The sequence below is a fragment of the Jaculus jaculus genome, chromosome 4, assembly GCF_020740685.1.
Source record: "Jaculus jaculus isolate mJacJac1 chromosome 4, mJacJac1.mat.Y.cur, whole genome shotgun sequence".
Lineage (NCBI taxonomy): Eukaryota > Metazoa > Chordata > Mammalia > Rodentia > Dipodidae > Jaculus > Jaculus jaculus.
Genome location: NC_059105.1, coordinates 17023719 through 17167897, shown reverse-complemented (window position 1 = coordinate 17167897; position 144179 = coordinate 17023719). Strand labels below are relative to the sequence as shown.

The 144179-nt window shown below is 43.9% G+C and overlaps 3 pseudogenes; 2 read left to right on the top strand and 1 right to left on the bottom strand.

Annotated features, from left to right (window-relative positions):
• The first annotated feature begins 57587 nt into the window (after positions 1-57587).
• LOC101614515 lies at positions 57588-143885 on the top strand (annotated as a pseudogene).
• On the top strand, positions 92531-94931 carry LOC105944356 (annotated as a pseudogene).
• Positions 105135-105874, bottom strand: LOC123460100 (annotated as a pseudogene).
• Positions 143886-144179: the final 294 nt, after the last annotated feature.

The following is a 144179-nucleotide window of genomic DNA, read 5'->3' as shown; positions in this document are numbered from 1 at the left end:
TATGCTTATCCCTTTAACCTATGCCGTTTTCACTCTCCATTGGAGAATCTGTTTCTCTTTTACAAAAGGCAACAAAAACCAGGAACAACCAAAATCTGTCACCATGACAAGATGAGATAGCTGACTCCCTATTATGAGACGATTCACATCTCACATATCTGCCAGGGTCCAGGTGACACCACGGAGGAACTGGCAAATCAAGCAAGAGCGCTGCTCTCAAGGCAAGCCTGACAACCTGCGCCAGGGTGATGGTCATAGACACTGAGGACACTCAGAACCTATCAGAGCAGAAGCCCAGAAGCTGCTGAGAGCTCCACAATAAAGTAGACTTGCAATCTACCCACCAAGGCTCAGGGAACTGTGCAGAAGAGGGGGTGGAAAGACTGTAAGAGCCACAGGGTGGGAAGGAGGAGCCAGAGGCATTGCCACCTCCCCTGATAATGACTGACTGCTGTTCTCACAACCCATCACCGACAGCTCCATGGTGAATACAGTGACCCCACTGAGGAGGGCCCCCAGTGGAAGGTACCAACACAGGATTTGTCCATACAAAATTTCTAGTTAATAAAAATACTTATTATGAAAGAGAGAGAGAGACAATAGGCGCACCAGGGCCTCCTGTCGCTGTAAACAATCTCCAGATGCATGTGCCACTTTGTGCATCTGGCTTTACCTGGATACTGGGGAATTGAACCCAAGCAGCTCCTCTCTTGCTACTTTCCACCTGTTGGGGCAAGGAGTGCAATCCACCCTCTGCTCTACCATCTTTTTCTCAGCCATCACAGCTGCTTTTGGTCAGGTCTTGTCTTTTCTTTCTTCTTTTTTTTTTTTTTTTTTTTGGTTTTTCAAGGTAGGGTCTCACTCTAACCCAGGCTGACCTAGAATTCACTATGGAGTCTCAGGGTGGCCTCGAACTCACAGTGTTCCTCCTGACTCTGCCTCCCAAGTGCTGGGGTTAAAGGTGTGCACCACCACGCCTGACTGGTCAGGTGTTTTCTTCCAGCAACATGAAAGCAACTTCGACAGTGGCCTAAACAGAGACCTTTGGTTAAAATTAGAGGGGAGTGACTATGGCTTGCTATCTACTCTGTCTTCCTTCCCAGGGAGCTGCAATCTACCTCAAAGAGCAGGGACACCTTGCCTGCTCCGCTGGAGGCCAGATGCTCAAACCAGCCATGCATCTCACTCTCACTCAAGGTAATCCTGAGTCCCTTCTAGCTCTTACCTGATGGTGACTTAAAGACTGCAAAGGATTTAATAAGGTGCAAGAATAGACAATATGGAATGAAGTTTTAAGAGAAGAAATAGGGTTTTAAGGGATGTTCCGTGCCAAGGAAAATTAGACAATGTCCTTGCCTACCCTGGCTCCATGCATATACCCTCTCCTTTGGGATTCCTTCCACATTTAGGCTCCAAAAGAGCTTGGAAACAAAACTTTTCATCTCACCCACCCATTTACTAACTTATAAGATTTTCCCCTTTACTGAAAAAGAATGGCCTTTTGGGGCTGGAGAGACTGCTCAGTGGTTAAGGCACTTTCCTGCAAAGCCTAACGACCAGGGTTTGATTCCCTGTCACCCACATAAAGCCATATGCACAAAGTGGCACATATATCTGCAGTTAATCTGCATAGGCTAGAGGCCCTGGTGTGCCCATTCTCTCTCTCCTTGCAAGTAAATAAATACATAAATAATTTTTTACATAAAAAAGGAAGCATCAGCAGCCAAGAATGGCCTATTGTTGTGGGTTGGAATTCAGGGAGGGATTGGATCTCCATAATGATGCAGGAGACCTCCAGACTCATGACCCCAAGACTTGGGTTCTTGTCCAAGTTATCAAAGAATTGAAAAATACTGTATTTTGATGCTATTCACCCCCATTACCTCTCTTGTTCACATTCCACTGAGCCCCTTCTTTTTCCTAACTAGTTCTGCTTCTACCCTGATTTTTGTGTGTGTGACTCTCTGAGTTTGATTAGGGCTGTTTGCGTGAGTATGGGTGGGGTTATTTATCAGATAACTTACCCATGGCCTTAGCACTGAAGATAATGTCTCCCTCCTACCTCAGCAACCATTAACTGCCAGTAGCTCCTCAGGGAGGAGTGAGGCCCCATGAGCGAGACCCCCACCCCGCACCCAGGACATGATATGGACATACCCGGTCTTGTGCAGGTAACCACAGAGGCTGTGGGGTCATGAGTGCAGTGACCATGCTGTGTCCCGAAGACACATTCCACAGCCTTCCCCCACCACGCTCTTCTGCAATGTCCCCTGAGCCTCAGAGGGGGTGATATAAATGCCCTGTTTAAGCTTGAGCCCTGAACAGTTATTCTCAGCATGGCATCCACCCCCTGCACAAAAGAAACATCTCTGACCAAAGCACAGACAGTCTTCCACTTCTATTGGAGTACATGTGGATCTTGTATCCCGAGGAGGGCCCATGGTAAGCAGGTACCTCAGTGACGCCGAGAATAAAGAAATGGTGCAAATGCAAAATGTATCTTCCTGAAGTGGGTTGTGCTGAGGAGACTCAGCCATGGGAAGAGAATTAATTCAACTGTTGCTGCACAGAGGACTCAGCAACCCCTCTACATTTCTTTTCTTTTTTCTTTTCTTTTCCTTCTCTCTCTCTCTTTTGTTTTTGTTTTTCAAGGTAAGGCCTTGCTCTAGCTCAGGCTAAGCTGGAATTCACTATGTACTCTCAGGGTGGCCTTGAACCCACAGCATTCCTCCTACCTCTGTCTCTCAAATGCTGGGATTAAAGGTGTGCACCACCATGCCTGGTTCCCTGTATATTTCTAACAAGAGACAAAGCACATCTATTGGCCACCATCTGGAGATGCTGAAAGGGAATCCACCTTGCCTGTACGAGTTTATGTTAATTGGTGTTGTGTCACTGTGACAAAATGCCTGAGAGAAATAAACTTAAAAGCAGAAAGGTTTATCTTGGCTTGAGGGTTTCAGAGTCGATAGTTGACAGGATCCATTGATCTTGGGCCCAAGATGAGTCAGGCAGAGCATTATGGTAGGGAGAGGGTGTGGGTGAGGAAGCTGCTCGCCTCACAGCTCTCAGGAAGAAAAGGGAAAGAAAGAGAGGAAAGGCCTGAGGACAAGATAGAACCTCTAAGGGGCCCACTTCTTCAGCTGGCTCTTGTTCAAAGTTTCCATAACATCCTGGTATTGATGTCAGATTATGAATTCATTAATGAATTAACCCACTGAGATTAGGGCTATTCAATGATCCAATCACTTCCCAAAAGCCCATGAGCTAGCAACAAGTTTTAGCACATAACCTTAGGGAGAATTTTATTTTTGTGTGTGTTGCAGTCCGGTTCGCATTGCTGTTAGAAATCACCCAACCAAGAGTAGCTTCTGGGAAAAAGAGATTTATTTTGGCTCACAGGCTCGAGGGGAAGCTCCACGATGGCAGGGAAAAACGATGGCATGAGCAGAGGGTGGACATCACCCCCTGGCCAACGTAAGGTGGAATACAGCAACAGGAGGGTGTGCCAAACACTGGCAGGGGGAAACTGGCTATAAAGCCCATAAGCCCGCCCCCAACAATACACTCCCTCCAGGAGGCATTAATTCCCAAATATCCATCAGCTGGGAACCTAGCATTCAGAACACCTAAGTTTATGGGGGACACCTGAATCAAACCACCACATTCCGCCCCTGGCCCCCATAAACTGATATCCATGCATGATGTATTCAGTCTAACTTTAAAAGTCCCCATAGTTTTTTTTTATCAATCTCAATGATGTTCATACATCCCCATAGTTCAAGATCTTTTAACTGAGCCATAATACCAAAATATAACCTCAAAAAACCCATAATGGCATAGAATAAATATTCACACTGCAAAAGATGGCATTGGGCATAGCAAAGAAACATTCAACCAATACAAGATTTAAAACAACCAGGGCAAACATCAAACTGTAGCTTCAAGTCCAGCAACTCAAACCAGTGACAAATCTTCAAGTCCGATAATTCTAACCAGCAACAAGTCTCTGGCATTCCAATTCCGCCCTTCCAGCTAGGCTACTCACAGTCCTGGAAAACTTCATCGGGGCCGGCAGCTCCTCGGCAGCCATCTCATGGTCCTGGCATCTCCACTGGGTCTCCACTGCAAGCCACGGTTCATCTTCATGGCCCCATGGGGTCTCTATGCAGGCAACCAGCAAACCCGCTTCACACTGCCCATGGCCATTTCCAAAACACAAGACCGTGTTGCAAACTCAATGACCCTCTTTCCAGCATTTCTTATACTCCACAATACCAGGTAGGGTGCCAATTTGTTAATCCAGGGGGGAATAAAGCAGACTTTGAAGAACAGGACACTCATTGAGCACCCAGACCCCTTCAAAAGAGCTGACATTCTTCCTGTTGCCCCAGCACAGGTCAGCTAGCCCAGTCTCAAAGGTTGTTATCTCTCAGTTGCAGCTGAACGGGCAGCAGTTCACCCAAATATTTTTCTTTCTGTGCCATATCCCTCTGCTCACACCAATTCATTTCTATGCAAAGCAACCCTGCACAACTTCTCCGGACACAGGCACAAGAACAAGCTTCTCACACAAACTGCTAGCCCAGTCCAGGCACAGCTCTTTCTCACCCTCATAAGCCAAACCTCACAGTCCATAGTTCTTACTGCATTCAGGTCTTGGAGCTCAGACCAGAATAGTCCATTAAGCTGTACTTACAGCATTGCAAGGCATCTCTTAGGCCAAGGTTTCAAAACCTGCCACATTCCTCTTGAAAATCAGCTCCAAAAGGCCGAAGCCACATAGTCAGGTGTCTAGCAGCAACCCCACTTCTGGTACCACTTTACTGTTGCAGTCCGGTTCGCATTGCTGTTAGAAATCACCCAACCAAGAGTAGCTTCTGGGAAAAAGAGATTTATTTTGGCTCACAGGCTTGAGGGGAAGCTCCTCGATGGCAGGGAAAAACGATGGCATGAGCAGAGGGTGGACATCACCCCCTGGCCAACGTAAGGTGGAATACAGCAACAGGAGGGTGTGCCAAACACTGGCATGGGGAAACTGGCTATAAAGACCATAAGCCCGCCCCCAACAATACACTCCCTCCAGGAGGCATTAATTCCCAAATATCCATCAGCTGGGAACCTAGCATTCAGAACACCTAAGTTTATGGGGGACACCTGAATCAAACCACCACTGTGTGTGTGTGTGTGTGTGTGTGTGTGTGTGTGTGTGTGTGTGTGTCACATCTGAGTGCTGTGTTGGACGTACAAGTGCACATTTTTGCACGTGTATGTGGAGGTCATGAGAAAACCTCAGCTGTCATTTCTCATGTATTCCTTCTTTATCTTTCTAATTTTTTTTTAGACAGGATATTTCACTGGATAGTGCCATAGGCGAGGCTGGCTATCCAGCGGACCCCCAGGGAGTCACCTGTCACCACCTCCCCGGCGCTGGAATTGAAATCATGTCTCTGGGGAATACACTCAGGGCTTCATGCTTGCAAGGTAAGCTCTTCACCGAAGGAGCCGTCTTCCCAGCACTTGGGGGTTGTTTCACACCCAGGCTCTTACCTGGATGGTGCGGAAAGTGGGAGACGACTGATCTGGAACACTCTGGGCTCCCCCGGGGACCTAGGTACAGGTCTGAGAAAGTCCTGCAGAGGGGATAAGCTGGGCCTTCTTAGACCACTAACCACGGCAGCTCTGGCTTAGGAAAACTCCAAAGTGTGTCTAACGAGCCCTCCCTGGAGTCACATAGCTCTCTGAAGCTGATGGGACAGCCCTGCCTGTTCCCTCCTGGTGCATGTTTCTTATGGCTACAAGTGATAGCTGGGAACAGGCGGGCGTCCTGGCAAGCCCCAGCACGCTTGCACGGAGGAACCACCTTCAGCAAGGTCCTGAAGAGGCTTTGAGAAGACACAGGGGTTGCCGCAGGGCTCCACCAGGGTACCCAGGCCCCTGCTAGCTGGACATCCCGTATCGTATTTCACGTTGCAGAGGAGGCTTGTTAGGTGAAGGTGGGCTCCCCAATGTCCAGGTGGAAAGTCTTTCAGAAAAATCTGGCCTCCTGCTGCAATGGTATTTTGGGCAATGGTTGTGCCAAACAATGGCATCAAAGTGGAGATCTATCCATGTCACTGGTCCACAGGGGGAGGGTGGGAAGGACTCATAAGGGCTAACTAAAGGTTAAGTTCCCTGAGGTCAGATGTCATTTCTATAGCCACTCACTCACTGAGAATAGCCAAAGGACTCAATCTACTGGTTCACATCTCCTTCCCAGGGAGAATGGAGATCACTCTGCATTTCCACACCTACATTTTCTATGGCCTATGGCCCCCTTGTCCACGGATAAATCTAAATGGCATTCAGCCCAGTGAGCATGGAGTCATGGTGAATGGGGAAGTCCATGTGTACCAGGGCATGGGTTCCAGACGGTGCTGTAGTGAAGGTAACGACATCCTTTAGCTTTGCCAGGAGCAAGTACTGGATGTTGGACCCTTATCCATTGAGATGCTGGGGCCAGCGGGGCCTCAATTTACCATTTGTCATTGGCATGATGGTTCAATGCAAGAAGCCAGGAACAATGGTATTTCCCAAATAAACACAACGAGAAACTACCAGCCAGCTCCAGTATAGAACTACAGGCAAGACTTTGCGGGGACTTCTCAGAGATGACATGTCCACGGGCTTGTAGTGATCAAAGCCATTCCCAGAGGCCCTGAGGGTGGCTATAGGCCCATGGAGAGCCAGAAGCCACCACTCTATCATGATACGGCCACGGCTGCAATTCCCGAGGTGGCAGCAATGGCTCCTGGACCCTCCCCACGCGGTCTCGGGCAGCTGCAACCCGACATAGGCTGGGGACAGAGGATGGCCTCGCCTACCTGCCCTCCAGACAGTTCTTGAAAGATTCAATTAAAGCTGTCACACTGCAGAGGGGTCGCCTCCTTCTCTGAATGCCCCACAGCCTAATTTCCAGTTACGTCACTACAGGGGATCTGGAACGCACTGACCCTGTCTGAATCGGTGTAGACTTTTCCAGCCTAACACACCATGGAGCTCATAGGGAAATTGAGATGATTTTGAGAGAGAGAGAGAGAGAGAGAGAGAGAGAGAGAGAGAGAGAGAGAGAGGAGGGAGAGGGAGAGGAAGAGGTGGTTTTGTGTCCGATGGAACATTGCCAACCAGGGGATCTGAACAGAAGCACTGCAGAAAGGTCTAGAAGGCACTGGATGGAGGATATTGCTCTGCAGCACCCAGGGCCCACCTAAGTCTGACCTGACTGGGTTGGCAGCCGGCTACACGCTCCACTTAGCTCAGAACTGGGATGATTTTGTTGCATGTGATGTGTTTGTACTTAGGCTCACAAGATACCTCGTCTACGGTGCTCGGTCCTCAGCTCAGATGGGCTTCCGTGTGTCCAGGCATCAAGCACTTGACAAGGAAAATTTCTACGGCTATCTCTTTTCTGCCCTTTCCACCCCCACCGCTCCCAGAAAGCCTTGTTGTCCTAGGGTTTCCCTCAGTGGTGCTGACCAGAAAGCCTTGTTGTCCTAGGGTTTCCCTCAGTGGTGCTGACCAGAAAGCCTCCCAGATGTAGCTTCCCAGAGCAAGGCTGTGGCCGCCCTCAAGGTCAGGCAAGAAGACAAAAGAAGCTGGTCCTGGCCTGACCCCTCCTCTAAGTTCACTTCTGCCCAAAGCCGGCCTGCTCTGGTTCACTTTGCCTCAGGCGGTTGGTGTTGGAACAGCGCCCAGAGTCACGAGCTGTCCCTGCAAGGGCCCCATGGGTAGCAGCTTCCTCCAGATCACCAGAGCCAGGCCTCCCTGGTGACCGGTTCTGGTGGCTCTCGCAAGCAGCCTGATCCTAGAGACTCTACAGGAGGTTTCCAAGCCCCCTGAGCTGCACACTCGAGGGGTCGACATGCCCTGTATAGACAGCTGGAGCCTCAGGCGAGGAATGCACCACGGAGAGGAGACACGCGGCTCAGAACCACACATCTCTCTGCTCTGGGGCTTCCAGACAGGACCAGTGTCTGCAAAGCAACTGAGCAAGCAAATAACATGCCTGGAGAGAAGATGCGGATGATTGCAGACTCTCAGATGGAGTTAGAACAAGCCCAGTAGACAGAGGATACATAGTGACGAGGCTGAGAAGCCCAAGGTTGCTTTTCTTGGCTGAAGGAGGCTTGTGTGATGGCACTGGATCTGATTCTTGTCTTAGCGATTCATTTGAGCAGCCTTTTCTGGCCAGATGCACAAGGCGGTGCAAGCGTCTGGAGTTCGTTTGCAGTGGTTGGAAGCCCTGGCATGCACATTCTCTCTCTGTGTGTGTCTTTCTCTGTCAAATAAATAAATTAATTAAATCAAAATATTTTTTAAAAAAGAAAGATGGGCTGGGCATGGTGGCTCATGCCTATAGCCCCAGCACTTGGGAGGCAGAGGTAGGAGGATCGCCATGAGTTCATGGCCACCCTGAGACTCCATAGTGAGTTCCAGGTCAGCCTGGGCTAGAGCGAGACCCTATCTTGAAAATACAAAAAAAAAAAAAAAAAAAAAAAAAAAAAGATGGGGGAGATTAAATTTTCCTGGGGGAAATTAAATTTTCCAGGTATCAGAAAATATGAGGCAGAACAGCCTGTGGGAGGAACAGGAGGTATTTACAGGGGAGCCACTTACCTTGAAGGAGGCCCTGTGGTTTTGAAAGACGAGCCGCACATCCTGCCCAAGCTTCCCCGCATGGGAGTAACCCTGCCCGCTCAGCTTCTTCTTGATCTTATTCAACCACATGGGTCTCTCCATGCCTGGAGGCATCCCCTGCTTCTGGTGAGAAAAAGGCCGACGGGAGAGAGGCTAGCGCAGCTCAGTGTTTGCTGCCCACAGATTGCCATCAAATTCAACAGAACTTGTGCTCCCAGGATGAGGGGGGCGCAAAATGGGGCAAAGCACCCATTTCAGCATCATGCAACATCATGGCAGCCTGACATGACAGTTCACAACCATTACTTACGTCATAGTAATAATAGGGAATTTTGGTAAAAAATGAGCTTTCTGGGAAGCAATAGACCCTTAAGAGGAGGAGTTCGCATTTCTGCAAGAGAAGGAGGCTGTCAATTAGAAAGAAGGAACCCATATGCACATTCGGGCAGATGACAACTCACACCCACTTCGTGGCACTTTCTCCTCCCTGTGTGGCTTTTGGAAACAGGCTCATAGTGAATGAGTTACCCTTCCGCAAATGGCTTGTGATATGGCACCAGTATGATGCCAGCGTGGCTTGGGAGAGCAGAGATACCATATCCCCTACCTCAAGCTGTTATTATTTAAGACACTTAATTTTTTTTTAAAATTTATTTTATTAGTTTATTTAGCTATATGAGAGAGAGAGAAAAAGAGAGAGAGAGAGGATGGACGTGTCAGGGCCTCCAGCCACTGCATATAAAATCCAGATGCATGTGCCTCTTTGTGCATCCAGCTTACATGGATCCTAGGGAATTGAACTGGGGTCCTTTGGCTTTGCAGGCAAATGCCTTAAGTACTAAGCCATTTTCTCCAGCCCTAAAATTTTTATTTATTTATTAGAGACAGAGAGAGGGAGTGAGAATGGGCGTACCAGGGCCTCCAGCCACTGCAAACGAACTCCAGACACGTGTGCCATCATGTGCATCTGGCTTACACGAGACCTGGAAAGTCAAACTTGGGTCCTTGGGTTTCACAGGCAAACGTCTTAATTGCTAAAGCCATCTCTCCAGCCCCTCAAGCTGTTATTATTGATAGATTCTTTCAGGATGTAAAGAGTGTAATTTCTAGTGGCTTGCAGCAGGGGCTTTAGGAAATGGAGAGGGGTGAGGAACCTGAACCTGGAGAGTCTACCATGGGTCCAGAAGCATCCTGAGGCAGAGATCCCTGGCATTACGGAAGACCTTGGGTGAATTAATGGCAAGAGCAAATTTAGACTTGTGGGCATGGGGCGCTGCTGGAGAGGGTGTGGGTGGGTGGCTGGGAGAGGACGTTGAAGTGTAGAGTAAGGAAAGAGAAAACTAGAGATGCAGAGGAGAGGAAGAAGAGAGCGTGGGCTACAACAGGACAGGGATGGGGGAAAAGGTGCACATTGGAAGACAGGATGGGAGGCTGAGACAGGGAGAGACAGACAGAGAGCATGCGCCTTACTTTTAGGAAGGGCAAGAAAGAGAGTGACTGAGGGGTGTCTGGGGGCTTTTATGTCCTTGCCCTTGCAGGCAGGACAACTGCCCAGTGAGGAGAGGGCCTCGTGGAGATGTGGGCTTGAGCCCAAAGGTAGGCTCAATTTCCATGCCAGGGGGCTGTCCCAGGTCTCAGCATGACCACGTAGTAGGGGAGAAATGAGGTGGGTAAGGAGCTGAGATGCTAACATAAGCCTGTTCGTAGTTTCCCAATGGAAGAGAAAGAAGGTTTAAGGTTCATAGTGACTTTCCAGCTGCTTGTTGGACTGCATCTGCCGCTCCAGTATCTCCGCTTCTGGATGACTCCGTGGGCTTGCTAAGGAGCTCGTCCTGCAGAAGATGCAGCTCCACGGCATCCTGGGAGGACGAGCACAAGCTGAGCAGCGCGCAGGGCCCTGGGACACAGCCCGTTCCTATGCCTTCAGCCGTCCTTCCAGGAAGGGCTGATGGCCTCTGCGGCGAGCGTGTCCTAGACTGCCTGGACTGGCTAAGGGCCTCACGGAGGACCTGGGGCTGGCAGCTTCTCTAGTCAGTGGTGTCAGCAAGTGCGTCAGTGAGTGCTGGCATGTGAGGAGGTTAGGCTATCACAACCTAGCGTGCTAAAACACACTTTAACCCCTGGGGGCCTTGGGCCTTCATTGGCCCCTTTCAACCTGGTGCAATGTGGGAAGCAGTCATGTTTCCTTCTGCGAAGTAGGGGAGAGCCAAGGCCAAGGCCCTGAGATCACAAGGAAACAGCTCTATTAGCTGGCTAACACTTGGGCCAAGTAAACTTCCAAAGAATTTGAGCTCCGATTCAAGGCTTTACAACACATTTTCATATTAAAGAATACACAGTAGGGCTGGAGAGATGGCTTAGTGGTTAAGGCCTGCAAAGCCAAAGGATCCAGGTTTGACTCTCCAGATCTCACCTAAGCCAGATGCACCAAGGTGAGGCAAGCACAAGGTCACACATGTCCACTAGGTGGCGCAAGTGCCTAGAGTTCGATTGCAATGGCTGAGGCCCTGGTGCGCCAATTCTCTCTCTAAAAAAAAAGAATATGCAGGAATGTTGAGCATAATATGATGGCTCACTTCCATCTCTGGGCAGGACAGGGTTACAAGGAAAGGAGAAAGGGGGTGGGTAGGAGGTAAGCTCAAGGACACTGACCAGCCTGCTGCAGATTTTTTTTCCCTATTCCCTGTTATCACCCCCAACCTGGGCATCAAAGTTTGCTCATTTGCATCAGACATGTAGCTGTCTTCTCCACTGTGAGCTTCTTGCCCTCGCACCCCAACAGAAGAAAGACAGCTAGCATTTCCTATCCCCAGCCCCTTGGCCGCGAGTTGCTGCTGCAAGCCCTTGAGAAAAGGACAGTGACAGTATGCAAAGCGCTCCAGTCACGGCCTTGACGTCCCAGAGGCGATGTCTCTGACAGCACAAGGGACATTAGCCTCTTGCTGACGGCATCTTCAAACAGCTCTCTGGATCTCACTGCTGGACACTGAGGGCCCTTTCCCCTTCCCTCTCCAGACAGAAGTAGTGAGTCTACGGGGGCCGGGAGGGGAAGGGCGTGCACACGGCAGGAGGACGGGGCCTGGACAGAGGGAGGACCACATCGCCCTTCCATTTCAGCGTCCACCGCTGGGATGGGACACGGCTCATGGAAGGCCCGGGAGCAAGTGTCGCAGCAGAACAGCAGCCCTCCGTTCCGGCACACCTCACATACGTCTGAATTTCTCGGCTACAAAGGAAATCAAGGTTCACATCATCAGGATCCGTGAGACCCACATGTGATCCACAGCACATGCATAGCCTTTGCATGAATCTGCATGGGTCTTTCTCCCTAGAAGATTAAGGATCAGCATGGAGCGCAGATCTCAGCACAAGGCATTCTGGTTCTCGGTGAAATTCAGAAGAAAGGGACCAGGTATCAGACCTGAAAAAAAAAAAAAATCTTCTGTATAAAACCAACAAAACAAGGTGATCGTTTTATAGGAATCTGAATAATTTTATTATCTTATAGATGTAATCAGATTCTGAAATAAAGTATATTAATTTGCCTATGCAACTGTGACTAAATTGACTCATCAAAGAGTGATCCACTATAGCTGGAATAAACTGGGAAACCACTGCATCTTATAGTTTTGTGAACAAGCACTCCATGAGTTGAAGCTCTACTGAGAAGCTCTTAGACTAAAGGTCTAGTGCCTAGAGGCCCAGGGCCTGCGGCAGTGTGTCTGGGATAGAAGGACTTGGGTACAGATGATCAGCAGATGAATACAAGGAAAACCAAAAACTCTGGCAATCAGAACCTGATGGAAGACGCTCCCCCGTGACTCAGCAAAATGGGCATGTGGAGAATGGCGATGCCATCTCTAATGTCCAAAGAGTGCAGTCATGCAACCACCTAGTGTCAGAGACAAGTCACTACCCTCATTTTCTGGGTGCATAAAAGAGCTGGACCTTTGTTCTATAAAAGGAGAAATGCCCCCAGGCCAATAGGAACTATATTTCTCACTAGCCTAACATGTGGGTCCTCCAGTCAAATTTCAACTTTATCTGGAGAAGTTAAATATTGATAATGTAGCCTACAAATGTTATAGAGTAACTTTCAGTTTTTAAAAACCAATGCAATTTATAGAGAAATTATAAGGAGATTAACACATATTGACTATATAGTATACAAATACATGTATGTTGATAGCTAGAGAGATGGCTTACCAGTTAAGGCACTTACCTGCGAAGCTTAAGCACTCAGGTTTTGGGCTTCCTCGAATGCTCCCCAAGGCCTACAAGTCCACAAGAAGGACAACCCTGAAGGTGACCTGTTTGCTGTGTGCTCAGTCCTCATGAACTCCTTTTCTTCTTTTTTTTTTTTTATAGATTTTTATTTAATGATTTGAGAGTGACAGAGAGAGAAAGAGGCAGATAGAGAGTGAGAGAGAGAATGGGCGCGCCAGGGCTTCCAGCCACTGCAAACAAACTCCAGATGCGTGCGCCCCCTTGTGCATCTGGCTAACGTGGGTCCTGGGGAATCAAGCCTCGAACCGGGGTCCTTAGGCTTCACAGGCAAGCGCTTAACCGCTACGCCATCTCTCCAGCCCTCCTTTTCTTCTTTCTCCCCAACATTTTCTTCCAAGACTATCTTCCTGCGCTCCATCAGTACACTTTTGGGGTCCTTTAGAGTAGTTCCCCTCTCTGGTAGAGACTGTAAGTGCCACAAACAATTTTGTGCCCCATTCAGCAGGAAACGGTTAACAACCTGACGTCATCGCCCCTTGTTCTCTAACAGTAGTTAGAGTGTCTGCTCATGAGAGGAGGAAATGGGGGGCGGGGACAGGCAGACTTACTGTGACTGGACCCCTGAAAGTAAAAGGGGCAGGAAATTTTGCACTTGCCAGAAATCCAAGATGATCTGACTTCTTATCTTTTACCTAGCTCTGTAGAACTGTTTTCCCACAAACAATCAAGACCCTCGGGGAGGGAGGTCTTTCATAGGATTGAAACATTGTGGTTGGGCAAGTTCAGCCTCCCTAACTTGGTGCCAGAGCTAATCTCTTCCTGGGTCAGCCCCTAGCCCTAACCAACCAGCTACCCCTCTGGTTCACCTGGGCCAAAAGACAGCCCACCACCCTGAGGTTATAAATACCTTTGCGAGGGAGGGCAGGCTCTCGCTCTCTGATCACTTGGGGACTCCCAGCTGTGGGTGAACTTTTCGCTTGGCCGGGCCTGGGAGGACTTGGCCTAGGCCCAGCCAGGAGGCTCCTGGCCATTACTCTCCACATGGGTTCTTTATTCGCTCAAGCTCCCCACATGGCAGGAGCTCCTCGAACTTTCTTTTTTTTTTTTTTTTAATTTTTATTTATTTATTTATTTGAGAGCGACAGACACAGAGAGAAAGACAGATAGAGGGAGAGAGAGAGAATGGGCGCGCCAGAGCCTCCAGCCTCTGCAAACAAACTCCAGACGCGTGCGCCCACTTGTGCATCTGGCTAACGTGGGACCTGGGGAACCGAGCCTCGAACCGGGGTCCTTAGGCTTCACAGGCAAGCGCTTACCCGCTAAGCCATCTCTCCAGCCCTCCTCGAACTTTCTTTCCACGCTTTTTTCATGAACTCCTGAGCTACACGTGGCCCACGTGGGCTTTTGGGCTCCACGTGGTGCACTTACTTTTCTCCCCACTTTATTTCCCCGCACCTCCCAGCCTTCCCCTTTCTGCACTCCTTTGTAAAAATCTGACTAAAATGTGGTATTTTTTTTTTTTAAAGAACCCAGGTTTGATTTCCCAGTACCCATGTAAGCCAGATGCACATGGTGGCACATGCATCTGTAGTTCATTTGCAGTAGCTAGAGGCCCTGGTGTGCCCATTCTCCCTCTCTCTAATAAATAAATATTAAAAAAAAAAAAGAACTGGCTGGGTGTGGTGGTGCATGCCTTTAATCCCACCACTTGGGAGGCAGAGTTAGGCAGATTGCCATGATTTAAAGGCCACCCTGAGACTACATAGTAAATTCCAGGTCATCCTGAGCTAGAGTGAGACCCTACCTCAAGAAGAAGGAAAGAAGGAAAGAAAGAAAGAAAGAAAGAAAGAAAGAAAGAAAGAAAGAAAGAAAGAAAGAAAGAAGGGAGGGAGGGAGGGAGGGAGGGAGGGAGGGAGGGAGGGAGGGAGGGAGGAAGGAAGGAAAGGAAGGAAGGAAGGAAGGAAGGAAGGAAGGAAGGAAGGAAGGAAGGAAGGAAGGAAGAAAGGAGACAAAGACTGGTCTATGTCTAAACCAATAGTGTATGGACCAAAATGTTATATGTTGCCTGAAAATCTTGTAAAATTTAGGGGCCTAAGTAGGGTGCATAATCCTAGCAACTCAGGATGCAAGAAGATCATCAGTTTAAGGCCATCTTGAAACAGAGAGAGGGCTTAGAGTGGTTTATAATTAAGTTCCCCTCCTTTCCTCTAGATAAAAACACCTATCAAAGAGACCGGGTGTGGTGGCCCACGCTTTTAACCCCAGCACTAGGGAGGCAGAGGTAGGAGGATTGCCGTGAGTTTACATAGTAGTGATTGTCTGAGATTACATAGTGAATTCCAGGTCAGTCTAGACTAGAGTGAAACCCTGCCTCAAAAACCAAACCAAAACAAAACAAGACCTATCAAAGAGACAATGTATAATTTCTGCTTAGTCTTGAATGGCCAGTTTCAGGTCCCTGCCAATCAGGTGTTCGCTCCTGTGCTCCGCAGCGTCTTCTCTGGGGCTCCATGAGAATGTCTCAGACTTGCCCTTCAAACTGTAGCTCATCCTCCTGCTCTGCTCTGCCCCTTCTCTGGTGTTTCCATTCCTATACCATGCGCCACCCACCACAAACCTGAAAATACGTCCTGCTTCTATCCTCTCTCTCATTTCCCAAATCCAGCCTGTCACCCGTCCCTATGCACACTAATTGTGTGTGTGTGTAGAGCATGTGTGGTGTGGTATATGCAAATAAGTGTGCATGCGTGCAGACACGTGTGCACCATGCACATGCACATGGCGAGGAGAACTTTACGTGCCCTTTTCTCCTGTGCAGACATGTGCTTCCTTGAGACAAGGTCTCTCTTCCTCAAGCTGGAGCTGTTATTTTAGGCCACAAACCCCCTGAGATTCTCTGGTCTCTGTCATCCTCCAGGTCCCTGTGGACTGGGGTGACAGACGTGCATGGCCATGCTCAGATTTGTACGCAGGTTTTTGAGAGTTGAACGAGGGCGGTGTTTGGCTCTTCCTACCCTCATACTTAAGTGGCAATCATTCCTAACTGCTGAGCCATGTCCCCAGCTCCAGCCACTATGTTTTCTTTCTTTAAAAAAAAAATGTATTTATTTATTTGAGAGTGAGAGAGAGAAAGTGAGGGGGAGGGAGAGAATGGGTGCACCAGGGCCTCCAGCCACTGCAAACGAACTCCAGATGCATGTGCCCCCCCCCCGTGCATCTGGCTAACTTGGGTCTTGGGGAATCAAGCCTCGAACTGGGGTCCTTAGGCTTCACAAGCAAGCGCTTAACTGCTAAGCCATCTCTCCAGCCTTTATTTGTTTTCAGCAAGGTCCACCAAATACAAGGATGTTGAAACCCTAATGGATGATTCTACTTTAAAAAAGAAAAAGGGTCTGCTTCTGAAGGTCTGCTTTATATCCAAGTCACAAAGATCAGAGACACTTCCCTGAAACCAGTGGTCTAAAATAATTAGGACTATACTTCTGTGATTTCTCTGAGCATGGGGAATAATCAAAGGAGAAAAGATACTTCAAGATTGATAATCATTTTGAGATTTGCTTTGAGGTTTGGATGAAAGACGTGTTGAATGAGTTGGGATTTTAGTAGTTTCTTTTGCTTAAAAAAAAAATGGCCATACCATGTTTCTTTGCTTTTAAAAATTGGCCGGGGCTGGGGAGATGGCTTAGCAGTTAGGAATAACTGCCATTTCATGAGGCGGTCTGGGCTCCAAGAAACTTCTTGCCAAAGGCCTCACTCAGTGTCATGAGAGATCCTTGAGCACACCCCTATTTGGAGATCAAGACCTCTCTGGCATGGAAACATTGAACCCATTTTTCTTATTATCAATGCAGAAACTCATGAATTATCATTACTGTCAACACAGTGATGGCCTCATTCCCAGAAAAAGAAGGCAATGGCCAAAGTAACAAATGACTAAAAGTCTTGCATCCCTAATCTTTTTTTGCAAAGAGACTTGATTCTTTGGTAATTTGGTCCTTACTCAGGCTGCCTATGAATGTCCTGGTCCCTGCAGCAGAGTGTAAATCCACTGATCTCATGGGGATCCAGCATTGGCATTCTTCTTGAGTAGAGAAAAGGTTATTCTTGGCAGCCAAGTCATCTGGGGACTTGACAAGAGTCATAATGCCCTAGTCACTATCTAGACTGGTTAGACTAGCGTTTCCTCTAGGGGTGGACTCCAGGCACCAATGCTCTCCTGAGCTCTTCATGCCATTCCAGCTTACAGACAAAGTGAAGATTAAGCCTCTCTGTTAAAGCATGGAGATACAAGATGTGAGTGTTGTTACTGGCCTCAACATCTGTCCCAAGAATGATTATTACCAGGGTGGAAGTTACCTTTGCTGGACAATGTCCCTCTCCTCCTACAAACTCTTGGCTATGAGCTAAGACCCAGCTCTCTGTCTGCATCCAACCCCCCCACCAGACCAAGCAAACACTGGACTTGGAGTGACTTCTGTTAATGCTGAAGACACTCAGAAAAACAAGGGTGAAAGTAGTGTGAATAAAGTCCAAGTCTTGCTGGGGAATTGCTTTGGAGATAAGTGTGTAAAACTACTCTATCATGCTTCCTCTGGTGGGTGTTGTATATCAGTGTAACTGTTTGATATTCCTGTGAGTGACCCCCTGACACACACATGGATCTATGAAAAGCTGAGCTTTTCTAAAATGTCCATTTCACCACCATGAAATGCATCAGGGTTCGACTCAGAGAGGGAAGTCGTGCAGGGTTTTGGCAGACCCCAAAGCAGCCAGTCCTATGGCAGGCAGAGAACGGGCAGGACCAGGGGGATCAGGATGGTTTTCATATTGCTGAGGACCAGGCAAGTAGATGGAGGGAAAAATGATAAGTGATTTGCTTGGGGTGATAGTTTGGGGCCTAGCCTGTGTGGGCCTCTGCTGGCTTCCTCTAGAGTGGCCACAGGGGGCCATAAAGGATCCATCGGTTCTGCAGGCATTTGTCTGCAGGGCAAGGACAGGATCCACCCTGAACTGGAAAAACAGACATGTCCTGAACATCTCCTTTTCCTCAGGTTGTTGTTCATCTTCAGTCTTGGACATACGAACACCTGTTCTGATTCCACACAGCACCCTGCCTACCAGTGCCTCCTTCCACAGAGGGAAAATCACTTCACAGATAGAAATGTGACATGCGGGCTAGAGAGATGGCTTAGTGGTTAACATGCTTGCCAGTAAAGCCTAAGGACCCAGATTTGACTCCCCAAATCCCACATAAGCCAGATGCACAAGGTGATGCAGGTGCAAGGTCGCACATGCACACAAGGTGGTGCACATGTCTGAAGTTTGATTGCAGTGGCTGGAGGCCCTGGCATGCCAATTCTCTCTTGCGTGCTCTCATGAAAAAAAAAAAAAGAAGTAACTTGCCCATTTCCTCCAGCGGAGCCAGTAAGAAGTGAGCACCAAAGTAGAAACCTTTTCATGTCAGCTCCTTACAAGATACCTCTCCCAAGGCCTTCCTCTCCTGTAGCAACTATCCTCATGAAAAGCAAATTATTTTCTCTCCGGAAAGAGCTGTCTTTGCCAGTGAGTACATTTTACTGAAGATGGGAGAGGATGTGAAGGGCCAGGAAAGAAATGTGCCTGTGGTTGCTGTGTGAGTTACTTTTTGTATTGCTCTGATTGAGTATCTGACACAAAGTGACTTCATGGAGGAAGGGGTTATTGGGCTCATGGTTGAAAGGTGCAGTCAACCTACCATGTCAGGGAAGGCAGAGCAACAGGAGTGTGAGACGCTGGTCACATGGCATCTGCAGTCAGGAGAGACAGAGGGGGAATACATTTTGCAGGGTGAGATGGCTGTGAGCCCACAGGGGGCCAGGGGTGGTGTGTCATGATTTGAAAGTGGCGTGCTTGAGTGTCAAGCGGACAAGGGGTGCACTTGTGATGGCTAATTGGCGTGAATTGAACCAGATTTGGAAGCCCCTAGGAGGTACAGCTCTGGGTATGTCTATGGGATCACTGCCAGAGGGGCTTAACTGAGGAGAGAGGAGAGCTCCTGACTGTGGGTGAAGGTGCAGCAGGAAGAGCGCAAGGCTGCTGCTTCAGTGCTTCTGCAGCCAGGAAGCACAGACAGGGGAGCGTGCGCTGCGCATGAGGCAACTGCAAGTTCATTGTCACCCAAATGCTGTGTGACAGCTTTGCTCCACCCAGTTCTATTACTATTAGAAAACAGTAAATCAAGGGGAAAGATCCAAGTCTGGATTAAAGATGACCCCACCTCTTTATTGGGGATGTTTTTTATGGGTTTCATAATCATGTTTGCTTTTCCAACTTTGACACAACTGCATTGCTAAACCATATCCATGAGGTCTGCTTTTCTGTTTTGGTTTTTGTTTTCCAAGGTAGGGTCTCACTCTAGCTCATGCTGACCTCCATGTAGTCTCAGGGTGGCCTTGAACTCATGGTGATCCTCTTACCTCTGCCTCCTGAGTGCTGGGATTAAAGGCGTGCGCCACCATACTTGGCTAGGTCTGCTTTTCTTTTTCTTCAATTTTTTTGGTTTATTTTTATTTATTTATTTGAGAGTGACTGACAGACATAGAGAGAAATAGGCAGAGAGAGATAATGGCACATCAGGGCCTCCAGCCACTGCAAACAAACTCCAGACACATGCATCCCTTGTGTATCTGGCTAATGGGGGTCCTGGGGAACCGAGCCTCGAACCGGAGTCCTTAGGCTTCACAGGCAAGCACTTAACCGCTAAGCCATCTCTCCAGCCCCAGCTCTGCTTTTTTTTTTTGAAGAATAGCAACTTTTAGTTTATAGATCAGTAAAGTGACAGACACAGAGATGGAAATTAACTTCTTCAGTCACCCAGAGTGCAGATGAACTGGTAAACTGCAAATTGAGAAGTCTAAACCACAATTTGTATCTTGTCATAGTTTTAAACATTTTTTTGTTTATTTATTTGAGAGCAACAGACAGAGAGAGAGGAAGAGACAGACAGAGAGAGAGAATGGGTGCGCCAGGGCCTCCAGCCACTGCAAACGAACTCCAGATGCGTGCGCCCCCTTGTGCATCTGGTTAACGTGGGTCGAGCCTCGAACCAGGGTCCTTAGGCTTCACAGGCAAGTGCTTAACTGCTAAGCCATCTCTCCAGCCCTGTTGTCATAATTTTTGCTCACACATTTCATGGTGCGTGCTGTAGTAGGGATGTGACATGTCCCCCATTGGCCCATGAGTTTAAAGTACTTGGTCCCCAGCTGAGGCGATGGCTCAGCAGTTATGCTTTGCTTGCAAAGCCTGATGGCCCAGGTTTGATTCCCCAGTACATACATAAAGCCAGATACACAAAGTGATGCATGCATCTGGAGTTCGTTTGCAGTGGCAAGAGGCCCTGACCCTTTCTCTCTCCCTCTCTCCTTAGCAATAAATAAATAGAAATATATTTTTTAAAAAATGCTTGGTCCCCAGATGGTGGTACCATTTGGGAAGGTTGTGGAACTGAAGGAACTTGAATCACTAAGGAGTGGACCTTGAAATTTTTACAGCTTGACCTCACTTCCTGTTTGCCTTCTGCTTCCTGTCTCAGGCTGCAATGTGATAAGCTGGCCTCCAGCTACCATGGTGGAATGTGGAATGTATCTTCTTGGAACTATAAACCAAAACTATAATGCTTTCTTTCTTTAAGTTGCTTCCTGTAAGGTATTTGGCCACAGCAATGAGTTGAGTAACTGATACTGTATATATTAAAAACAGCAGCAGAAAATGCTGTGCCTCCAACTTCACTAGTACAGTAAGAAAGTATGCTTGCGACAGGGCTGCATGTCTGCATGTCCAGACTGGCCTGGCTATAAAACTTAGGGTGACCTTGAACCCCTGATCCTTCTGCCTCTACCTTCAGAGTGTTCAAATCACAGGCATGGGACACCACCACCCACAAAAGTGGAATGCTCTTTACAGACAACAGTCAATTCTCAATGCAGAATGTAACAGGGTCAGACAATGAAAGTAACCTCAATGCTGGTTTTCTGTCACAGTCATGAAGATGGTACCCTGAGAACCCAGAGACACTGGCTTTTCAGGCAGAGAGAAACTGCCTGGAAGAGACTGGCACCTTGCACTGTTGTAAAGGAGGAAAATGTATCATCATTTGTCACTCAGACATCCACTCTGAAAAGTGCTCTTTCAATACTGGCAAGGAACATGAGGTCTATTTGTAGGGCTCTTTACCTCCATCTCAAATGAGTCACCGCTCGAAGATCTAGAGTTCTACACAACACAGTGTTTAAAGCAGCAACTGTGAAGCATATGGTGAAAATAAGAAAAGAATAAGTCAGGCGTGGTGGTGCACACCTTTAATCCCAGCACTAGAGAGGCAGAGGTAGGAGGATACCCATGAGTTCAAGGCCACCCTGAGACTACAGAGTGAATTCCAGGTCAGCCTGAGCTAGAGTGAGACCCTACCTTAAAAAAGAAAGAAAGAAAGAAAGAAAGAAAGAAAGAAAGAAAGAAAGAAAGAAAGAAAGAAAGAAAGAAAGAAAGAAAGAAAAAGAAAGAAAGGAAGGAAGGAAGGAAGGAAGGAAGAAAGAGAAAGAAAGAAAGAAAGAAGAAAGAAGAAAGAAAGGAAAGAAAGAAAGAAAGAAAGAAAGAAAGAAAAAAATAGAGGAAGGAGTAGGAGGGGAAATTAATTTTAATCATGACTACCTAACTGAGATACCATAAAATATGATGTTTTATGATAGAACTTACAGAAAGTTATATAATAATCACCTTTCTTTTCCTGCCATGTGTTTGTTCTTGGAGGCTTACGTAGATATCCTTTCTGCAAGATAAAAGGAACCAAGTATATGGTTAATCTGTATTCCCGTGGTGTGAGCCTGGTTTCTGCCTGCATGCCCCGCTGGCTGTTCAGATCCAAGGTGTATGACTCTGTCGCACTCTCGTCCTCTGCAGAGCACAGACCTCAGCCAATGGTGTTTCTTCCCTAGGTTCTCAGAGCTCCCCTCCCTCCCCGCAATCGCTCACACAAGCAGCTCTCCTTTTCCACGCCCACCTGTGCTGCTCCAGCTTGATTTTCCACACCAGGGCTGTCCACCCGACTCACATTTGTTGCCTGCTTACTGGGTGTCAGATATTCTGATCAGTTCAGGGCGTACAAACATAAACCCCAGAGGGGGCTAGCCTAAAAAACTGTGGAGGAGCAAAGCTCAGCAGTGGGCTCAGGGGACACAAGGAAAGAGTACTGAGGGGCTAGGACAGCCCGGGGATGATGCATTTACTAAGTATTCTAGGCTCAGCATAGGTTTTCTGGACAGAGAGATGGTGAAGTCGTTCCAAAGCTACATAGTTGCTTAAAAAAGTATTTCAGTAACGTCTGCTGGTGTCTGGCTAAATGTATACACTATGTTCACCACACTGCCCAGTAAGCCCTTGTCTTAATGTTCATATCCATATATCAATGCTACTCTCACATTTGGTCAGAAAACCTTCTCTTTTCAGATGGCAGTGACCTTGGGATGTCTCAGAAGGCACCATGGTGCTGAGAAGTGACAGAGGAGTGCTCAGCACTGCAATATCTCTATCACACCTTCCACGGCTCCGGGTCCATTGCAGAAGAGGTGGTGGAAAGAATGTAAGAGCCAAAGGAAGGGTAGGACTCGTTACAACGTGCTCCCCCAGACACAAAATGGCCTGGATATCCATGACCTCACAGTGCCTGACACTACCTAAACAAGACCATCATAATAGGAGGAAAAGATAATGACATCAAAATAAAAGAGAGACTGACTGAGAAGGGGAAGGGATATGATGGAGAGTGGAGTTTCAAAGGGGAAAGTGGGGGAGGGAGGGAATTGTCATGGTCTGTTGTCTACAAGTATGGAAGTTGTCAATAAAAAAAATAAATTTTAAAAAAGTGTTTCAGAGGGCTTGAATTAGCTCAAAGGTAAAGTCTAACTAGCACACACAAGGCCTTGAGGTCAACCCCATCATCATCATTATCATCATAAAAATGTGAAGGAGTCATGGATTCACTGTTGTCTAGAGTTGGAGTTTGAGCTAACGAGCCTGGCATTCAGGTCCGCTACAAACAAGCCCTATGGGTGGATTGTGCTGTGCTGCACCCAACTCATTTCCCAAGGTCTGCGCGGCTAGGTCAGCCACGGCTCTGACTGACATGCCTTCCTTGGCCTGTCTTCTGTTTGACCGTGGAAAGCTCTCTGGGCACACTGAGTCAGAATGACTGCTCCCTCTTTCAGGGTCCTGTGTCCGTCCTTTTTCAGTGCCCGCACTAATGGTGTGGCTGTGGCTATGAATGTGGGGTGGCTTCCTCCTGAGAAGAAAATCTCACTAGCATCAGGGCTCTCTCTATATTTCATCAAATATGGAATAAATAAATAGTAACCTTATCACTAGGGTGCAAAAGGAGGGGCATATCTCCTGCCCTTAGTCATACCTTGGTCAGTGATTTCAGGGGCCACCTGTAGCAACGAACACTGAATTTCCAATTCTTCGCTTTTCCATAGCCCCCTTGGGTTTCAAATTCAGCTGGTGTGAACCAGTCTTTAGCCTCACTTTGAATGCACTTCACCGAGGTTCCTGGAAGACAAAGTAAGTGGATCCCGGACCCGCGTTGACCGTGGGACACAGATTTGTGGCTTCCCACCATATTGGCTTTACAGCCAACCAAACAATCAATAGATAAGAGGATCAGGACATGCAGGGAGTTCCCCCAAAAGGGAGTTCCTGTAGGTGGGCGCACTTCCTTGATGTTTTCATGCATGAAGAAAGTGACAATTACCATCAAAAGTGACCTTTTAAAAACAGTTGAGGCCGGGCATGGTGGCACACGCTTTTAATCCCATCACTCGGGAGGCTGAGGTAGGAGGATCACCATGAGATTGAGCCAGCCTGGGATTACAGAGTGAGTGCCTGGGTTAGAGTGAGACCAGATCTGGTAAAAACAGTAACAACAACAACAACAACAAGAGTTTAGGATCAACTACCAAAGGGAAAGCAAGTAATTTCAAAAGATGACAGGATTTTAACTTGCTCTTGAATTCTGGGGGCTACAGGAAGGTCAGAGTCTCTAGATGGTCCTGGAGCTGGGCGGAGGCAAAATCCTCAGGTCAGAGTGAGACCTCAGGGTGGGGGTGGGGGGCGCTGAGTACAACTGAAGAATTCTGCACCAGTGACCCTTCGATTCATTACCATGCAGTTCAGTGGCATTATTGAGCAGAGGTCTCCCAGCCCTGAAGCCATGGGTACACTCTTTGAAAAATAACTTTCCAGCAGAGATCTAAATTACAAAAAAAAAAAAAAAAAGATTTTCATATATTCAATATCTCTATCATTAGAGAGACACAAAGCAAAACCACAATGAAATACCACTTCACACCCACGAGGGTGAGAATAATTTTTTTAAACTGGGAAATAATAGCTGTTGATTAGAGCAATTAGAGCTCTCAAACAATGCTGGTGGGACTATGAAACAGTGCACTTTCCACTTCTGGAAAGCATTTTGGTGATTCCTTAATAAATTAAAACATAGAATTACCGTATGACTCAGCCATTTCATTCTAAAGTACTGGAAACATATGTTCACAGAAGTGCTGTGCACAAATGCTCAATACAGTAGTATCCATAACAGTCAAAAGATAGAAACAGGGCTGGAGAGATGGCTTAGCGGTTAAGCGCTTGCCTGTGAAGCCTAAGGACCCCAGTTCAAGGCTTGGTTCCCCAGGTCCCACGTTAGCCAGATGCACAAGGGGCACACAAATAAATAAATAAAAATAAACCAAAAAAAAATTAAAAAAAAAGGATAGAAACAGCCCAAATGGATAAATGAATAAAAATGTAACATGTGCATACAATTGAAAATTATGTTATTAAACAATTAAAAGTATGTTTTCGGGCTGGAGAGATGACTCAACTTTTAAGGTTCTTGCCTGCAAAGCTTAATGACCAGTTTGATTCCCCGGGACCCATATAAAGCCAGATGCACAAGGTGGTGCATGCACCTGGAGTTTGTTTGCTGCAGCTGGAGGCCTTAGCGTGCCCATTCTAATTCTGTCTGTCTTTCTTCTCTCTCTGTTTGCAAATGAATAAGTAATATATACTTTAAAAACCATGTTTTACATGCTATTACTTGGATGAGCCTTGAAACAGTCAGGACTAATGAAAGAAGTCAGTCATAGGTGGCACATACTTTAGGGCTTCATTTGTATGAAATGTCTACAAGAAGAAAAGTTTAGAGTAGAAATTTGGTCAGCAATTGCGTAGGGCTGGGTGGTAGAGTGAAAGAAAATAAAAGGGCATTGGATACTAATTGACATGGGGTTTTCTTTAGTGGAGAACATATATATATGGTTTTTTGAGGTAGGGTCTCACTTTAGCTCAGAAGGACCTGAAATTCACTATGCAGTCTCAGGGTGGCCTTGAACTCACGGTGATCCTCCTACCTCTGCCTCCTGAGAGCTGGGATTAAAGGCATGTGCCACCATGCCTAGCTAGGTCAAAAAAAAAAAATTAACGTCAAATTTCTCTGGTGGCTGTGTAATCGTATGAGTGTACCAAAAAGAAAACCCCACAAATTTTTATATTCTGAATGATGAGTTGCATTCAGTTGTATGTTCTGAATGATGAGTTGCATGATTTGCAAATTATAGCTCAACAAAGCTGCTTTTGAAAGTCATAATGCAACTATTTCTATTAATTATATCCAAAGGCCCGTATGAAGAGAGATCTGAGATGGACTTCATCATAATATATATTTTTTGAGTATGCATATAGGTAGTGTGGTGTGTGTGTTATATGTTTGTGTGTGCAGACGCATGTCCCCGATGCACATGCAGAAGCCAGAGGAGAACACTGGGTGCCCCTCCATTGCTTATCCATGTGTTTCCTTGAGACCAAGACTCTCATGGATTTTGGCGCTGGGCGTGGTGGCGCACGCCTTTCATCCCAGTACTGGGGAGGCAGAGGTAGGAGGATCACCATGAGTTCGAGGCCACCCTGAGACTACATAGTGAATTCCAGGTCAGCCTGGGCCACAGTGAGACCCTACCTTGAAAAACAAACAAACAAAAAAAAAAAAACAGAAAAAAAAGAAAAAGAAAATCCCAGTCATTCTCCTGTCTCTGCTCCCATAGGTCTCTGAAGATGTCCCATGCCCAGATGTTTACATGGGTGCTGGGGAATTGAACTCAGGCAGTCTCAGGCCCTCATGTTTGTATGGGAAGTGCTCTTACCCACTGATCCATCTCTGTAGCCTGATAATAACTATTTTTGCAAAGCTTTAGAAGCTATGATCACAAAACATATCACTTATGCAAATTAATTCTCACAGCTAGCCCATGAGTCAAGTTCTTAATTATTGTTCCTCTTTTTAACGAGAACTTTCAGTATCAGAAAAGTGCCCCCCCCCCTTACTGAGAATGAAACCATCACTCTTAGCAGAACTGAGACTAGAACTCGGGTTTCTTAGTTCTAAATTCTGTAATCTCACCACATCAAGCACGCTGCGTTGGCAGTGATGACCCGGGAGATGGAAGATATGACAAGAGAGTGCAGGGAAGCCTCTTGTATGACTCAAAGGTTCCTGCACTTCTCTCTGGTTCCCTGGGCATCCTTGTGAATATGCTCGTGTGGGAGTGAGCATCTATAACATGACTTCCTGAAGTGTGAAAGCAGCAGGTCTGGGATCTCTTCTCCCCTCCAGCCACACCGAGGCCCCGGTTCCTTAAGTGATGGGTCACTGGCACTGGTGGTTCCCTCCTTCCTCTTGATTATTTCAGACAGCACTTACCAATCCAAGAAAACTGGGCTGGAGAGATGGCTCAGCAGTTGAAGGTGCTTACAAAGTCACACAAACCGTGAAACCTACCTTCGCTCAGTTTCTTCTTATGTAACATTCCCTTTACCTCGCCACACGTCACAGGAAGTACGTCAGCACTGAGATTCACAGTCTGTCTCACATGCCTTGCTGAGGTCATTCCTGTAGCAGAAGGATCCTTAGGAAACTATCACACAATCCCCTAGCTGCTAAGTCTTTCTTCCATGTGGCATGATAGAGACATCATTGCAATCTATCCCAATTTCACCCTTCAAATGTACACAAAACAGAACCAGTTAGTAAAGAAATCTGGTTTCACGAAGCTAGCCTGACCCTTGGTCTACTAAGCTCCCCTTACATGACCATAAAACATACACCTGCGGTCACAGTTGTGAGAGAAGCTCTCTGGCCAGGCCATCTCACCACAGTCAGCAGTGGCAGAAACAAAACCAGGGACGGTCACAGTTGCTGCCATCTTCTCGGTGCTGACACAAAGCACCCAGCCAGCCAGTTTGTGGGTGGAAGTGGCTTATTTTGGCTTACAGACAAGAGGAGAAGCTCCATGACGGCAGGGGAAACTGTGGCCTGAGCAGAGGGTGGACATCACCTCCTGGCCAACATCAGGTGGACCACAGCAACAGGAGAGTGTGCCAAACCCTTGTAAGGGGAAGCTGGCTCTAACGCACATAAACCTGCCCCCAGGAGGCTCTAATTCTAATTGGGGACAAGCATTCAGGGCACATGAGTGATGGGCAGCAGCCGGTGCCCACCCCCCAGTCCTCGTGTCTCCCATGCGAACAACGGCTGGCTGGACAGGGACAGGAAGTGACGAATAGCCTACGGCTGCTGGGATGAGACTCGGCCTCCGGCTGTCCCTCATTGCTGCTCTGCTTCATTTCTCCCTCGTACCAGCCCTTCCATAGCCGAGGGAGCAGTGCAGGAAGGTCTAAGATAACCTGAAACTTAGGCATGGAGTAGGAACCAGAAATAGACCTTCCTGGAAGTAGCCAGCATTATAGAGGTGTCCACGTCACCAGCACTAAGGTTGTGAGGTGGAAGATCGAGAGCACTGGACTGGGTGAAAAGGCCCAGGTGAGGTCAGGGGAAGAGAGTGAGTAAAGGAAAGGTGCAGGGAGGGCTAATCAAAATCTAAGCAGATATAAATAAGTCATGTGGAAACCTATGTTTCTGGACAATGAAACACTCAGAAGCCATAGATTGTTACTAGAATATTTTCAGTGCCAGGGATGGGATACCTTCCAGTGAGTTGTTGGCCAGGGAGGCCCCTGACACCCCTGCAAACATTACAGGCCATTGCCGAGGCCTTTGGTTTCCCACCAGGAATAAATGGTAAGACCCTATTGCTGAAGACTCCATATACTTGGGCAGCAAGGTCACTGAGAAATCCTGCTGGAACTGAGCTGATGGCCTCCTCCATGTAGACCAGCTGACAGAAATCTGGAAGAAGCCGGTTTGCATGTAGTTCAATGGAAGAGAGAGAAATCACCAGTGAAGATACTCAACAGTGGACACTGCAAGCCTTATATTTGGCCAGCCAGGCCAAATGAGTCAATGGGTGCAATAGTGGCATGTCTGTTATGGGAGAAACCAACCCACTCTCTAATTGGACTGGAGGCCCACTCCATGGAAGGGAAAACATCCCTGATACTGGAAACCTACAACAGGGGTAGTCATGAGCCCTAGGGGTGTAACGTCTGCTGGCGTCTGGCTAAATGTATATACTATGCTCACCAAACTGCCCAGCAGGCACTTCTCTTAATGTTCATATCTATGTATCAATGCTTCTCTCACTTTTGGTTAGAGAAGCTTCTCTTTTTAGATGGCAGTGACCTTGGGATGACAGAAGGTACCATGGTGCTGAGAAGTGACAGAGGAGTGCTCAGCACTGCAATATCTCTATCACAACTTCCAAGGCTCAGGGTCCATTGCAGAAGAGGTGGTGGAAAGAATGTAAGAGCCAAAGGAAGGGTAGGTCTCCTTACAACATGCTCCTCCAGATACAAAATGGCCTGGATATCCATGACCTCACAGTGCCTGACACTACCTACACAAAACCATCATAATAGGAGAAAAAGATAATGACATCAAAATAAAAGAGAGGGCTGGAGAGATGGCTTAGCGGTGAAGCGCTTGCCTGTGAAGCCTAAGGACCGCGGTTCGAGGCTCGGTTCCCCAGGTCCCACGTTAGCCAGATGCACAAGTGGGCGCACGTGTGTGGAGTTTGTTTACAGAGGCTGGAAGCCCTGGCGTGCCCATTCTCTCTCTCTCTATCTGTCTTTCTCTCTGTCTCCGTCGCTCTTAAATAAATAAATAAATAAATAATTAATTAATTAATTAAAAAAAAGACAAAATAAAAGAGAGACTGATTGAGAGGGGGAGGGGATATGATGGAGAGTGGAGTTTCAAAGGGGAAAGTGGGAGAGGGAGGGATTTACCGTGGGTTATTGTCTACAATTATGGAAGTTGTAAAAAAATTAAAATTAAAAAAAGAATTAGATTAAAAGAGAGAGAGAGAGAGATCAAGTGATGGACTGAAGAGACCTTGTATGAGGAAACTGAGCCAAGAGACAAGTCAAAGGAAGAAAAAGCGAGGGCACAGCTGGCCACTCTGGCCACCTTGGTGTGTGCTCACCACTTATAGGTCACACCTGTTATGTGCCAGAAACGCTTCCCAGTCTGGACAATTACCAGGTAGATGGAGGTAGGACTGTGGTGGTCCCAGTGTGGTCTGGACATAGGTGCGTCACCAAGTTTCAAGTTTCTGCCTCAGACACAATGACTAAGTGGGACACAGTTTTCAGTGGTTAGCACAGCCACCAAAAGCAATTAGAGAAACTGTGAAAGCACAGGAAATCAGATGTTTACTTATAGGAGTGAACCATGTTCCTCTGTCATCATTTACTTCTTGATTCTGTGGGGCTCTTTCGCTCTGTCAGAGTACTAGACACTCTAACACAGACATCAGCAGCCTGAGGAGCTTCCTGGCCCCTTAGAGACCTCTACTCAGGCAAGGAAAGTTAGTGAGTTTATTAAGTCTTTAGACAGAGTCATATGAAATGATAGCACACACTCAGACAAGTATGTGGGTTTTTTGAGAGAACTGTTTTTCTTTTCCTTTTTTTTTTTTTTGAGAAAGGGGCTTGCTGTGTAGCATATGGCACCATGCCCAGCTTGAAGATTAATAGTGTGTCAGAAAGGATTCTGCTGTGGAAATCAAATGGTATTGTTTTTAAAATGGGACTGTAAAGCTACAGGCCCTGCCAAAATAAGGGGAAAAAAATCCATCTGGAGAGAAGATTTAAAAGAGCTGGGTGAGAACAAATTTGCTTTCTGCTTACAATTCACCAAGTCTGGCTATTTTAATAAACCAATGTATAAGAGGAAGGAATTTCCATAAAAATAGGTATAATTCAAAAGGAAAGCAAAAAGGGACCTGGAAAGATAAGATCTATGATATAAATACAGTTACAATCTTGGCTTCAAATGGGTTGCCTTTTAGATTTCACTGCTCTCAAATTGACAGGTAAACTGAGAGGAACTAGATTCCCCCAAACCTCAGAAAACTCTGCCTGGACCTGCAGGGCTAAGGGAGAGTGTCTTACCCCTGCTCTTGGTAGGGCCGTGCAGTTTCCTTTTCACTGTCTTTCTCCTGGCGACCACTGGCCATCAACTGTGCTGTCATCTAGGGAGAGACACCAGTAAATGTAGAGTTTGGCAAAACAACAGCTCTATCTCAATCATACCTTCCGAGGCTCAGGGTCCATGGCGAAGAGGTGGCAGAAAGAATGTAGGAGCCAAAGGAAGGGTAGGACTCCTTACAACGTGCTCCTCCAAATACAAAATGGCCTGGATATCCATGACCTCATGGTGCCTGACACTACCTACACAAGCCCATCATAATAGGAGGAAAAGATCATGACATCAAAACAAAAGACAGAAGACTGAGAGGGAGAGGGGACATGATGGAGAGTGGAGTTTCAAAGGGGAAAGTGGGAGGAGGAAGGGAATTGCCATGGGATATTGTTTATAATTATGGAAGTTGTCAGTAAAATAAATAAATAAATAGGGCTGAAGAGATGGCTTAGCATTTAAGTATTGGCCTGTGAAGCCGAAGGACCCTGGGTTTGAGGCTCAATTTCCCAGGACTCATGTTAGCCTCTGTTGCTCCCAAATAAATAAATAAATAAATACATAAAAATGAACAACAAAAAAAGAATTTAAAAAAGGGGAAAAAGTAAAGAAAAAAGAAAAGAAAATAACAGGTGAACATGGAAACAGACACAACAAGAAGAATCCTGATTTCACTTCTGGAGCCCCGTCTCCACACACTCAGACAAGAACGGCAATGCAGGGAGCCTGGCCCAGGCGCGGGGGCGCTTTCTACTGTGTGGAAGGCCAGCACGTAGACTTCACTGTACTTTGGGATGAAATCTCTTGTTTGTTTACACACGGAGACAGATGCAAATGTTTTGAGTTCAGTCTGAATCATGTTGTTTGGAAAATATACATTCATCACATGGATGCAATCACTGCTTTGTTCTTTCCAAACAATGCATGTATGAAATAGCACTATTTGGAAATAGCCATAGTTAACTGGCTCAAAAATATCCCCCCAGCTGATCCAAGATGCAAAAATATATACATTATAACATAAGAAACACCAAAAATCAAGACAATATAAATCCACCAAGAAGTATTAATGCATCAGAGATGACCTTCAGTGAGAATGAGTTGGAGGAAATGTCAGAGAAAGATTTCAAAAGAATGATTGTAAATATGTCCAAAGAACTTAAAGAACAAATCAAAAGAAACAAAGAAGAAAGATACATACCAAAGTCTCTGGGACACAATGAAGGCAGTTCTAAGAGGTAAATTTATAGCTTTAAGTGCCTACGCAGAGAAAGTGCCTATGTTAAGAAATTAGAAAGGTCACAAGTAAACGACTTAATGCTTCACCTTAAAGCCTTGGAAAAAGAAGAACAAGGCAAACCAAAAATCAGTAGATGGGAAGAAATAATAAAGTTAGGGCAGAAATTAATGAAATAGAAACAAACAAACAAAAAAAACAATCCAAAGAATTAATGAAACAAAGAGTTGGTTCTTTGAAAGGATAAACAAGATCGATAAACCCTTAGCAAATCTGACCAAAAGATAGAAGAGACACAAATTAATAAAATTAGTGATGAAAAAGGTAATATCACAACAGATTCCAGAGAAATTCAAAAAGTCATAGGGACGTACTATAAAAGCATATACTCCACAAAGTATGAAAATCTGAAAGAAGTGGATGAGCTCCTTGATTTATATGACCTACATAAATTAAATCAAAATGAGATCCATCACTTAAATAGACCTATAACAAGCATGGAGATCTGAACAGTTATCAAAAATCTCCCAACTAAAAAAGAGCCCAGGCACAGATGGATTCACTGCTGAATTTTACCAAACCTTCAAGGAAGAGCTAACACCATTGCTTCTTAAGCTTTTCCACGAAATACAAAAAGAAGGAATTCTACCAAACTCCTTCTATGAAGCCAGCATCACCCTGATACCAAAACCAGGCAAAGATAGAACAAAAAAGAAAATTATAGACCAATCTCCCTCATGAACATAGATGCAAAAATTCTCAACAAAATATTGGCAATCAGAATACAAGAATATATCAGAAAGATCATTCACCCTGACCAAGTAGGCTTTATCCCAGAGATGCAGGAATGGTTCAATATACACAAATCAATAAATGTAATACATCATATAAATGGACTGAAGGACAAAAATTACATGATCATCTCATTAGACGCAGAGAAAGCATTTGACAAAATCTAACATCCCTTCATGATAAAAGTCCTACAGAGACTGGGAATAGAAGGAACATATCTCAATATAATAAAGACTATTTATGACAAGCCTACAGCCAACATATTACTAAATGGGGAAAAACTGGAAACTTTTCCACTAAAATCAGGAACAAGACAAGGGGGTCCACTGTCCCCACTTTTATTTAATATGATACTGGAAGTTTTAGTCATAGCAATAAGGCAAGAGATACACATAAAAGGGATACAAATTGGAAAGGAAGAGATCAAGTTATCATTATTTGCAGATGACATGATTCTATACCTAAAGGACCCTAAAGACTCTACTAGCAAACTGTTAGAGCTGATCAAAACCTACAGCCATGTAGCAGGATACAAAATAAATACACAGAAATCAGTAGCCTTCATATATGCTAACAACAAACACACAGAGGATGAAATCAGAGAATCACTCCCATTCACAATTGCATCAAAAAAAATAAAGTACCTTGGAATAAACCTAACCAAGGAAATAAAGAATCTCTACAATGAGAACTTTAAAACACTTAAGTGAGAAATTGCAGAAGACACTAGGAAATGGAAAAACATCCCTTGTTCCTGGATTGGAAGAATCAATATTGTGAAAATGGCAATCTTACAAAAGCAATCTACATATTTAATGCAATCCCCATCAAAATTCCAAAGGCATTCTTCATGGAAATAGAAAAAATAATCCAAAAATTCATTTGGAATCACAAAAAACCTTGAATATCTAAAATAATACTGAGCAACAAAACTAAGGCTGGTGGTATCACCATACCTGATTTTAACCTATACTACAGAGCCATCGTAACAAAAACAGCGTGGTACTGGCACAAAAGCAGACATGTAGATCAGTGGAACAGAATAGAGGACCAGATGTAAGCCCAAGTAGCTATAGCCACCTGATATTCGATAAAAATGCCAAAAATACTCATTGGAGAAAAGACAGCCTCTTCAGCAAATGGTATTGGGAAAACTGGATATGTATCTGTAGAAGGATGAAAATAGATCCTTCTCTCTCTCCATGCACAAGAATTAAGTCCAAATGGATTAAAGAGCTTAACTTAACATCAGCCCGGAAACTCTAAAACTGCTAGAGGAAAAAGTAGGGGAAACCCTTTAACATATTGGTCTTGGCAAAGACGTTTTGAATACAACCCCAATTGTTCAGACAATAAAACCACAGATTAACCACTGGGACCTCATGAAATTACAAAGATTTTGCCCTGCAAAGGACACAGTGAATAAAGCAAAGAGGCAACCTACAGAATGGGAAAAAAATCTTTGCCAGCTATATATCCGATAGAGGATTAAAATCTAGATTATACAAAGACCTTAAAAAGTTAAATAATAAGGAATCAAACAAGCCAATCAAAAAATGGGCTATGGAGCTAAATAGAGAGTTCTCAAAGGAAGAAATATGAATGGCATATAAGCATCTAAAAAAATGTTCTACGTCACTAGTCATCAGGGAAATGCAGATTAAAACTACATTGAGATTCCATCTCACTCCTGTCAGATTGGCTCCCATCATGAAAACAAATGATTATGAATGTTGGTGGGGATGTGGAAAAAGAGTAACCCTTCTGCACTGCTGGTGGGAATGCAATCTGGTCCAGCCATTGTGGAAATCAGTGTGGAGGTTCCTAAAACAGCTAAAGATTGATCTACCATATGACCCAGCTATAGCACTCCTAGGCATATATCCAAAGGACTCATCTCATTTCCTTAGAAGTACGTGCTCAACCATGTTTATTGCTGCTCAATTTATAATAGCTGGGAAATGGAACCAGCCTAGATGTCCCTCAACTGATGAGTGGATAATGAAGATGTGGCACATTTATACAATGGAGTTCTACTCAGCAGTAAAGAAAAATGAAATTATGAAATTTGCAGAAAAATGGATGGATCTGGAAAGGATTATACTAAGTGAGGTAACCCAGGCCCAGAAAGCCAAGTGCCACATGTTCTCTCTCATATGTGGATCCTAGCTGCAGATGATTGGGCTTCTGCATGAGAAGTAAAAAACTCAGTAGCAGAGGCCAGTAAATTAAAAAGGAGATATAAAAGGAAGAGAAAGGAAGGGAGGAGGGTACTGAATAGGTTGGTATTGTATATATGTAAGTAGAATGATTGAGATGGAGAGGTAATATGATGAAGAATGGAATTTCAAAGGGGAAAGTGGGGGGGGGAAGGTTATTACTATGGGATATTTTTTATTATCATGGAAAACGTTAATAAAAATTGAGAAAAAATATCCCCTTAGCTATATGTTACTTTTAAAAGAATATGTATATATTATTGCTTCTGAATAAATCATATATATTACTTTAAAAATAATACTTTCTTATTACAAAGGCTGAACAATGTGTGATATTTTTAATATATCCATCTATATTTAAAAACCACAATTAAAATATAAACATCACTTCTATTCCAATAATCAAAATATAACTAAGGCAAGCATTGTAATGGATTAACTGCCATTCACTTTCTATCTATAGGTATACTTTTATATAAAGATAAATACATATGTGTAGATCTGAACTCAAAGTCATACAAATGCATACTTTTGCAAATATGCACCCTTTTACAACACACACGCGCACATGTGTAAACAAGAAGACGGCCTGTTTACTTCTTTTATCCTTCGGTGGTGCATCTTTCCAAATCTACAAAAGCTTATTAACCTAGGGAGGAACACTACATATTGACAATGATTCCTCTTCACTGTGAGCTCTGGAGCTTACCTCTGGATTGTTGCATGTATGAAAACAAAGTCATTGTTGAAGACTAGGAAGATGGCTCAGTGGTTAAAGGCATTTTCTTGCAAAGCCTGCCAGCCTAGGTTTAACTCCCAAGCCAGCCACATAAGCTGGGATACAAAAAGTGGCGTAGAGGATCTGGCACAATCACACACACACACACACGCAAATTAACTAATATTAATTATTTTTAAAGTCACTGTCTTTTTTTTTTTTTTTTTTGAGGTAGGGTCTCACTCTAGCCCAGCCTGACCTGGAATTCCCTAAGGAGTAACAGGATGGTCTTGAACTCACAATGATCCTCCTACCTCTGCCTCTTGAGTGCTGGGATTAAAGGTGTGGGCTACCACGCCCGGCTTTTAAGGTCACTGTCTTTTTAAAAAATATTTTATTTTTATTTATTTATTTGACAGAGAGAAAGAGGAAGAAAGAGAGGGAAAGAAAGAGAGAATGGGTGTGCCAGGGCTCTAGCCACTGCAAATGAATTCCAGACACATGTGCCACCTTGTGCACCTGGCTCACGTGGGTCCTGGGGAATCAAACCTGGGTACTTTGGCTTTGCAGACAAACACTTTAACAGCTAAGCCATCCCTCCAGCCCAAGTCATTGTCTTTTTAGGCTTATTTGTTACAGTTCTTGATCCCTATCTTCATTGATCTAGAAGCTACAAAACTATCATGGCTGTCAGGAGACCACAGGCCCCCTGCATACGATGGGCAGTGCCTTAACGAACTCATTAGTCAGAACTATTTCCCTTTTCTTACCTTTTAGATGAAGGTTTTGCTGGATTTTCCTCTTGATTTTTATCTGGTTATGTCCTTTCATTTTTCCTTCAAACCAAGAAGAATAATCATTCAGAACTAGACACATAATTCTTCAAGTTTTCGTGTCAGTAACATTCAAACATGGTTTTCAAAAAGGGGACCAAATTGTTAACAACCAAAGCAGACATTGGAGGTTGATGATAGAACTGAATTTCAAATCTACCTGTCTTAGGGTTATGGCTATGGGCAGCTATAGAAGATGACCTTCCTTTGGAAACCTTTGAACCTTTGAATCTAACTGGTGCCTTAGACAGAAGGATGACTGTTACGCACCCTTCCAAGAGTTTATCACATACATGAAAACCTGCCAGGAGAGGCATACCCCCAAGACTGACCGTGTGATGGCCAATACACGGCACTGGAATTTGAGGGATGTTCTTCACGTAGATGTGGAGAACTGTCATTACGTGATCTCTCTGTTCTTAAAGCTGTACCACAAATCCTCTCACATACTCATTCTAGCCCCTGAAGGACCTAGAAGGCTAGACAAGATCTGCTTACTTAACCACATATCTGTGTGTGTGTGTGTGTGTGTGTGCACGTGAGTGTCACGTACATGCGTGGAGGTCAGGGGACCACCCCAGGCGTTAGTCCTTCCATCTGATTTGAGGCGGGGTCCCTTTGTTATCCGCTCCTGCACGTGCCAGTCTAGCTGGCCCACAGGCTTCTAGGAGCTTCCTGTCTCCACCCCGGTGTCCCTTAGGTGTGCTAGGGTGACCGGCATTCACCACCGCAACTTTCTTTGCGTTCTGGGGTCTGAACTCAGGTCAGCACACTTACACAGCAAGCACTTTACCACTAAGCTATCTTACCCAGCCCCACGTATCTGTTCTCGACTTCCGCCGAAGCGGCGAGAGGACCTAAGAGTCACGTGCTTGCTCTCCTCATAGACCCCTTTGTTGAATAAGCTATGTCTTTGCACGTCTCTAGGAAGCATGCTTTTGAGACAGCAAGCCTCCTCACTTTAGTGTCTTTTCCACCCAGACTGGCTGAGAACTTCCCAAATCATCTGTGCTGGATTCCTTTTGTTAAGCAGTTCTTCCCTCAGCTTACCTCTTTCCTTTTGCATCTTACTATTATCAGCAAAATGGTCCCAAGATGTGCCTTCCTCGCAGTGATTTGAAATCTCTGTGGCTGCATATCCGGGAGGCCCAGCTTTTCACACCAGTGTAGGACAGACTCACCCAGCCCTCTGCTGCTGTGTAACATGGCTTGCCTTTCCTCGGGCTCCCTCCCTCTTGGTATTCCCTCGCAGCCCTTACAAGTGACACCATTGACCTCTGTATTTGGTTTTTAGATTTATTTTTATTTTTACATTTTTTCTTTTTTTTTAATATTTTATTTTTATTTATTTATTTGAGAGAGAGAGAGATACAGAAATAGGCAGGTAGACAGAGAGAATGGGCGCGCCAGGGCTTCCAGCCACTGCAAACGAACTCCAGATGCTTGCACCCTGTTTTGCATCTGGCTAACGTGGGTCCTGGGGAGTTGAGCCTCAAACCGGGGTCCTTAGGCTTCCCAGGCAAGTGCTTAACCGCTAAGCCATCTCTCCAGCCCTATTTTTATTTTTTTTATTAGAGACAGAGAGGGAGAGAGAGAGGGAGAGAGAGAGGGAGAGAGAGAGGGAGAGAGAGAGAGAAAGGACGCATCCAGGGCCTCCAGCCACTGCAAATGAACTCCAGACGCGTGTACCCCCTTGTGCATCTGGCTTAGGCTTCGTAGGCATGTGCCTTAACCGCTAAGCCATCCCTCTAGCACGACCTCTATATTTTTATTGTCAGTCTACTCGTGATGACATAGGTCTTCTCCAAGATAGAACAGATTTTCTCTACCAAGATTCTCACTGCTTCCTGAGTCCTCACTGAAAGAGCCGTTTGTATCCTCTTTTTTCCCTGCTAACAAACTGATCAAGGCATTCTAAGCCTTTTCCAGCCTGCTATTCTCAACTCCTCCATCCTCTACTCACTGCCCAGTTTCAAAGTTACTGCCACATTTCTGGCACGGTGCACCCCTCTTCCCAGCATGGTCACACGTTACTTAATGATGGGGATACACACATCAGATGTGCTGTTAGGCGCTTGTGTCATTTTGCAAACACCTGAGTGGACTTCCAAAGACTAAGAAAACTACAGCCTCACTCAGAGACATCATCACCTTACATGACCACTGTTATATATACGGACTGACAGGAACACTACAGTGTAACACCTGACCACACCAAAATCCAAATTATTCTTGCCACAATGGAGTAGCTTAAAACAGCGCAAATTTATTCTCTCACAGTTACATCAGTTGGAAGTCTGATGCAGATCTCATCAGGCTCAGCTCGACATGTCAAGGGTCACCTTATCATGAGCTGGGCTGTGGTGGCGCACGCCTTTAATCCCAGCACTTGGGAGGCAGAGGTAGGAGGATCGCCGTGAGTTTGAGGCCACCCTGAGACTACATAGTGAATTCCAGATCAGCCTGGGCTAGAGTGAGACCCTACCTCCAAAAATGAGAAGAAAAAAAAAATAGAGTCACCTCATCTCTTTTTGAGGCCTTAGGGGAGAATCTATTCTTGCACTGCTAGTTTATCAAAGTCACCTGCATTCTTTGGACCCTTTCTCCATCCTTAAACCTGGAAGCCTTGCATCCCTCCAACCATTCCTGCAGTCTTCTCTTCCTGTCTTCACAGCTAGGAAAGATTCTCCAGTTCCTTTTTAATTAGTTAACTCATTTGCGGGAAAGGCGTGCGTGCCGCAGCACACTTGCAGAGTCTCAGGACAACCTCCGATGGCAGCCCTCACGTTCCGCCCTGTTCGAAGCACGGAATCTCACGGTTCGCCACTCTGCTCACTGGGCTGGCTGGACTGCGGGCCTCCAGGGGATTCTCCTATCTCCACTCCTGTCTTGTAGGCATGCTGGGATCATAGGCTTCTGCTACAGTGCCTGGCTTCTCATGTAGGCTCTGGGGAGCCGAACTCAGGTACACATGCTGGCGTAGCAAGCACATTATTCACTGAGCCATCTCCCTGGCTCCAGATTCTACGCTGCATAATTCTCATAAAAGTAGACTGGGCACACCCAAGTAACTCAACATAATCTCCTCATCTCAAGGTCCCTAGCCTTATCATATCTGTAGAGGGCTTTTTGTCATATAAAATAATAGGTTCTAAGGATTAGGATACATACATCTTTCTTTCTTTCTCTCTTTTCATTTTATTTTATTTTATTTATTTTTCAAGATAGGGTCTCACTCTAGCCCTGGCTGACCTGGAATTCACTATGTAGTCTCAGGGTGGCCTCAAACTCACGGTGATCCTCCTACCTCTGCCTCCCGAGTGAGGGAATTAAAGGCATGCACTACCACGCCCAGTCACATATATCTTTTTTGCATCACAATCTACCATAAATTATAAATAATAATAATTCTATCAATAAAAACTTAACGTGAAAAGTCATTTTCATTTTTTTCTTACTTCTTTTTCTCTTGGGATTTCCTAAAGTAGGGCTGTTTCCACTATCCACAGCATCTAGAAAACAATAAATGGTAATAAAGAAACAAATTAGCAAAGACAAATTGCAAATCTTAGCACCATTCACGCTGCAGAAGGTTTGAGTTTATAACAAAGTTTGGGATTATCATTCCTTTCTCCTTCTAGAAGAACCCAGTCCCTTTACCCTGTTTTAGACTGGAAGATATTCTTTTTGCATAGTTTAAATAAGATTTTTATATGGAAAATTTTGTGGAAAATCTCAAATTAAATTATTGGCATAGTAGAGGACTCCAGCTGAAAGTATATACTGAATTATGAATAGTTCATCTGGGCTGGAATGATTGCTCAGCTGTTAAAGGCACTTGCTTGCAAAGCATAACAGCCCATGTTCGATTCCCCAGTACCCACATAAAGCCAGATCCATAAAGTGGCGCATGCATCTGGAGTTTATTTGTAGTGACAGGAGGCCTTGGAATGCTTATTCTCACTCCCTCTCTCTTTCTTTCTCACACACACCCGCATAAATAAATAAATAAATAAATAAATAAATAAATATATTCTTTAAAAGGCATGGCTTTTCTAAGCCGAGCCATTTCAACACTCAAGGAGCAGAGACAGGAGGACTGCCGCAAGTTCAGAGCCACCCTGGTCTACAGAATGAGTTCTAAGCCAGCCAGGGCACAAGAGAGATTCTATCTCAAAGGGCCAAAAACCAAAAGCCAAAAAGAAAAGAAAGGGGAGAACAGATGGTTCTGAACTCTTTCTTCCTGACCAACAGCAAGATCAGTTCTGTTGACAGTGACGGGATGTGACACAGGGACACTGTGATCTTCTAGCAGAACTAAACGTTCACTTGGCTGTCTTGGGTTGCAGAGAAGATCTATGGTGACTTACTTCATCAACATAGTATGAGAGATAACTGCCATTTCCAATAGCGTATTTCTACCACAACATCCATACGTCACCAACAGAACCCATCCCGTGAAACGTGACTCTATGGACACCTTACTTCTCGTCAGCTCCCAAAAGGCAAAAGCAGGCAAGAAGACTGTAGACGGACTGGACCCCCAGCCACTACCTCACCTAGAGTCTGCAGTGCCCACCGGGCCATCCCTAAACCAGGACCCTTGGGGGGGCCTTACTCATTGTGGGCCACCTGTCTGGCTACTTCCTGTCCCTCCTGTGGGACCTTCTGGGAGACACATGACGCAGGAACACTTCTCATCCTCACATTCCGGCTGTTCTGCTCCTGGACCAAAATTGTGGTTTGTAATTTTTGCATACCAGACACTGAGCCCAGAGTTTCACACATGTGAGGCAAGAGATGCACCACGGAGTGACATGCCCAGCTCTTTTTTTGCTTTTTGAGACATAGTCTCCACTGGCCTTGGACTTGTGACCCTCCTACTATAATCCCAAGTGTCCCAAGGGATTAAAAGCCTGACACACAGAATTGTAATTTGTGAAGACTTTGCACCTGCCCCATTGGCTGTCTTTTCTACAGCCTTGTTGGTACTTCTCTCTGCTGCATCTGGAGCTCTTAGATTCAGACATGGAGTGATGGCCTCTCCCTTTGACAACTGGAGTTCATACCATGATAATCTTGAGAGATTGCTAGAAGGGTCCAGAGGGTTAACATTCCAGACCTCTCATGCCCAACTGAGATGGTCTTTCTGATTCATCACCAAACAAATGGGTCTCAACAGCCACTTGAGCTTTGGCACATTTCAGTGGGCGCTTATTTCTGAATTTATTTTATTTCAAGATGCATGTGTGACTACATATAAAGTAATCCAGCATTTTGGGGTTAGAAGTACAAAATTTATCGAATATTTTCTCCATTTAGGTGCTTATTCTTTTTTTAAAATTTTTTTTGTTCACTTTTTATTTATTTATTTGAGAGCGACAGACACAGAGAGAAAGACAGATAGAGGGAGAGAGAGAGAATGGGCGCGCCAGGGCTTCCAGCCTCTGCAAACGAACTCCAGACGCGTGCGCCCCCTTGTGCATCTGGCTAACGTGGGACCTGGGGAACCGAGCCTCGAACCGGGGTCCATAGGCTTCATAGGCGAGCGCTTAACTGCTAAGCCATCTCTCCAGCCCAGGTGCTTATTCTTCTATGACTTCATGTCTCCTCAGTCATGTCAGTTTTTACACATCTTCTTGCATGTGCTTGTTTCTGACTTCCCTGTCCTTTCTGAATATTGGAAGATAGTGAGAGGGATGGAAACAAAGTCCTCAAACTAAGCCAGCTCCCCCAAACTAGTGTGGATCCACTTGGCTATAGCCAAGCCATGCAAAGATGTCTGGTTCCCCTTTGTCTTGGGGCCCTTGTGAAAACCCTCACAGACACTTAGCATCATGTCAGCTTCAAAAACAAAGTCATCTTGCTGCTACGTAATCTGGAGTTAACTATTATTATGTGGTCACAGGCCTCCCTTTTTGTGGGTGACATCCCCTTCACGTTTATAAACTGAACTGAGTGAAGCTGCCTCTTCGCTGCTGGTGCTGGGTTGTCTGTCATCAAGCCACCAGCTCCCCTGACAAAACCTGCCGTTCCCTTATGAACTCTCTCACTATGATTCGAACTCCTGCACTTAACAAATAACAAATTTGACTTCCGATGGCTAGTTTGCAGTGGGGGCTCTCACACCTCTTACAAGTCGTTCTATAAAATAAGGGAGGACATCTCTGACGTTCCATCTCCACATACATAACGATCACTTTCCGACCATTCTCTGAGGGCCATGTCTCTCTGTCTCTTTCTTTCCCTTCCTCCCTTCTCTGAGTCTCTCCCTCCTTTCTCTTTTCTTTCTTTGTGGTCTTTGAAGGCTGTGTCAGCTAACCACTCCTATCCTGCGCTTTGTGTCATCAGCCAATCAGTGACAGGCGCACTCTGGTTACCATGGTTACCATGCCTTCAGAAGTCAACCAGGCCCTAGGAGCCCGGATCGCTGAGCCCCACACAATACAAGTGCTCCTTCAGAGAAAATGACTGTTCCTTGGTTAACAAACCCACGAGTTATATCTTTTTGGTTGACATTCAGTGGTGGCTGCTTCGCTTGAACAGTTCTTACATTTTCACATCACTAGGAGGCTCTCTTTGCTTCCCTCTCACTCAGGATGTGTACTGTCTCCCTAATTCTCTGTCTCCCCCCCACCCCTTGAGTGATGCACTAAGTTTCACAGAGCCTCTGTGTTCATTATCGCTACTCTATTTTTCTCGGACTCTCCCATCTCATATAGTAGATGGCATTCACATGTTGTCTGATTTTCTATGATGTTTTAATCTCTTTTCTTCCTAGGCATTTGCTAATAAAATGTCTTTCATGGAACCCTGGTAGGCTTCCGTAAGGGCCCAGGGCACCTTGGACTCAGGCCACAGAACCCCACCCTTACCCAGGCCAGCCTCTCAGAGCTCCCAGCCCAGGAGCAGACATCCAGGAAACACCAGCCCAAACCCCAGGCCCCTGGCACGCCTCAAACTGCCTTCCTCCACTCACCAGCTCCGTGGGCTGGTGGAGAGCACAAGGCACCTCGGGGCTCTTCTCCATCAAACATTTTGTAAACCTGGGCTCGTGCCCTGTGCAGAAAAAGATGAATCCCATGGAAGACTCAGTGGCTGACTGAGGAAAGCTCTCCCCAAGACAACCAGGCTGGCCAGGGAGGCTCAGTGCTTCCTGGAGGGAATGTCTCTGCCTTCAGACCCTGAGGTGGAGGCTAACATAGCCCCATCATCATCACTGGAGGCTGAAAACAGGCCGCCCGCTTCCCTCCCCTCCTTGAAACCCTTATTGTCTCTTATTTCTGACCCTTGCCACTGGCTCTACAATTTCGTCTGTTTGGCCACACAAAAGGAACAAGGTGGAGGGACACTTTCCCTCTTGCAGACAGAGATTCTGGTTTCTTTTTTATTTCCCCTTTATTTGTGTGTATACGTATGTGTGATTGTGGTTTGTGTGTATGTGGGTGTTTGTGGGTGCGCATGAACATGTGTATGAATGCACGGGGAATGTCGTCCTCTATTTTCCAACCTTATTTTTTGAGACAAGGTCTCTCACAGAAATGGAGCTCACCAATTCACCTAGAGAAGCTGACCAGTAGTACTGGGGAACCTCATGTCTCTGCTGGGCAGCACTGGGATTACAGGGACACATCCCAACACAGGCATGTTATGTGTGAGCTAGGGATGCAGACTCAAGTCCTCAAGCTACCATGGCAACCTGACCAGCTAAGCCATCGGATCAGCCCCGAACAAACATTATTTGCTTGATAACTGAGGCAGATCACCTCCTCCATTGCAGCGTGGTAGGCTGGGCCCCACTGTTGCTTCTTCATTACTCATTGGGGAATTTCTACGACTACCAGACACTGAAAAGAAACAAGAACAAAGGGCAGGAGACTTAGAGGTAACATACCTGTCTAGTGTGCAAAGGCCTTGGGTTCACAGCCCCAGCACTACACACACACACACACACACACACACACACACACACACACACACAGACCGACGGGGGGACAGAAATGAGGAAACACCTCAAGGTACACAGGCACAGGCAGGAAGGTCAGAGAAAATATGGGGCATGTGGGGATCAAAATTACAATATTCAGCCGGGCGTGGTGGCACACGCCTTTAATCCCAGCACTCGGGAGGCAGAGGTAGGAGGATCGTCATTGAGAGTTTGAGGCCACCCTGAGACTCCATAGTGAATTCCAGGTCAGACTGGGCTAGAGGGAGACCCTACCTCAAAAAACCAAAAAAAAAAAAAAAAAAAAAATTTACAATATTCATTCTTCAGTGGAAATGGGCAAAAAGAGAAAAGGGAAAAGACTCAGTCTTTCCACAGGACTCAGAACCTCAATATCAATAGGGAGCGAGCATAGTCCACCAGTAAGAGTTAAGCTATTCATAAAATAATCTAAGAATCTCTCCTGTGTTTCCCAGAACAGGCGCTGGTAATCCAAATCTATCTAGGGATTAGCTGGAGTGTTCTGAGAGCACAGCCATCAGCAGACACGTCAGCACCCAGCACCCCAGGGCTGGAGAGGCGCCCCTTCCCTACCTGGGCCACATCTTGGTGTGGAGCTCAAGCCATCCTGGGGCTCATCTCCCTGACTTGTTTCAAAAGAGGCGTTGCTCTGCTCTGCTGAAAAGGAAGTATTGTCCTCAGTATCCACTCAAGTCCTGGTATGGAATGAAGGGGAAAATCTACTGTCCCTATGGACTAGAGGGAGGCCTAGTGTGTCCTGGGTGGATGGCCCCCTGCTGGGCCCCTCTGGCCTGCCTTTGGGGTCACCTAGTCTATAGTAGACACACTCTAGTCATTATCATCAAGGTGGATGGACATCCATGCTTCTCAGTAGAATGGGAGAAGAGGGACACTCTCCCTCTGACAGACAAAGATTCACATTTCTTCTGTGTGAAATTGTTCACTCCAACCATGAAATTGTTCTGTGTTTTACAGTCACCTTCATTGTGGGGACATTACTGAGAAAACTCATCTGTGCATATAGTCTGGAAGGTTCTCTGTCTAGTAACTTTCTTCAGAGCTACAAGTGGCCACTCCTTTCTTTTCTTGGATACTTTTCACTCTGTGTGCAGTGTTTATTTGACGTTCCTTTTTCTCCACCTAATTACTGGGTACTTCCTTCTTATATCAGTAGTAATATTTATTTGCTTCTCTACTTGATTTCTTCTCACTTTTACCTCTGTATCATGGTTCCTATTCTGGTCGTCCCTTTCCTATCTTGGCTCTTTTGTTTTTAATCACATTTTATTCTCCTCTCAGTTTATTCTTCAACTCCTGGACACTACTAATAAAAGGCAATGTTTCCTACGTCACCTTCATTCTTGAGGTGCTTCCTCCCACATTGGTAGAGGCTGTTCCATTTTTACAGCAACAAAAGTTACAGAGACCCTTCTCTTGTCAGCCATGGGTTAATGGAGTTGAAAGTAGGATTACCTCCTCCATTGCCTTGTTGCTGGCCGGGCCCCTCCTCTACTTCTTTGTTTCTCACTTGGGATGTTGCAGGACTACCAGACACTGAAAAGAAACAAGGACCAAGGGCTGGAGGCCTGACTCAGTGGTCCTAATCTTGCCTCGCACTCACAAATCTGTGCGTTCACAGTCTCAGTGCGTGTGCGCGTGTGCACACACACACACACACACACACACACACACACACGCACACACGGGGGAGAGATAGAGGGAAGAGGAGAGAGAAGAGGAGAGGAGAGGAGAGAGGACAGGAGAGAAGAGAAACAGAGAGAGAGAGAGAGAGAGAAATGTAGATAAGACAGAGGGAGGGCTGGAGAGATGGCTTAGCAGTTAAGTGCTTGCCTGTGAAGCCTAAGGACCCTGGTTCGAGGCTCGATTCCCCAGGACCCACGTTAGCCAGATGCACAAGGGGGTGCACGCGTCTGGAGTTCGTTTGCAGTGGCGGGAAGCCCTGGTGCGCCCATTCTCTCTCTCTCTCTCCCTCCCTCCCTCCCTCCCTCCCTCCTCTCTGTCGCTCTCAAATAAATAAACAAACAAACAAAATTTAAAAAAAGACAGAGGGAACCAGAAACCCCTTAGGGTGCCCAGATATAATCAGGACATTCAGTGATAATATGGGTTCACCAGTGTAAAAATTATAGCATTGAGTCTTTGGCACCAAAGTTGCAAGTTCCACACAAATAGGAAACTCACATATTGTTCCAGTAGGAAAGTGAAAGAATACGTGTTTCTCTATGCTGGCAATAAAATTAAACTAGAAAATAGGTAACTAAAATCCTTACTGCCTCCTGTAGCACAAATCAAGTAAACTGAGCATTTCTACTGATGCCCTTCCTTCCTCCTTCTTTAAAGAAGGTTCCTGGGACACTGAAGAAAGAAGCATGACAGACGGTGACAACAGCCTGGACACACACCCAGGTGTGATCACGCTGGGCTGTGACATCTGGAGCGCAGAAATGCTGCCTGATAAAGATGCAATAATGGAGATTTCCCCCACCTGCCTGAGCGCCTTGTCTGGTTCTTCCTTTCCTTTTTATGATGATTTTTTTTTATATTAATGAAAGGTCTCACTTTAGCCCAGGCTGACCTGGAACTCACTCTGTAGTCCAGGCTGGCCTCAAACTCATGGCGATCCTCCTACCTCAGCCTCCCATGTTTTGCGATTCATGTCATGTGCCCCCACGCCCAGCTTCTTCCGCCTTTTCCTGTCTCTCACGGGGTCTTCACCCTCTGTATGGGTCTGACTTTACTTCCTCTTTCTGACGTCTGCTGTCTCTTTACATCTCCTTTTTTTCTTTCTCTGCAATGTTCTCACCTGTTCTCCTAACCATTATTGTAGTTATTCTTTTAACTCAGTTCCTCTTCATTTCTCCTCTGGTCTCTATCTCATTACTCTTCCTGCATAATCCATGGCTAGTGAGTTTAAAATGATCTTTCTTCTCAAGCCCCATCCTGGTGGGACAGAGATGTGACAGATAGTACATTTCAGCCATGGACAGGTCAAATGTAAGATGTGATCACACAGAGTTATATGGCCAGTGACCTGTAGCTACCTTCATTCACATAAGCCCACACTGTGGTGTTCACACAATAGAGAAATCACAGGAGCACATCTCTCAGGATGCATTCTCACCACTAAGTGACACATGATTTCATTTAGAAGCCATATTTATTCAGATAAGATTGGGCCTGCTTGGGAATCTCCACTTGCTTTCCCCTAGTCTACATTTTTACTATTCTATAGCCTTGACCTTTCCTCTCGGGAGTACTTTTTGTATTATTGTTTGTTTTTTTTTTTAAAAACAGTTTTTAAAAAAAGTTAGCTAACATACCAAGTTTTTGGTCTCATTCATTCTGGGGTTTTCAAATCCCCAATTTGTTTTAGTTGATCCTTCTCCCCCTGCTCTCCCCAGCCCCCCTTCCCATCAGCCCCAGTCATTCCTTCTGTTTTCATGTCTCATGTGTGATTCTGTTCTAGAGGTCTCACATCTCATGTGACAGGTCCCAACCCTCTCTTCAGTCCCAGGCCCTGCGTCCCTCCCTTGGGGACGTGCGGGCCCCCTGATATCTCCTGTGAGAACTCTGCTCAGTGATCCTGGCCACCCTGACCCTCTGGCAGCCTCATATATCCATCATCACAGGACGTTGTCAGAGGCTCTGTGGTTTCAGCTGGGGTTTGGCTGAGATGAGATGGGTGGTTCATCTCCTGTGGTCTTGCTACCTTCTGAAAAAGAAAAACAGATTCTCCAATGGAGAGTGAAGGTCAAATGGGATAGGCCTTGTTAATGTAGGGAGAATTTGATGGGTGTAACTCCTCTCTTAGCCAAAGACTAATGGGAGCTTGACATGGGAGAGCATCATCTTTGTCTCCATTAGATTCTAACATGGTTCCCATTTCCAGGTGTGGGTTCCTTTCCACTGAGCAGATCTCATAGCTAATCAGAAAGCTATTAGTTACCCACCAATGCTGTGTGCCTCCATTACACTGGCATGTGCATCTCATCAGGGTGTTTGCTGCTGAGTACTTTAGACATCTAGTTACTCATACTCTTGTTGGCCACTTTCCCCCAGTAGCTCTTGTACTCTCCAGCACTAGGTGGGCTAACTGTCTGGGGACTGGCTCCCTTCCAGATTCCAGCCAGGTCACTCCGTGTTCTGTGGTGGTAGCAGGTGTGTCTTCAGCAATTGGCTCCTACCTTTTACCTCAGTGGGTAATCAAGTGCTTTGATAGAAGCCTGTCTTGTTTTGGGGCCCTCACTGGTCTCTCCAGTGAAGAGCTCATTGTGGGTAGCAAACACATTCTAGAAGTGGGAGTTACAGGCCAGAACTGAAAGATTTTTTTTAAGATTTCTTCTTCATCCCACCCTCTCCAGGGCCCTTCTTTTCAGATGTGCCTCCCCTTACTCCTGTTGAGGGTTGTATCTTTTAGTTAGTCTTCAAGGATAAAGGTTTTTATGGGACCAGTTCAATTTGAGTTTTTTTTTTTTTTTAAGCCAGACACCATTAATTCTTTCTGCCCAGGCTTCAGCAATTTTTTCCCTGAGCTCATAAGGCAAAAAGAATGTTGATACATGCATATGTGGGTTTTACGTTACTCATATTTTCCCCTTTCGAACTTAGGAGTCTCCTCTGCGTCTACTGCCTCCAACAGATGCTGGTCATGCTGCTGGACACGAGCTCAGCACTCATATATAGTGTCTTACTTCATGGGTAAGCTCTGCGTGTCCCATGCAGATGTGACAGTTAAGTCACATGGGTGTCAGGTGTCTCATATCCCCATCACACCGAGATGCCCTGCATGTTCGTGGCATTCTCTTTCTGCTAAAAGTTACAGATTCTCTAACCTAGGGGGAGAGTGAAGCTATCACCCTAGGTTACAGAATCTGCTCTTTTCAGACAAAGGGTCAGATTTATCAAATGAAGAAAGAGCGCTGATATGTGGTGACGTGCAAGCCAGAATCATCATACTGGAAACTGAGCAATGTTTTTGGGTTCACCCCCTCACTTACAAGCTGAAAGCCTACTGTGATGGGGATGTCTGCAATACGAGTGAACAGGGCACGAAGTGTGTGTTTCTGTAGGAAATACAGAGCCCAAGTATTTATGCTTTAACTTTTTTTTTAAATTTTTTTATTTTTCGAGATAGGGTCTCACTGTAGCCCAGGTTGATCTGGAATTCACTATGGAGCCTCAGGGTGGCCTCGAACTCACAGCAATCCTCCTAACTCTGCCTCCCGAGTGCTGGGATTAAAGGCGTGTGCCACCACGCCCGGCTGTATTTGTGCTTTAATAGACGGACGCCTGAATCCTCCAAGAGGGCAAAGGCAGCCAGGAGACCGAGAGAGCCTGGCTCAAATATCAATCACACTGAGCTTTAAAAATCATAGAGAACATCTGAGTTCACATCGGTGCACTGCTCTCAAACCCTTTTCATTGCTGATGATTAGATGTCACCTTGTCTGAAACATGCATGGATGCTGGTCCCTGATTCTTGAGAGATGGGCAGAACCCCAGGACTATAAGCTAAGGAGCGGTGTTTTGTTTCCACTGAATGAGAGAAGCAGTGGGACTCTTGCTTCTGGGTCAACCGCCAATCACATAGGTTTTTGAATTCCTTCTTTAGTTGTTTTATACATGAATTTATTTGCTTACCTTCTATCAGAATAAAATTCCTAAGAGCACATGACATGTGTTTCCCAAGGCGGCCTCTCGCCTCCGAATTTGTGTTGAGCACATTTTCATTTTTTTTTCCCAAAAACGTTTTACCCATGTAAACATGAGAGAGAAAGAAACAGAGAAGAGAAATGGACAGATACAGGGAACAGACATGTGGGTCCTAGAGCCATCAGGTGCACCCCCTTGTGCATCTGGCTAGTGTGCATCCTGGGGACGTGAACTAAGGTCCTTTGACTTCAGAGTCAAATGCTGTACCCGCTGAGCCATTTCCAAGTTCCTATGGTTTCTCTTTATTTTTTAACCTTTGTTTTTCGAGGGAGGCTTTAATTCTAGTACAGTGTGATTTGGAGTTCACCATGTAGCCACGGGGTGGCTGCAATGCCATGATCATCCTCTTATCTCTGCCGGCAGTAAAGGTGCCGGCCATGACTTCAAGGAACATGTCCCTACAGACATTGCTATCATTTTCTGGCAGATCAGGGTATCATTGCAGTAAAATATACAAGAACCTCTTTGTATATTTGACAGACTGGGTCCAATGTTGTCTACAGTGTCCCCTTAAGGCATGGTACTATCTGCTCTTTTTCTTTCTCTTTCATGTCAGATTGGAGGTTTTAATGATTTTTACGAGCAAGTAATGACGCCACCAATTCTGTGTTAACAGTCGACCGTGTGTTATGTACTTACCGTATTTTCCTTGCTAATTGTGGACTTTACTGAATGAACGAGGGCACGTCTGTGATTTTTTTCCATACTTAACCTTCTGGGCCTTCCTTCCACCTGCATCCATTGTGGGGTCATGAAGGGTAACTCAAGAGCACCCCAGAGAGGACCCCATCCCTCAACACACACTTTTTAAGCCTGACACCATTAATTCTTTCTGCCCAGGCTTCAGCAATTTTTTCCCTGGGCTCATAAGGCAAAAAGAATGTTGATACGTGCCTATGGGTTTTACATTACTCACATTTTCCTCTTTCGAACTTAGGAGTCTCCTCTGTGTCTACTGCCTCCAACAGATGCTGGTCATGCTGCTGGACACGAGCTCAGCACTCATATATAGTGTCTCACTTCATGGGTAAGCTCTGCGTGTCCCATGCAGATGTGACCAGTTAAGTCACATGGGTGTCAGGTGCCTTATATCCCTATCTGCCCTTCTCAGAGAAAGGGTCAGGTTTATCTAACGAAGAAAGAGTGCTGATGTGTGGCCACGAGCGTGCTGGAAATTGCGCAATGTTTTCGGGTTCACCCCCTCGCTTACAAGCTGAAAGCCTACTGTGATAGGGATGTCTGCAATATTAGTGAACAAGGCATGAAGCATGTGTTCCTCTGGGACATACAGAGCCCAAGTATTTATGCTTTAATAGGCTGAAGCAGTACATCCTCTAGGAGGGCAAAGGCAGTCGGGAGACCGGGAGAGCCTGGCTCAAATATCAATCATACTGAGCTTTAAAAACCATAGAGAGGGCTGGAGAGATGGCTTAGCGGTTAAGCGCTTGCCTGTGAAGCCTAAGGACCCCGGTTCGAGGCTCGGTTCCCCAGGTCCCACGTTAGCCAGATGCACAAGGGGGCGCACGCGTCTGGAGTTTGTTTGCAGAGGCTGGAGGCCCTGGCGTGCCCATTCTCTCTCTCTCCCTCTATCTTTCTTTCTCTCTGTGTCTGTTGCTCTCAAATAAATAAATAAAAAATTAAAAAAATATTAAAAAAAAAACCACAGAGAACGTCTGAGTTCACTTGGGTGGACTCCTCTCAAACCCTTTTCATTGCTGATGATTAGATGTCACCTTGTCTGAACCGTGCACGGATGCTGGTCCCCGATTCTTGAGAGACGGGCAGAACCCCAGGACTATAAGCTAAGAAGCGGTGTTTTGTTTCCACTGAATGAGAGAGGCAGTGGGACTCTTGCTTCTGGGTCAACCGCCAATCACATAGGTTTTGAATTCCTTCTTTAGTTGTTTTATACATGAATTTATTTGCTTACCTTCTATCAGAATAAAATTCCTAAGAACACATGACATGTGGTTCCCAAGGCAGCCTCGCACCTCCGAATTTGTTGTGAGCACATTTTCATTTTTTTTCCCCAAAAACGTTTTACTCATTTAAATATGAGAAAGAGACAGATAGAGAAGAGAAAGGGGCAGATACAGGGAACGGACACTCCGGGTCCTAGAGCCATTAGTTGCGCCCCCTTGTGCAGCTGGCTAACGTGGGTCCTGGGGAATCGAACCTGGGTCCTTTGGCTTTGTAGGCAAACGCCTTAACCGCTAAGCCATTCCTCTAGCCCTCGCTCCCCCTCCCCTTTCTTCTTTTTTATAACTTGAGGTAGGGTCTCACTCTAGCCCAGGCTGACCTGAAAGTCACTATGTAGTCTCAGGGTGGCCTCGAACTCACGGCGATCCTCCTACCTCTGCCTTCCGCGTGCTGGGATCAAAGGCGTGCGCCACCACGGCCCGCTTTTTCCTACTCGTTTGCCTGGAAAGCTCACTCCGTTGGCAGTTGGTCTCATGGCACCTTTCATTACCCTTTTTAGAAATGACAGACTTTCAGAGGAGTTAAGTGACCTTCTGGGCTCATAGTCAAAGGACTCTCACTCCAAAACGCTGAGGGGTGACGACCAAGGGGAGAAAAGAGAAGAGACGCGGCTCTTCGGGGAGCAGGGACCACTCAGGCCCAGCCCTGGGGCGCTCGAGGCCGCAGGCTCTCCGGGGCGCGCCGTGAGCTCTGCGCATGCGCCGACGCCCGGCGCGCAGGTCCCCGCCCTTGAGGCCCGCGGAGCAGCCGCCCGGCCGCCGGAACTGAGCGGCGGCGCTGCGGTTGCCGTCCGGACGGAGTATCCGAAGCGCCCGCGTCCCGGAAACATGGCGCGGTTCGGAAACAAGGTACGGAGGGCCAGGTTTTTGGACTCTGCCCAGTCGGAGAGAGGGTGGTTAGGTCGCCGGAACTGTGGAGCCCCAGCGAGGCAAGATCCGGGCCCAGGTCCCCGCACGGGGCGATCCCGGCGGCCGGAAGCCGGGGATGAGCAGGCCCGCCCGCCCCGCGGCGCCCGCCTCCGGCGTCTTCCCTCCTCGAGCCTGCCTGCCTCTGCCCGCCTTCCTCGCCGCCCGCCGCTGCTCTCGCTCGGCCTCTCGACTGCTTCTGAACCTGGATTCTTGATGAGAACAGAAGATAGCCCAGGCAGTCTCCTACCCTGCAGGCTTGTGGAACCAGAGATTTTTGCCAACGCAGTTTTTCAAATGTAAAGTGCATTATTATCTCCGTACTAATTTTCGTGTCCCCAGTTTGCTGAAAGCCCACAAAAGCGCACACCTAAACCTTTTATTGCCTAGTTCATTTTCATCTTTGCAACCACCCCCTCGAAGTGAAAACCTGGCCCCAGCTTGCAAGTGGGAAAACCGAGGCGTCCCATCATAAATTTTAGAAAAGGGACTTGAACCCAGGCTGTTTTCAGAGCCCTGAAAAATGTGTTACTGAGAATCTATGAACCTTGTTTTCTCAGATTAATAACAGAAAATTACAGGGAATTAAAATTTTTTTTTGGTCACTAGAGGAAGATAAAATATCAGGGTTTATTCATTCATCTGCCCATTCACTTAATACACATAAACAAAAGAAGAATTTGAACAACCAATCTCCAGTGCCCTTGACTCCCTGCTGGGAATTTTTTTTAATTTGCAGGCAGAGAGAGAAAGAGAAAGAGTGAGAGAGAGAGAGAAAGATAAAGAAAAGAATGGATGCCCCAGGGCCTCCAGCCACTGCAAACGAGCTTCAGATGCATGCACCACCTTGTGCATCTGGCTTACATGGGTCCTGGGGAATCGAGCCTCCAACCGGAGTTCTTAGGTTTCACAGACAAGTGCTTAACTGTTAAGCCATCTCTCCAGTCCCTAATCTCGTGCATTTTTACCATAACCTGTCTTTTCTTGAATTCATTATAGTGTTGATACAACCTAAAAAATACCTGTGCAGATGGAATCTTGAAGCTATATTGTATTGTTAACTGGTTTTATAATCCACTCTGAAATTGTGAGTTGCTGTTAGTTCAGATCTTCTGAACTTGTATTCAGTTAAGTTTTAGATCGCAAGCTTGTAGAACTTCAGGTGTCTCCCTTTTGGTTTGTCTTATTTTCTTCATCCCTAGTATGTGACTGCTGCCTCACAACTTGTCTTTGCCTATGACCTTTGGGGCTCTTTGTGTCTGTAACTTCCTTATTTATGTCAGTGAGTCTTCACTCTTTTTTTTTTTTTAAGGCAGGAATGGTGGCTCATGCCTTTATTTTGTTTATTTATTTGAGGTGGGGGGAAGAGACAGAAAGAGAGAATGGATGTTCCAGGGCCTTCAGCCACTGCAAACAAACTCCAGACACATGCACCCCCTTGTGTATTTGGCTTACATGGCTCCTGGGGAATTGACCTAGGGTCCTTAGGCTTTGCAGGCAAACGCCCTAACCACTAAGCTGTTTCCCCAGCCCCTCTTCACTCTTGTTTAATTTTTTTACAGACAGAGAGAGAGAGACAAAGAAAGAAAGAATTAGCGTGCCAGGGCCTCAGCCACTGCAATCGAACTCCAGATGCTTGCACCATCTGGTGGGCATGTGCAACCTTGCACTTGCCTCACCTTCACCTTTGTGCATCTGGCTTACGTGGGATATGGAGAATTGAACCTGGGTCCTTAGGTTTCACAGGCAAGCGCCTTACCCGCTTAGCCATCTCTCCAGCCCTGATTCTTTACTCTTTAAGACATCCAAGGATGAGGTTCAAGAAAACGTTTCTGCTTTGTTGCCTCAATTTTTTGGGTCTCCTCCACCAGTCTTGGGTGGATGTTCCCTCTGTTTCTTTCTTTTTTTTTTTGAAAGTATTTATTAAATTTTTATTTACTTCTTTATTTGCAGGTTGAGGGGATTAGAATGAGACTGAATGGGCACAGCCAGGCTCTGTAGCCACTGCAAAGGAACTCCAGATGCATGCTCCACTTTGTGCAACTAGTTTTACATGGGTGCTTGGGAATCAAACTCAGGTCGTTAGGTTTTGCAGGCAAGCACCTTAACTGCTGAGCCATCTCCAGTCTCCTCTTGTTTTCTTTAGTGCTTATTGCACAGGTCTATCATTTAACATTGTGCTGGCATTATTGTTACCCATCTGTGTCTTCTGCTGGAACAGATTTGGGGTCTTAGTCATTTCAGGTCCCTAATTTGCAAACAGATTCAAATTGTTGGAGTGTGTCATCTTAGGATGTATAAGTAGTCACCTATTGCCACAAAAATGCTTTATAGTAAACTATGCCATCCAGAGACTTACAGGTGTCTGTTTTCATGCTGGTGTGTCTGCAGAGCACCTGCAGTTTGTCTCGTGTGAGGCTCAACAGGACAGAGCTGAAGTATAGCTGACACATGGGCTCTCGATCTGCTCATCACGGCTTTATTCTGGGGCTTGGGCCACAGAGGCAGTCACTACCGGGGACATGCTCCTCTCCTGGCAGATACAGTCTAGCTTTTCAAGGGTTAACCAGAATAAAACTCTCTATGTCTTATACACATTCTGTACATAGAACTTCTTCCCTCCCTTTTGCCTACCTCCCTAAATGCCAGTTAGGTGCTGTGAGTGTGACAAACGAGAGACATATTCAGAATCTGGTAACTGCTTTATTCTCACACACTCTTTGGGACCTTGTTCCTAGGCAATTGTTCTGTGTATGGATGTTGGCGTGGCATTGAGTAACTCCTTTCCTGGAGAAGAATCCCCATTTGAACAAGCAAAGAAGGTGATGACCATGTTTGTCCAACGACAGGTGAGCTTCAAGCTTGTATCTCACGCTTTAACCTTTTGTGTTCTTTAGCTACGAATATAAGATACCAGCTCCTTACAATGTCCTGCGGGTGAATTTTAGATTCTGGACAGTTTTCTTGTATGTGCTCGTCTGCCTACCACCAGAGCCCGTTTCTGTTTGCTTTCTCTCTTCTGATCCCTGCACTGGATATTGCAGTTTTTCTAGTAGAAACAAAACACGATATAAAACAAGGTTTAAAAGCACACTTTCTAAGGCCAGATGGCCTGAGTTTGAATCTGGACTCTACCATGTCATTTACTGTTGCAGTCAGGTGCTCATTGCTGGTAGGAAAAAGAGGCTTATTTTGGCTTATAGGCTCGAGCGGAAGCTCCATGATGAGTAGCCTCAAACTCACAGCGATCCTCCTACCTCTGTCTCCCAAGTGCTGGGATTAAAGGCATGTGCCACCATGCCCGGTTTGTTTTACTTTTTCAAGGTAGGGTCTCACTCTAGCCTAGGCTAACCTGGAACTCACTCTGTATTCCCAGGCTGGTCTAGAACTCGTGATGATCCTCCTACTCTGCTTCCCAATTGCTAGGATTAAAGGCGTGCACCACTGCGCTTGTTTTTTCCTACTTTGTTTTATGGGTGGAGGATGTTTTTATGCCAAAATTCAGATTATATCTAGACAGATTTTTTATTTCAAATTGAGATTTTTTTTTCTTTTGGTTTTTCGAGGTAGGGTCTCACTCTGGTCCAGGCTGACCTGGAATTAACTCTGTCATCTCAGGGTGGCCTTGGACTCATGGCGATCCTCCTACCTCTGCCTCCCGAGTGCTCGGATTAAAGGCGTGCGCCACCACGCCCGGCTCAAATTGAGATTTTAAATTTCTGCCAGGATGGCCCTAATTTTAAGAGCATAGTCATATTTTTCCAAACACCTGGTAGTACCATCGTTTACCACTGGGAGGTGCTGCTGTGCTTTGAGTGACTTGCAAATGATGCTTTTTGGACCATAATCACCCAAAATGAGTTCTAGCTACTGTTAAGTGGCATCATTAGTTTTAGTTAAATGAATGAAGTGTGTAGTCATTTTTTATTTTTTTCAAACAAAAATATTATTTATTCACAATTTTATTATCTTAACTTTTTGAGGTAGGGTTTCACTGTAGTCGAGGCTGACCTGGAATTCACTCTGTATTTTCAAGGTGGCCTTGAGCTCACGGCAATCCTCCTACCTCTGCCTCCGAGTGCTGTGATTAAAGGTGTGTGCCACCACGCCCAGCACAAATAAATAAATAATTTTTTAATGTATATATCCTGGCATGTACAAGATACAAATTAAAACAATCAAAAAGGCACTATGATCAAAATACATTATGTATATGTATTAAAATTGTTAATACACTCAGGAGGCAGAGGTGGGAGGATCACCATAAGTTCGAGGCCATCCTAAGACTACATAGTGAATTCTAGGTCAGCCTGGGAACCCTACTTTGAAAAACCAAATAAATAAATAAACAAATAAATAAATAAATGAAAAGTGTGTGTGTGTGTGTGTGTGTGTGTGTGTGTGTGTATGTATATATATATTTATAGTTATTTGCATGTGTGTGTATATGGGTGCACCAAGTCCTCTTGCCTTGCAAACAAACACCAAATGCTTGTGCCACTTTGCATCTGGCTTATGTGAGTGGCTTGGGCTGGCAGGATTTGCAAGCAAGTGCCTTTAACTGCTGAGCCATTTTCCTAGCCCCATGCTATATACTTTGATATGTAGTATTTGTGAATATACATTAAGAAAATAAACTGAGCTGGGCGTGGTGGTGCACACCTTTAATCCCAGCACTCAGGAGGCAGAGGTAGGAGGATCTCTATGAATTCAAGGCCTTCCTGAGACTATATAGTGAATTCCAGGTCAGCCTGGGCAAGAGTGAAACCCTACCTTGGAAAACAAACAAAAAAAAAAAAAAAAAAAAAAGAAGAAAAGAAAAGAAACTGGAAGAAGGATGCTTGGAGAAGTCCTTTTACGACATCCTACAGCCCAATGTCTACAATTTCCAGTCCTGTGGATTTTGCTGAAGAAAACGTTGCTTGTGAATGGGATGAAGGGACTGTTGGCACTGTCTCTGGCCTTAACTCGCGGAGTCCTGGATGCACTGATCGTGTGCATGGATCTGATTCAGCGGGAAACTGTGTAAGTGTCTCACCTGAAGAAAGCCAGAGCTGAGTCTGGCCTGAAGCGTGTGTGTGGGCTGATACATTTATTATACTAGGGTATGTTAATCAAATAGCACATTAGCTTGGCAAAATGAACATTTGATAGAAGTCAGTGGTTCAGTCTCTTGCTTTTAAAAGTTTTACACAAAAGGAAGATCTACATTTGGTGGGAATTTCTTTGGGAGAAATAAGTATTTGATTTATTTTAGTTTCCTTCATATATTTTTGATTTTGTAGTATTTCACTTGTTTATTTGAGAGAGAATGGGTGTACCAGGGCTTCTAGCCACTGTGAATGAACTTCAGAAGCATGCGCCACGTGGCTTTCTATGGGCACTGGAGAACTGAACCCAGGCGGGCAGGTTTGGCAAGGAGGTGCATTTAACTGCTGAGCCATCTCTCCAGCCTAAGAGAATGATTTCTTCATATAATATTTTTCTCTTTTTTAGAGGAAAGAAGTTTGAGAAGAGACACATTGGAGTGTTCACTGACCTCAGCAGTCCCTTCAGCAAAGATCAGCTGGATATAATAATTCAAACTTGAAGAAATCTGGCATCTCCCTTCAGTTCTTGTAAGATCCTAAGAGTAACATGTACAGACAAATCTTGTCATCCATCATGCAGTGAGTGAGACCTTTATAAAAGACTGGTTCACGGGAGTTCTCTCTTTTGGCGGGGTTGTGATCTGTTAGCAGACTGACTGCCCAGATTCCCTGTCCTGATAATTCTTTGTGGAGCTCTCTGCGTCAGGCTAATAAGGAGGCGAGTGACACAGTAATACAGAGAGACTGACTCGGTAGCCAATCATTTGTGTACTGTTTGTAGATCAAAGAATTAAGGCATCAGACATCTTTTGAGGATATTCAGTTTATCTCCTTCTGCATAGAAGACATTAGCAAACAGATGGTTTCTTAAAATTTCAGAGAACCTTGTCCTGCACACAGTGCTAAAATCTGGGTAGACAAAACTTTCATGCTGGGAATCCTAACATACAGCACCTGTCAGTAACACTTTCTCAGATCTAAAGGATGCTTGCACATTTAATCAAACACAATGTGCTTATTGTGTATTTAGAGATGGGGTATACAAATTTGTGAAGAAAATATATATTTCATAGTTTATTATTGCCTAGCAACTTGAATTTCCCTTCCAGTATTTACTTTATCTTACATTCTCCATTAAAAATTTTGCATTATACTAATCCTTCCTTCTGCATTTGAAACCTATTTCTTTTTGTCCTGTTTTTACTCAAAGTGGTAGTAATAGGGGATGTTGAATTATTGATCTTATCAGGGGCATTCATTTTTCAAATTGAGAGCTGTACCGAAAAGCCTCTAGCTCCGAATGGTGAGCCTTTGGCCTCTTCTATGGGGAATCAAGAACCCCTCTCATGTATGCACCTCCTAAAATTGCAGAGGGAGTTCTCTCTGTGGCAGTATAGAAAAGAGTGGAGAATAACCCATCAAACTGGTACTTGTTAAGGCGGTACTTCAGAGAAATTAAGTGCTTTTGAAGTGACACTTGCTGTCGACTTGAAGTTTTCCAGCACTGCAGAAGGGGGCTCAGTGTCTGCTCCCTGCTCGTGATCTCGGCTGTCTCCTCATGGCTGAAGCATGCTCTGTGGTACTGTCGCCAGGTGTCATTTAAAGAGCTGCTTTTTATCCTTTTATGTTTTGATACAGGTAACAAAGTGTGCAGAAGAAACAGAACCTTGTCTGCCACTTGCATGTTATTTGACCAGTTACTTTTGGGGGGGAGGGGAATGATAGGGTTTTTTCCTGTGCTGCAAAGATCCACCAGCAGGCTGGAGAGATGGCTTAGTGGTTAAGGTGCTTGCCTGTGAGGCATAAGGACCCAGGTTCAATTCTCTAGTACCCATGTAAGCCAGATGCACATGGCGACACATGCATCTGGAGTTTGTCAGCAGGGGATAGGCCCTGGTGCACCTATATTTACTCTCTCTCTCTCTCTGTCTCTTGGTCTCTCTTCTGTATCTCTCCACTTGCAAATAACTAACTAGCTGGGCGTGGTGGCGCACGCCTTTAATCCCAGCACTCGGGAGGCAGAGGTAGGAGGATTGCCATGAGTTCAAGGCCACCCTGAGATGACAGAGTTAATTGCAGGTCAGCCTGGACCAGAGTGAGACCCTACCTCGGAAAACCAAAAAACAAACAAACAAACAAAAAAGCAAATAACTAACTAACTAAATGAAATATTAAAACCTCCACCAGCATACAGAGTTTATAGCTTTAAGTCTGGTGTATTCTGTGTTGGATCAGTGGATCTAGTTGTATTTAACAATACTAGCAAGACAAAATCACTGTGTTCAGAACAGGCTTGTTCCTTGGATGTCAATTTTTTTTTGAGAGAGAAAGAGAGAGCGAGCAAATGTGCACCAGGGCCTTCAGCCCTGAAGATGAACACCACATGTATTTGCCCCTTGTGAGCATGTGTGACATTGCATGCTGTGTCTTGCTTATGTGGGACTTGGAGATTTGAACATGTGTTCTTAGGCTTTGTACGTGTGGTAGTTTGAATAGATGGCCCCCAATATACTCAGTGTTTTATTAGTTTGTAGTTTGCATTTATGCCACCTGGCTGGAGGCAGTGCCACTGAGTGGATCTTAAAGTGTGGTGGTGGGCTTGAGATTTCATCTAAAGATATGCAAAGTGTACCTAGCAGGAGTTCCTGAAGCATGCTGTGCTGTGTGGCTTTTGGCTTTTGGCTTGTGTTTCTCTTTTTGCTTGGACCTGTGAAGGCAGGCCAGCTTCTGCCATTATGGAACGTTCCTTGGATCTGTAAGCTTCAATAAATCCCTTCATAACTGTGCCTGGTCTGGAAGTTCATCTCAGTGAACCTGAAGCTGTCTGCTATAGCAGGCAAATGCCTTAACTGCTAAGCCATCTCTCCAGCCCTTGGATGTCACTTTAAATTTTTTTTTTTTTAAGAAATACTTTTTTTTTATTTATTTGACAGAGAAAAAGGGAGAGAGGGAAGGAGAGAGAGAGAATGGGCATGCCAGGGCCTCCAGCTACTACAAATGAACTCCAGATGCTAGTGCCCCTTGGGCATCTGGCTAATGTGGGTCCTAGGGAATCGAACCTGGGTCCTTTGGCTTTGCAGGCAAATGCCTTAACCGCTAAGCCATTCCTCCAGCCCTTGGATGTCACTTTTAATGTTCTACTGACTGGAGAAGTCCTACTTTTGGTCAAATGTAGGGTAGACAGAATTGTCATTATAATTTATTTTTCCAGGGAAAAATTGCCTGACTCTTCATTCTTATGTCATTTAAGAAATTATTATTATTTAAATTTTTTGGTTTTTCGAGGTTAGGTCTCATTCTAGCCCAGGCTGACCTGGAATTCACTATGGAGTCTCAGGGTGGCCTTGAACTCATGGTGATCCTCCCACCTCTGCCTCCCTGGTGATGGAATTAAAGGCATGCGTCACCACCCCTGGTGTTAAAAAAATTATTATTTGCAATCAGAAACAGATAGATACACACACACACACACACACACACACACACACACATGCAGAGAGAGAGAGAGAGGGGGGGAGAGAGAGAGAGAGAGAGGGAGGGAGGGAAGGAGGCAGGGAGGCAGGCAGACAGGCAGGCAGAGAGAAAGGGCATGCCAGGGCCTCTAGCTGCTACAAATGAACTCCAGATGCTTGTGCCACTTTGTGCATCTAGCTTTACATGAGTATGGGGAATTGAGCTCCAGGTGTTAGGTTTTTATTTTTATTTTAGTTTTTGTTTTCGAGGTAGGGTCTCACTCTGGTCTAGGCTGACCTGCAATTAACTATGTTGTCTCAGGGTGGCCTCGAACTCTCAGCGATACTCCTACCTCTGCCTCCCAAGTACTGAGATTAAAGGTGTGTGCCACCATGCCTGGCATGTTTATTTTATTTTATATACTTATTTGAGAGAGAGGGAGGGAGAAAATGGGTGCCCTAGGGCCTCTAGCCACTGCAAGTCAACTCCAGATGCATGTGCCACCTTGTGAATCTGGCTTATGTGGGTACTGGGGAATTGAATCTGGGTCCTTAGGCTTTGTAGGTAAGCACTTTAACTACTAAGCCATCTCTCCAGCCTTTTTAAGGTAGGGTCTCATTCTAGTCGAGGCTGACCTAGAATTCGCTATGTAGTCTCAGGCTGGCCTCAAACTCACAGCAGTCCTCCTACCTCTGCCTGTCAAGTGCTGAGATTAAAGACATGTGCCATCATGCCTGGCAAGTCATTAGGTTTTGCAGGCAAGTGCCTTAACTGCTAAGCCATCTCTCCAGCCCCCATTTTTATGTCATTTTTCTTTTTCCTGGTCCTATGTGCCACACATACAGGGAAGCACTTTAGCTGATAGATAATGCAGGACAGCCAAATCTGTCATGCCAGTAGACGTAGAAAAAGTTTACACAGAAAGCTTAAAGTGTAATAAACAAAATGATTAGTTGCCTTTAAGTATCTGTCCACACAGACACGTTGCGTGAACTGAAAATACTACCTGCTTCATGTGCTGGGTTGGAGGAGGAGTGGTGTGCCCCAGCAGGAGTGTTGGCCTTCGGCCGCCGCTGAGTCTCTGCTCCCGTCCTTGCCAGCTGTGTGGTTGTAGCCAAGTTATTTAATCTCAGCTGCTTTTTAGAAAAACGGAGGCTGAACCCGCCACTCCTATTAAATGAGGAATAAATGTGATTGTAAGCATTTATTAAGTGCCATATAGAATTTTATCATAAAATGTATTTGAGTGGTTTTCAGTTCTTATATTGATTATTTAATGTATTTCGTGATTAGTAATTCCCACATAGATTCATGAAATAACTACTGTGAAACACAAGAACAGAATGAGTTTTAGCTTCTGTCAAGCAGTTTCCTGATTTCAGTATAGGAATTCAACGTCTACAATAACATTTAAATTTTAAAGCATTTTATGTTTTGTGGCCTTATTTTTGTTTACAGTACTGCTGGTCAGTCAGTCAGACATCTTTAGCTCTGCATTCTCTCATTAACTTCCTATAATGACCTTGAGGGATTATTAATAGGCTTTTCCTCCCCCAGAGCCTGGTTTGCTTATTATATCCCTGGACTTTCCAGGAAGCATTTCTTCCTGAACTTTAACCTCCTGGCTCCAATGCTCTTCTGTCATTGAGATTTTAATCTTTTTTAATGAGAGAGAGAGGGAGAGGGGGGGGGGGAGGGAGAGAGAGAGAGAGAGAGAGAGAGAGGGAGGGAGGGAGGGAGGGAGGGAGAGAATTGGCATGCTAGGACCCCTAGCCACTGCAGTTGAACTCCAGGTGCACGTGCCAGCTTGTGTACACGTGTGATCTTATATGCATGTGCCACCTTATGCATCTGGTTTATGTGGGTTCTGGGGAGTCAAACCTGGGTCTCTAGGCTTCGCAGGCAAGAACTTTAATCTTTTTTAAAAATTTATTTGATTTATTTGAGAGAGAGAGAGAGAGAGAGAGAGAGAGAGAGAGGTGGGGGGGGGGAGAGACAAAGAAAGAGTCAGATAGAGAGAATGGGAGCGCCAGGGCTTTCAACTGCAGCAAATGAACTCCAGATGCATGCACCACCTTGTGCATCTGGCTTACATGGGTCCTGGGGAATTGAACCTGAGTGCTTTGGCTTTGTAGGCAAGTGCCTTAATCACTAAGCCATCTCTCCAGCCCTCCAGCTCTATTCCTGATTTTTTTTTTTTTTAATTTGAAGCCAGAGAATTAAACACTAATTCCTTCCTAGGTAGTAGAGTTGGGCAGTGTGGGCTTGTCTTAGTCCATTCCTGTTCTTTTTTGTTTTTTGTTTTTGAGGTAGGGTCTCGCTCTAGCCCAAGCTGACCTGGAATTCACTCTGTATTCTCAGGGTAGCTTCAAACTCATGGGGATCCTCCTACCTCTACCTTCCGAGTGCTGGGATTGAAGGCATGTGCCACCAAGCCCGGCTCCATTCCTGTTCTTTAAGCACGTATGTACAAATACGAAGTAACTCCTCACAGTTCTTGTGGCAAGGAAGTCCTAAGATCACAGCGCCAAAGCAGAGTGTGTGTTTGGTGAGGGATTTTTGCTTCCAAGATGAGTCCTGCTGCTGTGTCTTCATGTGGCAGACAGGCCAGAAGGCCGAGCAGCACTCCCTTTAATATCTTTTGTAACGTTCCAACCATTTCTGAGGGTTCCATCTGGTGACAGTCACCTCTTAAAGGTCTTTCCTCTTATTTATTTTTATTTGAGAGAAGCGGGGGTGGAGAGAATGGGCACATCAGGACCTCTAGCCATTGCAAACAATGTCCAGACACATGCACCCCCTAGTGCATCCAGCTTACGTGGGTCCTGGGGAATCAAACCAGGATCCTTTGGCTTTGCAGGCAAAAGCCTTAACTGCTAAGCCATCTCTCCAGCCCAGTTTTTCTTCTTAATACTGTTACAATGATGATTAAATTTCAACGTAAGACTTTTTGGGGGCATTTAGATCTTAGCAGAGCATGATTGTATTCAGAAGCAATGTGGGAGAGGTCTTTCTGAGAGAGTGAAAATAGCTCACGATAAATGAAAGCAGAATGTGAAGAGAGATAGTGAAGGGTTCCGATACTGAAGCTTTTGAGACCATGACTGTGGTCCTCCTCAAGCCGTGCTGCACATATAGCCCTGCGTTTCTATCGTTTAGTTGTGTAAGCCAGTAGATTGTTCCTTTTACCAGTTCACTTGAAACTGAATATTGTCTAAGGTAGATAAGTGTCATTTGACAGATGGGAGTTATAAAACTTGGTAAGGTCAACTGATGTGCACCTTTTTTCATAGCTAGTGACAATTACAGGATTGGAACCCATTGTTTTTTTTTTTTTTTGGTATCAGAGCTTATCTTCCTAACTTGCTGATCTTTCCTGATAGCTTGCCCTTTCCAATTGGGAAGAATGATGGAACTGGGGACAGAGGAGATGGCAGCTTGCGCTCAGACCACCGTGGACCCTCCTTTTGGCAAAAAGGCGTGACTGAGCAGCAGAAAGAAGGCCTTCGTATGGTGCAGAAGATGATGGTGTCTTTAGAAGGAGACGATGGGCTCGATGAGATTTACTCCTTCAGGTAGGAAGTGCAGACGCTGTGGCGGCTTTTCTGCTCCCGCCGGAGTTGATGGGAGCCCTCCCTGGTGTCTTTCTTTCTCGGAGCCACTCTTGAATCAGCTGTCATTCTTCAGCAAATATTTTTGTGAACAAATGGCACATTCACCCTTTTTCTGAGTTTGTAAGGTTGGTACAGGGGTCTCATTTATTTCTAGACTTGTGTCATTGAGGTTTGAGAATATATAGGAACCACTGGAGATTTAACAAATAATTTTATAAGGATGCAATACTATTATTTCAAGCTTGGGGCACATGTATTGATCCTTACCTTGTCTTTCTTTTTTTTTAAAACTTTTTTTTTGTTGTTTATTTTTACTTACTTGAGAGTAACAGATACAGAAAGAGGTACAGAGACAGACAGAATGGTTTCACCAGGGCCTCCAGCCACTGTGAGATAATGAATACAATGGATAAAGAAAAAGGTGCTATTGCCAGGCATGGTGGCGCACGCCCTTAATCCCAGCACTCAGGAGGCAGAGGTAGGAGGACTGCTGTGAGTTCAAGGCTACCTTGAGACTACATAGTGAATCCCAGGTCAGCCTGGGCTAGCATGAGACCCTACCTTGAAAGACCCCCCCCAAAAAAAAACAACAACAAAAATCAGTGCTATCTATACACAGTGGAGTTTGAATCAGCCATAAATAAGAATGAAATCATGTCATTGGCAGGAAAATGGATGAAACGAGATCATGTTAAATAAGCCAGAATTGGAAAGACAAATATTACATATTTTTCTCATTTGTAGAATCTAGGTTTAAATATATTATGACATGAAAGTAGAATGGGGACTGTGTGGGGGGAGGTGTGTAAGAGAGATGGAACAGGAGAGTGTAATGGGGAGGAGAAAGAAAGACAAGTGTTGCATATTTTCTCTTCTGCAGAATCAGGATTGAAATACATATACACATATATATGTATACACACATACATTTATGGGATATGAAAGCAGAAGGTTATTTGCAGAGAGGAAGGGGACCAGTAGAGGGGAGGCTCAAGGGAGGGACAAGGTTTGTGAAGATGAGCAAAGTATTATAATGATAAATCAAGTAAGTTAAGTAAAAATTTTACATATGTACATATATATGTATATATATTATATAAAATTTCCCCTGAAACAAAGTCCATACCTCATGGTTTTAGGCCTGACTCATTCATGGACTTGTAGTATTCTTATGAGAAAGGTTAGACCTGGTTTAGACACATTCACTTCCCAATACACTGAAAGCCAAGATGACTTTACACTTTGGAAGCAGGGGCCTAGGTAGAGTATCTGCTTTGTTTGTTGTAAATTAGTTTTGAGAATTAAAATGTGTTAAGCTCATAAAAGGGGATAATGAGCACAATTCTTTACCTCTTTGTAGAGTCTCTCTCTCTCTCTTTTTTTTAATCTGTATCAAGGCCTAGATTCTGTGCTTCAAGGGGAGTTGGTCATTGATTGCTTTGTCTTTATTTTTGTGAATACCACATTCCTCCAACCTAAAAATCTACTGTGTTTGATTACAGGCAGTTAAAAATAGACTTGATCTTTATTATTATTTATTTATTTTGGTTTTTTGAGGTAGGGTTTCATTCTAGTCCAGGCTGACCTGGAATTTACTATGTAGTTTCAGGGTGCCCTTAAACTCACAGCTGTCCTCCTACCTCTGCCTCCCAAGTGCTAGGATTAAAGGTATGTGCCACTGCACCTGGCAATTTTTTTTTAGGTAGGGTCTCACTCTAGCCTAGGCTGACCTGGAATTCACTATGTAGTTTCAGGGTGGCTTTGAACTCATTGCCATCCTTCTACCTCTGCCTCCCAGTGCTGAGATTAAAGGCAAACACCACCATGCCCAGCTTATTTTTTTAAAAAAATACTTCTCTTAAATTTATTATTATTATTTTTTTTTTGTTATTTTTATTTATTTATTTGAGAGTGACAGAGAAGAGGCAGGTAGAGAGAGAGAATGAGCGCTCCAGGGCTTCCAGCCACTGCAAACGAACTCCAGATGTGTGCACCCCCTTGTGCATCTGGCTAACATGGGTCCTAGGGAATCAAGCCTCGAACCAGGGTCCTTAGGCTTCACAGGCAAGCACTTAACCGCTAAGCCATCTCTCCAGCCCTAAATTTATTATTTGCAAAGAGAAGGAGAGAGAAGGAGGAAGGGAGAGAGAATGGGCATGCCAGGGCCTTTAGCTACTGTAAACAAACTCTAGATGCATGCACCACTTTGTGCCATTTGGCTTCACCTGGGTACTGGGGAAATAGACCTTGGGTCCTTAGGCTTTGCAGGCAAGGTCCTTTACTGCTAAGCCATCTCTCTAGCCCATTGATCTTTATTTTTGCTGAAATGAAGCAATATTCTGTATTATATTTCTTTTTCTCTTCCAATCCTTCCCACCAGTAAAAAATCCTAAAGTTATGTACCTTGCCTATTACCTAAAAGTCAAATTCAGTGTACTAATTTTTTCTGTCTCCTAGATAGTATTTATTTAACTGCAATTGCACCTAAAAACATCATGCCTTTTATTTAGGGGAATTGGCATTAACTTGTGGATTATGGGAATTGTGAGCAGTGATGTTATATATTGGTGCCCTCCCTTTGATATCTTCGGTTCATATCCTCAGTCCATTGTTTTCAGGGAGCTGGAAAACCCTTTCTATTGTGTGCCAACTCACTTGTGAATGTGCTTCGAGGATGTCCTCAAAGGTGTCCTTGGTCCTGAGTAAGTGTTAAGAATCACTGGCAGAGTCGTAAGACATTCATTCCTGAACAGAGGAGGAGAGCTGTTCTTTTACCTGTCCCTGACTGAAGTGTTACCTCCTCCCAGGCCAACTTTGTCATCTTCTGGCTCTCTCCCAACTTGTAGTTGTCACTTTCCTGCCGTCCCCTGCTGTTCTCTTTATGACCAACAGCAGCTCACTTCTCATGCTAGAAAAAGAAGCACATTATCCAGCCCAAATTAGCATTTTAAAATTGTTAAATTCACTATGTATTTTTCTTTATAAAGTGAAAGTCTGTGACAACTGTGTGTTTTTAAGAAAATGGAGAGGCGGTCCATGCCTTGGCCCTGCCAACTGACCATTGGCTCCAATTTGCCTATTAAGATTGTAGCCTATAAAAGTTGGTAAGTAGTTAGTATGCATTTTTTAAAATCTTATTTTATTTTATTTTTTCTCAAATTTTTAAAACATTTTCCATGATTATAAAAAATATCCTCTGGTAATACCTTCCCCCCACCCACTTTACACTTTTCTCCATCATATCCCCTCCCCATCTCAGTAAGTCTCTCTTTTATTTTGATGTCGTGATATTTCCCTCCCCTTAAGGTGGTCTTGTGTAGGTAGTGTCAGGCACTATGAGGTCATGGATAGTGAGGCCATTGTATTTCTGGAGGGAGCACGTTGTAAGGAGTCCAACCCTTCCTTTGGCTCTTACATTCTTTCCGCCACCTCTTCCGCATTAGACCCTGAGCCTTGGAAGGTGTGATTGGGATGTTACTCTGTACTCTAGTCACTTCTTTCCAGCACCATGATACTTTCGGAGTTGTCCCAAGGTCACTGCCATCTGAAAAGAGAAGATTCTCTACCAAAAGTGAGAGAAGCATTAGTATAAGGGTATGAATATTAAGAGAAGTGCTTACTGGGTAGTTTAATAAGCATAGTATATACATTTATCCAGACAGCAGCAGACATTACACCCCTCGGGCTCATGACTACCCCTGTTTTAAGTTTTCAGTATCAGGGCTATATTCCCTCCCATGGAGCAGGCCTGCAGTCCAATTAGAGGGCAGTTGGTTTCCATCATGACAGATGTGCCACTATTGCACCTGTTGGTTCATTTGGCCTGGCTGGCCAATTATAAGGCTTGCAGTGTCCACTGCTGAGTATCTTCACTGGTGGTATCTCTTTCTTCCATTGAATTGCATGCAGAATGGCTTCTTCCAGCTTTCTGTCAGCTGGTCTACATGGAGGAGGTTATCAGCTCAGTTCCAGCAGGATTTCTCAGTGGCCTTGCAGCCCAAGTATGTGGAATCTTTAGCAATAGGGTCTTACCATCGATTCCTGGTGGGAAACCAAGGGTCTTGGCAATGGCCTATAATGTTTAGGGGGCATCAGGGACCTCCCTGGCCAACAACTCACTGGAAGGTATTCTAAGTATGCATTTCTAAACAAGTGTTTTAGGCAGATAAATATGCTTATGTCAAAAGCTGACAATTCACATGTGAGTTATTCAAAGCACAATTACAGCTTCTCTAGCTGTTCTCCATCTTTATTTAATCTGTTTAATTTTTTTCATATAAAAGAAGGAGACATTTTAAGAATTGTGCATATTAGAGGTGGATTTCCTCTTTCTGTTTTTATGCATTTGATAATTGATTGTTACTCATGACCTCAGGTCTCTCTCCTCTCTCTGGAAAAAGAAATGCAATGGACTGACTTGTTGTTGCACATCATAGCAGGACTATAGATGAGGCACCAGAATGATGTTCAGATTTTTGGAGACTCAGTCACACCTAATTCAATTATCAGTGATCTGATTGATAGTAACAACATCTAGGAAATGTCAAAAATGATGACTTGTTAGTATGAAATTGTATTTTGTAATATATGTCCATTCATACATAATATTTCATACGGACTTATTTTTGAATGTTCAAAAACTTAATTTTAAAATGGGATAAGTGCATCATGAGAATCTTGGAGGTCCTTTTTACTTATTTTGGATTCCACCAAGGCCTAGAAGAGTGTTCCTAGGGATGAGAATAGTCTTTTCCCTTTTTCATTTTTTAAATTTTATTTCAGGAAGAGAGAGAGCCAGAGAGAATGAAAATGAATGAGAATTGGCAGCCAGGGCCTCAACCACTGAAATCAAACTCCAGGTGCTTGCGCCACCTAGTGGGCATGTGCGACCTTGTGCTTGCCTCTCCTTTGTATGAGTGGCTTATAAGGGATATGGAGATTCAAACGTGGGTTCTTAGGCTTCACAGGCAAGCACTGTAACTGCTAAGCCATCTCTCCAGCCCTTTAAAAATTTTTATTTATTTATTTATATATAGAGAGAGAATGGGCATGCCAGGACCTCTAACCATTGTGAACGAACTCCAGAAGCAAGTGCTACCTTGTGCACCTGGCTTTCATGGGTTCTGGGAGAATAGAACATGGGTCCTTAGGCTTTGCAGGCAAGAACTTTAGTTGCTAAGCCATCTCTGCAGCCTCCTCCCTTTTTTCTTTTGACTGAAAAACTATAATTAAAATGTATTATTATTATTAGGCAATCAGAAAATTTGTATAGAAATTATTTGTGTATTCAGAAATTAATATTTGCAGATAACCAAGGGGAAAAGGGACAATAGAAATGGTTACAAGGTATTCCCAAATAATGAAATAAATAGAAGTGGCATAACAAGCAGGAACAACCTAAATGCTATAGCTAGAGTGATTGTTCAGAAAGTATTTTAAGTTTTTATCCTCTTTTCAATGAGATCCTGTATAATTTTCCCTTTATCTGTCTTTTGGAAATAAGATTGTATGGGAAAGAGCTAAAAAGAGTTGGACAGTTGTGGATGCAACAAGCCTAAAGAAAGAAGATATACAAAAAGAAACAGTTTATTCCTTAAATGATGATGATGAAACCTGAAGTTCCTGAAGAGGACCCTATCCAAGGTATCCTAGTAATATTCAAGGTCTCCTAGGAATAGTGTCCGGAAGAGGACCCTATCCGAGGTGTCCTAGTAATATTCAAGGTCTCCTAGTAATAGTGTCCGGAAGAGGACCCTATCCGAGGTGTCCTAGTAATATTCGAGGTCTCCTAGTAATAGTGTCCGGAAGAGGACCCTATCCGAGGTGTCCTAGTAATATTCAAGGTCTCCTAGTAATAGTGTCCGGAAGAGGACCCTATCCGAGGTGTCCTAGTAATATTCAAGGTCTCCTAGGAATAGTGTCCAGAAGAGGACCCTATCCGAGGTGTCCTAGTAATATTCGAGGTCTCCTAGTAATAGTGTCCGGAAGAGGACCCTATCCGAGGTGTCCTAGTAATATTCGAGGTCTCCTAGTAATAGTGTCCGGAAGAGGACCCTATCCGAGGTATCCTAGTAATATTCGAGGTCTCCTAGTAATAGTGTCCTGAAGAGGACCCTATCCGAGGTGTCCTAGTAATATTCGAGGTCTCCTAGTAATAGTGTCCGGAAGAGGACCCTATCCGAGGTGTCCTAGTAATATTCGAGGTCTCCTAGTAATAGTGTCCGGAAGAGGACCCTATCCGAGGTGTCCTAGTAATATTCAAGGTCTCCTAGTAATAGTGTCCGGAAGAGGACCCTATCCGAGGTGTCCTAGTAATATTCAAGGTCTCCTAGGAATAGTGTCCGGAAGAGGACCCTATCCGAGGTGTCCTAGTAATATTCAAGGTCTCCTAGTAATAGTGTCCGGAAGAGGACCCTATCCGAGGTGTCCTAGTAATATTCGAGGTCTCCTAGTAATAGTGTCCGGAAGAGGACCCTATCCGAGGTGTCCTAGTAATATTCAAGGTCTCCTAGGAATAGTGTCCGGAAGAGGACCCTATCCGAGGTATCCTAGTAATATTCAAGGTCTCCTAGGAATAGTGTCCGGAAGAGGACCCTATCCGAGGTGTCCTAGTAATATTCAAGGTCTCCTAGTAATAGTGTCCGGAAGAGGACCCTATCCGAGGTGTCCTAGTAATATTCGAGGTCTCCTAGCAATAGTGTCCGGAAGAGGACCCTATCCGTGGTGTCCTAGTAATATTCAAGGTCTCCTAGTAATAGTGTCCGGAAGAGGACCCTATCCGAGGTATCCTAGTAATATTCGAGGTCTCCTAGTAATAGTGTCCTGAAGAGGACCCTATCCGAGGTGTCCTAGTAATATTCGAGGTCTCCTAGGAATAGTGTCCGGAAGAGGACCCTATCCGAGGTGTCCTAGTAATATTCGAGGTCTCCTAGGAATAGTGTCCGGAAGAGGACCCTATCCGAGGTGTCCTAGTAATATTCGAGGTCTCCTAGTAATAGTGTCCGGAAGAGGACCCTATCCGAGGTGTCCTAGTAATATTCAAGGTCTCCTAGTAATAGTGTCCGGAAGAGGACCCTATCCGAGGTGTCCTAGTAATATTCAAGGTCTCCTAGGAATAGTGTCCGGAAGAGGACCCTATCCGAGGTGTCCTAGTAATATTCAAGGTCTCCTAGTAATAGTGTCCGGAAGAGGACCCTATCCGAGGTGTCCTAGTAATATTCGAGGTCTCCTAGTAATAGTGTCCGGAAGAGGACCCTATCCGAGGTGTCCTAGTAATATTCAAGGTCTCCTAGGAATAGTGTCCGGAAGAGGACCCTATCCGAGGTATCCTAGTAATATTCAAGGTCTCCTAGGAATAGTGTCCGGAAGAGGACCCTATCCGAGGTGTCCTAGTAATATTCAAGGTCTCCTAGTAATAGTGTCCGGAAGAGGACCCTATCCGAGGTGTCCTAGTAATATTCGAGGTCTCCTAGCAATAGTGTCCGGAAGAGGACCCTATCCGTGGTGTCCTAGTAATATTCAAGGTCTCCTAGTAATAGTGTCCGGAAGAGGACCCTATCCGAGGTATCCTAGTAATATTCAAGGTCTCCTAGTAATAGTGTCTTGAAGAGGACCCTATCCGAGGTGTCCTAGTAATATTCAAGGTCTCCTAGTAATAGTGTCCGGAAGAGGACCCTATCCGAGGTATCCTAGTAATATTCGAGGTCTCCTAGTAATAGTGTCCTGAAGAGGACCCTATCCGAGGTGTCCTAGTAATATTCGAGGTCTCCTAGGAATAGTGTCCGGAAGAGGACCCTATCCGAGGTGTCCTAGTAATATTCGAGGTCTCCTAGGAATAGTGTCCGGAAGAGGACCCTATCCGAGGTGTCCTAGTAATATTCGAGGTCTCCTAGGAATAGTGTCCGGAAGAGGACCCTATCCGAGGTATCCTAGTAATATTCGAGGTCTCCTAGTAATAGTGTCCTGAAGAGGACCCTATCCGAGGTGTCCTAGTAATATTCGAGGTCTCCTAGGAATAGTGTCCGGAAGAGGACCCTATCCGAGGTGTCCTAGTAATATTCGAGGTCTCCTAGGAATAGTGTCCGGAAGAGGACCCTATCCGAGGTATCCTAGTAATATTCGAGGTCTCCTAGTAATAGTGTCCTGAAGAGGACCCTATCCGAGGTGTCCTAGTAATATTCGAGGTCTCCTAGGAATAGTGTCCGGAAGAGGACCCTATCCGAGGTGTCCTAGTAATATTCGAGGTCTCCTAGGAATAGTGTCTTGAAGAGGACCCTATCCGAGGTGTCCTAGTAATATTCGAGGTCTCCTAGGAATAGTGTCCGGAAGAGGACCCTATCCGAGGTGTCCTAGTAATATTCGAGGTCTCCTAGGAATAGTGTCTTGAAGAGGACCCTATCCGAGGTGTCCTAGTAATATTCGAGGTCTCCTAGGAATAGTGTCCTAAAGAGGACCCTATCCGAGGTGTCCTAGTAATATTCGAGGTCTCCTAGTAATAGTGTCCTAAAGAGGACATTTTCTGAGGTATCCTAATAAACATTTCCAGTGGGCCAAGAGATTACAACAGGAGGCAGGCTAGGTTGTTCACTAGAGATATTTCTCTGAGGTACATATGCAGCTGCCTGCGCGCACAATGAGACACTGGTTTCTTTAGTTCAGCACTGGGAGCTTAGGCAGGATGCTTCTTAGGATTATACCTGGTGATATTTTATCCTTCCAAATTTATTAATTTTTAATATTTTTATTTGTTTAAGAGAAAGAAAGAAAGACAGAGAGAAAGAGGTAGACAGAGAGTGATGGCCAGGCGTGGTGGTGCATGCCTTTCATCCCAGCACTCAGGAGGCAGAGGTAAGAGGATCGCCTTGAGTTAGTGGCCACCCTGAGACTGCATAGTGAATTCCAGGTCAGCCTCGGTGGGGGCTGGAGTGAGACTTTACCTCGAAAAACCAAAATAACTATAATAATAATAAATAAATAAAGGGGGGGAGAGGGAGGAAGGGATGGATGGATGGATGAAGGGTGCGTCAGGACCTCCTGCCAATGCAAACAAACCCCTGATGTATGTGCCACTTCATGCATATGACTTTATATAGAGGGACTAGGGTCTCAAACCCAGGCCATCAGGCTTTGCAAGCAAGTACCTTTAACCACTGAGCCATTTCCCCAGCCCCAAGATGGCACAACGAGGTCTTTAGATGTATGGCCAGACCCTGTTCTACTAGTCTAGTTTCGATTCACCAGTCCTGGTTTAAAAAACAAAACGTCATCTCTAGCAGTGTGTTAGCGAGTAGAGTTTAAAGGTGGTGGAGGATATAACTTCTTTTCTTTCTCCCAGTGGATTTACATAGGATCTAATTAATACCTTAGAATTTCTGTGACCTACTTAATTGGATTCAGTAGCATAAGACATGAATTTTGGAACTAGACTTGCCAGAACTCTGACTCTGTCCTGAGCTGATAGTTCTGTCCTGGTACAAGGACTTGCTGTGGCAGGAAGCGAAGCGTGAGTGAAGGCCCAAGACCAGGAGCCTGGAGGAGCTGTGGTATGTCTTAAGGAGCAGCCTGCAGTTTCTCTCTTTTTAAATTTGAATCTTTTATTTATTTATTCCAGAGAGGGAAAGAGAGAGAGGAAGAGGTAGATAGAGAGAGAGAGGAATGTGCCAGGGCCTCCAGTCACTGCACACAAACTCCAGGCACATGCGCTGCTCTGTGCTGCATGCTTATGTGGGTCCTGGGGCATAGAACCCAGGTCCTTAGTCTTCACAGGCAAGCTCCTTAACCACTAAACCATCTCTCCATCCCTTGCAGTTACTGTTGTAATTGTCACAACAACTTAAATAATAGATACTCATACTATTTCCATTGTACAGATAAGGAACAAGGCTAAAGGAATATTCATTAACATATTGAAAGCCACACAGCCAGCAGAACTTGAATCCAGGACTGTGCTTCTCCAGAGTCTGTTCCTTCTGTGCGGAACTAGGACTGACAGAGCGTTGAATGATAGGCTAGACTTCACGTATGGAGTCGGATGTAGTTTTGGGAAGCTTTGTAGTTTCACAGTTTTTAAATGAGGGTCACGGGGACTGTATTCTCAGAAGCTGGGTCCAAGGTGGACTAAAAAAGGAGGACCAAGATGAGGGTGGCACTTCTGGTTGTTAGCAAGGAAAGCTCTGACAGTCGCGTTTTATGGTGGGTCAGGGCTCTGGGGACTTGAACCTGGGTCTTTAGGCTTCACCAGGCAAGTGCCTTAACCACTAAGCCATCTCTCCAGCCCTAATTTCTTTTTTTTTTTTTTTGGTTGGAGTTTTTGTGACTATATTTTAAAAAACATACCTGAAAATAGACATGTATTTCTTTTTAACTAAGTACATGGCATCAGCAGCCTAACATTAGCAAACACAGGTCGCAGAACGTGCTCCTGGACCTCCGTCTGCACTGCTTCTTGAATAAACATGAATGTGTGTCTGCTTGCTTCACATTACAAGCCAGGATTCTTGGATTTTGATGACTCTTCTCCTTGTGAAATACACAAGTTTCCAAGCCCAGAGAGCAGGGCTGCAGTTTTTGTCTGTGTGTGTGTATGAGTCTATATTTTATAACTATCTTAGGTAATTAAAAAGAAACCATGCAATCAAATTCCCCTAACAAAACAAATTCAAATACAGAAGAATACACAAATTATCACTTGAGTGTTTCTAACTAGGAGAGCTTTGGCTTCTCTCACTAGGCACTTGTGAATCTCCAGCATGTGCTTCTGAACATTTTGTTCTGAAAATTTCCTATGGGCCGTTTTCTCTGTGGGTCTCCAGGTTTCTGAATAAATGTGTTCTTATTATGTTTACAAATGATGCTTGTACTTTAGTCAGCTGTGGTTTATCTTTGGAGGATAAATAGTATGTTGCATTTGCTACATTCTCTGTTGTAGGCTGGCTAATCATTTAGGTAACTAGATTGCAGAAGATGCTATTTAAAAATGTAATTCAATTTTAATCATCCTTGTATTGTATATGTGTTTATGTCTGCTGCTGATTTTTCCCTGTTGATCACACGGGGCAGTGATTTCATTCCTGGGAGTAGAAGATGGAGGCTGGCTCTAGAGTGTGCGTGTGTTGTTAATGTATGTACAGAGCTTATTTCAGCCCGGAGAAAATGAGGCCCCATATGCCTAACAGATGCTCTTCTCTCTCTCGTTCTCTAGGGTTCCGCTATGGAAGTGATATAGTTCCTTTTTCTAAAGTGGATGAGGAACAAATGAAATATAAATCGGAGGGGAAGTGCTTCTCTGTTTTGGGGTTTTGTGCATCTTCTCAGGTATAGCAATTATTCTGGAATTTTGAACTAAATGCTCAGTTCTCCTGTCCCTCATTCCTGGAGATGGTCTGCTTTTGATGTCTTTTTCTTTACAGCATCTACTTACTTATTTCCCTCTTAATCTTCTAGAACACAGTTGGGTGCAAAACCAAGATGTAGGGAGGGCACCATAAATCTTAAGACTACATTTTATTTTCATTAATTTTTTTTTTTTTGTATTTGCTGTTTGCTTTATTTTTAGTATATAGAATTCTGGTCTAAAACTCATCATGTAGTTGAGGATGGTCTTGAGCTCCTGACTTACCTGCTCCCCTTTCCCAGTGCTGGAATTAGAGCATGTACCACCACACCCAGTTTTATGTGGTACTGGGGATCAAACCGACAGCCTTGGGCATGCACTACCCACTGAGCTATACCTTTAGCTTATGAGTATATTTCATTAAGTCACTTTGTTGCCTTGCTGACCATAGAAGCCTGTAGTAGCCTTAAAGACACAGCATCCACTTTGCATTCTCCAATCTGTTTCACGTATTTGAGTGTCTTAGGTGATTGATGGTCTGGCTGGGGTTTGAATGACATATTAGCCCTTAGAATATTATTGATTTATATTGCACCTTTCTTTTCAATGTCCAGATGTGACAATTAGCTGTAAGTCACGTGTTTGACACCAAAACAAAACAGACAAGAAGCAAATTGCAGCAGTATGCAGGATACCACATATTCTTTTAGAAAGGGTTATTCAGAGTCCCAGAGGTCCTAGATTCAGTGTGGCTGCAAAAAAGATGAAATTTAGTTAATAGATACCATTGGTATCTTTTTGTGTGTATGTGACCTTGCCTATAGGGATGAAGAGATTTTTATTGGAGAACTCATGGGAAGTATAATGAAAATAAATACTATCCAACATTCTGAATTTGAAGTTCATCATGTCGCTAATAGCATACAGTCCCTATGGATTTCAGTGTTATAATGATTCATGGGTTTAGGATTTTTTTAGAATTTTTAAAAAATATTTTTATTTATTTACTTGAGAGAGAGATCAAGAGGCAGATAGACAGAGAGAGAGAGAGAGAGAGAGAAAATGGGCACATCAGGGCCTCCAGCCACTGCAAATGAACTACAGATGCATGTGCCACTTTGTGCATCTGGCTTATATGAATACTGGGGAATCAAGCCTCGAACCAGTCCTTAGGCTTCACAGGTAAGCGCTTAACCGCTAAGCCATCTCTCCAGCCCCTGGAATTTTTTTTTTTTTTTTTTTTTTGAGAGCGACAGACATAGAGAGAAAGACAGATAGAGGGAGAGAGAGAGAATGGGCGTGCCAGGGCTTCCAGCCACTGCAAACGAACTCCAGATGCGTGCACCCCCTTGTGTATCTGGCTAACGTGGGACCTGGGGAACCGAGCCTCAAACCGGGGTCCTTAGGCTTCACAGGCAAGCGCTTAACCGCTAAGCCATCTCTCCAGCCCCCCTGGAATTTTTTTTAAAGGCAGGAATGGTGGCTCATGCCTTTAGTTTACTTATTTATTTATTTGAGAGAAAGTTTGGTGGGGGGAAGAGGCCGAGAAAAAGAGAGAATGGGTGCACCAGGGCCACTAGCCACTGCAAATGAACTCCAGACACATGCAGTCCCTTGTGCATCTGGCTTACGTGGGATCTGGGGAATAGAACCAGGGTCCTTAGGCTTCGTAGACAAATGCCTTTACCACTAAGCCATTTTCCCAGCCCTAGGATTATTTTTATGATTGTCCACACTGTTAAAAGTATCTTGAAAACTCATAAGCCAAAAATTGAGAGTATTGTACTGGTGAGAATTACTACTTTTTTTTTGGTTTTCAAGGTAGGGTTTTACCCTAATCCAGGTTGACTTGGAATTCACTATGTAGTCATAGGGTGGCCTTAAACTCACAGTGATCCTCCTACCTCTGCCTCCCTAGTTCTGGGATTAAAGGTGTGCCCCACCATGTCCAGCTGTTAATACTTTAAAAAAAAATTTTGTTGTTGTTGTTCATTTTATTTATTTATTTGAGAGTGACAAGAGAGAGAAAGAGGCAGATAGAGAGAGAGAGAGAATGGGCGCGCCAAGGCCTCCAGCCACTGCAGAAGAACTCCAGACGTGTATGCCCCCTTGTGCATCTGGCTAACGTGGGTCCTGGAGAATCGAGCCTCGAACCAGGGTCCTTAGGTTTCACAGGCAAGCGCTTAACTGCTAAGCCATCTCTCCAGCCCTGTTACTACTTTTTTGTAAGTTGAGAATAACTAGTTTTCTAACAAGATATAGTAGATGTGCTTTTCTCAAAATTATTTACTTTAGTAGGTATATAAGCTTAAAACTTATGACTATTAATAGCAATGACTTTGAGTCTTGGATGAAACAGAAACCTCATGGAAACCCATTTGTAGAAACTGGCTCTCTGAAAAATCTATCTGCCCAGGTCTAGACAAGCAGAAATGACCTGTCCAGGACACTTGCAAGTATAATTCAGAACCCAAAATACTAATGTCACCTGTAGTTATATATATATTTCTTTTTTCTGAATCAAAACCAATTGTCTTCTTGCTTACTGTTGTAGGTCCATAGAAGATTCTTTATGGGAAACCAAGTTCTAAAGGTCTTTGCAGCAAAAGATGATGAGGTGAGCTAGCTGTGGGTCTTGGTGGTAGTGCTACAGATTGATTATCATTTTAGGAACGTGGTTTTTGTATTTTTAAATGACATGAATTTTGGAAAAGCAGTGGGGAAATTCACTGACCTTTGACTTTGAAAATGATAAGTGAATTTGTCTTGACATAAGCACAAGTCCTGAGGGCATAGTCCTGCAATTGGAGACCAGGGACTGTGAGGTCATGGATATCCAGGCCATTTTGTGTTTGGAAGATTGCATTGTAAGCAGTCCTACCCTTCTTTTGGCTCTTACATTCTTTCTGCCACCTCTTCTGCAATGGACCCCAAGCTTTGGAAGGTGTGATAGAGATGTTTCAGTGCTACATACTCCTCTGTCACTTCTCAACACAATGGTGCCTTTTGAGTCATCCGAGTGGTCAGTGCCATCTGAAAAGAGAAGCTTCTCTAACCAAAAGTGAGAGTAGCATTACTATATGGGCATTGATGTTAAGAAAAGTGCTTACAGAGCAGTTTGGTGAGCATAATATATGTATTTAGCCAGACAACAGCAGGCATTATACTCCTAGGGCTCATTACCTCCCCTGCCATAGGATTTTTTTTTTTTTTTGGTTTTTCGAGGTAGGTTCTCACTCTGGTCCAGGCTGACCTGGAATTAACTCTGTCATCTCAGGGTGGCCTTGAACTCATGGCAATCCTCCTACCTCTGCCTCCCGAGTGCTGGGATAAAAGGTGTGTGCTACCATGCCCGGCTCTGCCATGGGATTTTGACTAGGTTTTCAGTACCAGGCATGTAGTCCCTCCCGTGGAAAAGGTGTCCAGTCCAATTAGAGAGTGGTTGGTTTTCCCCATAACAGACATGCCAGTATTGCACCTGTTGGGTCATTTGACCTGGCTGGCCAAACTTAAGGCTTACAGTGTCCACTGTTGTTTGTCACCATTGATGACTTCTCTCTCCCATAGGCCTTCATGCCGCATAGCTTTTTTCAGCTTTCTGTCAGCTAGTCTACAGGGAGGATGTTTTCAGCTCAGCTTTAGCTTGATTTCTCAGTGACCTGCAACCCAAGCATGTGGAGTTTTCAGCAATAGGTCTTACCATGTATTTCTGGTGGGAAACCAAGAGCCTTGGCAATGGCTTATAATGTTTTGGGGGCATCAGAGACACCCCTGGCCAGCAACTCACTGGAAGGTAACCCATCCCTGGCATTGACATTTTTCTAGTAACAACCTATGGCTTGTGGGTATACTGTTACCCAAAAAAGTAGGTTTCCATATGTCTTATTCATAACATCTCATTTTTTTTTTAACATCTCAATTTTTGATGAGCCCTTCTCCTATCCTTCCTTTACTCATCTTCATTTTCTAATGGCTCTTTGCTGTCAGGTTTTGATACGGCAGCCAAAAACTGGTACTGTCTAACTACAGCTTATGAAATAAGAAGGAGAATAAAGAGAGCTGTTGTGAGTACTTCCAGTAAAAAAAAAAAGAAGTTGCATGGAGAAGACTTGTGTAGGTAGATAGCAGAGAGCGTAGGAGGGATGACAGTTGTAATAACAGTTTTCATGCATCTAGAGGAAGATCACGTGGAGTGGAAATTCATCTATGCCTCATATGAGAGGGGTGAACAGGGCCCAACAGGTGGAGATCCATTCCAGATGGGAATGATTCTGTCATGAAGAGCTACTATCTGCCAATGATTTGTTTTTGTCCGAGGCGGTCAGATGCCCATCCCCATAGGTGTGCAGAACCTTCAGTAGCACCAGTCAGGTGTATCATGTGGGTTGTTAAAGTAGATGAGTATTATTCATGTTCATTTACAATATTCTGCGATTATGTGAATAATTGCTGTAAAATGTTTTCTTGGGTAATTTGCATATACTGATTTGTGTATAGAGAATATGTGTCTGATGTGGAAGAGAGGAGCGGAGGAGAAAGGAAAGGAGCTGGGCCTTCAGTGACTTCCGTCGTAGTGCGGTGTTGTGTCACAGTTTACTGTTACTTATGACCCTGCCGCTCCTTGTGTGTAATGTGCTCACTGATCCTGGCAAAGACACACATGCTAACTCCCAACAAACTGGAAGTGATCTCTTCTTTAGACTTCCACTGTGCATATTTGGTCTTCTCCTACAGGACTTAGTATTAAAACATACACATCCTGTTTGGTTTATCTCTTATTTTTGCTAGTAAAGAATGTGTTTAGTTACATGAAATCAGGGACTTGTCTTTGTTTTCTGATAGGACCTTAGAGTGTGCCTAGCAAAGAATGGGCACAAAGTAAGCATTCCTTGAATTAAGCTGAGATGTGTCTACTATAAATCTGTAGAGGATTTTGATGGCCATAGGTTTTTATGGAGGAAATAGGATACACATAACTAACACTGATGCAGGTTAGCTGTGGTACAAGAAAAGTACAGTGTTTGGGGAATTTGGAATAAAGAACTAAGCAAAGCCACTACAAAATGGAGAGGGTGTCAATTTACTAAGCCTTGAAGATGAGTTAGAATATAGAGGGCGGATTCCAGCCAGAAGGAAATTATATAAGCCAAGCACCAGGGGCGGGCAAATGTAAGACTTACCTCCCACCACACACACGCTGACCAGCTCTGTGACGCTGGAATAGAAGACAAGGTAGAGGGTTCATGGGTGAGCACCTCTGTGAACCGAGGAGTGATGGCTTTGAGAAACAGCAGAGGCAGAGTTGAGGGATAAGGAAGGTGTACTGTAAAAACTTTGAACCTGGTGTGGTTGAGTAAGAGATGGTATTAGTGGATGTAGGGAATATAGAAGGAGAAATATAGTATGGCAATAAGTGTAGTAACATGAGGCGCTTACAAGCTCTTAGGCAGTTTAAGCCTAGATCTTAGGAGAGTTTTAAATATAGGAGAAGAAATATAGGTTGATAATAAGTGTTGTAAGGTGAGATGCTTACTAACTTTTAGGCCGTTTAAGCCTACATCTTAGGAGAGTTTTAAAACCGAACATACAGATTTTTGACTCTTCAGCTCATGGGACTGGATGAAATAATCCCTAAGTTGAATTTTGAGTGAGTAGAGAAAGACCATAGTTGAGATGAGTTGGAAGAAGAAAAGAGCTTGGGAAGCAGTGGTCCATGCAGTAGAATAATCAGGAGAAAGAATGTACAGAGAGAGAAGGATGGGCAGAAGCCACGGGTAGCCCACCAACTGCAACAGGAACCAAAGGTTGGCAAGTAGCAGTCCTGGGGTGGGGAGGTGAGGGGGACGAAGAGGGAGTTTCAGTCAGGAAGCAGAGGAAGCTGATTAGACTGAAGGCAAATTGTTTTGTAAGTGCTGGTAAAAACAAGGTTATTCATGCAATTCTGAAGAGAAAAGAAGGCAAGAGGTAGAAACAGTAATCTATGGTAGGAGAAGGGCAAAGAAAGACCTTTGTCTAGGAAAACTAAGTCTTGAGTTTATAGGGTGAAGGTATGAATTCAGAAAAGAAGGGAGGTTAAAGTGATAGAGGATTTAGTTAATAAAATAGTAAAACACATTTTATTTCAGTTTTTGGAGTTGGGGATCAGACCCAGGGTTTTATGTACACTAAGCAGGCAGTCAATCCATCACAGAGTTTTCTTAGTTTCTAGGGGCTTAAAAAAGGAAATCTGACGTAGGAGCCAAATGGGTGATACCTGTATAAATATTTAGGGTTGCCTGTGTGTGTGTGTGTGTGTATGTGTGCATGCCCTTACATGTGCTCTCATACATCATACATCTTTCTTGCAGGCAGCAGCAGTTGCACTTTCCTCCCTGATTCATGCTTTGGATGAATTGGACATGGTGGCCATTGTTCGGTATGCTTATGACAGGAGAAGTAATCCTCAAGTTGGTGTGGCTTTTCCTCTTATTAAGGATACTTACGAGGTAAAGTGCAGTCCTTTTTATTCATTTCTCTTTCTTCCATGCCTTTGTTCTTCAATTTCTTTTTTCAGTGCTAGAGATAAAAACTGAGGGCCTGTATATGCTAGGCAATTGCTCTACCATTAAACTGCATCCTGTCCATTCCTTTGTTCTAAGCCATGCTTCTCAGCTGTTAATGTGTATGGGAGCAGCTTTGAGAGCTGGCTAAAATGCAGATTCTAATTCTGCAAGGCTGGGGTGGAGCCCATTTTCTGAGTTGCTCACATACTCTCAAGTCCTGTTGGCACTATTTGTTATGAGCAGGACTTTCAGTTATTTGAAAACAACATGTATTTTACAAGTATCTAAGGAGCTTTTTATGACCTTCTCTGAGTTCTGATCCTTTCTGACTTTTAAGAACCTCATCCCTTTAACAAATTTGGATTGTGAATAAAGGTTACAGGTGTTATTTTGTTATCTTTGTGAAATTCAGCTTATTTTGGGCTCTTCTATAAAGCACATGTCTAGGTTCCTTTCCATTTCCTGCTTATCAGAGAACTTACTGTGTAGCAGGACTATAAAGACTTTCTGGTCCGCTTTTTAAATACCCTGACTTTTCTCATTTGTTCTACTTGGTCATATGTTTTACAGTTATCATTTAGTAGCCTTCCTGGTAGACATTTCTTTTATATTTAGTATCTTTCATACTATTTGAAATTGTAAACAGTCAATAGCAGAAGTCAAAATACTTTATTTTGGGGTTGGAGAAATGGCTTAGTGGTTAAGCCCTTGACTGTGAAGCCTTAGGATCCCGGTTCGAGGCTCCATTCCCCAGGACCCACGTTAGCCAGATGCACAAGGGGGCACACATGTCTGGAGTTCATTTGCAGTGGCTGGAGGCCCTGGTGTGCCCTTTCTCTCTCTCGCTATGTGCCTTTTTCTCTCTCTGTATGTTGCTCTCAAATAAATAAATAAAAATAAATGAAAACAATATTAAAATAGACTTTATTTTTCATTTGTCAGATTTGGATTAAGCTTTGGAAGATTTTTATGGTGCCACTTCCACAGCATTTTGGACCAATTTTGTGTTTTCCCATTAATTTGGCTGTTTCTGCTTTTTATCTTCTTGCTCATTAGTGTTTAGTTTATGTGCAGCTGCCTTTCATGGAAGACTTGCGGCAATACACGTTTTCCTCATTGAAAAATAAGAACTGCGCTCCCACAGGTGAGTTTATTTCTGTTTATCTCACTAATGGCTCTTCATGCACACTCTTCTTGGGCAGTCGCCTGGCTTCAGCCTTCAATTGGGGCCAGGATTTCACAGCGTGGAAGTGGTTGGATTGCAATCACGCTGTTATACACGATAATGATGAAGGTGGTTAACCAGGTGTTTTTGGTAGGGCTTGGTTACGAAGCTTCCAAATACATCTTGTTCTCCCTTCTGACTTGGAGCATGTGTCCAGGGAGCAGCTTGTTGGAGCTGGATGTCCATCTTCCAGTTGTGAACAGAAAGTTTGCCCCTCTGAAGTGAATTGGTATGCAGTATTACGCCTGTGATTTGCATGCAACCTTGAGATGAAAGTGACATTACTAGAGATTAACTTCTCTCTTTGTTTTTCCTTTGTAGTTGACAATAATAGTTCACTTGTCATTATTGGTAGCTTCTAGGAGTCACTTTGAGCCTGATGAGAAAGGCTGCTATTAAGCGTCTGGCTGCAAATGTCATGGAGCTACAGAGTAAGACTCACCAGTCACAGCTGCTGTCTTCCAGACAGCTCATTTATGTAGTTAGAAGCAGAAAGTAGAAAACACCAAAAAACCCAAAAAACAACAACTCAACAAATGATGATAGATGCTTTAGGCTACAAGTGTAAGACTTCATCTGTATCAGGGTGGGACTATGGAAATATGTGGTGAGTCTCCAGATGGTGTTCTCCCTGGGCGTTCTTAGGACTAGGCCCTGGGGGAGAAGTATGTAGGGTTTGCAAGGCCAGGAGATCTGGCCTGATACTAGGTGCAAGCAGCAGGTGAAACCCACTGAAAGTGCAAGTTCCGATTCCCGGCTGTCCTTGTCAGGCAGATGCTGCCCTAGTCAGTGTCAGATGCTGACGGCGGTGGTGGGCTTGCTTAAAACCTTGTGCAAGGTTCAGACGTAGGAAGGCAGTGTCTTATGCTGAATATCAGTATGCCTTTTCATTTTGTGGTAGTTGTACAAAAGGGATATCCAAAAAGGTGATGAATAGAAGTATCAGATACTGTTCGAAAATTGCTTCTCTTTTCCACTGTTTGCATAGTGACTGAATCTAAAACCAGGACAGCACTTGGGCTGGACAGCGAGCTGCCGTGGTGAGCAGAGTGAGGAGTTACACGTGGTGGTGTACTTAAAAGCGTTTTGGGAGAGTTGCCTTTCATCCGCCTTGCCTTGGGCAGCACCGTCGGATTGACTTGGTTGGTTTTTGTTGAGGAGCACCTTCTTCCCGTAAGGTTTAGGCATAAAGAAGAGGACGCCACGTTTCTGTCCTCAAAGAGCTCGAGAGTTTGAATGGACTGGCCTCAAGTGTCTGTAGTGTGCAGGAGGGAAGAGCCCACTCTGACAGAAGATGATGAAGGAATTAGCTCACTCTGGTCTAAGGGTGTCTCAGTGAAGGTGCTGGGCTGATAGATGCTGTATTAAGTCCTTAGAAAGATGATGCTTCTTTAGGGAGGGTTAAAAAAAAGCTTTTTTTTAAAAAAAATTTGTTTTTTGTAATGGAGGGAGAGAATTGGCACACCAGGGCTTCCAGTCACTGTAACAAACTCCAGCCCTGTGCACCATCTTGTGCACATGTACGACCTTGCATACTTGCATCACCTTGTGCATCTGGCTTATGTGGGATCTAGAGAGTTGAACATTAGTCCTTAGGCTTTGCAGGCAAGCGCCTTAACTGTTAAGCCATCTTTCCAGCCCTAAAATTTTTTTTAGCCAACATATACATACGAACATATATATATGTATATGTGTGTGTGTGCGTGTGGGCCAGTGTGTGCATGGAGGTCAGAGGACAGCCTCGAGATGTCTGTCCTCTTCCATCTTTCCACCTTCTTTGAGACAGTCCTTCTTGCTACTAGCCCTGAACTTTAGAGTCTCCGGACTCCACTTCCTGATGTGTAGGCATGTCGAGATCACAGATGCATGTGCGGGCTTCACTGTACATCGCCTTTGCTTGGGTGCTAGGGAGGAGCAAGTCTGGGTTGGCAGGTTTTAAAAGCAAGTGTCTAACCACTGAGAAAACCTCCAAGTTCCACTTTTTTTTTTTAAATTTTTATTAACATTTTCCATGATTATAAAATATATCCCATGGTAATTCCCTCTTTTTTTTTTTTTGAAATAGGGTCTCCTTCTAGCCCAGGCTGACCTAGAATTCATTATGTTGTCTCAGGCTGGCCTCAAACTTAAAGCAGTCTTCCTACCTCTGCCTCCTGGGTGCTGGGATTAAAGTGTACACCACCATTCCTGGCTCTTGTTTTTTTTTGTTTTTAATATTTTGTATATTGATTTGAGAAAGAGGGAGAGAGGCAGATGAGAGAGAGAACAGGCATGACAAGGCCTCTGGCCACTGCAAATGAACTCCAGATGCATGTACCACCTTGTGCATCTGGCTTACATAGGTACTGGGAATTGAACCTGTGTCCTTTGGCTTTGTAGTCAAGTGCCTTAACCACTAAGCCATCTCTAGCCCCTGATTTTTTGTTTTGTTTTGTTTTTTGAGGCAGAGTCTCACTCTAGCCCAAGCTGACCTGGAATTCACTGGGGCCTCAGACTCACAGTGATCCTCCTACCTTTGCCTCCCAAGTGCTGAGATTAAAGGCATGTGCCACCATGCCCAGCTTGAAAGGCTATTTATTTTTATTTTTTTAAAATATTTTTATTTGGGCTGGAGAGATGGCTTAGCGGTTAAGTGCTTGCCTGTGAAGCCTAAGGACCCCGGTTCGAGGCTGGATTCCCCAGGTCCCACGTTAGCCAGATGCACAAGGGGGCGCACGCGTCTGGAGTTCGTTTGCAGAGGCTGGAAGCCCTGGCGCGCCCATTCTCTCTCTGTGTCTGTCGCTCTCAAAATAAATAAATTAATAATGAACAAAAAAGATATTTTTATTTATCTATTTGAGAGCGACAGACAGAGAGAAAGGCAGAGGAGAGAGAGAATGGGCGCGCCAGGGCCTCCAGCCACTGCAAACAAACTCCAGACGTGTGCGCCCTTGAAAGGCTATTTTTAAAAAATACAGCTGGGCTGGCCATTTGGAGCACGCCTTTAATCCTTGTACATGGGAGGCAGAGGTAGGATCACTATAAGTTTAGGCCACTTTGTGACTACATCATGAATGGCAAGTCAGCCTGGGCTAGCCCCTACCTTGAAAAGCACCCCCTCCAAAAAAAAGCAGCTTCTATTTTATGTTTTTGTTTTTCAAATTTGTCCCATTTATTTATTTATTTATTTATTTTATTTTTGTTGTTTTGAGGTAGGAACTCACTCTAATTAGTCCAGGCTGACCTGGAATTCACTATGTCGTCCCAGGGTGTCCTCGAACTCACAGCAGTCCTCCTACCTCTGCCTCCTGAGTGCTGGGATTAAAGGCATGCACCACCACGCCCAGCTCCTCCTTTATTTTTATTTGCGATTTTTCATTGCCTTTTTAAAAATATCCAAATAGCATGGATATTAACCACTGTTAGGATAAGAGTGTTCCAGTGCCACACTTGTCACAGATTTTGTAAAGCTGGCATAGAGGCTGGATCTTTATACTTTGAACTGACAAGAATAACTAAAATACAGAAAAATATTAAATATGTGTTTGTCAATGTTAGGTCAGAGTAACCGGGAGGTGGAGCTCGTTCAGGGACAGTGAGGGGAGTTTACAAGAGAAGTGATATATGCGACCGCAGGGCTGAAAGGGAAGGGACTCTCCAGACCCAGTGAAGGTCGGGAGAGCAGGACATGGACTTCTCCGACTCCCACGGAGCTGAAGAACACACAGGTGGCCTTTCCAGGCCGGCCCGCAGTGTGGCTTAGCACTAGAGCACTTAGTGTGCCCCACATCCACCACTAGCATGGCCCAAGAAAGTAGAACTAGCTGGAGCCTTCCTCTTCAACGTGGTTTTGGATTATTGTCTATCACAGAAAGCAAGCATCAGTTAACTGTGTTTCTTGTTACCTTCCTGTATTCCCATTAGAGGACTTGGGCAGATAACAGATGCTGCCAAGGCCTGGCCTAGTGGACTGAATAGAGCACAGGTGACTGACTGGAAGTGGTTTGCTATTCTACTCATGTGAGCAGTTGACAGCTCATCTTGCCCTTGTTCTTGGCTTCTGACACCTGTGTCAACACTGACAACGCTGGGAAAGACCACTTGATTCCTTCAGTTGGTGTTCATTAAGTACTTTATTATATGTCATGCAGGATTTTCTGTGCTTGGAATTCAGTGCAAGGCAGGGCCTATACTTTGAGTGGCAGGGCTAGATAATATTTGAAGGATTAGGAAAAAAGGGCCATTTCTGCGAAGGTGTAAGGGGAGATGGAAGAGACAGACAGAGGCCAGGACCCAGAAGAAGGAGCGAGTTGTCGTGAGTGAGCCCAGAAGAGTCTAGCCTTGTTAGGTGTGAACAAGTAGGCAAACACCAGGGCCACAGCCAAGAGTCAGGCAGAGGTGCGTCATTCTGGATGTCCTAGGGGCTTTTGTGTATCTGTGACAGAACACGTGACACAAAGGAGGAGAGGTTTGCTTTGGCTCACAGTTTCAGGGGATTTCTGTCCCAGCAGGGAAGATGGGATGGAGCATCTCACTTCATGGTGGTGGGAGCAGGTGACGGAAGAGAGCTGCTCACATGTTGGTAGACCAGTAAGTAGCGTGGTAGAAGCAGGGGCTGGGTAACATCCAGGGCCGCTTCCTAGTGACCTACTTCTACCAGCTACACCCACCTCCTAAAAGATCCATGCCCTCCCCAGACAGTGCTGCCGGCCGGGGAACAAGTGTACAGAACAAGCTTGTGGGAACATTTCAGATTTAAACCGCCACAGAGCTCATGTTCAGATGACTTCAGCTATAGCAAACAACAGTGAAAGCGGAAAGTGACTGGGAGGCCAGGGGAGGGCAAGTGTGGTACCAGTGGGGTTGGAGGATGGTAGACAGACTTGTGTTCTCCTGTTTTCAGAGCTTTCTCGTGGACTCTGAGGATGGGCACGCCTCTTTACCCGCCTGTTTCATCTATCCCATATGGGCTGCTGAAACTTAAGTGAAGGAGAAAGCACAGTTAATGATGAAGGGAAGTAAAGATTAGGAAAAGCTGTCATCCCAGATTTCCAGAAGCGTGTCATAGGGAACCTTGTGTACCCTCACCTAATCACAAGCATAGCTGCTGCTTGTAAGATGAGGACTCCCCGTGGAGGCTTACAGGCTTGGTCTGCTCTTTCAGTTTGTTTTACATGTGACCAGTGTCCTGCTAATAACTAAGGTGATGCGGAGCCAGCCCACTTTGTTGTCTCTTCTGTGCAGTGTGAGAATCCTAGCCCATGCAAACTAAAGATGGGGGATCTCTGAGCAGAAATAAAAAGCTATAGATGGCATCTCCATCAGTGTTTTCTAACCCTTATACTCTCTCCTCCAGTGTCTGTTGCACAGAGCTTTACATCCCCAGGAGCCTCTCCCCCCAATTCAGCAACATATTTTGAATATGCTGGCTCCCCCCACTGAGGTGACAGCACAATGTCACATTCCTCTCTCTAAAATAAAGAGCCTTTTCCCTCTGACGGAAGCCATCAAGAGAAAGGATCATGTAACTGCTCGGGACACTTTCCAAGACAAGTAAGTACTTGATGTTGTTGTATTTAAGGTTTGTGGCAATCTTGGTGGGGTGTCTGGAATTCAGCTGTTGCCCAGGAGTTTGTGGAATTACAGTGGGGAAGGAAGAAGCTTGTTGACCCTTGTGTTGAAATACTGGCTTCTCATACCTGTGCTTTACAGTGGGTCACGTTTGTCCATGTTGCTCACTCGGATTTAGAACCTCCTCTGAGTTGTTGACTTTTGGATCAGCAATCAGACTTTTGGCGAATTATACACAGGGAGGCTAAGCAGTGTTTTTCAGTACTTAAGGCTAAGTTTTACCTTTTTGTTTTGTTTTGTTTTGTTTTGAGGTAGAGTCTCGTCCTAGTCCAGGCTGAATTGGAATTCACTATATAGTCTCAGGGTGGCCTCAAACTCACAGCAATCCTTTTACCTCGGCCTCCCAAGTGCTGGGATTAAAGGTGTGTACCACCACGCCTGGCCTAAATTTTACCTTTTTAAAGTAAGGAGCTAGAGATGAGAGGAGCAGGCTGAATGTCATGAGGTTTCATTGTTGGGAAGGTTAGGTGTGATGAGATTTTGGGAGGAAGAGTGAGGAGGAGAATGACAATGTGGCTGTTCTGCCAGTGTGTGGCTGACATACTTGGTTGTGCCATTAGGGAGGTGTTTGCAGGTTAAGGATTGTGAAATGCTTTTCAAATGATCCTTCAACCAGGCTTGAAGTGCCTGTTAAGTTTCTTTGCTCTTCAAGTTCTTTTCAGAAGCTGTATTAATTTCCGTTCAAACAAATAAAAAATAAGCCAGAAGAAATTGTGCTTGGTTATACAGAATCATTTGGATATAGGACATTTATTTTGACTAGGTTTTATAGTCAATTGGTTATTGGTGACTTTTCTTGAACCAGAATATTCTATTCATTTCTTCATGCTGTATCTTGAGAGTTGGCATTAGGCCATGATTTTTTTGTTTGATTTTCTTCCTACAGCTGTTTCATTGACAAAGTAGGCTTATTATTTATAAACGCCCTACTGGAAAACTATTGAGTAGTTTCCAGATACTTTCATCAGTTTTTATAAATCATTTTTTAGTGCATTATTATCCAAGTTGAATAGAAGCTTTCCATTTTTCATAGTTTTCCAGAGGTTAACAGCCCAAAGCTTTGTCAGAATAAAAAAAAAAATAGTGGATTCTGTCATGTTCACTCCTATTACATCCGGAGGAGACTTAGGACTCTTGTTATTCTGTCTTGCCTTCTGCTGCACAGGAAGCCTGTCCCCCCCAAATCCACTTTGCCTCTACTGTCGACTCTGCCTGAGCCTCTGGATCCAGTTCAGCTCAGTTCAATAATGTCTGCAGCTCTTGCTTCCTGTGACTCCCTGCTCTCGTCTCTCTGCAATCACAGGGCTATTCTCTGTAGTGTAGAAGCTCCAGTTCATGATCTTGATCACCTTCTGGTGTTGTGGGAAAGAAATGGGCTGTTTTCTTCTCTTCCTTTGATTAAAATGTAAATTAGCTGGTTAAAAAACACACCACTGAAACCCAGAAGGCTACTGGGCTGTGATATGCTCCCTGCTGTGATTACACCTTTAGCTGTAGTCCTATAGCTCACTCTTGTGGAGTCCCGGGGGTGCTGGCTGGCTCTTTACTCCTGTAATAGTTTGTGACTAGGCCAAGTGGTCTGCCTGGGGCCTGGGAGTTATTTCAGACATACTTACCCATGTCCCTCCTACTCTGTATCTCTTCAGAAGCTAGTTTTTAAGAATCACAGAAATGATGCATTTAGCATATAATTTATTGAGCTCCTCCTATAGCCATGAGGGATGATTCAGTCACTTCTGTGAGGCTTTTAAAACTCAGGGACTGGAGAGATGGCTTAGCGTTAGGGTACTTGCCTGCGAAGCTTAAGGACCCAGGTTCAAGTCCTCAGTACCCATGTAAGCCAGATGTACAAGGTGGCTCATGCATCTGGAGTTTATTTGCACTGGCTAGAGGCCCTGGTATTCCCATTCTCTCTCTCTCTGCCTCTCTCTCAAATTAATAATAAAAAAACTTTCAACACTGGGGCTATGGAGATAGCTATGGAGATGGCTCAGTAGGTAAAAGACGCTGCTGAAGCATGAGGACCTGCGTTCAGATCCCCAACACCCACGTAAAATGCCAGGTGTGATAGGCGTGGTGGTGCACGCCTTTAATCCCAGCACTCGGGAGGCAGAGGTAGGAGGATCACCGTGAGTTCAAGGCCACCCTGAGACTGCAAAGTGAATTCCAGGTCAGCCTGGGCTGGCGCGGCAAAGAAAGGTAGATCTGTTGGATTTATTGACTAGTTTAGCAGGAGATCTTACCTTACAAAATAAAGTGGGTCTGGGGAGATGGCTCAGTGGTTGAAGGCAGTTGCTTGCAGAGTGTGCTGGCACATGTTTAATTCCCGAGCACCCATAGAAAGCCAGATGTAAAAGTGGTACAAACACCTGGTGTTTTTCTGCAGTGCCAAGAGACCCTGATACACCCCCCCCCACACACACACACACACTTCAAAAAAAAAGTGGGGCTGGAGAGATGGCTTAGCAGTTAAAGCATTGCCTGCAAAGCCGAAGGACCCACGTTCAATTTCCCAGGACCCATGTAAGCCAGATGTACAAGGCGCCATATGCGTCTGGTGTCTGTTTGCAGGGCTAGAGGACCTGGTGTGCCCAGTCTCTCTCCCTCTCTCTCTCTCTGCTTCTTTCTCTCAAATAAATAAATATATAAAAAAATGGCTGTGGTGGTGCACACCTTTAATTTCAGTACTCAGGAGGCAAAGGCAGGAGGATCATTGTAGTTTGAAGCCAAGCTGGAACTACAGAGTGAGTTTCCAGTCATCCTGGGTTAAAGTGAGACTGTACCTGGAAAAAACAAACAAACTAAATATAAATAAGCTCTTTCGCTCCTCCCCCTCCCCTGGGTCCCGCTGCCACCCGCTCCAGCAGCAGAGCTGTCGCCTTCTCCTTCTTCCCCTTGGATCCCACGCCTCACCATGCCCAACATAGTGCTCTTCAGCGGCTTCGCACCAGGACCTGTCCCAGTGAGTGGCTGATCGTCTGGGCCTGAAGCTGGGCAAGGTGGTCACCAAGAAGTTCAGCAACCAGGAAACGAGCATTGAGATCAGTGAAAGTGTGAGAGGGGAAGATGTGTATATCATCCAGCCTGGCTGTGGGGAAGTTAATGACAACCTGATGGAGCTGCTCATCATGATCAGCGCATGCAAGATTGCCTCCTCCAGCGTGACTGTGGTGATCCCCTGCTTCCCGTACACCCGGTAAGACAAAAAGGACAAGAGTCGTGCTTCGATTTCTGCAAAACTTGTGGCCAACATGCTATCAGTTGCTGGGGCTGATCATATCATCCCCATGGACCTGCATGCCCCTCGGATACAGGGATTCTTTGATATTCCCGTGGGTAATTTATATGCGGAGCCTGCAGTTCTGCAGTGGATTAGGGAGATCATCACCCAGTGGAAGAACTGTATTATTGTTTCCCAGATGCTGGAGGAGCCAAAAGTGTTACCTCAGTTGCAGATAGGTTGAATGTGGAGTTTGCTTTAATTCACAAAGAGAGAAAGAAAGCAAATGAAGTGGAGTGAGACCCTACCTCAAAAAACCAAATAAATAAATAAATAAAGCATACACTCTATGTTATGCTTTTTGGATTTTTAAAAATAATTTCATATCATTGATTTCCACCAAAAGAAAACCTCCCTGAAATCCCCCTAGATTCACTAAGTTGATCATTATTTCATTTATTTTTCCCCTGAGATAGGGCCTCGCTCTATCTCAGGCAGACCTGGAATTCACTATGTAACCTCAGGCTGGCCTCTAATTCATAGTGATCCTCCTATGTCTGCCTCCCAATTGCTGTGATTAAAGGCCCGTGCCAGCCACCCCATTATTTATTCTGCTGATAGACCATTTGTGGTCTATTTTTTGTTGTTTTAAATTTTTTTGAGGTAGCATTTCACTGTAGCCCAGGTAGTTTGTAGTCCTAGACTGACCTTGAACTCACAGCAGCCCTCCCACCTCTGCCTCTCAAGTGCTTCGATTAAAGGCATATGGCACCAAACTTGACTAAGTTTTGATATAAATAAAAGGGGGACTTTTATGAGTACCGCCAAATACATACTTAAGTACTATTTCGTGAGCTTTGATGAACTGTTTTTTTTCTGATTTTTGCTTTTGGAAATAGGAAATAGTGAGTCTGTGCCAACAACTGTTTATCTTCATTAATGCTGTCACATTAAAATTATGGATAGTAGTAGCCTATGCAAAAAAAAGGGGGGAATAGTAAGATATACTCACTGCTCCATGAGGAGAGTATTCAAAAAGTGGCTCAAAAGTGATTATAAAGGGGATAGTCTTCAAGGACTGCATACTTTTATAAGATGGCCCTTTAACCAGGAATGGTGGCTTATGCCTTTATTGCCAGCACTCAGGAAACTGAGGCAGGAGGATCTCCACATGTTTAAGGCCAGCCTGAACTACAAAGTGAGACCGCTGGTCCAAAATAATCCAAAAAGAGAATCCTTTAGTGTGTCCTTTTAAAGTGGCAGAAGCCAAGCATTGCCTGAATTTTAGTATCTGTATGTGGGTGCACAACTGACTGAACATTCCTTACCCCGAAGAAAGTGGTAGAGGATAACTTCTCAAGCCCAACATCCACAAGTAAAAAATCAAATCTAGTCATGTCATTAACCAACTTAAACAGCACTTTAGAGTTTCAAGGTTCAGGACAGAAGAAATTGAATTGAAATAGAAAGTAGCATTGCATTTATTCCAGAAAGTAGCATTTGGGAGTACCTTTGCACAGTCAGTGAGTGGTAGGGAGAAAATGGTCCTGTCTCCTAGGACTGTCAGCTCTATGGGACACACTGTCTATAAAATCTTGGCTGGACACATATAACATGTCTTTGATACTATATAATTTCTATTTTAGATAAATGTGTGACATGAGTATTTTTTTGAATTGTGTGCTTCTTTAGAATGAAGGTAGATATCACTGTAAATGCACACATGTAACTAGCTCACCATATAATCATACACATTTAGATGTATTGGCATCAGCAGTTGATTTAAAGGTAATCATGTTATAGAATGTATTTAAAGCTCAAAAAATGTGTATAGCTAGTTTAAAAATGAGGTTCTTCAGATAAAAACCCAGATAACCAAAAAAAAAAAAAAAAATACATGGCTAAACTCTGAATTAAGAACTAATAGTCTCTGTTATTTCTTGGCCAATGTTTGTATTTTAAAGTACTTATGAATACATGCATACATGAATTTGACTGGACTGAGCCTCACACGGTGGGATTAATAACTTGAAATATTCCGTCATTTCAGTTTGACAGGTAATAAAAGACTGCTTTGAAATAGCTTAAACCCAGATCACTCTCTCCCTCATTCCTTGATGTTTGTAGTGTTGAAACCAATAATTATGTCAGTCTAGTCCAACTCTACTATAAAAGGATAAATAGACATATATATGTGTGTGTATGTGTATGTATATATAATATATACATAACGGTAGCCAGGGAAACATGAATATACCAAAGTTGGTTAGCCTCTAACTTAAATTATTAGCCAACTAATAGATGGTCATATGATAACTTTCCTTTTGTAGATATATTAACTAAATTCAAGAATATATTATATGATGGAGAATGGAAAAGTGTGGGGGTGGGGGAGGGAATTACCATGGGATATTTTTTAATAATCATGGAAAATGCTAATAAAAATTTTAAAAAAAGAATATATTATTTGGAGTGCTTACATTGGTTTATAAAAATAGATTTTAAGATCCTGTTGTGTCTACTAAAACATTTCATGAAAATCATGCTGACTACTTTGTTTCATAAAAATATAAAGAAATAAATAATAAATAAACTGAAGAGTGACTGAGGAGGACACCCAGTGTTGATCTCTGGCACACATGCATAGACACACAAACACAAGCATTCACACTCACAGTGCGCACCCACACACATGCCATATACTCTACACACATGACAAAATAACCACAAAATAAATAATACATAAAACCCTCCATCTCTAGTGAGCTTTCGGTGTACTTATAGGAAATAAAAAGTATTAACATTGAGCTTTGATTTTTGTATACATTCACCATCTTTTTACAAAAATATATTTTATTTATTTGATACAGAGAAAGAGGCAGAGAGAGAGAGAGAGAGAGAGAAGGAGAGAATGGGAACGCCAGGGCCTTCAGCCAGATGCATGCGCCCCCTTGTGCATCTGGCTTATGTGGGTCCTGGGGAATGGAACCAGGATCCTTTGGCTTTGCAGGCAAATGCCTTAGCCACTAATCCATCTCTTCAGCCCCTATATTCATCATCTTTGTGTTCAGTTTACATATTCCAACTAGAGAGTTGAGAGGCTAAGATATGGGCATGGCAAGTATATTCAGGAAGTTTCACAGTCACAGGCAAGAGTCTTGAACTGGGAATCACATTCCAACTATATCACTTGATAGGATTTTGTTCAATAATTTTACCTTTGAGACTTTCTGTACTGTAACAATGAATTTATAAGCATTAAAGCACTTCAAGGTATTAGGAGGGAAGGCAGTAGTCAAAACTGAGTGATACTCACGGCATCATCATCACTGGAGACACTGTATGTGTGAGAATCTGCTATTCATCCTGCACCCGCACCCGTTGAATACTTCCTGTTAGCAGTAGTAATTTCTTCCCTTCAAAAGAGAAAGAGCACCTGAGTGTGGCCCCACAGCACACTGCATGTTACCTTTATTGTCTAAATCGCTGCTGCTCTTTTTTTTTTTTTTTTTTTTTTTTTTTTTGGTTTTTTCAAGGTAGGCTCTCACTCTGGTCCAGGCTGACCTGGAATTAACTATGTAGTGTCAGGGTGGCTTCGAACTCTTGTCGATCCTCCTACCTCTGCCCCACCACTCCCGGCTCGAAATCGTTGCTTCTCTTGATGTTGACATACACTCTTGACATGAAAATGATTCAGAATTGGAAACTCCTGCATTCTTTTACAGGCTCTGTCCTTTTGTTTTGTTTTGTTTTGTTTTTATTTTTTGGTTTTTCGAGGCAGGGTCTCGCTGTGGCCCAGGCTGACCTGGGATTCACTGTGTAGTCTCAGGGTGGCCTCAAACTCACAGCAATCCTCCTACCTCTGCCTCCGGAGTGCTGGGATTAAAGGCGTGCACCACCACTCCCGGCTAGGCTCTGTCCTTTTAAATAATTTGCATTTTTACTATTGTTAGCTTTCAGTGGGTTGGGTCTTTTCTTTAGGACATTTATCCTACTTTTCCAGTGTAGAGCAATAGATTTCCCTTAAGTGATGCTAATCTCCTGAACAATTTCAGCTCTGGCCACTGAGCCTTGGATTTTAAATTTGCTCACTTTTCTTTCTGGTTCAGAATTTATATTTTTCACGTTTCTTCTCTGTATTTTATTCTCTGTCATTGCATATCTGAATCAGGGCAACTAAGAGAAGCCATGCCACAGATTTAGTGCCAGTCTGCTTTGAAATTTCCTCTGCCAAACACATTAGTCCATTTCCTTAAATCCAGCTTCACTTGAGTTCTCAGAACGTGGCACAGTGCAGCCAGGTTCTTTGCCAGGTTACTGCATGAACTGCCTCTAGCCCAGTTCCCCCTCTGCAACCTCACGAATCCAGCCTCCACACTCCACATTTCTCTCAGCTTCCTGGATCCTCCTTGTAATTGCTACCTGTTACCAATGACTAATTATTATCTTCCTTCTACAAGCCAGGCTTAATGGCCAGTTTTCTCAGCTCTTCTGCCTTAACCACATCTCTGAAAGTAGGCTTCCAAAAGACAGGAGCTGCCAAATTCCTTTCAGTTTTGCAGTCCTTTCCTTCCTCCCTTCCTCTCATTTCCTTCTCTCTTTCTCTTTTGGTTTGTTTTTGAGCAGATTTCACTCTAGCTTAAGCTGCCCTGGGACTCACTCTGTAGCCAAGGCTGGCCATGAACTCATAGTGATTCTCTTATCTCAGCTTCCTAAATTCTGAGATTAAAGGAATGAGCCATGCTTTGCTGTAGTCCTTTCTTTAATGACCTTTTTCTTTGTAGCATATGACATTGTCAATTATTCTTTCCCTCTTGAAACTTATGCATCTTCCTTAACATCAACTTCTCCAGATTTTTTCTTCCTCATCATTGACAACTCCCTGTCAGATCTTTCTCCACCCGTCTTAAGTGGTGATATTCTGTAGTACTTGTCCTTGGGAATAGCTAACATTTGTTTAGCATAAGGAGGATGCTCAGTGCTTTCCTTACATCATCTGTGTGGATCCTCTTTGCCTATACTGGGAAGTAGTTTGTTTTGTTGATACCATTTGAAGCTGAGGAGGCTGAGGATTAGAGAGAAGGAGAAGCATGCCCAAGATCCCAGTTAGTAAGTGTTGGAGTAATGATTTTAGTGCAAGCAGTCTAAATTCAGTGTTTGTGCTGTTAGCCACGATGATGTTTGCCTTAGCACTGTAGTCCTGTAACCTCTTCTTAAAGCACCTGTTGGGCCTCAGAGGCCACCGTCTGTGGCTCCGATTTTCATGCTACCCCATGGATCGTGCAAGGGTCTACAATTGTCTCAAGTTCAATATGTACAGAAATGTCATTCTCCTTTTATGTTCCTTTCAAACCCCTCTTCATGCTATTATTTTCTTTTCCAGTGAATGGAACCTAATTTCCTGGGAGTTATCCTTTTAACCTTCCATGACTAATTGGTTTACCAAGTTGCATTAAGTTTACCTCAAATCTGCCCCTTTCACTTCAGGTTACTATAGTGTGTAGTGTCATTGATTGTGAAGCCAGTTAGATTTGCTGCATGTAAACTCCAGCATTTTCCCTTACTAGCAGTTGAAATTGGCCAGTTAATCTGTGTCACATGGCACTGACAAATACCTCCTTTGACGAGTCTTCATTTGCTCATGTGAAAAGTGGCAGTGACAGTAGCTAACTCTGAGGATTGTTGCAGAGTTTAGCTGAGATAACTTCAACATGCTAAGCATAGTGACTAGTAGTCAGCTCTTTTTAAAAAGTATTTTTACTTTTATTTATTTATTTGAGGGAAAGGGAGGGATGGAGGAAGGGGGAGAGAGAGAGAGAGCATGGGTGCGCCAGGGCCTCCAGCCACTGCAAATGAACTCCAGACACATGCGCCACCTTATGTATCTGGCTTACCTGGGTCCTGGGGAATCGAACCAAGGTCCTTTGGCTTTGCAGGCGAATGCCTTAACTGCTAAGCCATCTCTCCAGCCCCTTCGTCTTTTAATAGCATAGCACACCAGCATGACTTTTATACATGCTTCTCGTTTTAGTCTGCTTTACTGAGATAACTTTGTAACTGGTTTCCCCTTTGCTAGTCTTACTCCTTTCCAATCCATTTTGCTATCCGAGCAGGCTTTTATTTACTGTTCATTTTAAGAGATATTATGAAGAATGCAGAGGAAACGATGCATAGAGTAAGAAAGGGTCTCTAGTTTCCCATGCTGTCTGAAGTGTGCCAGGCTCTTGGAACATTCGTGTGCTCAGCTATCCAGAAGCTGTCTGACCTTGCCCTTTAGAGAGACTTCATTAGATAGACAAGATTGATTAATTGGTGGCCATTAGTGATCAACTTAACCTTTAATCCTTCTCTCCTCCCCAGAGGGGGTAGTGATAAAACTCTTAGCCCTGTCAACTGCCTTGGTATTTCCAGTGATCACTGAGTTATTAAAAACAAAAAACAACCGGATTACACCACTGCCGCTTAGAAACTCCTTAATGCCATTATTATTATTATTGGTTTTTTTGAGGTAGGCTCTCCCTCTGGCCAAGGCTGACCTGGAATTCACTATGAGGTCTCAGGGTGGCCTTGAACTCACAGCTATCCTCCTACCTCTGCCTCCTGAATGCTGGAATTAAAAGGTGTGCACCACCACGCCCATCTGTTGTTTTTATTTTTAAAATTTATTTATTTATTTATTAGAGAAAGAGGCAGATAGTTTGAGAAAGAGAATGTGTGCACCAGTGCCTCCAGCCACTGCAAACAGACCTTGTACATCTGGCTTTCGTGGGTCCTGGGGAATTGAACCTGGGTCCTTTTGGCTTTGCAGGCAAGCACCTTAACTACTAAGCCATCTCTCCAGCTCATAACAGGTTACTTTTAATGCCATTATTCTTAATTCTCTCTCTTTTTCATCAGCGGACTCATTTGACATAGCACCTATAAACCCTTCCCCCTCAAATGCCATTACATACCATTTCAAGTGTAATTTCAGTAGTTCACTTTCCTTAATTCTATCCTTGGACATCAGATTAAGATTTCTTGCTTTCAATGGCTTTACATTGCCTTCAGCAGAAGGTAATCAGACTTTGTTATGCAAATGAGAAAGCTCAGATTGGCAGAAAGTCTACACATGATCCAGCTACCTGGAGGAAATCTATTTTTTTTTTAAAGATATTTATTTGAGAGAGAGAAAGAGACAGATAGAAAGAGAGAATGGGCATGTCAGGGCTTCCCGCCACTGCAAGTAAACTCCAGATGCATGTGTGCCCTTGTGCATCTGGCTTACGTGGGTTCTGGGGAATCAAACCGGGGTACTTAGGCTTCACAGGCAGATACCTTAACCTCTAAGCCATTTCCCCAGCCTGGAAATCATTGTTTTTCTTCACTTTTTTTTCCTCTCTTTCTTTCCTACTTGGCCCTTCCCTTCTCTGCCCTACCTTGCCCTGCCCTGCCTTGTTCTTTTCTCTTTCCTTTCCCCTCCCACTTTCCTTCCCTTCTTCTTGGTATTGGAGGTTAAACCCAGGCCTCATACATGTTAAGATTGTATCTTAGGCCTACCTTACATTTATATATTTTCCAGCCTCATCTCTTACTACTTTCTAGCTCACAGCCTCTTGCCTCAGCCCAGGACAACTATTTGGTGGCTGTGATATGCTGTTTATCACAAGGTTTTGTTAATTGTTTGCTTATTTATCTTTATTTGAGCATTGTGAAATTGTTTATTATGTGTTCACGTTCATATATCTAGGTACCACTTTACTGTTGCAGCCCGGTTCGCATTGCTGGTAGAAATCACCCAACCAAGAGTAGCTTCTGGGAAAAAGAGATTTATTTTGGCTTACGGGCTCAAGGGGAAGCTCCACGATGGCAGGGGAAAACGATGGCATGAGCAGAGGGTGGACATCATCCCCTGGCCAACATACGGTAGGACACAGCAACAGGAGGGTGTGCCAAACACTGGCAAGGGGAAACCGGCTTTAATACCCATAAGCCCGCCCCCAACGATACACTCCCTCCAGGAGGCATTAATTCCCAAATCTCCATCAGCTGGGAACCTAGCATTCACAACACCTAAGTTTATGGGGGACACCTGAATCAAACCACTACATTCCGCCCCTGGCCCCCATAAACTGATATCCATACATGATGTAAAATACAATGCATTCAGTCTGACTTTAAAAGTCCCCATAGTTTTTATCAATTCCAATGATGTTCATACATCCACATAGTTCAAGATCTTTTAACTGAGCCATAATACCAAAAAATAACCTCAAAAAGTCCATAATGGTACAGAATAAAGATTCACACTGCAAAAGATGGCACTGGGCATAGCAAAGAAACATTTAACCAATACAAGATTTAAAACAACCAGGACAAACATCGAACTCTGTAGCTTCAAGTCCAGCAACTCTAACCAGTGACAAATCTTTAAGTCCAATAATTCTAACCAGCAATAAGTCTCTGGCATTCCAATTCCACCCCTCTAGCTAGGCTACTCACAGTCCTGGGAACTTCATCGGGGCCGGCAGCTCCTTGGCAGCCATCTCATGGTCCCGGCATCTCCACTGGGTCTCCACTGCAAGCCACGGTTCATCCTCATGGCCCTCATGCAGGCAACCAGCAAACCCGCTTCACACTGCCCATGGCCATTTCCAAAACACAAGACCGTGTTGCAAACTCAATGACCCTCTTTCCAACATTTCTTATACTCCACAATACCAGGTAGGTGCCAATTTGTTAATCTGGGGGGAATAAAGCAGACTTTGAAGAACAGGACACTCCTTGAGCACTCAGGCCCCTTTTAAAGAGTCTACATTCTTCGTATTGCCCCAGCGCAGGTCAGCTAGCCCAGTCTCAAAGGTTGTAATCTCTCAGTTGCAGCTGCATGGGCAACAGTTCACCCAAAGATTTTTCTTTCTGTGCCATATCCCTCTGCACACACCAGTTCATTTCTACGCAAAGCAACCCTGCACAACTTCTCAGGACACGGGCATAAGAGCAAGCTTCTCACACAAACTGCTAGCCCAGTCCAAGCAAAGCTCTTTCTCACCCTCATAAGCCAAACCTCACAGTCCATAGTTCTTATTGCATTCAGGTCTTGTAGCTCTGACCATAATAGTCCATCAAGCTGTAGTTACAGCACTGCAAAGCATCTCTTAGGCCAAAGTTTCAACTTCTTCCACATTCCTCTTGAAAATCAGTTCCAAAAGGCCAAAGCCACACAGTCAGGTGTCTAGCAGCAATCCCACTCCTTGGTACCACTTAGCAACCTAGCTGAGTGGCTAACTCTAAACATTCAGTACACGTTTGGCTAATTAAAAATGAATTACAAAATGTGTACATACTTCTGAAAGAAAATGAAAAGAAGAGAAAGAATAAATTACTTGTGGCCTCATCATCCAAATGCAGCAGTGGCTATATTTGCATTCTGCTCTGACTATATAGATAATTTCTACCTTTCAGGGCTTAGTGTCTTCATAGATAATTGGGGGATGAAAATTACTGTCTTTTCCTAGTTCACATAGACAGTGTGAGTATAATATATGCAAAATTTCTAATATTGCTGCTAATTACTTGAACTTTAAGCTACTAAACATATTAGTTTCACTTCTTTCTACTTCTGGGGCTGTTTTTACCTGTCTGATATTAGGGAATTGGCATAAAATGTCTCTTTACTCTGCCTTCCCTGGTATCTCATTTTGGAGGTTTAAGAAACTTCATGTGATTTAATTTTGTACTTCCATGAAAGTTAGCACAGTGCTTTGTGAGTGTAATGCTACTTGATGCTGTGCACTAGTTAGTGTGTGCACCAATGGCTGTTTTCACCACAGTGTTGTCTTGAGGAGCCAATTGAGGCTCAGCTAAGATAGTGACTTAATACATTCTAAAATCTAGATACCTGAAAATTACTACACAATGAACATCTTTCAGAAGATGTAGGAGTTCAGAGTGAGTCAGTGGCAAAACATACCAGAATCCAGGCCTTTATCCCCAGGCAGGTCCTTGGCAGTTTTTGTTACTGGAACGAGCTGGCAAAGGCTAACCTGAAATGGGCGACTGTTGCTTTGTTTACACAGACTTCTGTCTTTTCATCACAGTGTTCTGTGTGTGCACTACGTGTGAGGCAGGTGCTCGGGTGGACTCCCTTTCTGTTCCCTGACCTCTGTCTTATTCTTTATTTCTCAAAAACAAAATGTCAGTAGTGAACAGAAAGGTGTCAGATATTGAAGTGTTTAATTCATGGACCTATGACTGTGGTGATTGCTTTATTCTTCGCTTTTCTGTAAGAGGAGAGTCTTTATTGAAATAGTGGGAGGAAGGCAGCTTCTGATTTTCTCTCTTTCTCTTTGGTTTTTCAAGGTAGGGTCTCACCCTAGCTCAGACTGACCTGGAATTCACTACGTAGTCTCAGGGTGACCTCGAACTCACAGCGATCCCCTTACCTCTGCCTCTTAAGGGCTGGGATTAAAGGTGTGTGCCACCATGCCTGGCTCTCTTCATTTTTAAGGCAAGCTTTTCTCAAGCCTCATTGTTTAAAGGTGAGGATTTGAGCAAAAAAGCTAACACATTTAGAAATATTAACTCTTGAAATCTCTAAATAGAGGATTGGGAACATGGTTCTTGTCTAGCATGCCCAAGGCCCTGGGTTTGATCACAGCACTGCCCATATAAAAATGAAAACCCAGGCTGGAGAGGTGGCCCAGTGGTTAAGGTGCTTGCCTGCAAAGCCTAAAGGACCTGGGTTCATTTCCTAATTATCCACATAAAGCCAGATGGATAAGGAGGCACATGCATCTGGAGTTTGTTTGGGCCTGGTGTGCACATTCTCTCTCTCTCTCTGCTGGTCTCTCTCTTAAATAAATGAATAAAATATAGAGAAAATAAAAAAAGAAAAGAAAATCCCAAATAGAGATTTTAACTGTTCTTATAACTATGTGAGGTAATGCATAGGCTAATTAGCTCTATTTACCTATTCTACGGTAATGTTCACTTTTTTAAAAACTGCTATCCATGATAGTCTTTATTTATTTATTTGAGGAGGGCAGATAGGGAGAGAGAATGGGTGCATCAGGGCCTCTAGCCACTACAAACAAACTCCAGATACATGTGCCACCTGGTCATTTGATTTATGTGGGTACTGGGGAATTGAACCTGGGTCCTTAGGCTTTGCAGGCAAGTGTCTTAACCACTAAGCCATCTCTCTCCAGCCCTCCTTTTTTTTTAATCAAAAAATATTTTTTTTTATTAACAACTTCCATGATTATAAAAAATACCCCATGGTAATACCCTCCCTCCCCTTCCCCACTTTCCCCTTTGAAACTCCATTCTCCATCATACCCCCTCCCCATCTCAATCAGTCTCTCTTTTACTTTTTTTTTTTTTTTAACCTCTGAAACAGTGCTTTATTAAACAGCAAAGCCAAAGTGGGACACGACTTTAAATATTTGTAAATCAGGCCACAAAAGGGATGCAAAATATTTGCAGTGTGACTGTTACATATTCATTTATCAAATCTTACATGACTACAAAAGATTATCCCATGATTAAAGTAGCCCAAATCTAACAACCATAAGCTGTATCAGTGGATCTCTTCCTAAAGCAATATTTTAATATTACTTAGGATATTGATTCCTTTATCAAATGGACTCTACAAACTAAATTGTTAAAAAAAAATAGTTAAACAATGACTGAAACTCTGCAAACCAAGTAGAGGACTGAATGAAAAATTCTGGGAAAACGAGTGAGATAAAATACTAAGACAACAATTATTACATATATAAAACTCTCCCACTTCTTTCTGATTTTGACAGTAACATACTCGGAGATTTCAACAGTTCATCTACTGGATACAAACAAAACTTTGAGACCAAATTCTAAGTGGTGTCATTAACATGTGGCTTACTGAGCTCACGTGTCAAACTTCATCCAAGCTCACACACATTCCCCACACGGTCCCTGGGCTAGAAATAACACGCAGCTGGAGTGAAAACACTGGAGTTGGTTACTTCTGCTTATTAAGTTTTCTATTCAACTTCTACTTTTCTTCGAGATTTCCCAACACACACAACCTACCTTTTCAGATACCAAATGGGTTCTTGGAAGTTTTTGACCTTCTCAATATGACAATTCAGTTTCAAAGGGAAAAAAATCTTCACTTTGAATAACCTCAATCAGTTTGCAATTGATCACAGGGAAACCAGCAGCCTACCTTGTCACTAAGTATCACAAAGGGCAAGCCGCTTGCTAAGGAGAATCTGGTTCTGGTTAAGTTCAGGTCATTCTCACAGGAGATTAACTACCAAAGTCACTTTCAGGAGAGAAATGGGAAGGAGGAGGCACAAGACAGTGGACAGGGTACAGAAAGCTGTGCATTCAGTACATGATTTTGGTCACTTTTTCACAACATGGTTATTTTCTTATATATTTTACTAAGTAAAAGCTTATAGTAAAAGACAGTGCTAAACCTATATATCAATGCAAATTTGATAAAACATCCATCTTCAAGTTTCATAAATATATGTAATTCTAATTATAAAGTCTCTACGTCTTCACATTTTCATAGACTAAGGTAATACACAAATGCATGGATGTCTCCTGTTATGTAGTTAACTGTACCTAGCTCTGACATTATCTTCATAAATACTCAGGGAAGCCACAACGGTACTGGAAGTCTCGGATTCTATCCAAGTTTTAAAGGAAAAAAAGGAAAGAAAAAGAGCAGCAACTCCATGAAACAGAGGGAAAATGAATCCCTTACTTTCTTTTGCTTTTTGTGTCAGTTGTTTGAAAAACACTAGAAGCAGACATGAGGTTTTCTATGTACTGTCCAAGAACTTGGTTTTCTGACTTCAGCTTCAGGTTTTCTTCCTTAACTGTATCCACTCTTGCAGAAAGATCTTTAAGCGTGTGTTGGAGTTCCAACACTTGGTTAATAAGTCATGTTTTTTCTTCCAGTTCCACCTGGTTTTCAGCATCAACTGCATCCATGTCAGTGCTCATCATCTTGGGTAACAAACTTCTGGGCCTTAGGTACAAAATCCTTGATGAACGGTCTGGCGTCGGAGGTGCCCAGACCGGGTCTCTCTTTCACTTTTGATGTCATGATCTTTTCCTCCTCTTGTGATGGTCTTATGCAGGTAGTATCAGGCTCTGTGAGGCCATGGATAATCTAGGTCATTTTGTGTCTGGAGGGAGCATGTTGTATAGAGTCCTGCCTTTCCTTTGGCTCTTATATTCTTTCTGCCACCTCTTCTGCATTAGACCCTAGCCTTGGAAGGTGTGATAGAGATATTTCAGTGCTGAGCACTACGGTCATTTCTTTCCATCACCATGATACCTTCTGAGTCATCCCAAGGTCACTGCCATCTGAAAAGAGAAGATTCTCTACCAAAAGTGAGAGTAGCATTAATATAAGGGAATACATATTAAGAGAAGTGCCTACTGGGCAGTTTGATAAGCATAGTTTATACATTTATCCAGACATTAGCAGACGTTACACCCCTAAGGCTCATGACTACCCCTGTTTTAAGTTTTCAGTATCAGGGAAGTATTCTGTCCCTTGGAACGAGCCTCCAGTTCAATTAGAGGGCAGTTGGTTTCCCCCATAACAGAGGTGCTGCTATTGCACCTGTTGACTCATTTGGCCTGGCTGGCCAAATATAAGTCTTGCAGTGTCCACTGTTGAGTATCTTCACTGGTGATTTCTCTTTCTCCCATTGAACTGCATGCAGAATGGCTTTTTCCAGCTTTCTGTCAGCTGGTCTACATAGAAGAGGTTATCAGCTCAGATCCAGCAGGATTTCTCAGTGGCCTAGCAGCCCAAGAATATGGAGTCTTCAGCAAGAGGGTCTTACCATCTTTTCCTGGTGGGAAACCAAGGGCTTTGGCAATGGCCTATAAGGTTTTGGGGGCATCAGGGACCTCCCTGCCCAACATCTCACTGGAAGGTATCCCATCCCTGGCACTGAAAAGTTTCTAGCAACAATCTATGGCTCCTGAGTGTTCCATTGTCCAAAAAAGTAGGATTACATATGATTTATTTATATCCTCTTAGATTTGGATCAGCCCTTGCTCCATCTTTCCTTTACTCAATCTCTTCCCAGCCTCCTTTTTTTGAGATAGTATCTTGCTCTAGGCCGTGCTGACCTGGAATTCACTATGTAGTCTCAGGGTGGCTTCAGACCCATGGCTGTCTGTCCTCCTTCCTCTGCCTCCTGAGTGCTGGGATTAAAGGTGTGCACCACTATGCCCTGCCCTGCCCACAATAGTTTTAATTTGTCACAATATTCTTTTTAGATTAAAAAATAAAAGACTATATAGTAATGATAAACTTCTTAGTGAACTAATTTAAATTCAGCCACTTCTTGAGGGCTGCACTTGCCCTACGCTGATTGTTTTCCCGGAGAAAATTCTTCCTATCTGTGTGTTCTGCAGCTTAAGGGAAATGATGAGCAGAGTCTTTGCATTGATTGTCTGCTTTGCAGTTACCTTGACTTCCTCTTGCCTTTGAGGAAGGTTATTAAAGTTGGCATGTTATTCAGGCAAGATGTTCAATACTTTCTTGGAGTCAACTTTCCCTTAACACACAGATGCTATTGGATTTTATTAGCTTAGTGCCCCAAACAGAACTAGTGTATAAAAGCACAAATTAACAGGTTTTGTTGGGCTGAAGAGATGGCTGAGTGGTTAAGGCACTTGCTTATGAAGCCTAAGCCATGTTTGACTCTCCAGATCCCACATAAGCCAGACACACAAAGGTGAGGCAAGCACAAGGTCACACATGCCCGCTAGGTGGCACAAGCATCTGGAGTTTGATTGCGGTGGCTGAGGCCCTGGCATACCAATTGTCTCTCTAAAACAAAAATAGAAGAGGTTTTATTATTTAAGTGTGTTTGTTTTAAAATAGTTTAAAGACCTTTAAAGAAAGCTCTTGCATGCTTAATTAACAACTAGTAAGTTGCTATGGTTGTAAGTAGGGGCTTGTAAAGTGCTCACATGGACAGTGAGGACTGAAAAGCTAGTTGCTGTTGATTTTGAGATAGTCGGGGGCTAGGAAATGATATTGGATGGACAGAGTGATGTTAATTTTCCATTAGTTGTGGTTGTCATTTTACCTTCTGCAACGGCTTTGTGGCTTGATGCTCATGATGTCTTCACTGCTGTGCAACAAAGCCAGGGCTGCTGGAGGCTGGCTGTCAGGGCTCTGTGTCTGGGAGAGGGCGATTGGCTATTTGTAAAGAAGAACTAAATGCTATGGCTTTTTGGTTTTCATGTTTAAGAAATAACTGTACTTTTAACATAAAACCTTCTGGTTTGTATTTATTGTATTTTAGTTTTGGTTTCTGAGGTAGGGTCTCACTCTAGCTCAGGCTGACCTGGAATTCATTGTGTAGTCTCAGGGTGGCCTCGAACTCACGGTGATCCTCCTACCTCTGCCTCCCCTCCTGGCTGGGTTTTATATTTTTGTTTTGTTTTGCTTTAAAGAGGAAAAAAAAAGAAAAGAAAAGAATCTGATGGGTGTGGTGGTGCATGCCTTTATTCCCAGCATTCATAAAAAAAAACAAACAAACCCAAAATAAGAAACCTTTCTTTTCTAGTCTTGAAGAGAGGACCCCTGCTAAAAACTGCAAGACGGAGGAAGGAGGTGGTCACTTTAGTGTCTCTAGTCTGGGTGAAGGCAGAGTCACCAAGGTAAGTGGAGCTATTCTAGTGGACTTCCCACTTTCCAGGAAGGTCCGGCCTTGGCACCCACTGCATCCGGAGTGACGAGTCTACTTACATCTCTGGTCCTCTCTCTGAACCATTAATGCCCAACCCACGCCTCTTCCTTGCAGGTATTATTATCAATGAATTATCTCTGGTCTGTAGTAAATAAGACTCTAAATAATCTACAAAAACATGGAGTGCCTCAGTGGTAGAACTTTTGTGCAGATTTTCTTGTTGGCTTCGCCTTGCAGCTTTTCATTTTGTTAAAGTGACAGGGTAAGTGGCACTTAATGCTATAGGTCATATTCTCTAAATATAGAAATTTTAAGTCAGTATGTTTCCTATTTCTTTTCTCCTTTTTTGTTTTTAATTTTTAAAAAAATTATTTGTGAGAAGAGAGAGGGAGAGAAAGAATAGGCATGCCAGGGCCTCCAGCTGCTGCAAACGAACTCCAGATGCACGTGCCACTTTGTGCATCTGGCTTTATCTGGGGAATCGAGCCCAGGTTGTTACCTTTGTGGGCAAGTGCCTTAACTGCTAAGCCATCTGTCCAGCTGTGTTTCCTGTTTCTTTTCAAATACAAAACTTCACAAAAAGATTGGCAAGGTTATAATACCCAAATCAAGGATCCTTTGGTCCTAAGACTGTCATTTAATGAGAAGGATTTTGGAACACGAACATACACTTTATTTTAAACAGGTTTTTTTTTCTTGTCAAAAAAATTTTTTTTATTAACAACTTTCATGATTATAAAGAATATCCCATGGTAATGCCCTCCCTTCCCCACTTTCCTCTTTGAAACTCCATTCTCCATCATAGCCCCTCCCCTTCTCAGTCTCTCTTTTTTTGATGTCATGATCTTTTTGATGGTCTTGTGTAGGTAGTGTCAGACACTGTGAGGTCATGGATATCCAGGCCATTTTGTGTCTGGGGGGAGCATGTTGTAAGGAGTCCTACCCTTTCTTTGGCTCTTACACTCTTTCCGCCACCTCTTCTGCAGTAGACCCTGAGCCTTGGAAGATGTTAGGGAGATACTGCAGTTAAGCAGCATGATTTTAAATCAACAGGTGTGACAATTTCCCCCTTTTAGCCAATTATATTAGGAAGGATAGTCAGCACTAGGGCACATACTCAACTCAAACAGAAATGTTTTCTGAAGTATCAAATGTCTGAAAAGTGATTTGGACCTAATCGGGATATTTTGTAGAGTAGGCAAAAAGTCAGGATCTTATGCTCTGAGAACTTTTCTGCTTGCTGTTCCAAAGCAAAGATGAAATGGTACATTTTGTTCTAAAGTTTACCGACACTGACAGGAACCACTTTGTTTTCTCCCCTCTGAGCTGAGTGAGACTTAGGCCCTGTTGGGGTTGCGACCAAGACATCAGAAAGTGTCATACAGTGTGGCAGAGAGTTGCATCTTTCAAACCTTCCCACTTAGCACTGCAATAAATGTTGATATGTGACCTGCTTTTACTTCTTCACATTATGTTCCATTTGGGCATATTTGTGTATTTTATCAAAACTATAGTGCCAAAGGGCAGCAGCAGTCCCCCTAAAGGGGAAATTAGTGAGTCAAGCAAGTGATTGTTTCTCATTGTAATGGGATAAAAATATTTAGTGTAGGCTGGAGTGATGGCTTAGTGATTAAGGTGCTTGCCTACAAAGCCTAGGGACCCATGTTCAACTCTCCAGATCCTATGTAAGCCAGATGCACAAAGGTGAAGCAAGCACAAGGTCGCACATGCCCACTAGGTGGTGCAAGTGTCAAGTTCGATTGCAGTGGTTGAGGCCCTGGTGCACCAATTCTCTCTCTCCATCTCTCTCTCGCTGGCTCTAAAAAAATTTTTAGTGTGACCTCAAACTAAAGCATCTTCCCCTTACTAATTGGTTGGGTACCAGATGCACAGGTTGTTTGCACCATGTCAAGCTGGTGGGCTGGAGGCTTAGCTGTCATACTTGTGACCTCTCTGGAGACAGGTCAGCTTGCATCAGGGATCACAAGTGAGAGCAGAAAGGGCAATGGTACGACCTCTTGAATAGTTCAATTTTTGACAGAGCCCTGGACATTGAAACAGTCGAAGAGGTGTTCTGTCTTTATTTCTGGTGTTGCCCTGCAGTTTATTGTCTGTGGGTCTGTCCTAGGTTGGAAGTGTGAATCCTGTAGAAGACTTCCGTGTTCTAGTGAGACAGAAGAGTGCCAGCTTTGAGGAGGGTAAATGGCATGCTCCTGGGGCTGCTGGCCTGGCATTCAAGGGAAGTTAATTAATCTAAGTGACTTAAAGTGTGGATTAATAACTGCAATGTTTTGTGTAAGGCTTTACACAGCATTTTTATTTACTGGCAGATTTATGTTCCTTGCTAAGGACTCGAGGCCACATTATGAGCACATGAGGATCAACACAGCACAGATCAGCCCAAACAGAGATAGAACTCATTTGTAGTATGGAAATTTGGGGTCTGAACTTTTTTTTTTTTTTCAAGGTAGGGTCTCACTCTAACTCAGGCTGCCCTGGAATTCCCTATGTAGTCTCAAGGTGGCCTTGAACTCATGGTGATCCTCCTACCTCTGCCTCCCATGTGCTGGGATTAAAGGCGTGCGCCACCATACCCGGCTTGGGGTCTGAACTTTTATACCCACCTTGTTGAAGTTCTCTGGGGTCTTGTTGTAATGGGATGCTAGGAGTTCAGGAAAGTCCTTGAACCCTAAACCCTAGATTTGTGTCTAATTTTAATCAAAGAGTTGAATAAAATAAGACTGAGAAAGATAATTGTTAAATTATTATATTTATTTAGGGAAGTATAGAATCAAGGAAAGATACCCATGTGGCGTGAGAGCCCAAGTGGTGGGCTTGGGAAAAACCATGGAAAGGACAGAAAAGAAAGTTCAAAGAGCTTCGGCCATGTGGAAGAGAGCCTATGTGGAACGTAAGGGCTGGGTGGCTCTCCCCTCGGCTCAGCCCAGTCCAGCGGAGAAACTCACCAGCAGCTGGAGGTTCAGGAGAAGTCAGGCAGCACAGAGACCTGCCCTCCCCAGACATGTTCATAACCTTACGGTAGTGGCCTACCTTCTGGCGTGGGTGAGAAGTTAAGGTTTGTTTATACTATGTATAGGGGACACTGGTAAAGAGGCAGTTTGGTTAAATTGGTTACTTGCAGTTACTTCTAGATGGGTAGAGAAAAGCATCTGAGAATACAGGAGGCTGGAATCTGAGGGGATGGGTCATGTGAGTACATTCCTGGGAATTCATGTCTGCTTTTATTTTTATTTTTCACGGTAGAGCCTGGAATTCACTGTGCAGTCTCAGGGTGGCCTTGAACTCACAACGATACTCCTACCTCTGCCTCCCGAGTGCTGGGATTAAAGGCGTGTGCCACCATGCCAGGCAGAATTCCTGGGAATTCACTCACTCTTAGGAGAACATGGTTTTCCCCAGGCCAGAGAATTAGGAGTTTGAAGCAGTCTTGTATCAATAACAAGGACAAGTGGGCCCATGTGATATACAGGTGTTACACTGATGAGAAAATGGTAAAATTGAAGAGGCAGACTTCCCTAGAAAAACCACACATCTCATTCACATGCTGGATTTTTCTATTTGGCCAAACTGCTTGTCCTGCTTTCTAACACCCACCTTTTCACAGTAAAAACAAACAGACAATCATTTATATAGAACTTTTGATCAGTGGCTTGTTCTTTCATTGCGCACATGACTTGGAATCCCAGTACAAAGTGCTGTGGTGCCGGCCGACCTCTCTCCATACTCCATGTGGCAGTTGTGAATCAGGACTCTGCGCTGCCATGGCAAAACCAGACCAGCGCCTAGCTGCCACAGGGAGCGCGGCACGTAGCCACGGGGTGTGCTTTATGGCGCTCACTGGCTCTCTTTTATCCTGCTGTCTGCAGCTTCTAGCTTCAGATTTTTCTCTCCTCATTACTTGTCCCGCTTTTGTTCTTTGCTTGGACACCTCTTTAACTAAGAACCTCTGTGAACCAGGACTCCCTTCTGCTCTCTGGATGTGAAGCACCCTCACAGGTAGTGATTTGCTTTGTCCTGTGCAGAGAGATGAGGAGGGAAGTCACTCCTTTTTCTCTAGTCTGGTTTCGATGGAGTTGATAAGAGTGGACAGTTGATAAGATTACTTTACTGTAAGTAGAACTTAGCCATCTTACTTGGTGATATCAACAAAAATATGGACTTGTTTCGCCTAATTGTAGCCTTATCACTACATCGAGAGCCTGGCAGTACCACCGCCTGACACCAGCCATCACAGCAGGGAGCTGCACGTTTCCTTAGGTTCTGGTTGCAGCACGAGGCATGTCTCTTGTTCTAGCTTTATTGGCTGCTCATGCCTCTATAAGTTGATTATGATGCTCTCTCAAGTGGCCCTTTCCAGTCCTTCTTAAAATCTTGTTGTCTGGGGCTGGGGAGATGGCTTAGCGGTTAAGCGCTTGCCTGTGAAGCCTAAGGACCTCGGTTCGAGGCTCGGTTCCCCAGGTCCCACGTTAGCCAGATGCACAAGGGGGCGCACGTGTCTGGAGTTCGTTTGCAGAGGCTGGAAGCCCTGGCACGCCCATTCTCTATCTCTCCCTGTCTTTCTCTCTGTGTCTGTCACTCTCAAATAAATAAATTTAAAAAAAAATCTTGTTGTCTGGTGTCATTTGCTGACCAGTTTTACAGTTGAGCAGTTCTTGATCATGGCTGCATGTGTCATCACCGTCTCTCTTGTGAAAGTAGGGGTGGTCTCCTGTTCATTCTTCAGGGCGCCACTTTCACCATCTGTGATTGAGGGTTCCACAGAGTTCTCAAATCATCTGTTCTCCACCCGGCTCATCAGCAGGGCTGCTGAAGAACACCTTGGATTTCCAACCTTTTGCTCTTCCCTGACTTATGAAGAGTGCTAAAATGGTCAAAAGATAAGACAGCAAGTGAGAGAAGGAAAGCCACATTAATCATTCCTCCTAGCTCCTGTGTGATTGAATTATGTCTGATTGATAAATTCCACATGAGTGTGGGGCATGATGTAAAATAACTAGACTATTCCTAGTATGTTACAGGGAGGTTCTTGGAGCTGGTCAGAAAAGATGGATATATGGAGACAGCTAAAATGTTTGAATGTATTTTATAAAGAAATGATTTTTTTTTATGGACGTTGGTTTTGCCACCCAGACTATAGGGTCTGTTTTATGCTAGGCTTCTGTATAGTGATAGGGTAGTGGAGCTCCAGTCCATCAAATTAAATCCACATGATTATGGTGGTTTAGAAAACAAAGCAAGAGCTGAAGAGATGGCTCACCATTTAAAGCACTTGCCTGCAAAGCCTAAGGACCAGAGTTCAATTCGTTAGTATGCACGTAAGCCAGATGCACAAGGTGGCATATGTGTCTGGAGTTTGTTTGCCATGACTAGAGGCCCTGGCATGCCCGTTCTCTGTCTCTCCCCCCATGTGTGCCCTTTTTCTCTCAAATAAATAAAGGTTTTTTTTTTTTTTTTTTTTTTTTGGCTTTTCAAGGTAGGGTCTCACTCTAGCTCAGGCTGACCTGGAATTCACTACGGAGTCTCAGGGTGGCCTTGAACTCATGGCAATCCTTCTACCTCTGCCTCCCAAGTGCTGGGATTAAAGGCCTGCACCACCATGCCCGGCAAATAAAGTATTTTTTAAAAAAGCAAAACCAACCCGTCAAGATTAGAAATGGTCGAGGCCCCTCCACCAAGCAGCTGCTCTTTGACATGGATCTGTGTGTATGTGAGCTGCAGTGCGTGCCTGTGCGCTTGACGATGCCATCACTGTGTTCTGTAACTGCCGAGACACTTCAGTTTTCTTGTTTTGCTCTTTGCTTTCACTTTGTTTAGATCAAATCTCATCAAATCTTTTTGGGTTTTTTTGTTTTGTTTTTTTGTTTTTTGATTTTTCGAGGTAGGGTCTCACTGTAGCCCAGGCTGACCTGGAATTCACTATGGAGTCTCAGGGTGGCCTCGAACTCACGGCGATCCTCCTACCTCTGCCTCCCGAATGCTGGGATTAAAGGCGTGCGCCACCACGCCTGGCTCTTTTTGGTTTTTTAAGGTATGGTCTTGCTTTAGCCCAGACTGACCTGGAATTCACTATGTATTTATTCTCAGGGTAGCCTCTCACACCGATGATCTTCCTGCCTCTGCCTCCCACTGACAAGTCTTTTTTTTTGTTTGTTTGTTTTTGTTTTTATTTTTCAAGGGAGGGTCTCACTCTGACCCAGGCAGACCTGGGATTCACTATGTGGTCTCAGGCTGGCCTTGAACTCATGGCAATTGTCCTACCTCTGCCTCCCAAGTGCTTGGATTAAAGGCGTATGCCACCATGCCCGGCTTTCTTTTTGTTTGTTATTTCCACCCTACCTTATTCTTGCTCATCAAAAACATTTTTTTAGCTGGGCATTGTGGCACACACCTTTGATCCCAGCACTTGGGAGGCAGAGGTAGGAGGATCGCCGTGAGTTCAAGGCCAGCCTGAGACCACATAGTGAATCCCAGGTCTGCCTGGGTCAGAGTGAGACCCTACCCCGAAAAACCAAAACCAAATTTGTTTTTAACAGTTTGATACACTTTCTTAGTCCTTTCCCAAAATAGGACTGATGCATCTTAGTCATGAGGGAGAGAACATGATAGCCAATTCCACTTTAGTCTGGACTTTATATATAAAGTGTGAACTTTATCTGTAAACATATATATGTGTGTGTGTGTGTGTGTGTGTGTGTGTGTGTGTACATATATATATACACACACATATATATTTGTGTGTGTGTGTGTGTGTGTGTGTGTGTGTGTGTGTGTGTATGCATGGTATTACACATATGTGGAAGGAAGTCAGAGGAGTGCTTTGGGTGCCTGGCCTTGCCTTCCATCTTGTTTGAGGCGGGCCTCTTGCTCATCCCTCCATTTGTCAGGCTGACTCCACATCTCCTCTCAATGTAATGCCCTGAGATCATAGGCACTTGGGACCAGGTGTCCTGGATTTTCCTTGGGTCCACAGAGCCGTCTCCTCACTTGTACTTTCTATTCTGTTTTTTTTTTTTCCTGGGGGGGGCGGATTTTTGAGGTAGGGTCTCACTTTAGCCCAGGCTGACCTGGAATTTACTATGGAGTCTCAGGGTGGCCTCGAACTCATGGCAATCCTCCCACCTCTGCCTCCTAAATGCTGGGATTAAAGGCGTGTGCCACCACGCCCGACTTACTTTCTATTTTTTATTGAATATTTTCACTTTGTTTTTGATTTGATTTTAATTGCTAAGCTTGAGAACTTGACAGTTGGGCTTATTTTATGCATCATTTATCAAGACAAGTCATCCTATTCTAACAGAAAACTCCGTCCATTTGGAATCCTAGAGCATGCCTGCTGCAAAGGAGTACTTCACATGCTAATTGCCCACAGGGGCCCTTAGAGTCATGTTCGTGTTTCCTGAGGGTGGGCTGAGGCAAAGAATAGTTAGGATGGTTTGCCACAGATTATTTCACATGTGTAGAAGACACTATCAAGTTCCACACTCAATTCATAGACTTTTGTAGCTGAAGCTGGTTGCATTAGAAGGCATACACCACAACCCTGAAATGTTCATTTTAGTAATAAAACTCATCAGCCAAATAACTAAAATGAAATCATTGAAATAAAGATGAAAGGAGATGGGGCTGGAGGGATGGCTTAGTGGTTAAGGTGTTTGCCTGCAAAACCAAAGGACCCAGGTTTGATTCCCCAGGACCCACGTTAGCCAGGTGCACAAGGGAGCACATACATCTGGAGTTCCTTTGTAGTGGCTGGAAGCCCTGGCACGCCCATTCTCTCTCCTTTCCCTCTTGCTTTGTCGAATAAATAAAAATACAACATTAAAGGCATGCACTACCACCCAGCTTAAAAAAATGTTCAAAGATGAAAGGAGAATATTAAAAAGACATGGCATAGAAACCAAAGGCCATCATTGTGCATGCATAACCCTCATTAAAGTACTCATTTGTTATAGCAACTCTTCCTAAAAGGCTTCACCAATTCTTCTCCAAAATTTCTTTCAAGTTCCTGCTCATCTGTGGATTGGAACATTCCTAATTACAGGGCATGGCTGTGGAGAACGAGGCCTAGCTGTCCCTTAAGGAAGATGCCTGTAACGTAAAGACGAAAGCATACATTTGATGCCATGTGAGCATGTAGATTTCTCCTGAGAGTATCACAGGAAGTCTGTATGTAGTACGCCTCAACAATCCTGCATTTTGTTCTCTCATGCTATGTAGTAAAGTGGCTTGCCTCAAATATGCTAAGCTATTTTGTTCATCTTAGATTAAAAAATGAGAAAGTAGCTGGGCATGGTTGTATATTTCTCACCCGGGAGGCAGAGGTAGGAGAATTACTATGAGTTCAAGGCCAGCCTGAGACTACTGAGTGAATTCCTGGTCAGCCTGGGCTAGAGTGAGACATTGCCTCAAAAAAGAAAAAGAGAGAGAGAGAGAGAGAGAGAGAGAGAGAAACTGGCCAAAATGTGGATCATTTTAGTGCTTTTCCTGCAGCAGAGCATCTAGAAGAGACCAGAGTCCATTCATACCTACCTTTCCATTCAGAGCCATCAGCTTGCATTGATGACTTGTGCCATCAGTGAGATAAGGCACAGCTCACAGGTGGCTCTTGTGGAATGTCATTCAGTTTGCTGTTGGAGTTTACCCTTGCAGTAAATGCACGTGAGAGGATTTACAAGGTGGAGAGTGGATAAAGTGCTTAGAAATGGTAATCTCCCTTGCTGTAAATGCTGTGATCCTTCCTTGCATGGTGGGTTGCTGGCAGGCAGGGCATTGAATTGGGCTGCCTTAGAGATTGCTCCTCCTCTGGCCCAGCTGGTTGAGAGAGGAAACATTTCAGATTGTGCTGATGTGCAAACTGCTTTAATCGATGACTTCAAGTGACTGCTTGTGGCAAACAACAGAAGCTCTTAACCAATTAAGATGTTTAGGAAAGGATGTTAGACTTTTGTTAGAATAGGCACTAGTCAGCTGAAATGTGTTAAGAGGAGCTGAGAAACAGCTTGGCATCCCACTTAAATGTAGTAAAAGTGTTTGGTCCTCTCCTTTCAGATTGCAAGCCCAAGGCCAAAAATATGCTGATGCTTAAAGAAATGGCAAGTGTAATTTGATACAGTTAGTCATGTCTCTTAGGTACGTGCATGTCTACATAAAACAAAACAAAATGACATTCTTGGTATGGAGAGATGGTTTAGCAGTTAAGGCACTTAACCTGCAAAACCTAAGCACCCAGGTTTGATTCCCCAGTACCCATGTAAGCCAGATGCCCAAGGTGATGCATGCACCTGGAGTTCATTTGCAGTGGCTGGAGGCCCTGGCACACCCATTCTCTCCCTCTCCCTCCCTCCCTCCCTCCTTCCCTCCCTCCCTCTCTCAAATAAATAAATACATAAAATATTTTAAAAATAAAAGAAAGTGGCATTCTTGCTTTGGCCAAGCAAATAAAGGGAGTTTGATTGACATATAGAAAGTAGTTTTGGCAGAGTCAGGCATGCTATCAGCATAGATGTCTTTGGAAACAGAAGAAAAATTAACTTTCCTTCTTCCTGTCTTTCCTCTCTCTCTCTCCCTCCTTCCCTCCTCTCTTTCTTTCTCTTCTATACCCATCCACCCCCAAGGTAGGATCTCACTGTAGCCCAGGCTGACCTGGAACTCTGTAGCTTTAGGCTGACCTTCAATTTACAATGATTCAGCCTTCTGAATGCTGGGATTAAAGACATGTGCCATCACCCTGGCTTAACTTTTATTTTATTTTATTTATTATTAATTTATTTTTGAGAAGAGAGAGACTATGAATATTCCAGGTTCTTTTGCCACTGCATGAACTCCAGAATGGTTGGTTTCCCCCATAACAGACAAACAGTTGTTTTAGATGCTTACAAATGACCCTTTGGCTCATTTGGCCTGGTTGGCCCAACTTAAGGCTTGCAGTGTCCACTGTTATTTATCTCTACTGATGACTTCTTTCTTCCATAGGGCTTCATGCAATGTAGCTTTTTCCAGCTTTCTGTCAGCTGGTTTGTAGGGAAAGGTTTTCAGCTCAGCTCCACCTTGATTTCTTAGTGACTTTGAAGCCCAAGCATGTGGAGTCTTCAGCAATAGGGTATTTCCTTCTATTCCTGGTGGGAAACCAAAAGCCTTGACAGTGGCCTGTAATGTTTTCAAGGCATCAAGGACCTCTCTGGCCAATCAGGAAAGTATCCTATCCCCGGCACTGAAATTTTTCTAGTAACAATTTATGGCTTCTGGATGTGCCATTGCCCGAGGGGAAAAAAAAAAAAGGTTTTCATACAGCTTACTCATACCCTCTTAAATTTAGATTAACCATCCCCCACCCTTCCTTTACTTAGTCTCTTCTCCTGACCTCACTTGGGCCATTCCACCCCCAGTAATTTGTTCATCAACTTACTTACAGTACCATCCCCTTAAGTTCTCCCCTCTCCTCCCTCCCTTATAACCCCTTTCTAGCTTACTGGTCACTGATACTGATTTTTACCCCAACTTGCAAGTTTAAACATTTGTAGCTAGGATACACATATGAGAGAGCATGTGGCATTAGTATAATCCTTTCCAGATCCATCCATTTCCCAACAAATTTCATTTTTTTTTTTTTTACCATTGAGTAGAATTCCATTGTATAAATGTATCACATCTTCATTATCCTTTCATCAGTTGAGGGACATCTAGGCTGGTTCCATTTCCTAGCTACCGTGAATAGAGTGGCAATAACCATGGTTGTGCAAGTTTCTCTAAGGTAGTAAGCAGAATCCTTAGGATATATACCTAGGAATGGTATAGCTGGGTCATAGATCTAGTTTTAGTTATCTCAGGAACCTCCACACTGATTTCCAAAATGGCTGTACCAGATTGCATTCCCACCAAATGTGTAGAAGGGTTCCTCTTTTAGTGTCATGTGTCATGTAGTTTTTTTTCTTGATGGTAGCCATTCTGACAGGAGTGAGATGGAATCTCCCCTGAGGTAGGGTCTCACTCTAGCCCAGACTGACCTGGAATTTACCATGTAGTCTCAGGGTGGCCTTGAACTCATGGTGATCCTCCTGCCTCTGCCTCCTGAGTGCTGGGATTTGTGTGCTACTGTGCCTGGCTTTCAAAGTAGTTTTAATTTGTACTTCCCTCATGGCTAAGGATGTAGAACAGTTGTTTTAGATGCTTGCATATGCTTCTTTTGAGAACTCTCTATTTAGTTCCTTAGCCCATGTTTTTATTGGGTTATTTGATTTCTTACTATTTAGTTTTCTCAGTTCTTTGTATACCTTAGATATTAATCCTCTGTCAGGTGTATAGCTGGTAAAGATTTTCTCTCAATCTGTAGGTTGCCTCTTTGCTCTATGCACAGTGCCCTTTGCTGTACAAAGCTTTGTAGTTTCATGAGGTCCCAATGGTTGATTAGTGTTTTTATTTCCTGAGCCACTGGGGGTATAGTCAGAAAATCATTGCCTATACCAGTATGTTGAAGGATTTCTCCTATTTTTTTTTCTTCTAACAGTTTCAGAGTTTCAGGTGTAATATTAAGGTCTTTGATCCATTTGGACTTAATTCTTGTACAATGGAGAGAGATAAGGATCTATTTTCTTCCATGTACATATAGATATCCAGTTTTTGCAACACCATTTGTTAAAGAGGCCATCTTTTCTCCAGTGAATATTTTTGGTGAAAATCAGATGGCTATAGCTGCCTGGATTTACGTCTTAGTTCTCTATTCTGTTCTACTGATCTGCATATCTGTCTTTGTGTCAGTACCATGCTGTTTTTGTTACTGTGACTTTGTAATATAGCTTAAAATTGGGTGATACCACCAGCCTTATTTTTGTTGCTTAAAATTGTTTTGGCTAGTCAAGGTATTTTGTGCTTCCAAATGAATTTTAGTATTGTTTTTTCTATTTCTGTGAAGAATGCCATTGGAATTTTAATGAGAATTTCATTAAATGCATAGATTGCTTTTGGTAAGATTGACATTTTCACAATATTGATTTTTCCAATCCAAGAATATGGGATGTCTTTCCATTTTCTAATGTCTTCTGCAATATCTTGCTATATATGCTGATTGTTTTTGGTAGTTTGGTAATTGTGTTTTGTTCCTTCAATCCATAAACATGGGATGTCTTTGATTTCCTAGTGTCTTCTACAGTTTATCTCTTGAGTGTTTTAAAGTTTTCATTGTCTGCCACTTCCTTGTACTTTATTTATTTGTTTATTTTTTGAGGCAATTGTGAATGGGAATGTTTCCCTGATTTCATCCTTAGCATGTTTGTTATTGGTACATAGGAAAGCTACTGATATCTCTGTGTTTATTTTCTATCTTGCTACATTGCTGAAAGTGTTTATGAGCTCTAATAGTTTGCTAGTAGAGTCTTTAGAGTTTCTTATGTATAGAATGGTATGATTTGCAAATAATAATAACCCAACTTCACCCTTTCTGTTTGTTTCCCTTGTCTTACTTACTGCTATAGCTAAGACTTCCAGTACTGTATTAAGTAAAAATGGAGAAAGTGGACACCCTTGTTTTGTTTTTACTTTATTTTCTTTCTTTCTTTTTAGTTTTTCAAGGTAGGGTCTCACTCTAGCCCAGGCTGACCTGGAATTCACTATGTAGTCTCAGGGTGGCTTCAAACTCACAGCAATTCTCCTACCTCTGCCTCCCAAGTGCTGAGATTAAAGGCATGTGCCAACACATCCAGTTTGTTTCTGATTTTGGTGGAGATGCTTCAAGTTTTTCCCCATTTAGTATAATGTTGACTATAGGTTTCTCATAAATAGCCTTTATGATGTTTCAATATGTTCCTTCTGTTCCCAATTTCTTTTTTTATTTTTACTTTTTTATTTTTTGTTACTTTATTTATTTGAGAGTGACAGACAAAGAGGCAGAGAGAGAGAGAGAGAGAGAGAATGGGCGCGCCAGGGCCTCCAGCCACTGCAAATGAACACCAGACGCGTGTGCCCCCTTGTGCATCTGGCTAACATGGGTCCTCGGGAATCGAGCCTCAAACCAGGATCCTTAGGCTTCACTGGCAAATGGTTAACCATTATGCCATCTCCCCAGCCCCTGTTCCCAATTTCTTTAGGACTTTTATCATGAAGTGCTGTTATATTTTGTCAAATGCCTTTTCTGCATCTATTGTGATGATCATGTGATTTTTGTCCTTGAGTTTAATTTTTATGGTGTGTTACATTTAGTGATTTGCATATGTTGAACCATCCCTGCTTTCTAACATAAAACCCACTTGATTAGGTGAATGATCTTTGATATTTCTGTTTGCCAGCATTTTGTTGAGAATTCACATCTATGTTCCTGAGGGAGATTGGTCTGTAATTTTTTGTTGTTGTGCATTTATCTGGTTTTTGTGTCGGGGTAGTAATGGCTTCATAGGAGGAGTTTGGTAGTTAGTGTTCCTTTCTTTTCTATCTTATGCAATACTTTGAGAAGCACTGCTGTTAATTCTTGTGTGAAGGTCTGATAAAATTCACCAGTGAATCTGTGCCTGGAGTTTTTTTGGTTAGGAAATTTTTCTTTTCTTTTTTTTTTTTTTTTTTTTGGTTTTTCAAGGCAGGGTCTCACTGTGGCTCAGGCTGACCTGGAATTCACTATGTAGTCTCAGGGTGGCCTCGAACTCACGGTGATCCTCCTACCTCTGCCTCCTGAATGCTGGGATTAAAGGCGTGCGCCACCACGCCCGGCTTTCTTTTCTTTTTATTTAATTAATGTATTTATTTGAGAGAGAGAGTGAGAGAATATGGACACACTAGGGCCTCTAGCCACTGCAAATGAATTCCAGACACATGTGCCACCTTGTGTATTTGGATTTACTTAGGTAATAGGAAATCAAACCTGGGTACCTTGGTTTTGTAGGCAAGCGCCCTAAGTGCTAAGCAATCTATCTAATCCTAGTTAGGAAATTAAAAAAAAATTTTTTTCTTATTTTATTCATTTGATAGAGAGAGGAGAGAATGGGTGTGATGGAGCCTTCAGCTGCTGCAAATGAACTCCAAATGCATGAGCCACCTTATGCATCTGGCTTATGTAGGTCCTGGGGAATTGAACCTGGGTCCTTTGGCTTCACAGGCAAGTGCCTTAACTGCTAAGCCATCCCTGCAGCCCAGGGAATTTTTTATTTTTTATTTCTAACTTTTTATTTTGTGTTATTTATTTGAGAAAGAAAATATGGACACACCAGGGCCTCTAGCCACTGCAAATGCACTCCAGCTGCATGTCCCACATGTCTTTCTGGCTTTACACGGGTGGTGGAGAATCAAACCTGGGTCATTAGGCTTTGCAGGCAAGTGCCTTAACTGCTGAACCATCTCTCCAGCCCTATGTTTTCCTTTTTTTTTTTTTTTTTTAAATTAAGTAGAAACTTTGTATGGACACATCTTGTGTTGGTACCATCACTTCCCTCCTCCTTACCCCCGTTCCACTGAGGGCCCTCCTTACTGGGATTGCTGGTGTTCACCATGGAGCCGTGGGTTATGAGCTGTGAGCAGCAGTCTGTGATTATCGGGGGCGGGCAGAAGGGCAATGTCTCGGGACATTCCTTTTCCCTCTGTGGCTCTTCAATCTTTCCGCCCTTTTTTCTGCAAAATTCCATTGTTGGGTGTATTTAAAGTCTACTTTAGTGTTGCGATCTCGGCAGCTTTGGTGTGTTCTGAGTGGCCTCGGGGTCTGTCTGCAGCACCCTGGAGCAGGCTGTCAGGCTCGCCGTGGAAGCCACACGCTTGCTGACCGGCGCCCTGGGTGCTGTGAGAGGGGCTGCCAGGGACTCAGATTTCTGTTCTTGTCTTGTTGACAGGTTCTGGTTGTCCTCGGTTCTCGCTGCTTTCCGATTTCACCCCTGGACCTCTGACGTGGGTATGAGGCCACCATCTTGACCGGAAGTCTCCATGGCTCCTCGAATTCGTGATGCATTGTAAAAACAGTGTGCCGCCTCCCCTCCATTATGCACAAAAGCACTTCCAGCTGTCCGTTTCTTCTCCTGTCAGGATCCTGACTCCTCACCCCCTGTATCTCATCAGGGTCCTGACTGCTCACCCACTATATCTCGTCAGCTGATACATGAATTCAATTCCATTCAATTACCAGCTTTTAATTGGATCCCATCGCCAGATTGGTCTCCTGTTCCAGACTGTTTCCTCTTGGCTGTGCCGTTACTATGGCTACTTGGTTCCTTCTGCCTGATTCCTGTGGTAGTTTGCTGACATCTACTCAGGTATAAAACTGGTTCTGTGAGATTGCTCAGGCAGTAAGCACTGTCATCCCGAACCTCCCCTTCTCCTCACTGTCCCTGTGGAGGCAGACCAAGGCAAGATGGAGAGGGGCTTCATTGTGTGTGTCACTTTTGTTCCGGGAGCTTTGTCAAGGTTGAGAATTCTAGGACCTTGGAAAATTGTGGGAGCCATCTTTCTTTGTCCTCCCTGACTCTCAACCCACCCCTAATTCATTCTTTCAGGAGTATGACATATTCACTACATAAACATATGGCCGATATGTTACATAATTGAGCCAAAGAAATTGTTTCCTTATTTAATGGGAAAGCCTTCCTCTGGCTTCCTTCTCTGTTAGCTTGTCTTAATTTTATGCTTTAAATGTAATCCTTTCCGGAATTGGAGAAAATTAATCATACTAGAGAGATGTTCTATATTTAACTACTCTATTTCCTGTAAATATTAATTGATGACCTTCAGGCTTTATGGGGGCATATTGAGTTGGTCTTTAATGGTTAAATTAAATGTTTTAAATAAAAAAAATATAAGATCATAGAATGCCATATAACCCATCCATTGACCATGACATTTAGGCAAGCGCCTTAACCACTGAGCAATCTCTCCAGCCTCATGACATTTAAAAATCTGACCTGACCTGGTAACAGATCTGGTCTTATATGCCCAAACTATTTAAGAGGAAGAATATTGTTCATGCAGAATGAAAAAGACATGTCATCGTGCTCTCTTAACTTGAAGTGAGCTCACAGCCAGTGGGTAATGGGATGTCATTTTTCTAGTTTCTCATTAGCTCCCCCCATTCTTGTTCTACAGAGAAAGTGAAGGCCAAGAGGTCTGCAGTGTCCTTGTTCCTGCGGCTACAAAGTAGGGCTCTCAGTTACCTCAGACACAAGCCAAACAGAACCAGAGAGCGCTCACCGTCTGTAGGAATGGTTCTGACAATGAAGACTTTGCATTTACTCTGCTCCTCGTGCCTGGGGTTTTAATTTAACACATCAATGAAAGGCAGCATTTAAAAAGGGGGGGAAACACCCAGCAGGACTTACTTTTATTAGTGTAATTTGTAAGAAATTACTGCATTTAATGAGAAAATCGTTAAGCATGAAAAAATGGGCTATGACGGAACTTGTGGAGCTTAAATGGTGAGATTTTAATTGAGTTTTTTAGTTATCGGAAAGAAAAAGAAATAATAAAATATGAAGGACAGCATCTATACTGTCAAGGAGGTCGGCGCTTTATGACCGTAGTTCAGGTCCCCGTGCTGCTGGTCACGGTGGCTGCAGGGTGCATCTTTTTTATGTGTTGACCTTACTTGTTCCTGTAAGTAAGCCTCAGCTCATGTGCTACCTACAGGGCTGTGAGGCAGAGTCCAGCGGGACAGGTCCTGAGGGCGAGGACTGGGCCAGAGTTCTGCCACCTCACAGCTCAGCTGCTTGAGGGAGCAGACAATTTCCAAGGTCATTTTCAGGCTCATAACGTTTATGTTTCTTTTGTAGTCCAGTTTCTTTTATTGCCATGGAAGGATTTCTTTTTTTTTTTTTTTTTTCCCAGGAAGATACTTTGTTGAGGATGTCAAAAACCCACACAGGAATATGGAGCAAGGAGCACAGGCATTCAGGGAAAATTCTTGGAATCTTAGATTTGAACTCTTTTGGAAGGAAGCAGAAAAGATATTTAAGAAATGTCAACAGAAAGTGTGGGAGGTGGGGAGGGAGGGAATTACCATGGGATTTTTTTTTTTTTGTAATCATGGAAAATGCAAATAAAAATTTAAAAAAAAGAAATGTCAACATATATTTTGTACTTAAAGGAAACATTTTGCATACCTTCTTTTTGTACTTAGATCTTCAGAGATGTGTTTGACTTCTGTGAAGACATGGATTCTGTGGGAAATGTTCACTTCTGGTGGCCTGTGTTTATTGCCACAGTCACGTGTTTGCCATGTTCTGTCATGGTAAACCTGAAGAACTAGGAAATGGATCCAGCTCTAAAGATGTTTCAATTTCAGCTTGAGAGATAGCTCAACAAAATTATTTGGAGCCTTTAACAATTCATTTTGTCACGGTGTATGACAAATGAGTAACCTTACTGCTTTTTGGTCTCTCTCAGAAAAAAAGGAAAAACCCATAATAAATTCTTTTCTTTTTTAAAAATTTATTTATTTGAGAGAGAGAGAGAGAGAGAGAGAGAGGCAGGCAAATAGAAAATGGGTGTTCTGGGGCCTTTAGCCACTGCAAATGAACTCCAGACGCATGTGCTACCTTGTGCATCTGGGTTATGTAGGTACTGGGGAATCAAACCTGGGTCCTTAATCTTCACAGGCAAATGCTGTAACTGCTAAGCCATCCCTCCAGCCCAATAGATTATTTTCTTTCACTTGAATGGAAACCTCCATGGCAAGAACAGAGATAGTGAGTAAAGGTAAAAGGCAGACTGGCCTATGGTCATGGGTATCCTGGCCCTTGTTAGCATGTTCCTAGAAGCAAGGTGGTCTGATTTATAGGACTTTGGATTGTGTCGTGTTTTCTGTAAAGGGAGGACATGTATTTCAAATTAAGGAAAAAATTCATTTTCCTTCAATAGAGCACTTCTGTATCTGAATACCTTTTGGATGGGAAACTAAAGCATGACAGTGGAGACTGGGAAGATGGCTCAGTGGTTAAGAGTGCTTGCTGTGCAAACCTTATAACTGGAGTTCAGATCCCCAGAACCCATGTAATGCCGGATGTAAGTAGCACATGCGTCTGTAATCCCAATATGCCTGCAGCAATGGATGCAAAGTCAGGAGAATCCCAAAGCTTGTGGGCCAGCAAGCCTGCATCTGCAGCAGCAAAATAAGAGAGAGCCTGTCTTAAACAAGGTGCAAGATGAACCAACACCCTGAGGTTATCATGTGACCCATGCATGCACATGTGTACACACACACACATGCACACGGCATGACAGTATTGAGACAAGTCTTCATCCACATCTGACTCTGATAGGATGCTGAATCAATGTATTAACCCATATAAAATATCAAAATCCAGAAGAGAAATTTTTGAAGCCCTCATGGAGATAAATGAGATCCCTTTGCCTGATATAGTATCCCAAGATGGATGGCTCTTTACAATGACCATTTTTATATGAGCTGCTAATGAGTATTATTGAGTCACTGGCTAATTCTGAAGAGCATTTTGGTGAGTTATAACTGGGGCTGTGATTTACTGACTATGAAGACTGACAGGCCGTCCCTCATCCCTGTAATTGCCATAGAAGCAGAGACAAGCCCCCTGGTGATCTGCACTTCCTGTATGTGACAGCTGATGGGATGTTGGGGAAGGGTGGCACATTATCCAGGCAAAGTAGAATTATTTTTGTCAGTGCTTTCTTACATTTTTCTTTTATGGTGGAAGCTGGGCATGGTGGTTTCTGTAAGTCACCAAAGACTTTAAAAAAAAAAGTTAAAGCCCGGCATGGTGGCGCATGCTTTTAATCCCAGCACTTGGGAGGCAGAAGTAGGAGGATCACCACAGTTCAAGGCCACCCTGAGGCTACATAGTGAATTCCAGGTCAGCCTGTACTAGAGTGAGACCCTACCTCGAAAAACAAACAAACAAACAAAAAAAAGTTAAGCCTACATACAGATTTTTTAGATCAATTAATATGATTGAATAACATTGATGACCTTCTTAATATTTACCTCCTGTTATTAGTTTTGAAGATACGTATTACATTGCGAGACAGACTGTTCTCCTTAGGGGCAAGGGGCTTACCTTCAACTTTACTGCTAGAGAACTTAGTGTAGTCTTATGCTACACATAAATACTAGGATAAAAACTAATGAGAATAGTCACTAAATCAAGCAAGGAGAAGCATTTATATTATAGCTTCCTAAGATTCTTTACTCTCATTTCAAAAGAAATGGAGGACCTCAGGCTGGAGAGATGGCTTAGCTGTAAAGGCACTGCAAAGCCTCAGGACCCAGGTTCAGTTCCCCAGTACTTCCATAAAGTCAGATGCACAAGGTGGCACATGCGTCTGGAGTTCATTTGCAGTGGCTAGAGGCCCCAGAGCACCCATTTTCTCTCTTTCTCTCACAAATAAATAAATAAAAATATATTTAAAAATTTAAAAAACAAAGAGATGGAGGACCGGGAGTCTCTGGGATTAGTACCGTTGGCCTAGAAAGGTTTTGTGCCCAGATATATAATGCCAAGGAAACTTTACATCAAACCAAGAAAGCAGGCTGTTCTGAGTGCTGTAAGAAATAGCAAATACTTCTATTACTGTGCCTTTCTAAGCTGAGAGGAGAAAATGCTTTTACTTGCTTTGAGCTTTTGTTGATGATTTTCTGCTCTGCCTACTAATCAGGCTCTATTATTTACCTTGCTTTAAAAGGCCATGTGAGCACACTCTCTCTTCTTTGAATTGTACTTGGGTATTAATTCACTGCGAAGATACACTGGTAGAGATTTCTGACATTGCACAGGGAAGCGTTTCTTTTATCCCTTGTTTGTTAAATGCTTTGTTATAATGGAGATTATAATCTCCTGGTTGGTAAAAGAAATAAAATGGTTGCTGGGGATTTTTTCCCCCTTGCTGCAAAATTGCTATCTTGTAAAATACTTCATCAGAATTTTTAATCCTATCCACATGCTGTAAGATCCTCAGGAAATAAATAGATAGCACCAGTTCTATGGCTTTAATAAAGACATTGAACAGTGCAAACGAACTCCAGACACGTGTGTCCCCTTGTGCATCTGGCTAACGTGGGTCCTGGGGAATCAAGCCTTGAACCGGGGTCCTTAGGCTTCACAGGCAAGTGATAAGCCATCTCTCCCTCTTAGGCTATCTTGACCATGGCACATGATAATTAAGCTATGGAGAGAAATTTCATCTAATTGCTAGGAATAAGATGAGTCCTTAGATTATTTTAATATCACCAGAAGTGATTTCAGGTGTCTTTTAAAACAACTTGGGGTATGTCACCATCTTTGAATAGAGGGAGCCCAGTGAATAACAAGTGGGGACACGCGCCCATTCTCTCTCTCTCCCTCTATCTGTCTTTCTCTCTGTGTCTGTTGCTCTCAAATAAATAAATAAATAAATTAATTAATTAATTAAAAAAATTAAAAAAAAATCCCATGGTAATACCCTCCCTCCCCCCACTTTCCACTTTGAAATTCCATTCTCCATCATATCCCCTCCCCATCTCAATCAGTCTCTCCTTTAGGTTGATGTCATGATCTTTTCCTCTATTATGATGGTCTTGTGTAGATACTGTCAAGCAGCCAGTCAGAGGGTGGTCTCAGGGGACACGGCCCTTAGGCCATGCTGTTCACATCTTGATTTGTTCTTCAACTCAGAGATCTTAAGGGTCACTTTGATCTGCTCAGAAATGTTTTTTTCTTTCTGTAACATTTATCCATTGCTTACTAACAGTTTATTAAGTTTATTGTTAATTGCTTATTAAGTATTCCTAACTAGTGGAGTATTGAGCAGCATGGAAAATACTCAAGTCTAACTAAGAGCACAAGAAATGTAATGATTTTTTTTTTTGTTGTTGTTGTTCTGATGAATCCTATGGCCATTATTGGAGCTGTTCTTTTCAGATTTAATCTGGGATTGGTAACAGGTAAAGTGTCTGGCTCCTTCATTCCTTTGCACTGCTGGACACTAACAGTTACCCCGAGTGCAGTTAGGGGAGGGACTAGAGGATATATTTTCTGTGCATATATTAGGAAAGAGAGGGTTTTTTGTTTGTTTGTTTTTGTTTTGTTTTGTTTTTCGAGGTAGGGTCTCACTCTGGTCCAGGCTGACCTGGAATTAACTATGTAGTCTCAGGGTGGCCTTGAACTCATGGCTATCTTCCTACCTCTGCCTCCTGAGTGCTGGTATTAAAGGCGTGCGCCTCCATACCCGGCTAGGAAAGAGAGTTTTGAATTGTCCAAATAGGCCCAAAATTCTGGAGAAAAAAAAATATAAATAAGAAACAAGGGGGCTGGAGAGATGGCTTAGTGGTTAAGCGCTTGCCTGTGAAGCCTAAGGACCCCGGTTCGAGGCTCGGTTCCCCAGGTTCCACGTTAGCCAGATGCACAAGGGGGCGCACGTGTCTGGAGTTCGTTGGCAGAGGCTGGAAGCCCTGGCGCGCCCATTCTCTCTCTCTCCCTCTATCTGTCTTTCTCTCTGTGTTTGTCGCTCTCAAATAAATAAATAAATAATTTAAAAAAAAGAAACAAGGTATTTAAACCAGCTACTACAACCTGGTACTTAATACCACAAAAGGAATTGTATCTGTACTTCTAAACATTTTAGAAGTTTAATTATATTTCTTGACAAATGCTAATGTTTTCCACATGTCTTAAGTGTAGACGTTTGAAGTCAGAATCCTGCATCTTCTATTTCTCAGACGGGTTCTGAGACCTGGACCTGAGCTCACGCTATGTCATGTGCTGGTACCCTCTTTTCCCTTGTCCCTGCCCCCATTCCTCTGGGGATGCTCCTCAGTGGGGTTGCAGATATTCCCCATGGGTTGTAGTTTATGTGTTGTGGGAACAGTAGTCAGTTATTTTGGGGGGGTTGCCTCTGGGCATTATGTCTCAACCTGTGGCTCTTATAGTCTCTCTGCCCTCTCTTCTGCAAAATTCCCTGAGCCATGGTTGGTGAGTTTTAAGTCTACTTCCGTGATGAGTTCTTAGGAGCCTCTGTATCTCTGCTTTGGTAGGTGTTGAGTGTCCTCAGTCTGTCTCCTTCACCCTGGTGCTAATTACCCAGTTCAGCATGGAAGCAGCACTCTTGCTCAGCTCCTCAGTTCCTCCCTAGTTTCAGCTATGGCTTGGATGAATGAAGTGTGAGGGATAGTTTATCGCACTGGATTTCACTACCTTTTGAAAAGGAAGAACAGATTCTCCAAAAGAGAGTGAAGTCAGCATAGTTTAAATGGGATAACCATTAATTTAGGGAGAATTTGATGTGTATAACCCCTCTTTTCTTTTTAAAAAATTTTAAGAATGTCTATTTATTTAGTAGCAAGGAGTGTGAGAGAATTCTAGAGGGAGAGGGAATCGGCATGCCAGGGCCTCTTGTTATTGCAAACGAACTCTAGATGCATGTGCCACTTTGTGTATCTGGCTTTACGTGGGTACTGGGGAATCAAACCTAGCCCATCAGTCTTTGCAAGCAAGTACCTTAACTGCTGAGCCACCTCTCCAGTCCTTGCAATCTATTTTTTATTCAACCCAATAAACTGCTTCAGTTGTAACATCTTTGTGGGAGATGGTTCAATCTACTCATTTCTGCACAGTTAAGTTTCTAGAATCTACCAGCACTTCCAACTTCAGTAGCTGGAATTATTGAACTCCATGGTGTCTGTTCTGCTTAGGCTATATGCTGGTAAAGGGTGTGGAATACCACTCCTCTCAACCCCCTGCTTTAAAATTTTTTTACCTTTTTTCTTTTTTTCTCAATTTTTATTAACATTTTCCATGATTATAAAAAATATCCCATGGTAATCCCCTCCCTCCCCCCACTTTCCACTTTGAAATTCCATTCTCCATCATATCCCCTCCCCATCTCAATCAGTCTCTCCTTTAGGTTGATGACATGTTCTTTTCCTCCTCTTATGATGGTCTTGTGTAGATAGTGTCAGGCACTATAAGGTCATGGATATCCAAGCCATTTTGTGTCTGGAGGGAGCACATTGTAAGGAGTCCTACCCTTCCTTTGGCTCTTACATTCTTCCTGCCACCTCTTCCGCAATAGACCCTGAGCCTTGGAAGGTGTGATTGAGATGTTACTCAGTACTCTAGTCACTTCTTTCCAGCACTATGATACCTTCTGAGTCGTCCCAAGGTCATTGCCATCTGAAAAGAGAAGAAAGATTCTTTACTCAAAGTGAGAGTAGCATTAATATAAGGGTATAAATATTAAGAGAAGTGCTTACTGGGCAGTTTCATAAGCATAGTATATACATTTATCCAGACATCAGCAGATGTTACACCCCTAGGGATCATGACTACCCTTGTTTTAAGTTTTCAATATTAGGGGTGTATTCCCTCCCATGGAGCAGGCCTCTAGTCCAACTGGAGGGCAGTTGGTTTCCACCATGATAGACGTGCCACTATTGCACCCACTGGCTCATTTGGCCTGGCTGGCCAATTATAAGGCTTTCAGTGTCCACTGTTGAGTATTTTCACTGGTGATATCTCTTTCTCTCATTGAACTACATGTAGAATGGCTTCTTTCAGCTTTCTGTCAGCTCTTCTTTTTTTTTTTTAAGGTAAGGTCTCACCATAGTTCAGGCTGACCTGGAATTTTACTATGTAGTCTCAGACTGTCCTTGAATTCATGGCAATCCTACTACTTCTGCCTCCTGAGTGCTGCAGTCAAAGGCATGTGCCACCATGCCCAGCTTGAACTGCTGATACTCTTGTCTTTACCTCCTGAGTGTTGGCATTACAGGCTTTGCCATTGTACCCAGTGCATGCAAGGTAAGCACTCTGCCAAACTGAGCCACACATCCCCAGCCCGTTGCAAAAGTATTTGTTAAAGAACAGATAAGGGCTGTACCTTGAGAGAATAAGGTAGCTAGACCTTAGAAACATACTCAAGTGCTCAGATGATTCCATGGTGTCTGTAATCACCTCTGCCCAGTCAGTCCTGCTTACCGTGGTCTTGAGCGTGCCACTCAACTGCTTGGCTTGGTTTCTGCCCATTGCTTTATGCAGTGGTGCGGTAAGATTTCCCTCTGGAGTGTATGAGTCAGTGCTTCAGAAAAACAGAACCAACAGAATACATACCGGGGGAGATGGAGGTGGGGAGACAAGTTTATCGATGGACTGACTGACTTTAAGGAATTAACTCACATGATTTTGTGCACTGGCAAGTCTGAAATTTGTAGGACAAACTGGCATGTTTGAAATTCATACACGGGGGGGAGCAGGGGTTGGAAGATGGCTCAGTGGTTAAAGCACTTTGCCAGCAAAGCCAAGGGACCCATGTTTGATTCCCCAGTACCCACATAAAGCCAGATGCACAAAGTGGCACATGTATATGGAGTTCATCTGCAGTGGCTAGAAGCCCTGGCATGCCCATTCTCTATCTCTTCTCTCTTTCCCTCTTCCCCGCCCCCTCTCAAAAACTAAATACAAAATTTTTAAAATAAAAAAATCAAATTCAGACAAGGATTTCTTTGTTACCATCTTAAGGCAAAATTCTCTTTCATTCATTTATTCATTTTTGAGGTAGGGTCTCACTCTCAGTCTAGCCTAGGCTGACTTGGAATTCACTGTGTAGTTTCAGGATGGGCCTTGAACTCACAGCGATCTTCCTATCTCTGCTGCCCAGGTGCTGGGATTAAAGGCATGCACCATGCTCGACCAAAATTCTTTCTTGGAGAAAAACCTGTTCTATCCCTTCAGACCTTCACCTGATTGGATGAGGCCTACTAACATTACCAAAGGGGTCTTTTTTTTTTTTTTTTTTAATAGGGTCTCACTGCAGTCCAGAGCTCATTCTTAGCCTAGCCTGGCCTTGAACTCACAGTGTCCTCCTGCCTCAATCTCAGGAGTGTTGGGATTCCAGGTGTGAGCCACCACATCTGGCCTCAGAGGAACTCTTCTTAAAGTCAGCTGAGTCTAACTGTTTACCCCATGTGCTAGGCGCCTTCACAGCAACGTCGAGAGTAGCATTTGCTGGGATAGTTGGCACCATCGCCTCGCCAGTTGACACACAGCTGTTGAAGTTTGGTTAGTCAGTTTTGCTAGACAAGTAAACTAAGTCTGCACATAATTTAATTTTAGACATGATTTCACTGTGAAAATCTGCCATCCAGTTGAGAGCTGAGTACATATTATAGTTTTTAGAGGATATGGGGAATGCTGATGCACAGAAGGTAATGTTGCTTCTCCACAGTACACCCTCATCAAAAGTGTCACAGCTCAGTGAATCCAGGGAATTCAAAATGCATTAAACTAAAAGGGGATGGTGCACTTTCAGAGGGCGTGAGGCTTGGCCTATATTGCAAGTGTGATATCTTCTTTTTTGAATTTAAGGGCCCATAACCTAAGTATCAGGAATTTTAATGTCTGATAATTAAGCTATGGAGAGAAATTTCATCTAATTGCTAGGAATAAGATGAGTCCTTAGATTATTTTAATATCATCAGAAGTGATTTCAGGTGTCTTTTAAAACAACTTGGGGTATGTCACCATCTTTGAATAGAGGGAGCCCAGTGAATAACAAGTGGGGACACTTGCTACCACTGGCTGCCTTCTTGTTTATGAGCAGTGTGTCCAGTGAAGGCACAGAAAAGTACCTTTATTGTCAGCAAAACTACAATGTCATGAAGATGCAACATTAGGAATGCCAGCTGAAACTGGCGTGCCCACTGTGCAAGGTGCTGTGGTACGCATGACCTCATCGCCTCTGCAAAAGCCTATTGTACATTTCCTTGCAGACTCCCTTCACATCTAGAAAATGCCATTTGCTGTTTTTGTCTTTTACAGTTTGGAGTGCTTCCACCAATTTAATATTTATACCAAATGTTTCTATAACATTTTGACTTATAAATAACGTTCACATTATATGACATTCATCTAGAGTAACTACATATTTATATGTCTATATAATATCCAGATAATGGTGAAAACATTTTATATTTATTTAACTTCAGAATCAAAGTGCCCAGTACCATCTCTGTGACCCTCACAGTTACCTGCTAAGAGCTGGCAAGAGCAGAATTCCTTTCCTGTTAACCACTGGGGAGCCAGGCAGGCCCCAGAAAGGTCAAGGGGGGTTGCACTGAGAGCACTCGGGGCAGCAGGAGGATAAAAGTCCATATGCTCTCCACTGCGTCCCTAATAGAGTGAGTCCTAAAAGTGGAACGTTGGACCAACAATCTAAAAACAGTTGTCCCTGTCTGCTTTGTCCCAGTGAATGACTGGCACAGCTGGGTGGCACTTAGACTGACCCAAGGACCCTAAAGTAGTGCTTGAATGGTGATCCACCCTCAGGGTGCGCTCTATCATGTCTCATGCGCAAATTTATGCTTCTGATCTGCCCTAACAGCTCACAAACCCATTAATTTTTGTATTAAAATGTTTTTTTAAATGACACCTGTTGGATTTTAGAGAGCAGTATAGAAGAGAGAGTGCACATGGAAGAGCCAATGAGAATGACAGACTTGGATTCTGGTTCAGGGAAACTGACTCTTTGTGGTTTCAATAGGAGAAACAAGCATTAGCTATTTAGCTACTTAGGGAAGTACAATCACTTTTTACAATTTTTTATTTTTTAAGATTTTTATTTATTTATTTTCAAGCAGAGAGAGAGAGGAGAGAGAGACAGAGACAGTGGGCACATCAGGGCCTCTAGTTACTGCAAACGAACTCCAGATGCATGTGCCCCTTGTGCATCTGGCTTATGTGGGTCCTGGAGAATTGAACCTGGGTCCTTTGATTTTGCAGGCAGACGTCTTAACCACTAAGCCATCTCTCCAGCCAAATTTTTTATTTTATTTTGAGAGAGAGGCAGAGAGAGAGAGAGAGAGAGAGAGAGAATATGAATGGGCATGCCAAGGCCTTCAGCCACCTCAAACGAACTACAGATACATGTGCCACCTTTTGCATCTGGCTTACGTGGGTCCTGTGGAATAGGACCTGGGTCCTTGGGCTTTGTAGGTGAGTGCCTTAACTGCTAAGCCATCTCTCCAGCCCAACACATTTGACCAAGCATTGAAATACTCATTTACATTGCCTTCAGGTGTTAGGTCTGGTCACTTCCCAAATAATCATGTGAGGAAACTTGACTAATCCAAGAAATGGGAGAACCATCCTCACAGTCCATCAGTGTTTTCCAAGGCATTTATCATAAGCTATTTAAAAGTAGCAAGCTGTCATATTCTTGCTATGAAAGGTTGACATTTGAAAGGAAATAATTATTCAAGGATGTTCACTTGAAGTGAAAATTAAATTATAACTTTCTATTTACACAGTATCTTTATATATATATATATATTTAAATTTATTTGAGAGAGAGAAAGACACAGGGAGAGAGAGAATGGCCTCCAGCCTGCAAACGAACTCCATTTTATGCATCTGGCTTACGTGGGTCCTGGGGAATCGAACTTTGCAGGTAAGTGCCTTAGCCACTAGGCCATCTCTCCAGCCCTGCACAGTATCTTAAAGAGAGCAATTTCCCTCCAGTGTGTTTTAGAAATATGTAGAATTCATGATTCTTTGAGAAATGGAGGTAAGTCTGCCCTGCTGCAGACATGGAAAATGATATAGTCCATAGAGATGGCTGTGGTTGTGCATGCCTGTAATTCCAGAGAAAGTATGTGGATACCAAGCAGAAACCTAGCTTGGGCTACATAGTGAGACCCTGTGTCCAAAAGGAAAAAAAAGATGCATAAATTTAGATAGGCCCTTCATTTTAAGTTTCGTGTTACTACCCTGTTATTACTCAGTTTTATCATGACCATCACCTGTCACTTAACTTTTCTGTTCCCAGTTGGAAGTGTTAGACCTGTTGTGAGACATCTAGTCAGTTCCCTCTCTAGAGGGTGTTGGTAAGGGAAGCAGTCACTCATGGGAAGCCATCACTCACTCAGGGGAAGCGGCCTCTCATGGGTGGCCTTTGAGCAGCTTGTACCCCTTCATCATAGTCGGGTGCTGGTCAGGTGGGGGTCCCTGGTGGAGATGTCAGGTGATGTGCCTGAGCTCTCTCAGAAAAACTGTGCCTGAGAATCCAGTTCTAGGACTGATCCTGTTTCTCTTTCCTTTTACTCCATGGAGAGCACAGGGCAGAAGAAGGATCTGTCTCCAGAGTTTTGGGGGTGTTATTTTTCATAAGAGTCCAAGAAGCTGAGCTGGGTCTAAATTATCATTTAATCCAACCTTTAAGGGAGAATAGGGTTTTAGCATTTTTCTTGTAACCACCTAATCTCTATTGTTGATGTTGATTTTCCACCTTAATGTCATAGATGCTCAGCACTTAGTCTGGTCTTGTCACTTCTGCCTCAGAGAGGGAAAATTGACGAGCATTACCTCGTAGCAAGTGAGCGGTGAGCAGAATGGCCGCAGCCTAGCTGTGACTCCTGCTGCAGCTGCTCCCCGCCTCCGCCAGCCACAGCACGGAGAAGAGGGATTCCTGGGCCCTCTCTGAACACTGCGATTTGTAAGAGTGTTGAAGAAATCACCAAAGTCAGCAGTTGCTTGCAGGCTGCTAAGCCTGCTCCAGCTCAAGAAGTATAACCTTTCCTTTTCCTCTCCTATCTTTTCTTTGGATACCGGCCAAAATCCTAAGCATGCTTGCCCTGGCCAGCTGGGTTTCTTGCTGTTTCTCTGAGAAATATCCCACTTCCATGTAGCTGGGTACAGACATCCATTGCTTGCCTGCTTTCTTGCGCCCTAATACAAAATGCATAACTTAATCTCTTCCTGCTCTGTTTTTTTTTTTATCTTTTCCTTTTTCTGTTTCTTTCAGACTTAAAAACAAACAAACCCAAAACCCTTTCTTCTCTACTTTTCCTCAAATTCTTTTATCTGACTCTGGGAAGGAGACATTTTCTTCAGATATGTCTTCAAATGCTACCTTATCAGGGACCTTCCTTGACCATCTGTTATGAAATGGCCCCTTGTGAGGGGACAGGACCCTCAGAGACACCAACAGAACTAAGGCTGTGGCTGTTTGTCACAGGAGACTTCAGGATTTATTTTGTTGAGCCTTGTTCTTATGTAGTACAGGGTAGATTCAAACTTCTTGCTGTGTACCCAAGAATAACCTTGAACTCCTGATTCTCTTGCCTTCACTTTCCAAGTGCTGGGATTACAAGCTTGGATCATCATATCATCATGTTGGTTTTTGCAATGCTGGCGATCAGACCCAGAGTCTTGCACATGTTAAGCATGCTGTCTGCTACTGACCTGTACCCCCAACCTGCTGCCTGTCTGTGTGCATCTGTAATTTCCTATGGTGCTGAAGAAATCTGCCCAGTGGAAGCTTTTTTTTTTTTTTATACACAGGTCTCACTCAAGTTCAGGCTGGCCTGGAACATACAGCATAGAGCAGGCCGTTTTCAAACTCATAGTAGTCCACCAATTTCTGTTATCCTCCAAGTGCTGGTATTGCATGAGCCACCATTCCTGGTGTCATGTGTCTTTAGTTTGGGTGTTGGTACTAACTGGTCTCTGGGTGTCTCAGCCTTCTCAGCATCGCATTCAAAGCCTTGGAAAGATGCACACAAAGAAAGGGAAGCGGTAGGAAGCCTTCGTAAGAGTAAAGCCGGTATGTACTGGCAAGAGGGGCAGCGGCCACACGCGCGGGGAGTGTTCAGGCCTGAGGCTTCTTTCTATGTCATGTAGGAGGAGGAGGTTTGGCTGCTAAGGGATATGCTTTCACTGGTTTTCTATTTTAATTGACAGAATTGAGTTATATAACCTTTTCTTTCCGGTTCATGCCCCGTTCCATGATGCATCTGATTTTAATCATATGTATGTCTGATCATGCATAAGCACAAGATGGCAGAGAGGGGTTTCTCCCTGACACTTCAATCAGAGGACACAATTTGCCTTACTGCATTTGGACCCAAAACCAGGCTGGTTTGCCCCCCTGTCACCTGATCCTAGATATATCTTGGAACGTGTTTGAATAGAAAGGAGTATTCTGAGGAGTTGTCCAAAGGAGTAACTTGTTTCTGTCTTTTAAAGTTAGTGTTTGTGCAATTTAATATATGTGGAGGGGACTTCTCAGTTTGTCAACCAGTTGCTAATGTATTAGGAAAAGGGTGCCCAGGTTGCTGAATTATTCCTGCGATTGCCTGCCTCATTGGTATGGGTCTGAGCACAAGCCCTGTTGCTAGCGTTTAGTCTTGAAGGAGGGATAGGACTGGCAGTTCCTACACAGAGGTTGTTGATTCCATTTTTCTGAATGTGGCTAGCAGTGTATTTCAGTGTGCTTAAGAGATCATAGTTTATTCGTTTCATAGAGATCTGGAGGCAAGAAGGCTTTTGTGGTAACCCCAAGTAAACAGTGGCAGTTTGAGGAAAGGAAAGTATGTTACACAAGTGTCCTTTTTGTTTATTATGAATTAAAAAAATTATTTGCAAGAAGAGAGAGAGAGAGAGAGGAAAGAGAGCTAGAATGGGCACTCTAGGCAGGGAGAGAGAGAGAGAGAAAATGGGCGTGCCAGGGCCTCCAGCCACTGCAAACGAACTCTAGATGCGTGTGCCCCCTTGTGCATCTGGCTAACGTGGGTCCTGGAGAATCGAGCCTCGAACCGGGATCCTTAGGCTTCACAAGCAAGCGCTTAACCGCTAAGCCATCTCTCCAGCCCTGAACTTTTTTTTTTTTTTTTTTTAGCATGTTGTAGGAGAAAAGAACAGGACAAGAGATGAGAGTTGAGTCCTACCGCTGTCAGCTGTGTTCAGGGAGTCTCTCTTCCCTGAGAAAGGAAGCCGGTTTTGAATGCTCTGGGTCTACAGCTTTCCTGCCACCGCATGACCTAGAAATGGCTTATGTTAAAACCTCTGACGGGGAGCGATATGTTTAAGTGATCAGCTTTGCCTGGGGCTTCAGGAAGCATAGTGGAAGGCAGCTCAGCTTTTAACCATAATTTGCTTATGCCGAGAGGTGAAGCAGGCCTGTCCGGAGGATCAGCTGCAGATGCTCGGCACTTGATGAAAATGAAGGGGCTTTTGCTGTTGCTGCACTCTTCCTAGGAATTTGGCGCTGCCTCAGAGACATGCTGCCCCTTGTGCTTCGTTATCTATACCGCGGTCACACTGCAGACAGTCCTTTCTTAACGTGTTCTTTAAGTGAGGATGAAGTGCCTTTGCAGGCGGGAAGGGAATGGGAATTGGAACAGCTAGAAGACAAATGCAAAGGAAGTTAGGGTTTGTCTAGATTTCATCGATAGTACTACACTGTTTCAGGTTACTACGGTAATCGGTAGTAGTAGGCTCTTAGACCACTGAGCCCATGGAGTTGATCATTTGCTTGTAGGTGCTGGTCACTGTGGCACACAGGAGTTCATGGCAAGAACTATCTTTGTTTTTTTTAATTTTTATTTAGTTAGTTATTTGAGAGCAACAGACAGAGAGAGAAAGAGGGGGAGAGAGAGAGAGAGAGAGAGAGAGAATGGACATACCAGGGCCTCCAGCCACTGCAAACGAACTCCAGACGCGTGCACCACCTTGTGCATCTGGCTAACATGGGTTCTGGGGAATTGAGCCTCGAACCAGGGTCCTTAGGCTTCACAGGCAAGTGCTTAACCACTAAGCCATCTTTCCAGCCCAAGAACTGTCTTTTATATGTTTCAACTTAAGTAGATTAAGTCTGTCCTTTAGCCAAATGTTGCTGATTTACAGAAAATCATCTGTGTTGGTTAATGGTAATGAATAGGAGAGGCAAGGTGCAAAATAAAATTTACTTACGAGTTTTATTTAATAGTGGTAACCAGAACGATAACGATTAATTTAGAAGTGTAGAGCAGAATAGTTTATTTTTAATTTTTGACATAAGTAATGTGCAAATAAAGGTAGAAATTTCTAGTTCATTTATCTGCACTTGATCCTCAGATCGTTTTACTAATTATCACCCAGAATAAATACACAGAATTAATGATACAGAGCCGCATTATGGTTCTATTCCAGACTGTATACCACTTGCTAGGATTTTCTGTCTCTATTAGCATTGATTCCCAACTCTGTACGTAGTCCAGTTTCAGTCCAACAAAGATTTGTAACTATGCTTAATAGAAGATGAATTGCTTGATCGCTTAATCCAACTGGAGGGTCGAGTAGTGAGGAAAACACACAGAGAGGTCGTCAACAAGCCACCATGGCCGTGATCATGACTGTGGTGCTGCTGCAAGCAGTGTCCAGCTAATAAGGCCTTGGCTCTTGCCATTCTGTCATGTGAGTGAGTACGCATGGCCAGAGCTTGCCTCCTGAGACTGGCTGCGTGCAGCCTCATAGTTACTGTGTGGTCTTGGACTATGAGGAGTCAGAGAAACCTTTGTACTTTGGCCTTAAGCTTCAGAGGACTTAGTCATGTCCCTTGTACCATAAAAATGACAGGAATGTATAAAGAAAACATTTCTAGACATTTTTCTATATTAAGAAAGTGAGAAAAGTGAACGTACCTTTTCTTTCTCCCCTTTTGACATGGAAGCAGCTATCGGAGAGCAGAGGTGAGCTGGAAGTCTTGCTTACCAAAACATGCCTTTCACCCCTTCACCCACTCCTACAGGCCTGTCTGTGCCCATCACTCTGTGGGAGGATAGGTAGGCACTGGCACAACCTCCTGCTTAGATGCAGTTGCCACATGCCTTGAAGGTTGTAAAGATTCCCTGCCATTATATCGAGGGGGCTCAGGATGGAAAAAGACTGTTCAGATCATTCCCAGGGTTACTCAGTACTTAAAAAAAAAAATCTGCATGTCATTGTTAGACCCGTACCTGCTTTGTTTCGGGGCCTCTTCTTTTCCATGTCTGTCTTTCATAAGCTCCCAACCTTAGAGCGTTGATGCTGGAGAATTTTCTCCTCTTCTGGGTTCAGGCACTTTCTGGCTCAGGTGGGGCTGGGGGTGGGGTGTCTCCGTGAAAGAGACAGAAGCCTCCCATGCTGACCCGTTTTGTCCTTCACGACCTCTGGCCCTCGGTGGGATTTAGGAGTAGCTGACTAGAACCTCACTAGATGCTTTTGCTGCTTGCAAAAGAGACCAAGACTTAGTGGTTTAGGGTGTTTATTCTTTTCTTAACCTTATCATGCCAGCCTGTCCTGTGGAAGCAGAAATGAGGTATCAGTGTGCCCATGCAGATGCTATCCCCTCCCCAGGGACACCTTCAATAAGCTGACGCTTCCTCCTCCTTCACAAGAATTTTCTCTGGTGACTAGTTAGCATGGGTTATTGAACCTCAGAATTAGCACTCATGCCAAGAGCCACAAAAGAACATGCCAAGCTCATGTTTTGGGGGGCTATTTGTAGTGAGGCTTGGTGCAGCAAGCAAGGGTTTGTCCATGACAATGGTAGCTAATGTTCTCTTTATTAAAAGAGGCAAAAGGGGGATAGGTCTGGGGAGATGGTTCAGTGACTAAAGGCTCTTGCTTGCAAAGCCTCCTGGTCTGGATTTGAGTCCTCAGCACCCACATGGAGCCAGATGAGGAAAGTGGCAAAAACATCTACAGCCCTTTTGCAGTGGCAAGGCAAGAAGCCTTGGTGTGCCCGCACTCTCTTCCCCTCCCTGGCTCTTTCTTAACAACTAATAAACAAATACATAATTTTTTAAAAAACAAAAATGTTATTCCAGTCACCCATGGCTGTCTTTGTTTGCAGTTTCTGGCACCCAGTGACAAACCAAATGAAGGTGCAGCAGCTGAACTTGAAGGAGGAGGTGACGTGGACGACCTAGTAAGTACTTTTCATGTGGACAGTGATGAACGACGGAGTCGTCTGTGCTGTAAATGCACCCACACAAGCTGTTTGTTGTAGACTTGCTTTAAAAAATTTTTTTCCTCAATTTTTATTAACATTTACCATGATTATAAAAAATAGCCCATGGTAATACCCTCCCCCCCCCCACTTTTCCCTTTGAAATTCCATTCTCCATCATATCCGCTCCCCATCTCAATCAGTCTCTCTTTTATTTTGAGGTCATGATCTTTTTCTCCTTTTATGATGGTCTTGTGTAGGTAGTGTCAGGCACAGTGAGGTCATGGATATCCAGGCTATTCTGTGCCTGGAGGAGCATGTTGTAAGGAGTCCTACCCTTCCTTTGGCTCTTACATTTTTTTTAAATCTTTTATCTTTTTTTTTTTTTTTTTTTTTTTTTTTTTTTGAGGTAGGGTTTTACTCTAGCTCAAGCTGACCTGGAATTCACTATGTAGTCTCAGGGTGGCCTCAAACTCATGACGAGCGCCTCCTACCTCTGCCTTCCTTGTGCTGGGATAAAGGTGTGCGCCACCACGCCCGGCTTTAAATCATTTTTTAAACTTTTATTTATTTGAGAGAGAGAAAGAGAGATAGAGAAAGAGACACATAGAATGGGTGCAATCAGGGCCTCCAACTACTATAAATGAACTCCGGGCAAATGTACCACCTTGTGCATCGGGCTTACATGGGTCCTGGAGATTCAAACCTGGGTTCTTTGGCTTTGCAGGCAAGTACCTTAACCGCTAAGCCATCTCTCCAGCCCTGTAGACTTGTTTTTTGAGCTTTAATTTCTAACACACCAGACACTACATACACTATTATTTATTGCCATCATAGACTGAATCAGATAAGCAGTTTCATAGTGGGGATTCCTGGGTTCTGTGGTTTCAGTTATATTGTCCATTCAGATTGATCCTCGCTTTCGAAGAGCTAAAAGGAGCCAGGGAGGCTATTCTTCCCTTTCGTGGAAAAATGTTATAATTTGCTGAAATTGTTCTTAATCAGAAATAAGCAGTAAAACATGCAATTTGTGTGGGCTGACAAATAAAAACAGCCTTTGAATAGCCTACTTCTTAAATGTTCTCAATTAGCCTAATATAAACAAAGCAGACTGATAGGCATTTCAGGATTTCTGGACCGCATTACACCATGCTGGGAAGTGTGTAAATGTTGGCTTCTGCACCCATCTTTCATGTCTGTAGAAATCTTTAAGCCTCACATGATATCTGTGTGGCAACAACTCTATACTCTGCTAGTGGCCTTCTTGTGGAGAAGTTCTTGGTACTGAAAGGAAGAAATATATGGAATTTAACTTCTAAAATAGCAGTACAAGTACAAGTTGATATGAATGCTGACCAGCATAGTTTTCATTAAACCCTGTCAACCAGAGCAGCAGGTCTGAAGTTGGCTTGTTTCCTTTCTAACTGTGTTGTTTCTGTTTACAGCTAGACATGATGTAGGCCATGCATGTGTGGGGAATCTTTATGGTGCTGAGAACTCTTAACAGAGCATCTTGGAGGAGTCCATTCAGGGGAAGTGGAAGCTCTGGAGATCGGCCCAGCGGGTTACTCAGAAGTGAATCTCCCAAAATCTCAATGGAATAACTACATACTCACATGTTACAAGGGTTAATTTAGACCCATCCAAGTTTATAAAGCATCATTGTTATTTTCTGATTAGTATATTCTTTCTTGTGTGGTCTGTTTCTGGTGTATCACACATGTGCTTTGAAGTTTCTGGGAAGTACACTTCAACCTGTCCTGGGTGTTGCTGAGGACTACTTGTAAAGTGACTGTCAGCTCATAGGGAGCCATGGTGTGGCCCATGGTGAGATGTGAGTCATTACCAGGTGCAGTCACAACCTCTGCTGAGGGAGCAGTAATGTTTGTTTCTTACTAGTAAGTAGTCAAGTAGGAAAATCATGGGTAAAGACTTCCAGTTCTCTCACCCTTTTTTTTTAGTTAAGCTTTTCATCA